Source organism: Polyodon spathula, chromosome 23 (assembly GCF_017654505.1).
Source record: "Polyodon spathula isolate WHYD16114869_AA chromosome 23, ASM1765450v1, whole genome shotgun sequence".
Lineage (NCBI taxonomy): Eukaryota > Metazoa > Chordata > Actinopteri > Acipenseriformes > Polyodontidae > Polyodon > Polyodon spathula.
This window is the reverse complement of record NC_054556.1, coordinates 23,083,045-23,193,846: the sequence shown is the minus strand read 5'-3', so window position 1 is coordinate 23,193,846 and position 110,802 is coordinate 23,083,045. Positions and strand designations below refer to the sequence as shown.

At 37.7% G+C, this 110,802-nt stretch overlaps 6 protein-coding genes across 13 annotated transcripts; 4 read left to right on the top strand and 2 right to left on the bottom strand.

Annotated features, from left to right (window-relative positions):
• Positions 1–1,674: 1,674 nt before the first annotated feature.
• LOC121298160 (zinc finger protein 512B-like) lies at positions 1,675–24,983 on the top strand. 4 transcript variants are annotated; one of them, XM_041225061.1, is made up of 18 exons: positions 1,675–1,742; positions 3,018–3,212; positions 6,134–6,241; positions 9,570–9,649; positions 12,890–13,018; positions 13,687–13,871; positions 14,024–14,241; positions 14,755–14,826; positions 15,095–15,226; positions 15,789–15,913; positions 16,594–16,686; positions 19,538–19,636; positions 20,586–20,753; positions 21,096–21,299; positions 22,208–22,309; positions 22,646–22,708; positions 22,929–23,027; positions 23,196–24,983. In XM_041225061.1, exons 2-18 carry the CDS (start codon positions 3,104–3,106, stop codon positions 23,490–23,492), a joined length of 2,283 nt encoding a protein of 760 aa, XP_041080995.1. In that variant the 5' UTR covers positions 1,675–1,742; positions 3,018–3,103; the 3' UTR covers positions 23,493–24,983. The 4 variants fall into 4 exon arrangements, with proteins under 4 accessions (XP_041080995.1, XP_041080994.1, XP_041080996.1 ...); XM_041225060.1 differs by lacking the exon at positions 1,675–1,742 and adding an exon at positions 2,151–2,626; XM_041225062.1 differs by lacking the exons at positions 1,675–1,742; positions 12,890–13,018 and having other exon boundaries at positions 2,633–3,212.
• A 2,481-nt stretch (positions 24,984–27,464) lies between these two features.
• On the top strand, positions 27,465–45,620 carry LOC121298275 (uridine-cytidine kinase-like 1). 4 transcript variants are annotated; one of them, XM_041225308.1, is made up of 15 exons: positions 27,465–27,565; positions 32,773–32,966; positions 33,721–33,827; positions 34,820–34,990; positions 35,378–35,449; positions 35,747–35,936; positions 36,601–36,662; positions 39,666–39,685; positions 41,937–42,035; positions 42,516–42,609; positions 43,075–43,137; positions 43,645–43,767; positions 44,073–44,180; positions 44,802–44,958; positions 45,343–45,620. In XM_041225308.1, exons 1-15 carry the CDS (start codon positions 27,492–27,494, stop codon positions 45,417–45,419), a joined length of 1,611 nt encoding a protein of 536 aa, XP_041081242.1. In that variant the 5' UTR covers positions 27,465–27,491; the 3' UTR covers positions 45,420–45,620. The 4 variants fall into 4 exon arrangements, with proteins under 4 accessions (XP_041081242.1, XP_041081243.1, XP_041081241.1 ...); XM_041225309.1 differs by lacking the exon at positions 39,666–39,685 and adding an exon at positions 38,480–38,496; XM_041225307.1 differs by lacking the exons at positions 27,465–27,565; positions 39,666–39,685 and adding exons at positions 28,472–29,789; positions 38,480–38,496.
• An 11,755-nt stretch (positions 45,621–57,375) lies between these two features.
• LOC121297682 (tripartite motif-containing protein 54-like) lies at positions 57,376–65,693 on the bottom strand. The gene is made up of 10 exons (XM_041224122.1): positions 65,443–65,693; positions 63,415–63,563; positions 62,880–63,054; positions 62,225–62,320; positions 61,535–61,768; positions 60,947–60,969; positions 60,735–60,859; positions 60,387–60,562; positions 59,541–59,661; positions 57,376–59,338 (listed from the first exon to the last, which is right to left on the bottom strand). Exons 1-9 carry the CDS (start codon positions 65,560–65,562, stop codon positions 59,551–59,553), a joined length of 1,209 nt encoding a protein of 402 aa, XP_041080056.1. The 5' UTR covers positions 65,563–65,693; the 3' UTR covers positions 57,376–59,338; positions 59,541–59,550.
• Positions 65,694–65,948: 255 nt separating this feature from the next.
• On the bottom strand, positions 65,949–83,979 carry LOC121297684 (dnaJ homolog subfamily C member 5-like). The gene is made up of 5 exons (XM_041224124.1): positions 83,842–83,979; positions 74,431–74,559; positions 73,056–73,269; positions 72,720–72,891; positions 65,949–71,217 (listed from the first exon to the last, which is right to left on the bottom strand). Exons 2-5 carry the CDS (start codon positions 74,538–74,540, stop codon positions 71,114–71,116), a joined length of 600 nt encoding a protein of 199 aa, XP_041080058.1. The 5' UTR covers positions 74,541–74,559; positions 83,842–83,979; the 3' UTR covers positions 65,949–71,113.
• A 96-nt stretch (positions 83,980–84,075) lies between these two features.
• LOC121297683 (glucose-induced degradation protein 8 homolog) lies at positions 84,076–89,721 on the top strand. Its single transcript, XM_041224123.1, has 5 exons — positions 84,076–84,477; positions 85,587–85,714; positions 86,019–86,215; positions 88,205–88,402; positions 88,920–89,721. The coding sequence occupies exons 2-5, from the start codon at positions 85,597–85,599 to the stop codon at positions 89,091–89,093; spliced, it is 687 nt and encodes a 228-aa protein (XP_041080057.1). The 5' UTR covers positions 84,076–84,477; positions 85,587–85,596; the 3' UTR covers positions 89,094–89,721.
• A 1,843-nt stretch (positions 89,722–91,564) lies between these two features.
• Positions 91,565–102,280, top strand: LOC121297692 (solute carrier family 17 member 9-like). 2 transcript variants are annotated; one of them, XM_041224137.1, is made up of 14 exons: positions 91,565–91,679; positions 92,510–92,682; positions 94,324–94,521; positions 95,900–96,039; positions 96,767–96,866; positions 97,150–97,274; positions 97,865–97,961; positions 98,128–98,224; positions 99,191–99,278; positions 99,563–99,597; positions 99,927–100,042; positions 100,416–100,471; positions 100,578–100,607; positions 100,966–102,280. In XM_041224137.1, the coding sequence occupies exons 2-14, from the start codon at positions 92,555–92,557 to the stop codon at positions 101,142–101,144; spliced, it is 1,389 nt and encodes a 462-aa protein (XP_041080071.1). In that variant the 5' UTR covers positions 91,565–91,679; positions 92,510–92,554; the 3' UTR covers positions 101,145–102,280. The 2 variants fall into 2 exon arrangements, with proteins under 2 accessions (XP_041080071.1, XP_041080072.1); XM_041224138.1 differs by lacking the exon at positions 91,565–91,679 and having other exon boundaries at positions 92,428–92,682.
• The last annotated feature ends 8,522 nt before the right edge of the window (positions 102,281–110,802 follow it).

Below are 110,802 nucleotides of genomic sequence, written 5' to 3'. Positions count from 1 at the left end.
ATTAATATGATTGGCACCTTAAAATAAAGGGTTTTTAAATCCAGCAAATGATGGTATTCTTGTGTTCCGTTCAAGTGACTAAGGAAAACTTCCCTCCCAATACTTTTTGCTTTCATCCAAATATGTGTGAAATATATTGCTAACATCACCCCTTGCCTGCTTATGCTGTTTGCAATCAGTCTGTGTGGTTCTTATTGCAATCACTGAAACAGATGTGGGTTTTTTTTTAATCAAAAGACTTTAAAGTGCTTTCAGGAGCTGCTCTTCAGCTCTAGCGTGGGACAGACAAGAAGTCATTTGCACTGCTTGTACGATGTTTGAATTGTGTGTGTACATGTTTTGAATGACAGGTTTGAATTCATGCATTTGGATGAGGATTCTCGTATATTAACTAGGGTTGGTCTTTATGTAGGGGATACAGGAAGTGGGAATGAGAGAGAAACATGAGAAGAAGCAGCTGAACTACTCCCTTTGCTCAAGCCTTTTTAGCACACTTATTGACCATCAACAATCACTGCACATGCCTTACACTATTTGGAACTGAAAAGCAGCTCCTGAACTCAGTCAAAGGATAGACATAAAAAAACAAGCAACAAAAACAAACAATATTTGACTAACTGGAATAAGGACCACTCACAATGGTTGAAAACACCATACAAGTGTATCAGACTTTCTAACTATGGCTGAATTAATACAAATTTGAGAAACATGTGGCCTGCAAGGGAAACATCATTTGAATATGTCTGCTGAGGTTGTGAACAGGCTAAGAAGGTGAAGGCTTTACCAGGAAAGCAATTTATATCACAAAGCTAGCTATCACTGCCTCAGACACTAATGCACCCCTAAACAGTACTCTCGCTTCACCCATGTTGACAGCCTGTATATTCATTTCCACTCCCGACTCGAGGCAACTCCGACTGCACCCCGGAAAAGCTGTCAACCACTAGACTGGAGGAGCCTCTTGAGAACCAAAGAGGAGTCTTCAAACAACACCCTGTCAATCTCCAGTCCTTCAGTGGATTTGGACACGCCTGGAGTAGATTGTTACTGTCACATGAAACCCGGTGATTTTTAATTTTAGATGTATTTCTTAATGTCTTAAGCAGGGACTACCCTGGGAGTTCTTACTTTCAGGCTCTAATTGGAGCGTGGACTTATTTTTTCAGGATGCTGTTTAAAGAGATGTTGCCTCTTGAGCGTGAAGTACGTTTCCAGCTTTGCAAGCACAAACGGCAAGAGGTTCATTAGCACAGCAGGGACAGGCAGTCGAACCTGTCTCACCACCTGGGTTACTTATTTTCACACAGCCCACGCTCTATCTTGCAGCATCTTAAAGTCATGGATGTCTTTTACACATTAATGGGATCTGTTGGTGATTCTTTATTTTACTCTATACCCCTCAATCCCACATAGAAAAATACCACAGTATTGTACAAAAACACTATTTTTTGTAACATATACATGGTTATATGGTGTTAAGTTTGTTTGTTTTGTTTTTTTATATGGGGTGTCAGATCAAGTAAGCTGGTGTTTGGCAGCAGGTCAAAAAGCTGGCATCTTGGCATTTAGTCTAGTCTAGAGCAACGCGTCAGCTTTGTTACATTTAACAGCTTTCTGGTTAAATAGTTCTGAGCGCCATCTGCAGGGCTTTTGTTGAATGTTCATGCTTTAGTGCCTCACGTTCAAGGGCAGGTACATTCAGGTGTTGAAATTAAAGACAAGACGGCGGTTCTCAGGTACAGGTAAGCAGTGCACATCTTTCTTATTTTTTTTTTAATGTAATATATTCGTATATACATCATAAAAAAAAAAAAAACTGCAGTACTTTAGGGTTACTTCGTCGTTTCTGGTGCAGTGACTATACAACATTAGTGTGAAATAACAAAAAACAGAGTCGTAATATATATCAATAATACTTAATGCATTAAGAATGATAGCACTGCAATGTATTGTAATACTGTAGTCTATGGTTATATCTTACACAGTCTATCACTTATATGATATTTTTCTATGCCTACAATCTATCACATATATTATATTTTTCTATGCCTACAAAGTCCACTTGCATACAGTTTCCCTTCGCCCAGCTTTTTTATGTATTGTTTTTACTTCTCGATCGGAACACTACATTCCGCTTTTACTGGCCTGCTTTTAGGATTGCACGGTCTCGGATAGCCACATAGCTCAGAAAACCTAAAAATGGAAAAGACATACCGGTATGCAGTATATCATTAAATGTTGTCTAAGTATTTTCGAGAAAAGAGCGCCTACATTTGCTTTTTATGATTACGGTACACAATTCTGTTCAAGCAGAGCTAAATCCCGTCCTTTCCTGCTTTGCACGAGCCGCTGCAGCACCGCGCCAGTGGAAGCGCTGCAGCCGGTCAGTTTTGCATTTGCATTTTATTTTGCAGGAATCTGAATTTTATTTAACTTGCAGGATAAAAAAAAAAAAAAAAAAAAAAAACAATTAACGCGAGAGTTTGCAAGTTGCCTTTCGACTGTACAACTGTCAAAGCTATAGAGTGGAATCGCGCATGACCCAGCACATTACTGTAGTACTGTACACGGACCCGGAGATAATATCTATTTAAAAAAAAAAAAAAAAAAAAAAAAAAAAATCGAGGTAAGACTTTGGAGACTACTTCTAACAGGCTCGTGCTGGAACCTCTCTGAACATTTTCCTTCCAATTATCATCCAGCTGCATTCAATTACTACACTAAACATATTTTTCCCGTCTCCTTTAGCAGCACAAGGAGGGTTTTTCCTCCCTCCTTCGTATCAAAGTCGCCATTTTGCTTCAGTGCCTAGTATTAAAAGCTTTTTGTATTATTTGTTTCAGTGTAAAGCGAACACTTGTCGCATTTGTCTGTATTATTTTGTTTTTCTAGCATGGCTAGGGTAAAGGGAGTACCTCATATTTTGCATATGAGACAAAGTGGTAAGTATCTGCATAGAGGTGAAAGCGTTCACTTGTTTTAATTTGTTTTCCTACCCCCCTCCCTTCGATTCACAGCAGGAGCCCCACGAGTGACTGCTGCCCATGACGAGTGCCGGTTAAGGAGCAAACTCCCGAGACAGCAGGTGTGATTGCCATGTAGCATGAAAGGCAACACGCAGAGTGCACACCAGAGACCCCACGTGGGCGACACGGGCCACCCAGCCACTCGTGTTGGTGTGGGGAGGGTGATTCCAACACGCCACACGCCAGGTAGGTGTGTGCTTTGGCATGTCAGTGTGTGAGTTGAGGGGGTGAGTGGTTTGACTTTGCAAGCCAACTGGACAAGCATATTGCACCGTATTTAGCTGGCTGACTAATAATAATAATAATAATATAATAATAATAATAATAATAATAATAATAAATAATAATAAATTTGTTCTTCACAAAAGTATATATATATATATATATATATATATATATATATATATATATATATATATATATATATATATATATATATACACACAGTGCCTTGCAAAAGTATTCAGACCCCTGACCAATTCTCTCATATTACTGAATTACACATAGTACATTGAAATTTTGTTCTGTTTGATATTTTATTTTTAAACAATAAACTCAAAATCAATTATTGTAAGGTGACATTGGTTTTATGTTTGGAAATATTTTTAAGAAAAATAAAAAACTGAAATATCTTGCTTGCATAAGTATTCAACCCCCACACATTAATATTTGGTAGAGCCACCTTTCGCTGCAATAACAGCTTTAAGTCTTTTGGGGTAAGTATGTACCAGCTTTGCACACAGTGTTGGAGTGATTTTGGCCCATTCTTCTTGGCAGATTTGCTCCAGGTTGTTCAGGTTGGTTGGACGACGCTTTTGGACTGCAATTTTCAAATAGTGCCACAGATTCTCAATGGGATTGAGATCAGGACTTTGACTGGGCCACTGTAGGACATTCACCTTTTTGTTCTTGAGCCACTCCAGTGTTGCTTTGGCCTTGTGCTTGGGATCATTGTCCTGCTGAAAGGTGAATTTCCTCCCAAGCTTCAGTTTTTTAGCAGACTGAAGCAGATTCTCTTGCAGTGTTTTCCTGTATTTTGCGCCATCCATTCTTCCTTCAATTGTAACAAGATGCCCAGTCCCTGCTGATGAGAAGCATCCCCACAGCATGATGCTGCCACCACCATACTTCACTGTAGGGATGGTGTGTCTTGAGGCATGGGCAGTGTTAGGTTTGCACCACACATAGCGCTTTGAGTTTTGGCCAAAAAGCTCTATCTTGGTCTCATCTGACCACAAAACCTTTTCCCACATTGCAGCTGGGTCACTCTCATGCTTTCTGGCAAACTCCAGACGTGCTTTCAGATGGTACTTTTTGAGTAACGGCTTCTTTCTTGCCACCCTCCCATACAGGCCAGTGTTATGCAGAGCTCTTGATATGGTTGACTGGTGCACCATTACTCCACTCCCAGCCACTGAACTCTGTAGCTCCTTCAAAGTGATTGTTAGCCTCTCTGTGGCTTCTGTCACAAGTCTCCTTCTTGTTTGAGCACTGCGTTTTGAGGGACGGCCTTTTCTTGGCAGTGCCTGGGTGGTGTGATGCAGCTTCCACTTCCTGATTATTGATCCAACTGTGCTCACTGGGATATCCAAACACTTGGATATTATTTTGTACCCTTTCCCTAATCTATGCATTTGTATTACTTTATCTCTAACTTCTGTAGAATGCTCTCTTTGGTCTTCATTTTCCTTCAGATTCACAGCCTTACCAATGATCCTTCAACAGTGGGGTTTTTATCCAGAAAATGTGACAGCAACTTTAATGGTTCACAGGTGGAGGCCAATGGTAAGGTAATTGTGTCCTCGTTAGGGCAATTTTTTTCATCGGTGCAAACTGGGAGCTTCCACAGCACAGGGGTTGAATACTTATGCAAGCAAGATATTTCAGTTTTTAATTTTTCTTAAAAATATTTCCCAACATAAAACCAATGTCACCCTACAATAATTTATTTAGAGTTTCAGTGGACAGTACAGTACAGTAAAATATCGAACAGAAGAAAATTTCAATGTACCATTTGTAATTCAGTAATATGAGAGAATTGGTCAGGGGTCTGAATACTTTTGCAAGGCACTGTATGTGTATATATATATATATATATATATATATATATATATATATATATATATTATATCATATATATATATATATGATTATATATATATATATATATATATATATATATATAATATATATAATCTATATATATATACACATGTACACATCACACATACACACACATTTTAGTTTCTATAAAGGGAGTGATGTTTAAAATATAATATCTGTTGAAAGTACTCTCTTATATGTATCAATTACCATTCTGTATCATTCTGAAGTACTGTCCACTGCTATGGTTCAGTGAAGAGTAGTCCTAAATACTTTGTGTCAAGCATGCCGAATAGACAGGGAATACAGTGGGTATACCACAGTAAACAACTGATGGAGGGACGGACCTGTCACTTAAGAACAATGACGTGTCATTTACATGGGCTTGCTAATTAATTAGCACGTGTGCACTGGGTTGCCTCCTTTATTGCAATTTTTCCTTAATTAGTCTCCAGCCCCCTTTTAATAAACTTGTCCTAGTTTACCTTCATGTTCTACAGATCCATTTCTTAACCATTCAAATCAAATAATCATTTAAGATATCCAGAGCCCCAGTAACTGCTCTAAAATGAGTAATTCAGACCTGGTGAACAGTTAAAAAGAATAAATAATATGCTGTCTGATTACTGCTTTTTATTGTCATGCTTTGACTTTAATTTCCATCATAGTTATTTCTATATCTATCTGTCTATGTATGTATCTATCTTTCTATCTATGCATAGTGTCTTTCTGCTTATGTACATTATGCCTATCTTCTCGAGTACAGTATCATTCTACTGTATATAAATCTAATTTCTTAACAGCTTTTTAGTCACCACCTGTTCGATGCTTTTGTTTAATATTTAAAGTATAATTCATGTGCAGTAAATTAGGGTTACCCCTGCATAAAGCTAAAACACTTACAAGTATACTCAGTTTTTGGGTGGAAATGCTTGGTGTAGGGAAATGTTGCTGTTAGTCTCAGTGTTGAGTGTTGCTACAGTGCAAGTGTGCCTGTTTTCCAGGTATGGCTGACTCCAGTAAGAGCACAGCACGCAGTGGGGGTCGAGGTCGGCCCGCCAAGCAGTCAGAAGAGACTGTCAAAAAAAAAGCTGCCACAAGCAACAAGCATGGTGAGCGTTCTACTCCTCTTTCATTGCCACGCTGAAAGCTGTTTACCTAATGAAAAGGGATCACAAGTGAATTTAGCTAAGTTTATACTGATGCTGTAGTGTGTCACTGACTGTGAGGAATGGGCAGTTAGGCACAAGTCTCATCTCTAGGAAAAATTCAGACAGTCTGTGATGGTGACAGTCGGATTGGAATTGTGTTGGTTTCATTTGTGCTCAGGGTGGCTAATGTAATTTACACTGCCCATCTTGGCAGGACTGTACACATAGTTTCACTTTGAGGAGAGCCTTCCTGTTCTGATGAGTTTGAGATTCTGGGGTTATAAGAAACAAAGTCAAGTAGACTAACGTTTCCACAGGATTACACATTAATTATGGTGCTGTTATATGAAGTTGTAAACGTATGTTCACTACACAGCCTTGGTTACAAGCCCACAGAGATGAGCACTCTCTGTTTTTAAGAATGCAGCAAATACACGGATAACTTCCATTCCAACTCCAATTGAGAGTACCATATCAAGTCTGTCCAAGACTGGTGTTTCCTGACCTGTAGCTTAGCTTTCCATCTTTTATAATAGCCCCTTATTACAGCCTGCAATGAAAAATCCTTACCATGCCTGCAGGCTAGATTTATTTCAGCATGAAATGCCCTCGAAATCCCCCAAAACAAAGGCCACAGAGCTTCACATTAGATGGCTTCTACTGACTAATGAATCAAGTCCTGAGGGCCCCTTTTTCACATATTTTGCCAGCACTTGACAAAAACAAAGCTAGTCTCATTTAGTCCCTGCTTCATTCTACACCATTCCTATACAGCTTTTCTTATTTGAGCTCTGCTGTTTCTCATGAACCTGCCAAGCAAGCTGATCCTCTCAATGCAGGTGTAAGAAAATTAACCAGTTTCTGTACAAACATCGGTATGATATTTAAAAGAACAGCAGCGATGCTTTTATTATCTGCTGTACAATTTGATCTGCAGTTTGTGTTCATTTAGTCCTTTTATTTATAAGGGTGAATCAAACGTTTACTTGACTTTGAAACGAATACCATATTTTACGTTAAATGGTTTAGGAGTCATCTAAATTGGTTTGATTCATAAATGCTACTTTGCTGACCTTAATTAATATGGTTAAATACGGTCAGTTACAAATATGATTTTTTAAGATGTATTAAATAACTGCTGGTAAATTAAGTGTTAATTCAATACAATTTTAAGAAGTTGTCTTTCCCATTAGTGAGTAAGCTTCAACCAGATTACTTTCTCAATGGTAAAGATGCCAGTAATTGGGTTAAATACGCCATTTGAGGGAAAATAAACGGGTGCAACATTTATGAGTTCATTTTCTTCTGAACAATTCTGCATAGGAAGTTTTTGTCCGATCCCTGATGCAGCAGTCATTGTTGTTATAGCAACACATATATTTTAGCATTCAAAACAGCCTTCTGAATTTAAATTTCAATTCATGTTCAGTTCGTTTTTGTTCCAGTGAAAACCAACGTGCTGCAGTTTTTCAAGCCAAGAAATACATAGACGCGAACCCAGTTTGAAAAAAGACTGGAAACACTGTCCAGAAAAAAATAAATAAAATGAATTGCACCCTCGTAAAAGCAGTTCAACAAATTAGTTACTTATTTAAATTTATTAATAACCTGGCAGCTGCTTGAGTTTTTTAATAACCATGGGAACTAATCCTGTTTTGGCCCATGCATCTAGTTCCTAAAGGGGAAACAAAATCAACATAATGCTGTTATAGTTGAAAAAACAGCTCCAAAAAATACCTTCAAATTGTGTTCACTTTATTTAAGCATTCTTCTTTAAACCTGTCTGCATGTAAGTTGTCTTTCTCAATTGCTTTATTAAAAAAAGTTAAAAAAAAAATAAAATTATGGTTCCTTTTTTGCCACCTTTTTCAATAAACTGCAGTTGATGAATCCTTTGCATTTTTGTTTGATCTAATAGAGTCTGAATGCAAAAAGGACGAGCCACCATGAGTGAAATACTTTTTGCTTAAATACTGTTCCTTGTTCCCATAGCAACAATCTCAGAGCTAACCCTTATATAATGAACCAGGAACTAATGTTAAATTTAAAAAATGCATATTTTACTGTCTTACAGAGTGGATAAACTCTCACATTTCCATTAGCCAGTCATATATGTTTTAATTTCATGAAAGATTTGCAAGTGACCTCCATGGGCTGCATTTTCAAAACTCTTAACTCCAGTTCATCATTGGCATGGGTTTTTCACAAAGGACATTTGTTTTGTTATTTAATTTGGGACTTTTTGTTATAGAAAGATTTATTCCGTGCTCCATGGTGAGATTTAGGGCTTTTACTGGTCAACCCTTGTAATTGCTCAGTAATTTAGCAGTTTTCCCATGTGTTTTCCATGGTTATAGTATGCAATTACTGTAGTTTACCATGGTTTTTCACACCACTCAGGGCTTTACAATGCTTACATATGCTTTACCAGGCTTTATGCTTTATTATACTTTGCCATGCTTTAACTCTGAGAAGCTTTTGTAAGGGATCTCTTATGTCTGAAAGAAGAAATTCTGTTAGAAATGTCATTGAGAAAACACTGAAGCAAAAGCTTATTGAACCTTGCCTTTTGGCAGTCAAACCTGACTACACATGCGTGAAATTAACGTAATCAACTGGCTTCTGTTTAAAAGCTGACAGCTAACAAGGGTATTCCTGCTCAGGGGTTGTCGTTTGATTTGTACGAGATCCAGTTTCGACAGCCGAAGATTGTGTTCATTTGCACGCACACTTCAATACAGTAATAAACAGGGTGCAATTAAAAGCTTGAAGGACCCTTCAAAGGTAAATATGAAATTAGGAGACACTCTGGTGTCCCAGTCAAGGTCAATTTAGAAAAGATTATGCCTTATCAAAGCTAAGTGTAATTACGCTTAGTGAAAGCATAAAAGCCGAGAGAGTTCCAGTAAAGCATATTAAAAAAAAAAAAAAAACATTTCAAACCATGGTAAACTATGGTAAATGAATGGTATAAGCATACTGTGCACATTTACAGTGGTAAACATTTATACAGCATTTCTTCGATCTACCCGAGCATAACAGCATTGGAGCAGATACTGCTGTCCTGCAATAACCACACTCAAATGACATCACAGCTAAGTGTCGTATTCAAACTGACTTGGCATAGTACCTCCTAAAAACTTGCAGTTACCTACTGGAGAACGATAACCTGCGTCGTTGCCTGTTTAAAACGGCGACCTTTTCTGCTTTTTTTTTTTTTGGTTCTTAACTCTTAGGATGCGAGTACAGGAGGAATACAAGGAATGCATTGTTTGTTTTTTAACTGTAGGTGGTGCAGCTGTTGAGAAGATAGAAGGCAAGAAAAAAGGACATCCCAGAGCTGACAATCAGGAGCTTAGGAACATACCTGTAAGCAAACCAGGGGGCGTTGCTGGACGTATTTAAAGGACCGTATCAGCGCCCAAAAACTTGCAAAACTATAGCAGACTTTCATTGCAAAAACACCTGCATGACTAATGAAGAGTTAAACAGCTTTTTATCTAGATGTACCACATAATGGCTATATATGATATGGTCACCTCTGCTGTGTTGGTCATTAACACTTCGATATTATGCAAAGATCTCTTGCAATTACTGCTGTAATTCATGATTTCATTCACTTTCTGTTTAAAAAAATGACCCTAATTATAACGTATTGATGGGCAGTAACTCTGGGATTCAGCACGATACTAGTGTAGCAGACCTTATAATATGATTTGCTATCATTCCTATCACTGTTCTGTATTTCCCAGCTTTGGCTTTTGTGCCGTAGTGGAAGATTGTTTCATCCTTAACCACTGCTGAATTCCTTCTCTCAGAACAAAGACACAATAGATGGAGAAAGTGTTTTTTTTTTTAAAGGACAAAGGAAAATTGCATCAATTTGGTGTGAATATGAAATTAGAAACTATAGTATTTCTCCAGGCAGCTATAACTTGGGAAGCAAACTTGTAACGGTTCTTAATTAATATAGATGCCGAGGATTCATTTTGTCAGCAGAAATGCCAGCTACTGCTGATGTAGAGTTTTAAAACTAATGAGGCCCTTTCATCACCCGAAGAACAAGCAGTACAAAGTGAGGTCACTTAGCTATTGCAAGTCAGACAGGCTACTCAGTCATGCTTAGTTATCTAACCTTGACAATTTTGCTGTGTTACTCTGGCTGGATTCCCCCTCTCTTGAGATTTCAGAGCTCATTATCACGGTGTTTTGTGTGATAGATGAAATTGCCTTTGTCTCTGCGTGGTAAATGAGCAGGGTCTGTTTTCAAAGGGAAGTGCGAGAGCTCTTAGCTGATTGGTTTTCTTATATACTGTACAGCTGACAGGAAGTCATGGACTATTGTTTTGCAAAGAAGTCGATCTTAATTTTCCTGTTGCTTTACCTTCTAAGATGTGCCCATTGATCCCTGGAAAGGGTTTTGAACAGCTGACAGTTTTTTTTAGTCATAACACTTAATGACCTCTAATCTAATGAAGTTTTTGTTTCAGGAGTATGGACAGTGAAGGACAGCTCGGTGCCATAGACATTGGGGTCAGGCAATTGCGCCTCGGTCAAGCATTTAAATGCGTCATGCACAATCAATTCAATACATTCCTGCCCCCTTCATCAAGTTTAGGGGTTGTCCTTAAAAAGAAATCCTCTGAAATATCATCTAAATAGCAGCCTTGTTGCAGGAGTTGCTGTGGATTTTTTTTTTTATTATTGTTCGGGATTCATGTCTGTTGTAGTATGTAAACTGTTGCGCCATGCTTCTCTTTGATATTAAATACTGTAAAGGCAGTTTGACTGAGATATTTATTGCTTGTCCATAGATACCAAATTAATATCAAATTAAAAAAGAAATCAGGTAGTGGATTATTATAAGCTTGCATGGTAATATAGCATTAGGATTGAGTGTGACTGGCATGTAATAAAGCGGCAGAATTATTTGCTTAGTCACATATAATTAAAAAGTACAGTGTTTGCTTGTTCTTTTTTATATCGCTTTTTTTGTTCCCTTAATCTCCAACACCATTGTCTGCAGTGCAGAGCCAGACACCTGAAAAATGTCATTAAAATACAAAGCCTTCAGCATCTACCTTCCACCTCAAGTATTGGATTGCTTGAACAGCAACATATGATTCTTCTTGAAGGGGGACACACTACAGGCAATATTGCAAATAGACGGGCCCAGAGGTTAACACAGCATTTTCACTGTCGCACTTATTACTGTCTGTAAGGTCCCGGGAGCACAAAAGGCAGGCTGGTACAAAGCGTACATACTGTACCAGGCATGAAGTGATTACTGAAGAAGCCAGGGGCACATTCAATGCCAGACCTGTAAACAATGAGATCTGTGTGCAAGCCAGTGTGGTACACTGTGGTACACTGTTTATTTATTTATTTATTTATTTATTTCTTAGCAGGCGCCCTTAGCCAAGGCAACCTACAGTTGTTACAATGTATCAGAATACAAAATATCACATTAGACAATATCACAATACAGATAAGAGCAAATAAAGAATACAGTATAATAATTAGATTTAAGAGTGAATTCGACTAAGAGCAGTTAGACTTATAGTAAAAATATTTGCCTAAAAGGGTAATTTACATTAAGAGCACAGTAAGTAAGATAACTGGATAAGAACGATTTTTGAAATAAGAGCAATTACAAAAAACGTGGATATGGATAAGAGTGAAATCAAGTACAAGAAACAGAATAGTTCTAATTAAGAGCAGTAGTAGAATATGGCAAAATAGGAGCTGTTCAGTGCAAGTACAAGCTGATGCAAGTACTGGTACAATTGGGTGCTATCTAGTCCAGTATAGTGGAGAGAGGTTTTCAGATGTTGTCTGAACAGGTGTGTCTGGAGGATGTTTAAGTAGACACAGAATACTGGCACTGTTATGTACAACCTACTTTAAAATGAGCGAAGATAATTTAATATATTGTTTAATATCCAAAAAAATGAAGTTTGATATTCCTGAAACTACCCTAGACATTTATTCAAAAATCCTACTTGAAGCTGTCTTGAAATGTGTTCACGTATATCAAACTGTATTTTATTCATAAAAATAAACTTTGAAAAAGTTTGCTCTGAAGTGAAATCCGTTTTAAAAGGGCCCAAAGTCCACGACTTTGCTTAATTTATCGGGGGTTGGGGGTTTGGCCAAGCATTTTCTGTTTACAGAGTAGACAGGAACTTCTGTTTAATGTTTCAGCGGAAGGATTGAATTTCTTAACTATTGTTATGCTTGGCACCATTAACACATTTTTATAACAACAAGAAATTCAGGAAACTTAAAGCACAACTCATTTGCAAGGCAGATGTGCCTTTGGAATTGCCGTATGGTCTAATTTCCAAATCGTATGGGGGTGGGGGGTTCTGAATTTCATTACCCAGTGGCCAGACAATAGGCCTTCAGCCCAGTGTGTTTGAAATTTAAAAACTGCACAGGCGTTGAACTACAGTCACTTAAGTTTTCCTGAACTGCCTTTTTAAACCGCCTCTTATTTAATACAAACACCTTGCACTGGGCCCTCTTCCTGACTTTGTCCTTCTGTTTAATACTCCTGTATCTGCATGGCTTGTGTGATCAATGCTAACTTCTTACTTTACTGTGTAGGCAAGCATGGTGGCTCAGTGGAAAGAAGAGTTTAAGAATCGCTCTCGAGTAAAATGCCCCAGCTCTGGGTGCTGGCTAGAATTCCCCAGTATTTGTGGACTAAAGTACCATTATCAGCGTTGCCAGGGGGTAAGGCTCCTTTTTTAAAGCCGTAGGGCAATTCTTGAAAGCACCTTCAGTTTATTATAAACTGCCCTTACTCATGAATCACCTATCTACAACCAGATCCCTAGTTCCGATGTGGTGATCCTTCCCTGCAGTAACTAAGGGACAGACACTGAAAACTTTTGCTCCAGAAGTCATGCAGCTTTGGCCTAGTGTCTGTTTTTTTTAGTAAGATCCCATATACAAGACACCCACCATGGACTGAACCCTGAATTTCACGCAAAATTGTATTTCACCAGTATGTTGATTATAAGCAGCAGGCCATTGATCTGCTTTATTTTAATCCACTTTTCGCTCGTTCTGCTTCCACGCTCCTGTCTGCAGACATCTTCATGCTGTTCACATAAAACAGGAAGGAAAGTGCATTCTGCCAGTTGATCAAGTTATCTGCCGCATGGTCATAGAGAGCTGTGAGATTGTTTGCCTGTTTAACATGCTTAGTAAGCTAGTTGTATTACATCTGGAACAGCTGAGACTGGTACTGGGAGAGACCAGTTAAGTACACAGTTCCTTCAGGGTGTTCTGTTCTACTGTAACATTGTATTTGAACTGGCACAAATTGCATTGTAGCCACTACTATGTACCAACAGTCTTTACAAGATTCATAATTTCTTTGCTTGTTTTTTGTTCAGGCTACAATATCAGAGAAACTGAACCACCAGTGTCCTTATTGTGAAGCTGCATTTGCATCTAAAACCCGTGTGGAGAAGCACAAGGCGTGGAATCACGCTGATAGAGTCTCACAAGAACCGACAGCTGGCAATGAAGCAGACAATGAAGTGCAGTCAACGCCAGTCAAGGGGAGTGCTAAGAAACGGTACTGGGCGTGCATTTCAGGGGACATTCTCCAAGGATGTCCTTTACAAACAGAGTTTTCAAGATCCTACAACGCCATTGTATACTGACCCAGAAAAGGTGAACCTTTTTTTAATTTTTTTTTTATTGTGACTGTATTTGTGTTTCATGCAGAGCCGCAGAAAATTCTGACGCTTCCCCAATCAGAAGCAAAGTGAAGAAGACGCGGGAGCTGTTCCAGCACTCTCAGAACGGAGAGTATGTCACACAGAAAGCAGGCAGGAAACACCAGCAGGGGGCGGCCTCCGAGGCTTCTCCCACGACTCCGGGAGGCAGTGAGGAGGGCGAGGGAGGAAGCTTCCCTGAGGAGGACCCAGAACGAACAAGGCACAGTAAGATTATTACACTCTGTAGACTAGCAGGGCCTGGCACAGCACCCTACTGATCCCTTCAGACACGGACACAACACTTTCTACATAAACAGTGAAAATTGCACCATGGATTTTGATTTGCTGTGTTGTGATTGAGGAGAGCAAAACATCAGATTCGCCCCACGCAACTCAAACAGAAGATAATCAGTAATTAAGCTTACATTTCCCTTGAAAATAAATGAAGATCACCTGCTGTATGTGGTGACAAAAACAACGAGGCCTGCCTTTTTTGGTGTGCTCCTCCTGATAGTTTCCTAGCAACGGCATTCCCTTGTGGTCTGGTACCAGTATTCAGACAGTAAGACAGTAAACAAACTGTGATGTCATTGAAACCATCACATGTGGATGCTGTTATCTTTCTGAGCATAAATAAAATATAAGTCATGAAAAATGCTGATACTAACAAGGTACACATTCCCCCAAATTTCTTGTTGATTGAAATGGTTTGACCCGATTGTTTTAATCTCGAGCCAGGAAGGAAACAGAGAACCCCGAAGAAGTTCACCGGGGAACAGCCTTCCATTTCAGGAACGTTCGGCATGAAAGGTAACTTTACACATTGCGCTGGTAGCAGGGGCCGTTTTCAACGCTCTGTTCAACCACAGTGTAAAAAAACAAATGTAAAAAGTAAAACACTTTGCAAATAACCACCAGTATATGTCATCTTTCACTCGTTTTATTTCCAGTTATAGCTTTCTAACCTGTAAGGAGTCAGATCTTGAAGCTCTCAGTGAAACTGCACCGCAGATGCCAGTGTTCTGTGTGGTGTAACAATGTTTGAGAAATGTTTGAAAGTATTATTCTGTATTTTAAGGTTTGACCAAATCAGAAGAGAAGGTAAAGTCTGGGCAAGGAAAAAAGGTTGTAGGAAACGCTTGTAATAAAGAGCCTAAGAGGAAAGCACAGAGCACAAACCTTCGCAAGGACCCTGTCTCCTATTCCCCAGGTAAACCCACACTGAAACAAACATAACGAAACGCAGCTATACATGTGAACAGGCTCAGGGATTTCGATCCAGTGACGATTACAGGGGAGAATTTTAATGAACATCAGATCTCCCAACACATATGGAAAATTGATTCGCAAAAGTTGCTTCTAGAAAACACATTTTTGTTCTGCATACAGTTTTGCGTGCATTTTGTGAAAACAAGGTTATTAATCATTGCTATGTGGTTGGCACAGCTATGGCTTTCATTGTAAGAGGATGAAAAGGGTTTGCTCTGCACACTGCAATAGGGACAAATCAAAACAGTACAAGTGTATGTACAGTAGCGCTACGTGTCATTAATTACTTCATATTTTAAGGATGTAAACTGCGGCGGATCTACAGTGCATGCTGCTGACTTCTTTATATAATCACTAAGCTTTGGAGTACTGGAGCAAAAGCTTGGGGTGTCTGTTAAAGAGGAATATGTCGGTATAGTGATGGAACAGCCCCCCCCCCCCCATCCCCCCTATGTTCATGGTTGCCGTAGTGATGGGGCTGTTGTGTTGATGTCACTCACCAGGGAGCCTGGAGGAGAAGTGGCAGCAGGTTATCACGGAGAAGGGAGAGGTTGTCTGTCCTACTTGTTCTCTCATCTCCAGGAAAACTGTCCCTGGACTCAAGAAACACATGGAGATCTGCTTGAAGGTATGTGCAGAGGGTTTTTATCTTGTTGTTAGTGTTTTCTGTCTAAATGGTTTATTAAGACTGTAAGAAAAGCCTGCCCTTGACATGTTTGAGAAAAGCATCTCTTTAGCATCCTGGTTCAGTTCACAGCTGTATTCCAAAGCTAGTTTTGCATTAGGCGGGCCGAGGGATTTGGTTTCTTGCTGCTCTTTTGTGAGTAGAAGCTGAAACCAGCAGAGATTAAAGCCTGCTCTCCTCCCACTGACAAGGGACTGTATAGATAAGGAGCGGTTATTCACAGAGCAGATGACATTGGCCAGCTCAAGCCAGTATAAGAGAAACCACACATAATAAACCTTCACAATAGGTGGCAGAATTAAACAAATGCAGAATTCACCGTGAACTAACTATTACTTCATATTCTAGTGTACCCTTCAGCATGTGTTGGCACTGTATTGGGACACAGGGTGGTTGTGTATAATAATCATTTTACATCTCTACAACCCTCATATCGCGATACTGCCCCATTGTTGGAGGATGTCCTAGGCAATTACAATTCATAGTAAAGTTTTTCAAAAAAATGTCCATACAGTAATTCAGATTGTTTGTAGATCCACAGTTCTGCTTGGAGTTTTGTCCCATCCCCAGGCTTCTGTTTTGAGTGTTTTCTGAAATCAGTGACCGTGGTCTTGTGTTCTTAGCTGCAGGATGCCCTGAAGTGTCAAGACTGTGAAAAGCAGTTCAAGTCCAAAGCGGGCTTGAATTACCACACGATGGCAGAACACATTAACAAGGTGAGCCGCAGTCAAGCATCTGAGGGCTCGGGTCCAGCAAGCTTTGCCTGAATGAAGCATGCTGTTTGTATAGCATCGGTACTTGATAAAATACACGATGGGTACAGTACTTAATAAGCAAGAGTGTGTGTAGAGAGGGGGGCAGAATATAATAATATATATATATTATATATATATATATAATATATATATATATATATCATATATATATATATATATATATATATATATATGGGGTATATGTGTGTGTGTGTGTGTGTGTGTGTGTATATATATATATATATGTGTGTGTGTGTGTATATATATATATATATATATATATATATATATATATATATATACATATAATATTATATAAGAACATAAGAAAGTTTACAAACGAGAGGAGGCCATTGGGCCCATCTTGCTCGTTTGGTTGTTAGTAGCTTATTGATCCCAAAATCTCATCAGGCAGCTTCTTGAAGGATCCCAGGGTGTCTGCTTCAACAACATTACTGGGGAGTTGATTCCAGACCCTCACGATTCTCTGTGTAAAAAAGTGCCTCCTGTTTTCTGTTCTGAATGCCCCTTTGTCTAATCTCCATTTGTGACCCCTGGTCCTTGTTTCTTTTTTCAGGTCGAAAAAGTCCCTTGGGTCGACATTGTCAATACCTTTTAGAATTTTGAATGTTTGAATTAGGTCGCCGTTTAGTCTTCTTTGTTCAAGACTGAATAGATTCAATTCTGTTAGCCTGTCTGCATATGACATGCCTTTTAAACCTAGAATAATTCTGGTCGCTCTTCTTTGCACTCTTTCTAGAGCAGCAATATCTTTTTTATAGCGAGGTGGCCAGAACTAAACACATTATTCAAGATGAGGTCTTACTAATGCATTGTACAGTTTTAACATTACTTACCTTGATTTAAATTCAACGCTATTCACAATGTATCCGAGCATCTTGTTAGCCTTTTTTATAGCTTTCCCACATTGTCTAGATGAAGACATTTCTGAGTCAACAAAAAATCCTAGGTCATTTTCATAGATTCCTTCTTCAATTTCAGTATCTCCCATATGATATTTATAATGCAGATTTTTTATTTCCTGCGTGCAATACCTTACACTTTTCTCTATTAAATGTCATTTGCCATGTGTCTGCCCCGTTCTGAATACTTTCTAGATCATTTTGAATGACCTTTGCTGCTGCATCCTATTTTGGTGTCGTCTGCGAATTTAACAAGTTTGCTTACTTTACCAATATCTAAATCATTAATGTAGATTAGGAATAGCAGAGGACCTAATACTGATCCCTGTGGTACTCCACTGGTTACCACACTCCATTCTGAGGTTTCTCCTCTAATCAGTACTTTCTGTTTGATACATGTTAACCACTCCCTAATCCATGTACATGTGTTTCCTTGAAGTTTGAGAATTAATCTTTTATGCAGGTATTTGTCAAAAGCTTTCTGGAAATCTAAATAAACCATGTTATATGCTTTGCAATTATCCATTATCGATGTTGCATCCTCAAAAAAATCAAGCAGGTTAGTTAGACACGATCTCCCTTTCCTAAAACCATGTTGACTGCCTCCCAGGACACTGTTACCATATAGGTAATTTTCCATTTTGGATCTTATTATAGTTTCCATAAGTTTGCATATAATAGAAGTCAGGCTTACTGGTCTGTAGTTACCTGGTTCAGTTTTGTTTCCCTTTTTGTGGATTAGTATTACGTTAGCAATTTTCCAGTCGGTACCATCCCTGTGTCAAGAGACTGTTGAATGATCTTGGTTAGCGGTTTGTAAATAACTTCTTTTATTTCTTTGAGTACTACTGGGAGGATCTCATCCGGCCCAGGGGATTTGTTTATTTTAAGAGCTCCTAGTCCCTTTAACACTTCTGCCTGGGTTATACTAAAGTTATTTAAAACTAGATAGGAACTGGATGACATGTGGGGCATGTTGTCCGTATCCTCCTTTGTAAAACTTGTGAAAAGTAATCACTTAATATATTTGCTTTTTTTTTCTTCATCTATGATTTTGCCATTCGTATCTCTTAGACATTTAACCTCCTCTTTGAATGTTCTCTTGCTGTTGTAATATTGGAAAAACATTTAGGAATTGGTTTTAGCCCCCTTAGCAATGTTCATTTCTATTTCTGTCTTGGCCTTTCTAACTTCTTTTTTGACTTGCGTTTTCAGTTCCGTGTACTCTTTCTGTGTACTTTCTCTTTGGTCCCTTTTTAACGCTCTGTAAAGTGCCTTTTTTCGCTGAATATTTTTTTTTTATTGATCTATTAAACATTTTTGGCAATTTAGTTTTACATTTAGATTTGTCTACTTTAGGGATGTAATTGTTTTGCGCCTCTAGTACTACAGCTGTTTTCTCTATTTTACTCCAAACTACTTCTGTTAGTCAGTATATATATATATATATATATATATATATATATATATATATATATATATATATATCTAATATTCGTGATAATGTTCAGTCTTTTGGGCCATCCCTTTTAAGTAACTATAGAAACTTGGTGCTAGCTTGAAGGCTGACGTATTACATGAGGAAAAACAAGTTTTAAAATGTGCCTGGAGACCGGATTGTGTTCCCAGTGGCTGTTACTGCCTGGGGCTAATGCTGATCAGAGGAGCAGAAACAATATGTGCCATCTTCACCACTGTAAACAAGACGATCTGCAGCTTTCTGATCAATCCCAGCACAATGCGAGTTCTAGCAGTGGAAACCCAGCGGTGCAAGCTGCTAATGTTCCTGAGAGATTCAAAGTAATCGTATGCAGAATAAATACTGTGGTCTTGGCTTGCCTTGCTTGCTAACGTCCTATAAAAGGTCTGTTCTCTTGCTGTTTCTGTAGCCCAGTGCACATAAAGACAGCTTTGCAGACGAACAGGAAGAACGGGACAGACTACGGAAGGTTCTCAAACAAATGGGCAAGCTGAAATGTCCTAATGAGGTAAAAAAAAATATATATATCTATATATATAGATATATATATAGAGATAGAGAGAGAGAGAGAGAGAGAGAGAGAGAGAGAGAGAGAGAGAGAATAATAGATGGGCTAAATGTAGCGTTTCAGTGCTGTACAGATGTTCTGTGTTGTGGGAGATTTCGTTTACCTTGTTTTAATTCCCCGTTCCTCTCCAGTTTCTCTGAGATATGAATGTACCAGCTTTACATCTTTTTTTTTTTTCTTGATGTATTCTCATTTTGATCATTAATGAACATTTTGGTACTGTGGGTGATTGAAAACGAGATTTAAATGTTTACCTTGAACTTCTTATATTTCGCTGGGTAAACTTCCACTGAGGAAAATAGTCCCTAAAATAATTAGAATAGAAAAAGGACACACTCAAAATGTGTTGTTGGAGGCGGGGTATCATTCAAGCTGGCAGGGAGTGGATTGGCTGATGACAGAATTGTGGACCAGTCGTGTCTTTCCTGTTTATTTGCTGTCCAGTAGCTGCAAGTTGAGCCTTCTTTACGGTGACCAGCATCGGAAAGTACGTTTTGGTAGCTTTTTATGCTATCAGATTAGTTGTAGATTAGAATGTTAAGGGGAAAAGCCAGTATTTAAGCGTGGATTGATTTTTTAATTTAATTCACAGTTAAGCACTTCAATGTTCCAGCGAGCATCTAGCAAAATAGAAGCCCTGTAGATCTGAAAGCTGATTGGCTGTTTGCACTCAATCATTTTATATATATATATATATATATATATATATATATATATATATATATATATATATATATATATATATATATATACACACACATACATATATACATATATCCATTTAGAGATTCCAGAAACTATCAGCGCTATGTTAAGAATCCAGTAAAACTCTTAACGCTGGGGCTTTGTGTAATCGGACCTCCTGTTGTTCTTGTCGTCGTCGTCCCAGGGCTGCACAGCCACCTTTTCCAGTCTAATGGGCTACCAGTACCACCAGAAGCGCTGTGGAAAAGACCCTTCCGACATAGAGAAGCCTGTCTTTGTCTGTAAACACTGCAGGAAAAACTACAAATCTAAGGCTGGCCACAACTACCACATCCGATCCGAGCACAGCACTGTGAGTGCCTCCACACCGTTTATAAAGAGCCGGTCACAGATATAAACAGTGCCCTGAAGCACTGTACAATTGCATCAGACACCATTTAGAAATTATACAGTTTAAAATTCAACAGACACATTGGGGCTTGGTTTTCCAATTGCAGACTGATAGATTTTTGCTTTTACCGTGACAGCACTTAGTTAACTGTAAAATGGGTAGTTCTTACTTATGGGAGACCCTGTGCAGATCATTGACACACAGTGCTATCATGTGCCTTGTTTTACAGTCCGCATAATCTTGTCAGTGTTTTGTACCCCAGTTTATTTTGCAATGTGAATTGGGGTCCCTGTGTGTGTGCAGAGTCTGAAGCAGTCGGAGCAGGCTGTTCCAAGGGAGGAGGAGGAGGAGAAGATAGAGGACTTTGAGAGGACCCCCAGTGGCAGAGTGCGCCGCAGGTCTGCCCAGGTCGCTGTCTTCCATCTGCAGGAGATCGCAGAGGAAGAGCTGACCAAGGAGTGGAACAAGCGCAAGATGAAGGACGACCTGGTCCCTGACATCAAGAGAGTAAGAGCCAGCAAATAAAGTGCTAGGACTGTACATACAAACATGGGCTGGAACAAGGTTCCTGGTTTAACGATTACTTCATTTAAACTCCACGTTGCCAAATACCACATTCAGTATTACCATACCACATTATAATCTATATCAACTGTCTTGGTAACAAAGACTGACAATATAGAGCCTTGCAGTCTTAGTTACAGTAGTGAGATTCATTCCATTTTTTAAACCCCCACTTGAATATCCCAAGGGATATGGCAGTGATAGCTGTTAGGAAAGGGACACACGTATTGAAGTTAGCGTTTACAGAAACAATGTTCTGTCCGTATGTGTTTGCGTCATGCTGTCCACAGTCTGGTTGTCAGTGTGAATTTCAAAGCGTGTTGGTTTACTGAAACCGAGCTGTAGCATTTTGATTGTATTAACAAGGCCGAAACTAGACTTGAGTTATTAGGAGTTGCAAAACCTAGACATGTTTCAAATGATCTGGTGCATTAACATTGTAATCTGTGAAACTGACATGGATCAACAGCTGCTTGTGCATATTTAAAGTGTTTGTGTAAAGGGGATATTATTTAAGTTTATTCAGATGGGATTTTAAGGAACTGTAATTATTGTGTTGTTTGATGTATTTATTGTCGTTTCACTTGTTTTTCTGTGTAAATGTATAGGAAGTAAAGGATTTTCAAAAAGTTTAATAAGAATATTCTGACCAGGTGCATTTAAACCTACCTTACTTTCACACCCTCGATTTCAAGACCACTCCAAATGCCAAAACCAAAAATTACAAATACTGCATGTCAAATGTTATAAAATTAGGGTTTTAAATACCAAGCAAGGCTTGTCCTGACTGAAGATATATTCTTGATGTAAGGTTAACTCTTAAGATATAGATTCTCTATCTTGTGTTTCAGCTTAACTACACTCGCCCTGGGCTTCCAAAATTTAACCCCAAAATGCTGGATAACTGGAAGAAAGAAGTCAAGGAGAAAGGGTTTATCTTCTGTGCAAATAATGTAGGTCAAGTCACTTAAACTCTGTTTCTCAAAGAAGTATGTTATGCTATGGAAAAGAATATTCCACGCCAGCTGATACAGTATATTAGAGATTGAAACCCAGTCCAGGCCAACAATGTCAAAGACAAAAGCATGGCTGTATTCATTGTATAACTCAGAAAATAGCTTTGTTTACACATGGCTCTAATTGGAAACTGCTATTTTGAAATATGCAGTGCAGACATAGGTTAGAGCATAATTTTGTTTAATAGTTTGAAAAAAAAAATGTGCACTGCTTCAAACAGAATGACAACAGGGCTAATTCTGTTATGATGTGTGTGTTTTTGTTTCTTCCAGCACTGTGAAGCAGTCTACTCAAGCGTTTCAGGTTTAAAAGCCCATTTGGCCAACTGTAACAAGGTATGTACAATCACCGACAGAACTTAATGGGAAGAGGTTTCCACAAAACTGGCCTGTTGTCCTTATTCCTGTAAAGTAGACAGACAACTCTGCTTATACTGCTATCAATGGTATTTTATCGCAGGAGTTGCAATGAAAGTGAATGGCAGAGATCGCACCTGTCACATAGTATTCGTCAGCGTGTGAACTCAGCCTGATGCTGCTGTGTTTTCTCGTGCAGGGAGGCAGCTCTGTTGGGAAGTACAGGTGTCTGCTGTGCCAGAAGGAGTTCAGCTCTGAGAGTGGAGTTAAATACCACATCAGCAAGACCCATTCGGTGGTAAGGAGTGTTGTTCTGTGTTCAGGGGAACCTGCCTGTGTGTGACCCCTGCTGTGACAATTCTGTTCCAAGTAGAAGGGGGGTTGACAATACAGTCACTAGTGCCGATTTGACATTAAATCTCCACCTTGGTTTTTCTTTTTTTTTATTTTACCGATCTATGAACAGAACTGGTTCCGGACTTCAAACCCGGTCTCCCCAAATGGCAAAAGGAAAGAACTCAACAATGTAAAGAAAGACAGAAAGAACAGCACAGCCGGAAAGAAGAGAGGGAGGAAGCCTAAAGAAAGTCCCCCGGAGCCACCGCAAAAAGACACGGAAAAGGCTGAATCAGAGACTAGCTCCACAAATGCAACAGATACCGCAGCTACAGCTGAAAACAAAATCACTGGAGACGAGAGAAAAGACACACAACCACCTGCGAAGAAAAGGGGGCGAGTCAAGAAAGGGCCCAATAAACCTTAACAAAGAATGATTTCATAGTGCTTTGGCTGGGATTTTGAAGGAAAATGTTTAAAAATAAAAAAAATCAGGCTGTACAGTAAATATATACACACACACATACATACATACATACACACACAGTATAGGCAGTTACAGTTCAAGGCATCCATCCAGTTTTTAGGTTTCTGTATTTTGGGGATCTCCTGTTATATAAAGTCTATTTGTTTTTTAAATATTTTTTAAACACTAGTCTTATTCTTGTATGTATGTTTGTGTTTAATGAAAGTGTTAAAATGAGAAGTAGCTACAGTATTTACCTCATTGTGGTTAATTTCTTACCACAGGGCTTGCTGTATCAATGGGGTCCATACCTGTCTACTTTTTGGGGGGTGCAGGTGCGTGGCTAAGTATGGGAACTTGCCTCGTGCACTGAATGCATGCCTGCCACAGGGCTCCCCTGGGTCCGAAACCCTGCCAGGTAGATACGGATTGCAGTAACCACACACCAGCCATGACTTTTGCAGAAAGGTTTGCTGACATATGGGGGGTTAACAGTAGAGTTGTGAGTGAAATACTGGAGAAAATCTGTCCTGAGAGTTGCCTGGGAGAAGGCTCCAAAATACGGGAGACTCCCGGTGAGTACGGGAGAGTTGACAGGTGTGGGGGTCAGGTTGGCAGTACAGTGTATCTCAATTCACTCATACAACTGGATAGCGGCAGCTGTTTCCACTTTCAATATCAGTTGGAAGAGTAGTTTTTTTTTTTGTTGTCCAACATTTTCAGAACAGAAGGGGATTGAAGAATAATTTGTCCTTACTGTAACTTTAATGAGTGCATTTTGTATGGCAGCTGAATATACTGTAGAATATAGCAAGCATCTTTTCCTCCTGATTTTAAATATATGTATGTAATACATTGCTCCAGACAGTTAACGGGTATGCACATATATGTATGTTTATAAAGCTGTTTATGCAGGCACTTCAGTGTGCATAAGCCTTAGATACCCAGGCTGTATGAGTGTCTGTGGTGACCGCTGTATGAAGGGTTCAAAATAGTCTGGATATGGAAGAATCAGGACCCCTTACCCATCATAGGCTGCAATATTTGATATTTGCTTGTTACCATTACCTGACACATCCCCTTGTATCAGCTTTGCATTTAAATGACTTTGGGGATTTGTAACGTTTAATACTCCCATCCCTGAGTAGCCTCTAATTGTTGGAGCAGAGTATATTGTACCCCCAGAGCATATGTTTGTAAGGTTTTGTGTGCAGAGGCAATGGTTCTGGGGTTGTGGTGTTTTGTTAGATTTCCTCATTAAATACAGAAAATTAAATTCTCTCGCGGATCAAAAGAAATGTTAAGTCAGCAGCTAAATACTATAATACTATTTTTATAAGTCACAACAGTTTTAAGCCAAGTAGCAAATGTTAGTTGCACAGGAAGAAATTATGTTTACAAAATAATAGTAATAAAAAAATCCGGTCAAGTTTCATGGAAGATACTGGTAAAATAAAAATAATGTGTGTATATATATATATATATATATATATATATATATATATATATATATATATGAATATATATATATATATATTTGGAATATAAATCGTGGAGTTAGCACCTGGTCCTTAGAACCTCCATCATCACATACCTGATTCTGTCATATAGACCTTTCCTCAGCTGTATGTACTTTTTTATCTGTCAAAACTTTAAATTAGATGTAAAGGACGCTTTACAAGAAAAAATATATATATATAACATTTGAAATTTAAGGATTAATTAATTTTGTGGTGTTAAAAAAAACAAAACCAATTTATATTGTCAGTTCATTTGGAGCGAACACCATTTTTGTTGAGAGCTACAATTAATTACATTTTCTTTTAATGTAGCAATATTGTGATGCTAGTTTTCAGTACTGTAACATTGCAATAGGCTAAATGCACAGCTTTGTATTCGCTTTTTTACTTGCATTTAGACACCATAAACGGGGAGGGGGAATCCTTTTATACTATTGGTAAGAGAAAAAAATAAATGTGCAGTCTAAAACACAGAAGATGAAATCATTTAACTGCCACATCTCTAAAATATTGGGAGACTCTCTTGAGGTAAGGGAAAATATCTAATGCTGGTTTTAAAACCCTGTTCTGCCTTGCACTTTAAAACTCTCTGTTGTATTGCACTTTGCATAGAAATAAATCGATGAAGCGACTGCAAACCCCCTAGCTATGGAAATATAATATGGCTGAGGACTCTAGTTCAAGCGACTTCATTGAGGCTGACACAAGAGTGGGATCAAATCCACATGATTCCAAATGGAATATCATGAGAGCAACAGCTAGAAGAGGCTTCTAAAATCTATTTTTTAAAATCTATAGCCAGACTTATACCTAACCATTGCATCTGTGTGCCAGGTGCACCAGGGTGACAGTCTCAGGTGCGAAGCTTAATGAAATCTTTTTGCATTGAAAACCAGTACAAGTTAACAACCTGCAAGCAAAAGTTGTATCTTGTAAGTCTACTGATTTGTTCCTTGTTACTGTAGATCTGTAGCTACAACTGTGATACAATAAGGTTTTTGGCAATCAGCAGTGTTGCATATGATTTGACTTTCCCTTTAAGAGTTTTGCTGTAGTACCGGTAGGTTATTTACAGTACAGTAAGCCATTAAAGTAAGCAATGATGAGGTTTGATTTTTTTTGCAAGCAGCTTATCAAAAAGCCTCCACAACTAGTCTGTCCAATTCAGTGTGTTTAGAATCTGAAGGAACTATTACATCTATCCAGAGAGTACCAAGTTCACAGTAATAGATTCTCAAAATGTTCTTTTTTTTCTCTGTTCTAAAGCAATTGTTATATTTGAGTCATTAATTCAAGGGGTACTTACTGCATATCTGTTTAATCTAAACTTACAATTTTACAATCTGTCGTATTAATTGTGCATAATTACCCTTCATCTAACTAATAAAATGTGGTTGAAAAAAGTTTTTTTTTTTTTTTTTTGAAGGGCTCAACAGTATGACATCACAGTGCCCTGGAATCCTCAGATATTATAACAGTAAATATTCAGCAACTGTTGCCCCTAAATGGGCATAGATTTATTTCTTTATTTTTGTATCATATAAATGAAAATTAAACATGTGTACTGAGGTCCACAAATGATTGACTTTTTCCAGCAACTGGACTAGAACAGCATTACACGCTTACAGAATCCAAGGGCTATATATAGTGTTGCAGTCATGCACTGAGAATGAAGCATACCAAATGCATTGCAATCAAAAAAAGGATGTACCTCTACCAAGTTCCCTTTTTAATCTTTATTAGCTTTGCCCCTAATGCACAGTTTCTATTATTCTTTGGTGTCTATTTACAACATTTCTGCAAGTGGCCTCTGTTCACTCTAACAGAAAGCTGATAATGTTGACTGCCTAGTGTTTGTGTTCTCCGGGTGACATTTCGTCCGCCCTTGATGTGTAATAGCGACTAACAAAACTAGAATACTATAAATTATTATTTTTTTCTTTTTAATGTTCAACCAATCGTACCATTAATGAGGAAGCTTAAAAATAAATACATAAATTGATTTAAAAAAACAAAAAACAGGATTATATGCTTTCCATGTATGCTTACGTGGGCATAGTACAAACTTGGAGTGAAAGTTTAGTAAATTAGACCCACTGATTTGCAAGGCCGCTCTGTCTAGTACTGTACCGGTTCACTATAGTTGCAGAATGCTAAGTATGAACGTCTTGTGCATGGATAGCACGGTTGGTGGCTATATTTGTTCATCGTTCAAAAACAGGCTGTGCTTGGGCTTCTCTCTTAAATCTACCCTTATATGAAGTACACTGCAGCAAGAACAGTGCACAAAATAATAGGGACCCAGGAGTTCTGGAAAATGTAGTTCTATTTCTTGACATAAGGCATGTTCTGCAGACAGGCTTTTCTGACGTCAGGACGACAATCCCCAACATGCAGTGCGCCACGTCTATACCGTAACAGCTGATAAAGAAGAATAACAATGTCCGACGGTAGCATGGAGACTCGGGTCCCCGAGCAAGAAAGCATTGACAAAGCCGCCACTCGGTCTGACAGGTAATACATATTAAGAGTGTGATTAGTGATGTTGCATTTTTTCCATTGTAACATGCACAACATACAGATGCACGCTGGCGCTGTCAAATCCAGGAAGTCACATAGTCATACATATTGTGTGCAGGGAGTTTTTTTTATGTAATTCACATATAATACAACTAAAACACGCGGTGAATATTGCTAAATATTCTACACATTGATATACAATTTTCAGTTTTTAGAAATGAGGTCGTTCATCTTTCATAACGCGAAAATGGGACAGTTTATTACTGCCGTTCACTAGTTCGAGATGCTTCTGCAGCAAATACGCTGTGCATTTTAACGAATACACCGGATCCAGAATCAGTTCAACCAGCAAACATTCCAGTGCGGTGCCCCAGTCCGTACATGCAAATCCTGTTGTGTAATCTGCTGTCAGAGGGCGTGACCAAGCCAGCCAACAACTGACAAATCCTTCTGCTACTGGAAATCAACTAGTGATACACTAGCACAGGTGATAGCGTTAAGGCAATCCAAAAATAAAATATATATATATATATATATATATATATATATATATATCTATATATATATATATATATATATATATAATTATTTTCTAGGTATACCTTTTGTACTGTACAAAAAAAAAAAAAAAAAAAAAAACTTGCAAGATTTGAAGAATTTATTGGTTAGTTGCTATATATATATATATATATATATATATGATATATAGAATAATATATATATAGATTATATATATTCAGATATATACTGACTATATCTATAAGCGTGAACAGTTCAGAAATAAACTGAATACTTTCTGTAAACAGTGAACAGAAACACAGCGCTGTCTACTGGTTGTGCAGAAACACATGGTTTGCACATGCTTCTGCTGGTGCAGGATTACCAGCAGGAGGGAGTAGAGAGATACATTTTATATAACAAGATTACAGTAATCTCTAAACAGTGTGCAGTCGTTCGCAGTGTTTTAGAAGAACTCTGCCTGCCATTCTGCAGAACGGATTTTGCAGTGCTAACGACGGCACGTGTTTAAAAAATAAATAAATAAATCCTTCTGTGTGAGCATCCAGACATGAAAGGCATATGACAAATATTGTATTTCTTCTTTTACTGTACTATTATTTTTAGATTGTAAAAAATAAATACATAATTTCTAGACTTGTGAGTAAATCGCACCTGCATTTTGGTAACAAAATAACACTAGGAATGGTAGGTGTGTTTCGCCGTATAGGCAATTCTAATTGAACTGGGCACCAGTGTATCCCATGTGCCTTTTACCTTCTGTTCAGCCAAGCTAAAGAATACATGTGAAATTTGTAATGCATTTACAAGAACAATAAGGTCAAATTTACTTAAGGTAGACAAGCAGCACCACATTTGTGTGCTGTTTGTTTAGAAGCAGTCTCTCAGGCAGGTTGGGGGAAAAAAAAACAAAAAAAAACAGTCATGCAGGGGCATCCCATTGGTGCTTCTGATTAGCCTTGGGGTGGGAGAGAAAGCCATACAGCTGGGAAGGTGTTGAGTTTCATCAGTTTGTTTATGCTATGCAGAGGCTCCAAAGGGACAGCGCGTCCAGATATAAAGAGGCAGCAGAGCCGACTGTCGTCACCTGCAAGACAGAGATCAGGCTTCTGCACACAAAATTGCACATGTCAGTCGTGCAGTGTGTAGCTTTTAAACACAAATGTGATTGTGGGTTGTGAGAACAGTGTCTAGCTGGAGCCTTTGCAGCACCTGCAACAAAGCTAAATGTCAGAGACAGATGACAGCCCCTCTCCAAAACGGGCTGTGCATGTTGCTGGGGGCATGTCTCTTACGAAGAGGCTGCTATTAATAACATGGAATGAACATAATCTGTAGGATAAGTTATCCTCGTGTGTGTTGGCCTGTGTGGAGATCGAAAAGCTGTTGCAATTGCACATCTAATGTTTTAACCAACACTGCAGTAAAGAGAAAACAAAACAGATAGTCAACTATAGTTTCATTTTCCCCACATCCCACACCAGTGCTGAATCATAGGACAGGAACCCAAATAAGACACTGCACAGTGTTGTTATATGTTAATTGCACTACAAAGCACTGGTTTCAGGGGCTGTGAGCTAAGGGTGTTGAATCAAGGATATATACGTTCTCCTGTGTGTGCTGTGAAAGACATGAACACTCTTCCAGCATACTCTGGAGCCAGGATATCTGGCTGTTGGGCGCTCAGATCTGATGCCAGGTAAGCATGTATTTTTATTTTTATTTTTTTCTTATTCGTTTATTTCACTGTTTTAAATTTTTAAGTGCTGTCTTGAAACTTGTTAGCACTGCACTGTCTGTGGCGCAGGCCTGTGGTCTGTATTATATATAACTAAGGTGCATTTTTGTTTGAGTTTTATCATAAATCCGATGTGGATGAACTTGAATATGCAAAGTACAAGGTCAGGAAAGAGACAAAGGACAGGGATCCAATACAGGGGTTTTATATCTTCAGTTTTTTCTTTAAGGATTGATTCCTACAATGGGGGGGGGGGGGGGGTTGGGGGTGAGGAGGCCCGTACTAAGAAACCTTACCTCACAGTTAACATAGTAAACACCTGATCTTCTGGGGTTTTAATCTCATGTTTTTTTACTGATAGTTTTATCTTCCCATTTCATTTTTGTTGGATAAGTGCATGTTTCCAGTAAAAAAAAAAAATATATATATATATATATATATATATAGTTTTGTTTTATATTCCTAAGACCCAATGTGATAAATCTGCTGTTGGTTCAAAGACAAATGTGATACATAATCTGTGGTGGAAATGTTTGTTTTTATTTATTTATTTTTATTTGTTTAGTTTTTAAAGTACCAACAAAACGTTAATGTTGAATTTTCTCATCCACAGTGCAAAGTCGTTTACATGTTCAGTTTGTTTGTATTGAGATTTTACACTGGATATACAAGGTGTTGTCTGTACAATTTCTGTCCTGCTTTTGCACTTCAGCTTTAGAGAAAGTATAAGCATGTTTGAGGTAGTTTCAGGGGAGGAAGCACCATGTGCCTGGGCAGATAAATCCACTATTAGGTCAACTGAACTTCAATATAACACTGAGCATGACTATGGGGCCCTACAGCTTTAAGAATATTATATTTTGACCCCAATATTATGTGGTTATTCATTTCCTACAACTAGCCTGCATGTTAGCCAGACCTACTGGTTATACTGTGTGTGTGTGTTTGTGTGTTTGTTTGTTTGACCAGCATCTTCAGACTCTGTTCCGGAACTGTGCATTTGCGTGTATTTCCAAATTGGATTATAACGCTTTACTCAAAGACAGAAGAATCTGCCTCTTCTTTTCATTTCGCAATTTGAACAAAATAATTTGCTCAAAGACCTAAACAATCTTTCGTTTTGTTCTTTTGATAATTTTTAAATGCACAAATCGTGAAATAGTGTTTTTTTGTTTTCTTTTTTGGTCAGTGATTGACCGAATCCCGACTCTCAGTGTAACATTTCACTTTGTTTCACCTATAGAATGTTAAAACTTCTGGAACAATATAGTTTGGTTCAATATTAGTGGACCGTTGAGAAATCATTTATTTTCACTGTTTTAGTACATTGTGGCGGTGGGAAGACAGGAAACACTTCTAAAGATTTATTTGACGCTGGAAATGGCGGTTTATTGTAAGATTTGGATTGGCCCTTATAAGTGCCGTTGTTTTAGCTCGCAGTCTTTAGCTCTTGCTGCAGTCACACGCAGGTTGCAGCTTTATAAGAGTGAGCAGGTGGGAAAGAGCGGGCCTGGTTGGAACCAAGCTGCAACAAGAAGTCCCATTCAGGGGGTCTGCGAGACCCGACGCTACAATATTTACAGACAATTCTTAATTTGATCCTTAATTTAAATCCACATGCAGAGTAAATGCAGCAGTAAGCTAATAACCCCAAAAGTATTTTTTCCGGGTAATGTTCTTCGTAGTACCCCTGGCCCGATAATAGAATGATGTGGGCAGGGTGCCATTTGGGAGCGAAACACGAAAATAAAAATACACGTAAGGTTTGCACACGCCATTAACAAGATGCCATGACAACTTAAAATAAAGAAAATAGTTATATAATGTTGTAATGCAGGAAAAAAAAGCTAAATCATTACACAAAATTGAAGTAAAAAGGTTACCGTAGAGGAAAAAGTCTTTGTGAACACCTATAAACCATTACCCAGTCAAATCGTGGGCTGCCTGAATAAAGTTTTGAGTCGACACAAACAGGTTTTTTTTTTTTCCTGTGTGTTGCATCTTTAGCAGCCGCAACTGTCCCTGGTATGATAGATTTGGTTATATTGTTCACCGTCAGGAGTTTAAGGTCTTCAGCCAAAGAAGCAGGCACATGTAATTTAAGATGTTACCATGATAAAAAAAAAAAAAAAAAAGTAAATGCAGTGTGAGTTTTTTAAAGCAGTTTCAGCTTTTGCATGGAAAACTTGTTTATTTCTCAAACTGACCATTTTAAGAAAGGTGAAAGCAGAACGCATAGAAATACTCAAAAAACATTTAGTCAATTAAAATGAAATGTACTGCAGCTTGATTGCAGTAAAAAAAAAAAAAAAAATAACTGTCATACACTAAATTAAGCTCTGAGATTGTGCTAATAAAAATATCAAAAAATGCATGGCAATGTGCTTGCTGTGATGCATTTAATATCATAAAAAGCAGAACAAACTCACAGAGACCATTGCAGTCATATGCTGCATAGATCAACCATTCAGCAGAATGAGGTAACAAATAAGTGAATAGAAACATGAACCTGCTGTTTTAGAATCACTGTTAGCAAGTCTCATCAGGACACCAAGTAGCAATTTTTATGACCGAATAGAGTAAATAAATAAATGCCAGTAAATAACACAGGTACCGAGCCAAGCATGAGCAGACTGGGCTTGCTACATTTGTGGTTGTTTACAACGTTTGTGTTTCAGAGCTACAGTTTGTACTTAGCGGGAGATTCTGGTTTCCTGGTCATCGCTATGGCTGTCTGTGGAAATAAACAGCTTGCGTCAACAGTTCTTTCAAACCTGCAATTTGTGATCTCTGAGGGATATCAGTGAGGGAGCTACCAAAGTGGAATAAACTACAAATATGATGACATATTTTTAATGAAAAAGTTGTAATTCCAACTCCATGTGAAAAACAGATACTCCTGGCAACATCCTGTATTTGCTTTTTTGTTTTTTGTTTTTTACAGTGGCAGCAGTGAAGAGTCATTAGACAGACTTCTTCCTCCGGTAAACACAACTCTGTCCCCACGTAAAAGAACCACGAGTCAATGCAAATCAGAACCACCTCTGCTGAGAACAAGTAAGAGGACGATCTACACCGCTGGGCGGCCTCCTTGGTACAATGAACAGGGAACGCAATCAAAAGAAGCGTTTGTTATTGGTAAGCTGAGCGATAGATTGTATTGAGGTCGGACTTCATCCGCACAGTAGCGGTTTTACAGTCTTTAGAACAATGGAGACAATTTTCTTAAGTTCTGTGATGGACTCAAGCCATAGTAAAAAAAGCTATAGCTTAATTAAGAAGACTGGTTATACAAACATTGCATTGCAGCTATGATCAGAATTAGTTACACCCAAGCTTAGTTATATGAATCGTATACCCTACACTACCTTAAACTGTGCGATCAACACACTTTGAAAATTCATGTTTGCCATTCATTCCACGTTTTCAGCACATGATTGTTTGCTCATTATTGTGTGTGAGTAGGCTAGTCGAAAGCCACAGATGATTCTTCATTAGTTGTTGGCTTCGATGTATCCCAGGGGTCACAGGTATGTCTCTTTCAGCAATAGTAAAGCGGCTATGATGATGTGATTAATTATAATTGTTATCAATGTAATTTAATGCCAGCACTAGACTTCTGGTGGCTGTAGGACTAAATAGCAGAAGAGCAGGTGCTATTGTCAGGCTGTGTCTGTATAGTTGACTCTTCTAGTATAAAAATGAGTCTCCTCTGCCCTGACTCTTGCTGTATAAAAAATAAATAAATAAAGTCCTCATTAATTACAGACCTGGTGCTGTCTTGTAAGGTCTGTGTGTGAGGTGTTGCATTTGAATGCCCTGCATTACACTTGGCAGTAATCACTGTGCGCTCTGTGAAGGTTCTTGAATTGTTTTTGCTGGGTCTGATCAGGTCTATGTGGGGGCAGCGCTTGTGGAAAAACCACCGTAGCCAGGAAGATAATCGAAGCCTTGGATGTGCCCTGGGTGGTGCTGTTGTCTATGGATTCCTTTTACAAGGTGACGTATGTGTGTGTGTGTGTGTGTGTGTGTTTTTGACATGGAAAATATCTCACAAAAGCAGTGGTGTAATTAAGGCAGTTCCTTTATGCTCCCCCTGGAGACAGCTTGCACAGTCAGAGCAGTGTCAGCAACCCTGCTGACTAAACAAACAGCTTCTTATAAAAAGAACTGCTGAAACACAGTGTGACAGATTAAACAAATCAATCACCTGCATACAACTTTTTTTTATATGTAAAAAGGCATTTGGGGACTATATAGATTGTGGTAACATGTTAATTGAATAAAAGATAAATAGTACTCTAATGACCCCCAGACATTTTTATAGTTTTTTTTTATATATTTTTAAGTTATTAGCTGTTTAAAAACTTGTATTTATAGTAATATACATTTAAAAATGGATTAACTAAAATTGAAGTTTTTTTAAGAAAAATGTTTAATATGTGCACATAATATCATGTTATCTACTTTTACATTTTGCTTTTATATCTCTGAAAAATTGGTACTAGCTAACTTACGTCATGTCACTTAAGCCAATATATCAGTGTTGATTTATAGCCGGTTAGACGCAAAACTATGGGCCCTCTTAGTTAGCCTTGCACCAGTTAATTGAATTGTCGTAGGACTGTTAATAAGGACACAGTCAGGAGCATAATACAGCAAGCTGGAAAGAAGCCAACACGATTTGAAATGTCAATGTGGAAACAAAAAAGTAAAACATAAATAAAGAATAACTAACAACATTTACACAAACATGTTTAAATATGTACACCCTATTTAAGGTGTTACTGTTTATGTGCTCTGTAGCTCCATCTGCTGGCTAACAATTGCACTGTTCTTTATTAAGATTTTTTTTTTTTAAATCCAATCAGAATTGTGTATTGCAAACATAGGTTGGATTCATTGTTATCCATACAGAACAGGTGACACATATTCCTGTACAGCCAGCCCTTCTGATTCGCACAGCAGTAACGTCAGATCTTTCACTCCAGGTTCTCTCTCCAGAACAGCAGCAGCTTGCAGCCAGTAACGACTACAATTTCGACCACGTCGACGCGTTTGATTTCGTTCTCCTTGTGCACACGCTAAAGAAGCTGAAACAGGGCAAGAGTGTGAAGATCCCAGTCTATGATTTCACCACGCATGGCAGGCAGAAAGAATGGGTAAGAAGGGTCTGCCTTGCTTCCAGTCCTAATGCTACTATTTCATGTATTATGATACTGTCATGTATTATGCACTTTCCACTGTATTTAATGTATTATGCATTGTTTTTTTTTTACTGTATTGTACATTCCTCTATTTGAAGTATTATGGATTTTCTTGTTGTTACTGCATCTTGCAAAGTGCATTGTGATGGTCCACTATAAAGGGTGCTATATAGAATAAAGATTGATTGATGTGCTACCTGTAGTAAAGGAATGACGGCTGATTATTTAGAATTGGAAAAAATCTGCCCACATCCATTCCAACCATACAAATCTTATTGCTTTTAGGATAGGACCTAAACATTACGAGGTGTATGACATGATCTCTGACTTTTTCTGTTCTAGAAAATTGTGTACGGAGCTAGTGTTATTATATTTGAAGGTATCATGTCTTTCGCCGACAAAGAATTGTTGAAGGTAAGAAAACCTGTTCTTTTCTGATAAAAAAGGAAATATATTTGTCATTCACCAACTGTGATAATAAATGTAAAAACTCCAAAGCCATAACTATTTGAAGTTACACCATAAAGATCCCTTTGTGCAGTAATTTAATGTAATTGCTTTATCACATGTAGAATTAGAACTTACTCTCAGACTATGCAATGGAAATTATTTTATTTTTCCATTGCTAAGCAGCCCTGCGTGCATTAAAAGCAGATGTGCTATGTAGAACACTACCAGTGAACACCTTCCATTATTTTCTGTTTGTTTCAGCTTTTAGACATGAAGATTTTTGTAGATACAGATTCTGATATCCGGCTGGTTCGACGCCTACAAAGGGACATCACCGAGCGTGGGCGGGAGATTGAGGGTGTTATCAAACAGTACAACAAGTTTGTGAAGCCTGCTTTCGAGCAGTACATTGAGCCCACCATGCGACTGGCCGATATTGTCGTCCCACGGGGTACACAGCACTTGTATAATGATACATTTGGGTTAGCGCTGGGGCAAATGTTTCGATGCAGAAATAAGTGTGTTCAGTTATTGAAACAGGATTTAAAAATGACAGTGTCACGCAAAAACCCCCCCAAAAAAACAGTAAACTAAAAAGCATACAGAGCAGTGTTATCCATGATGAAGTTAGAGCTTTGAAAGAATATTTAAAACACATGTTCGTCACCATTTATCGGGTGAATGGACTTCGAGTAGGAAGTTTACTGCATGAGTGTGTTTTATAGATGTTCGTTATTAATGTGTTTTAAAGTAAAACAGCTAAAGACAGAAAAAGAAAAAAAATCTACTGCACTGATTAGCTATTAAATTTAATATTAGACTATGTAAAACAATATCTCGACATCACCTAAATAAGCCATTACCTCTAACATGTATCTGCTTGCACTTGTAGATTATTTTACTATAACCTTGTACCATAGAAATTCATGTTTTCCATAATGTGGGTGTTATTAATGTTAAAATTACAGACAAAAGCAATTGCATGTGAATGGGTTTTTAAAACTGATAGTGTTTTTTTAAAATGGTGTTTTATGCTATACAATACAATATAGTATGATTATAATCTAAAGAAAACAAATTAACACAAAGTGTTTTTTATGTATGTAATATTACAGGAGGAGGAAATATGGTAGCAATTGATCTGATAGTCCAGCATGTGCACAGTCAGCTGGAGGAGGTAAGTGAGGCTGCTTGACTACAGCATGAAGGGGATCGGAAATGCACGATTTCAGCAAATAATGCACACATTCAAAAAGTGTAGGATGTGTATGAAGACCATCTCAAGTACAGGACTAGAGAACTGATACATTTATTGTAGCTAAGCAAAACTTCACGGTAATTTGCCGTTTGATCAATGCGCAGTGTTGAGATTTTTGCAGGCATGTGTATAATAATGTTACCCCTGCAATACATAGTGTTGTAGCAGTAATGCTCCAAATGTCAGGGTCTCGGGTATGGGCATTGCATACTTTGAGTGGAGGTGCTGCTCTGAAGTTACATTTTGTTATTGAAGTTGCAACTTTTTATATCTGAGACTATGTCAGATTAATATATTTCCCAAAATAAATGCCACTGAGCAGTTATCAATGTTGTCCTACTATACAGTATGATATAAGAAGCAAATCCTATTTCTGGAGTATTTTCATTCCTGCATACTCTGCATGTTTTTGGAATGTGCAATTGATATTAAACAGGCACTTGATAAACTTATACATTGCATATAAATCTGTTTATGATTCAAATTCCATAGGATTCAAACTATCACAGATTAATTGTATTTCCTATCACCTTTAAGGGTTGTTTTTTTTTTTGTTTTTTTTAAAGCATGGGTTTAATTTTTCCAAGGGGAATTCCCTTCTTTTTTATTAAAAAAAAAATATATATATATATGTTTATTATAAAAATAAAAAAGTAAAACTGCAGTAAGTGTAACCCGTTGTGCCAGATGACCTGCTGCATCCATTACAGCTGCTGCCTTGCATGCAACCAGAAACTAACCATGGCAACGTGCCAATAAATAATCAGCATACCATGGCAACGTGCCAATAAATAATCAGCATACTTTAAATATGGAAAATAGGTCAAACTGGCACATGACTGTTGTAACTGTTTAAAAGAAGGTGAAACCCTATTATTTGAGTAGTTTTGTGTGACACTAATGAAATGCAGTATCCCTTAAAATCGATGTTAAGGGATACTGCTTTTTCACTTTTATTACTGCTGCTGTATGTGATTTGTGCATCTTTTGGTTTAATTTGACTTAAATATTTTTAGTTGCTTTTCACAAAAGGCAAGAATAATAGCCTACTGTTGTGTCTAAGCATTAAAAATATAAATGTTCTATGTGACAACATTATCAAAGTAATGTATATCCCTTATGGTCTGGTATTTGTATATGCCTGCTCTGTTTTGGCTAGATTGGGAGGCAGTTCGTGTGCTAGCGCCATCTAGTGATAGATTTACAGTAACACAATGTTTTAATAGAATTCGTATTAACTCCATATTACCACTGAGACTTGTAAACCGGTCAAAGAAAAATAACTCCACTCAGCAGACCAGACCAGGTGACTGTCTTGGGTATGTCCCTATTTCGTTTTTAGTTCATGTCTTTTTTCCATAGAAGACGCTGAAACTACTGTAATTGGTTATAGTAGGGTTTTCCTTTGTTTTTTTTTAATATTTTTTAAACATTAGTCAGCACATAATTACATATATATCCTACTCTACATAAACCCCACAGGCTTCAGCCCCACCCATCTCCATGATAAATGTCAGTCTTTAGCATGTCTAAGACATGCAGCATTTATTTTAGCTTGGCACATAATGTTGGCACATGGCGCAGCAAAATAACAATTTGGTTAATTTATTAATAGGGTTGTGTTTTGACAATACTAATAAATAGGAAATGAATGCTCATTTTCTATTTCTCTTCCTTGTGAATGTGCTATTGGCAATGCTTTACACGGACTGCGTTCTCAATGTAACCTGGCTCAGCGCGAGCTCAGTGTCAGGTATGGTAATGAAACATGTTTTTATTGGTCGTCTCCATGCAAAGGCATTCTAAAAACTAAACAACTGCTGCCTAACAGTAACACACAAGGTCAATTATCATTCCATTCGAATTGTTCTGATGAGTACACAAATATAGTCGAGTTTCATTAGGATAACGTTATTATTGTTATTATTATTATTATTATTATTATTAGTTTATTTGGCAATGCAGTTCGATTATTGCTGGCTAGCTGTGGAAAAAGATTGGTAATTAATAATGTTTGCAAGCATTTATTCTACCAATATTACCTCATAGTAAGTGACATGTATCTGTATTTAAAAAATACATTTAAGTAAACGTTTGATACAAAGTTCAGAAACAGTTTAGCAGCACGTCACCCAATTGAATCTTGGCCAGATGGAATATTAATATATACATCAAGTAATATTTTTAAATAGGAAAAAAAAAAAAAACTGCTTTTTATAACATTCACATAGCAAGCACGGAAACAGCATGTCGTTGTTATGATGTGCTCAGAATGCCTTTTCATATTCATCTATTCAGAGTTAATTCACTTTTAACCTCCAGCCTTCTGTGTCTAACAACCTAGAATGATACAGTATACTGCTGCTTCCAAACAGACGGTTTTGACCCCCCCCCCCCCCCCCCCCTCTTTTTGTTGTATCATTGACTCTAGTTCTGCTTAGTGTCTGTAAAGTTTCCATTAGACAGTTCAGAAAGGAAACCCTCTGCCTGCTTTAGACACAGGAAGCATTGAGGGCTAAAGTGATTAATGAGAAGCCTTAACAGTTATGGTGTGTGATATCTAGTATACGTGTCGAGCATTCTTGAAAAGGACTGCATTACTATCATGGGTTCACTCAGTTTAAAAATAGAGGAAACACAACCAGTGAATAATTGTAAACATAATTGCAATTAAGATTTTTTTTTATATTTTATATTGCTAAAGATTGGAAAATCAAACAGCTCAAAGAACTCCCTTTACTGTGTTATTTACAGTGAGTGCAGACTGTATAAAGATGCCACATGCCTAGAATACTTGATTGCTTAATTCTAAATTTTATTATGTTACATGTTTTTTTTTTTTGTTTGTTTTTTTCTTTCTTGTGGTCATTATATGTTTCCTTCAACCTTCTGCTCTGAATAAACAATCTCCCATGTCAACAGAGGAAACTACGCTGGGATATGTGAGGAGAATTTGCATATCATTTCAATTTTTCATAGAAAATTTAGCGCTGGAATATATTGTGTGTGTGTGTGTGTGTGTGTGGCGAAATACTGCAGGGCTGAATCTGCACAGCTTCATTGCACAGGCCACTAGGTTCTAACTAGGAAAGCAAAGGAAAAGCTAATTTTAAATATGAAAAAAAGCATGAACCTTCAAGAAGTGTTGTTGTGCAGCCATGCTATAAATTAACAAGAGGTGGTATTATGGCTTTTACAGGAAGTGGAGTACACATTAATTCAACTGCAAGTGCTACAATTTACCTTACAATCAAATTCCTTAATATCACATTTAAAACTTTTTTTTTTTTTTTTCAACTGGTGATCTTGCATTTTTTAAATATTTTTAGCCAGATTATGTATTTAGATTTCACTGTATTTTATCAAATTAATCTGCATACCTTAAAACTAGTATTCATAGATCCCCTCAATGAAATTGGTTTTGAGAAGAAACAACTGGCCCTTTGTCCGCAATGCCAAATTTATTTAATAAAAAATTAATAAAATAGCATTTTGAACACAACCTAGTAAGAGAAAGTGGAAGATCCAGCCCGTCACCACTGCACCATTCCTTCCCAAACCCACTTTCATCTGATGAATAACCCATGCAGTTTTGACAACGTGATCACAGGAAATAAGCATGTGTGGGTTTCAGCATGGCTGCTGAATTATGTTTTTAGAGCAGCGTATGTAGCTTTTAGAAATGAGTTGTGTCTGTTACTGCTAGCAGTAATAAACCAGAGGACATTGTGGGCTACACTCCCCTATATATAGGCCTTATCACCTTACCAATAAAGAATCGAGATTAATAGTCTAAAAAGCTTACTATTTTTAATTTATTCTGTAATCCCACTTTTGGTAATCTGCAAAAAAAGTGTGATCTGTGGCAAATATTTAATCCTGTGTTTACTAACTATAAGATAGTTGTATTTAGTGAGCTCCGAACAGCACTGACATTTTTGCATGAATGATTGGTTGCTCTGGCCCAGTGTCACTGGTCTAATCAGCGAAGCTTTTACTAAATTTGGCTTGATTTGAATTAATCAGAAATAAGGGCTTGGTCAGAATATAGGATGGTGTGGTGTTTCTTATGCATGTAACCAAAAAAGATGAATGCATTTGTCTGGACCTCTTCCCCTTGTACCGAGATCACTCGGTGACCATCCTTTCCACCTCCAGAGTTTAGTTTTCCGAATTAACATTTGACATGTGCCATCCCCTACTCCTGATACATGACCACTCCTTAGTGGACATCATTTCTGAATGCTCCTGCATTTGACAATTGTATGCTAATAAAATATTTGAGCAATGGAAGAAATGAGACCACAAAATAATTCTACTAAACTGGACACTGAAACAAAAAAACAATCTGATAGTCTTCAGTTTGCATGGTTTGTCGCTCTAATGAAGTGGCGGTGAGCGTCCAGATTCAATGCGTTTGTTTAATGTCTATTTAAAAACCCCTTAATTTGCAGCTGATACTAGTGATATTGTTGATATTACTTTATTTTAAGTGACTTAGCCCTTAAGACGCTTACTCCCGTGTATATTGGTAAAAAGTTTAATGAAGACATAGCAAAGACCAGAGGAGTATTGTAATGCATAGTAAAAAAACATGGCAAACTAAGTAAGGGGAGTAACTTCTAGTTGGGACCTTGCATTCAGTGGGGTCCCACAGGGATCAGTGCTGGGATCCCTGCTCTTTCTTATCTGCATTTGCTGTGGGGAATAGCCGAACGGCCGACATGTACTGTACGCAGCTACCTAGGAGATCCAAAGGTATTTAGACTGCATGAAGAAATGGGCAGATGCATGGCAAATTAAACGTAATGGTAATTAAAGTAAAGTGCAAGATTCAGATAGAAAATGTATTGCAAGATGATATTGTATGATGCAGTGGTGGGACCACACAAAGACACTGAAGCTTTGAAAAGAGCCCTTCACTCATCTCAGGGCTAGAAGGTGAGAGTTACTAAGCCTAGAGCAAAAAAAGGGTTAGGAAAGACTTGATTGTATTTTCAAATTAACAAACCTAGTCAGGTTTGCATAGGCTTGTAGCATTCTTGCACATGCTCTGATATAGTTCAGGGACAGTGGCCCGCTTTTTCGTAATATTTTCCCCTCCAGTGACATGCAATGTGTTTGTTTTCCTGTGTAAAATGTTTCTGAATATTTGCGATGCAGTGAATAGACTAAAGCAGGGTGTTGTTTCAGGGCAGCCCTGGCGTCAGCTCATCAATTCCAGCCCCTCCCTGAGACTCTCAGCGTTCTGAAGAGCACTCCGCAGGTCAAGGGGATGCACACCATCATCAGGTCAGCAGCCTGCTCCAGCACACGCTCCTCTGCAGCCTGCTCCACTTTATTAACTTCATTTGCTGGTTTCCCTCTCGATAACTTTGTTTTCAATAGCGTGTAACTGAGGCGTTTTAGTCCATATTTTTAAGATACATACAGCAGATATTTATTTGTACAGAATGTCCTTTTTTATTTATTTTATTTTTTTTTTGTTAATTATAGACTTGTCTAGTTTTCCGTGGTTAGCTTAGTTCTTTGTTCTACTCGATAAAATACCTTTAGAAGGTTTCAGCAATAAAAGGCGAGTGCGGCTCTAAGATTGTTGTTGATTTTTTGTTGTTGTTATTCTTTGCCTAATATGATTTCAATTAGGATACTGTGATCGTCTGTCACAGACAGAGAGGGAATGTTTACTCCCATGCTACTAACACAGAAAGTATAGACGGGCATCACATTGTACTTCCTTTAACATACCGCTTTGTCTTCTTTCCTTCTCAGAAACAAAGAGACAAGTCGCGATGAGTTCATTTTCTATTCGAAAAGGCTTATGAGGCTGCTTATAGAGCATGCTCTTTCTTTCTTGCCGTCTCAGGTAAGAATTGCACAGTTAATCATGTAATTCACAGCAGACAGTCCATAGCTAGCCTCATGGAGACCATGTCTTTCCTGAACTAGTATGAACATTAAAACAATGGGGCTGAGGCTTCACAAACAAAAGAATACCAAAGTTTTTCCTGCTACATAATAGAGCTTTAGATCATTAATACTAGAATGGTTGATTCATATGTCTGTCTTATGGGCTCTATTTACATAGCTTTGCTATAGCCCCATGTCTCATACTCCCTCTATATGGCCTATACCACAAGGGGATTTTTAAATAGAGATTATGTGGGAGGTGAATCAACAAAGAGATTGTAGTATGTCAAACTTCCCTTGATACAAAACCAGAGCAGTCTTTGAGTAAAAAAAAAAAAAAAAAAAAGCTGATAGAAGGTTAGTCAAAGAATGTTGTAGATATGTTTCTAACATGTACATTATTATACAAACCATTTCACAGCCCATTACAGTTCAAACACCACAGGACCAGGATTATGATGGAAGAACGTTTCATGGGAAAAGAGTAAGCACATTATTTTATACCTTGTGGAGGTATTTGGGTACTTTATCCCACTGTACATTAAAACATACCTAATATATTAAGCACTGAAGCAACCTCATTCCAATTGTGAAACGCAAGTACTGATTTGTCACAGTGTGTGTTTTTCCACCCTTTTGGTGAAGTAGGATGCTAAACTAATGCATCCATTTACAACTATGTAAAATGATACAGAGAATTATGATGAATATATTTCTGTGCTTTCTCATTATAGCAAACACCAGGGTTTTTTTTTTACCCATTGCGTAATTCTGTTTACCGTTTTACTCCACATCATTTGATGACCTACAGCAGCGCACTTACAGTGTTATTCCAGTTAATATTACTCACCCTTGTAAAGGGCGTATGGTAAGATTGTTAGAGGAAGCAGCAGTGCACATGTTGAATATTGATCAGCGTAGTTCTAGAGTTGTCACTTGTCCTGTATAAACACATTCAGCGTAGTCATGGCTGTTGCTTGTGCTTTTCCAGATCACAGGGGTGTCCATTCTCCGAGCTGGAGAGACCATGGAGCCTGCACTACGAGCAGTGTGTAAAGATGTGAGAATCGGCAAAATCCTCATTCAGACCAATCAGGACACAGGAGAACCTGAGGTAACCCAGTGCTGAGCACAACCAGTCTTGCGCTTGTTTTCATAAACTCATAACCTTCCATTGCCTTTCACCTCAAAACCAGTGGTCTCAACCTAGCACCCAATGGACATTAATCCAGATCACAAAAACAGCCTTGGCACAATTGACAGTTGGAGGCCCAGGAGTGAATGACGGCGTGTTTTGAGGTCAGGATTGAGGTGTTCTCTTTGGGCATTGGGGTTTGGCTGGTATGGTGCACCGTTTCGTGCTGATTGTCTAAAGCGTTTCTCATTGCTTCATCAATATGTTTTTCTTAATTTCGTCAGCTGCATTACCTAAGGCTGCCAAAGGACATCACTGAAGACCATGTGATACTTATGGATTGCACTGTATCAACAGGAGCTGCCGCTATGATGGCAGTAAGGGTCTTGTTGGTAAGAAGCAGCTTCACTTTTGGTTTATAAGAGGAGATAATCATGATGCCTCATGTTTATAGGACTGATGATTTGGAGTGGGTATATTGTAATTTTCTGAGCAGTGACAGATCATAATACTGCTGCCCTTAAAGCATCACTCTCTGAATTTCAAGACCTCTTGTTTATTATTGTACCGTATATAGTAGTGTTAAAAACAGGCCAATAAATCACCCTGTTCTTTATCAGTTAAGTGTTGAGAAAGGCATTCAATTCATATTAAGTTTTGGACTGTAGTCAAGTGAAATTCAGGATTGTTTGGTACAATCTGTTGGTGCTTGTTAGGTTGGGCTGAGTACTGTGTAGGAGTGGCTCTTATAAATAGAAGCAATTCCGTTCTCTTTTATATCTGATAAACAGATTTTAACATAGATATTAATATTTAAAACGTCTTGTGGTGTTTAGATTGTCTGTCATCGCCTCAACTAATCTCTTAATTCAAGAATAATTGAGGACTAGTCAAAGTATTAAATGTTGTTTAAGAAAGAAACTGCTTGTCTTCTTATAAAACTGCCCCTGAAGCAGTAACGGAATGATTAATTGACATGGCTACTGACATGCAAGTGTGTTTGAATGCTGCAGGATCATGATGCTCAGGAGGATAAGATCTTCCTGGTGTCTCTCCTCATGGCAGAGATGGGGGTGCATTCTGTGGCTTACGCCTTCCCCCAGGTCAAAATCATCACCACCGCTGTGGACAAGAAAGTCAACGACCTGTTCCACATCATCCCGGGAATCGGTAAATACTGAAACACTGGCAGCAGATCTTTATAACAGTCACGGGGTTACTCCAAATGTAGACAGTAAGGTGTCTGGGAAACTTTCCCCTGCCAATTCATTGTGTGCTTTTACCCTATTGAAAATAACATATTTAACCCAAAAGTGATTTGAAATTCCTGCAAATTACAAAATCAGTTTCATTTGTTTAGTTGTCAGTGTGCAGAAGGGCAGACAAAAGCATCAGTTAATAATGTATTGAAACAAACGTGCAGTGCAATTTACAAAAACGAAAATAACCGAGTCTTATTATTACTTCTACCGATTTAAATATGCTACATGAAGCGCCGTATTAAACGACCAGCATGCGATCCAGGGTTAACCTTTGTGTTTGTACCTTCTTCAGGTAACTTTGGGGATCGATACTTTGGTACAGACGCCCCTCCTGACTGGAGTGACGAGGAGCTAGAGGAGGCTAACTAATAGATTCTCCAGCACTGATCACAGTACAGTGCATTGGATCTGCTGTAGGCAGCTATACACAACGTATAAGACACATGTGCCCTCACGGCTCACTTGTAAGGAAAGGACTTCCACCAGAAAAACAAATGTAAGACATTTGTATTCACAAGCTCTATCCAGAATCTGTAAATATGTACAGAGGTATGAAAATGAACTTTTTAAATGGATGGATATATATATATATATATATATATATATATATATATATATATATATATATATATATATATATATATATGGAGAGAGATAGATAGATAGATAGATAATCTTTTATTGTTATAATTTTTTTGTTCAGTGTATGTAAATATTCAGAAATCTTAAAGGTTGAACAAAGTTTTAGTTTTGGAGCCAGGTAATGTCTCCTGGTAGAATTTTTTGCAAAAACATTTTGGATTTTATTATGTAAACAAAACAGGTTTTAAATAAAAAAAAAAAAAAAAAAAAACAGTAAAAAAAATAACAAGAAGGACACAACACTGAGCACAAAAGTTCATTATCTTGAATTAAATGTTCTGAATGCAGTACTTCAAAATATTTTAAAATACAATAGTATGTATGTATTTATTTATTTTGTAGGATAATTTACCATGTATTGAGCTGCATTTTTAAATTTTAAAGTAGATTTGATTTTCCTGTTGCATTAAAAGCATCAGAAGTGTTGCATACATAGGTCGCAAGGACCGGCACGTCGGAAAATTGTGTGGGTGTCGTATTGTAACTTTAACCCTTCGTTTCCCTCCATGGCCAAAAACTATAGTGACCAAACCGCTACTGTGCAGAACACAGCAAAGGGTATTGCTGATTGTTTTAATGCAACGGGCTGCAGATAAAGCATTTACATTTGTCATTAAGGGATGAAGCCTAACATGCTCATAAATGCAAAGCTATTTCATAATTACTCTGTAATGGAAATTTACGAGATCTTAAAACTGCAGCTTTTTTTGTGTCTTGAATCTATGGCAATCGCATCAATATAAAGCTGTGCACCAATCTGTAACTTTCAATGTGTTATAAGTCGGGCAAACAAACTACAGCAGTGCTGACACATTGTGAGAGAATTGCAGAGATCTGCCTTGAGACATTATCTACACTTGGATAAGTGAAGGATTTACTTCATTGCAATTTCATTTAAACAAAGCTGCAGCAGCATGCTTTTTACAGCAGTTCTTTACGATAGTGATGCATATTATTTACTACCTCAGTCTGTTCTTTTAAATCTGCATTGATTTCTCAACACTACACATTTCTGCTAGACAGTAGTTTCTGAACACACTAACGCTTATACACTGCTGCATGTGTTCAAGATTCTTATTTAGTTTTTGTATTTAGGACTTTATTTTAATGGTGTACTGTAACTTGTATTTTTTTTAAAGGGAAAAGGTTTATCCATACAGATATATGAAGAGATATATGTTTTAATTTTAACATTAGTGACTCAAACAGGAAGATTGTATTGTTTAAAGTGTCATGAAAACATCGGTGCAATATTTTTTTTGAAAATGGTACTTGTTACCTAATATAATAAATATGCTGACACAATGGGGGGGGGGGGGGGGGGGGGGGGCTTTATCGTTAAAGATGCAATTGTAGGAATATCAAATGGTAAAATAATTCAGAAATACAGTCCCATAGAGCATTAACAGGCTCTTCCAGTACCAAAAAGTATTGACAGCACAAACTCCATGCCGCGTTGCTGCAACTACAATGTACAGCATGCCATGTGATATACTGTGACTTCCCGTTATGTGTTCTGCTGCTGTTTATTTATTCAATTATGCTTGTTTTTTTCGTTACAATTAAACTAAAGAAGCCTGTGATTGGGTGCCTTGTAAGCATGCTGTAATAAACATTTTAGAAAGTTATGGTGCTTTCTAGCGATCAACATTATAAATAAATATATGGACAGAAGGTAATAAAAAAATGACAAAGATTGATGGTTGTGCTGCTTTTAGTGTGTTTGACGTTAGCCTTTTCAATGCTGTGCTATCTTTACAAGTGGCACACTCCACTAAGGGGAGCTGCATATATATTTTTTTCTGATTGTAGCTGCAGACTGTTATTGTGTTTTTTTTTTTTGTTGTTCTTTGCTAAAACTCTCATGAATGCAGAATAAATGTAAATCAAAAGTATATGTGCAATAACAGAATTTGAATAACCACAATATACTGAACACTTCAAAATACAGGATTTACATACAAACAAGTTTCTAAGATTTATTTCAGCTGTTTAATAAAAGAAATTTATGTTTGCAAACAAAATATAACATTTTAAGTTATTCGCCAATTACAGCAGTAAACCTGTAAAGATACTTCCAAAATGGAGAACTTTCAATGCGGTAGTTCATTCTAGAATGTTTTTATTCACCGTTAACATTACGTTATCCCTGCTGTTATAAAATGCTTTCGTGATTTGGTGTATTTTGAAATGTTTCTGTATGACAGCTACTGTGGGGTATAAAAGGGTCTGACAAGTTTCAATTTGCACAAGAAAAAAAAAAACAAACCTGTTCACATTTACAAGTTTTAGAATTCCTTTTGTTTTGTTTGTTTAGGGTAGGTCTGTTTGGGTATTGATGCTCCAAAATGTTTTTGCTAGGTTTGAGTGAGGATGTAAATTCATATAAATTGTTTTGTTATTGATCAGGTTTCTTACCCCCAGAGCCAGACTATAGTCTGGTTCAGGGGTTTAATATATACAAATATACCAAATGCATTTTACTTTTATTTTGTTTTATTAAGTTGTGTTTAATTGTTTTTTGCTTTGAATTAAAAAAAAATAAAATAAAAAAAAAAAAGTCCTGTATTTTTTTTCCCAGCATATATCCATAATTTTTAGTTTTATTTTCTAATTTCATTCGTTTTGGCACTGTTATTTAGCATGTATGTAATATGTTTAGTGATTGCACAAAAATAGTAAAACGTCCGTACGCAAGCCAAGCTTACCCTTCCAAGGGTAACGTTATCTTCCCAATAGTACAGTAGCAAAGGTTATCTGTGGATTTATGACTTAATTGAAGAATATTTGAGTTATCAACATTTTTAATAACGACAGTTTAACACTCTCTACAAGGCTCATTACCGACACTAACTATAATTGAATAATGAGAACTGAATTATAAAAATATCACTTAGTTTTACAGCTGTGGTCAAGGCTGTCCCTTTGTAATGCAAGGTAAAGCATTCATCTGTCATTAGCATGCTGAAAAACACAATTAATAAAGTCGAGATATTTAATAGAGGGACTTGCAAGTAGTCTTCGGGTGTAACAAATAATCCAGTCCTCAGGAAACGACCCCCTGATCTGTGTGCAGACAGCAACTGTAATCGGGGTGGTGTCTTTGCATTAGTGTACTATTTGTTAAACCATATAGTGTTAGGCACCCTAATGCAAGCTTGGCAATGTGTAAATTTCCACTTACGAGTTTCATTTTGAACAATGCTGCTTTTGTCTATTTCCTGTCTGAAAGCATGACCCACTACAATATAGTAAACCCATACAGCCCCCCACCTGGTCTGGTGAGACAGGTCTACTACTTAAACAGTGGTCTGTGGAGATACTGTAGGGTCAACAATTCTGAAAGAGCAATAAAAGCTATGGGCACCATATAGAATGACCTCATTTTGCTTCCTAAAGTCTAATGAAACCTGAATAATGTTAAATTTACATACTGAATTACATACCGCTTCATATACCTCATGAAAAACTGACAAAATGTGACATTTGGAAATATAAAATGAAATACTGTACTAGTACGATGGGATGCCAGTAGACACTTGCGATTTATCATTTTGTAGTTTCTTTGATTACATGATGTTAAATAAGAAATCTAAATTATGTTCATATACTGTTTTGTTTTTAAATTTTCATTATTATTTTATCATATGTCTCAATCCTACAATTCTAGGTGATGCAAACATTTTGGCCATAGCTGTAGAGTGAAAAACCAAATATTCTTTCAGGTAAAAATGACTAAAAAGAAAGTGAAGTCCTGTAGTATACATAATTTGGCTTTTACAATACTTTAAACTCTCCAGTACTGGTTACATGTGCCTTCATGAAACATTATAGAAAGTAACATCCACCTTAACAGTGTTATACAGCATGGTGCTGCCTGAAACTTGTTTTGCCAAACCAAACTGGAATCAGCTTTAAAGAGTGAGTAACTTTGTAGAGTAAAAGTTCAGTACATCTGGATCCATGTGTCTTTCACAAAAGGTGATAAATAGTTTAATTATTTCAACAAGATAATCCATTGCAATGCAGCATTTAATCAACAGCTCTTGGGCGTGGTAGTGTCCTTCTTTATAAGATGTACCTGTTACTACAGTTATGGCAACAGCTGTCTTGTATATTTCACCACAACATCCCACAAAAGTACGTAGGGGCTTTTAATCCGACGCCCATTAACTACTTTACTGCAAACCTTGTTTCATTCTGCTCTGCTTTCATACCAATAAAAATGTTCTATTCATTTCAATAGATTACAGAGTGGTCCTTTCTCTTTAATTGTGAAGTCTTTATTGAATTGACATTACTTTATAAAAACACATCATGTCATTCACATTTTTAAACACAGGAAGGATACTGTGGTTCACATCTTCTTATGGAAACTTACCCTGTATCTTTCATCAGTTTCCATTATTATACACGCTGAACGAAAAGTAAAATCCTTTTGACAGCATTAGATGGCACGCAACGATCCTCTCCTAATCCTAAATCTCGGGGGTTACTGACAGAATCAAGACTAGTTAAATGATGGGACTCCTGGCTCCCTTGCACCAAAGAACTGAACACAGGAATGACAAGCAACAAGGTAACTTACTTAAACTACAAATTAACGTTTTACAGAGAGGACGTGCTCATGCTTTCAAATCGATGTGTGTTTACGAGGAATTATTGTTGCAGCTGTCATGAATAGAAATACCACGTGTGAGATCTTAATTAGATATGATTGTATTGATATTAAAACACAATTTTACAAATGTATTTTTGATGTGTACTTAAACAATGTTTTTATACATGCAGCTAAGGCCAAAAGTTTAGCATCACCATACAGAATTAACTCATTTTGCCGAGTAATGTTATGTTAATTTATTGCTTTGTAATTTTCCATATATTTCATGAAAACCTGATAAATTGAAACATGTGAAACGTTTCAAAATCTAGCATGAAATACTGTGCTACTACCAGTAGTGTTTTGCAATATAATTTTTTAGTTTATTCGGTTACATGATGTTAAAGAAAATATCTAAATTAAGTTCCTATATTAATTTTTAAATTATGTCTTAATCCTAAAATTCAAGGAGATGCAAAACTTTTGGCCATAGCTGTATACTAGAATACATTAAAATACTAAGATAATAACTGTAAAAATGATCAACAGAACCTCTTTTATAACTCTCTCATGGCTGGAGCCAACTATATCTATTTTGCTAGAGAAAAAAAAAAAGTTTGTCACTTGTTGCAAGTGTAATGATTAGAAATACCACGTGCGAGATCATTATTAGATATGATTGTCTTGATATTAAAACACAATTGTGCATTTACTTGATTGTACTGATATTAAAACTCAAAGCATTTACTTCAGACTTTTATTAACTCCTATTTTTGGAAAGAAGGAAAACACAAATACATTTTATAAAACTAGACCCAAACAAAAAAGTAATAGAATTTAAGGACACTGAAGCAATCTTGAATTGTTTGGTTCTCATTTAGGAGTCTGCTATAAAGTGGAGTAATTTTACTCCACTTTTGTTGCAAGTTTCCATAGTAGAGTCTCGACAAGTTAAAAGAAAAGCGACAGCCACTGTCCAGGGGTGCAATGGAAAATTTACCACAAGCCATTATACTTGACAAACAGGAAACGAGTGTAGTATGTGACATTCTTCTAATAGCCAGTGCAAAGCAGCATGGGACTTTGAAGACCATAAAAAGCAGGTTCACTTAGTCGGCTGCTCTTGAACTCCTGGGGTTGAGCAGTGCCAGCAGCATTCTACCAACAGACAGCAAGCCGCCCTGCAGACTGTGTGCTCCTGAAGCCTGAACCGAGGGAATATTCCACCCAGTAAGCTGAACCTGTGCAGCAGTACATGGTGCAATTCGAAGGCATCCCATGAGAGTGCTCCATTTCTAGTCTGTATGCTTCTTTGCTTGTGTGGGGCTCAGTCAGTATTGGTATTGAATTTCAACAGAATGCCAAAGATGAAAAGGTATAGAAGCTAGGTTTACAACGTGAAGGGCTCATGAAATAAAGTGGTTTTGGGGTTAGGAAATATTTAAATATGAAGTTGGGCAGAACTATAGAAGCTTGTGGAAAGTTCAAGGCTGTGACAATGACTGTTATCGACCGTGATTAATCAGGAACACTGACTAATTCAGGGTGAAGACAACGATGTTGAATTTGATCGTTAGCACTTTGTCCCAGAGATGACTCCATACTGTTTTACTAATGAGTATAAAATAACAAATACGTCTTGCTTTTTATGGTAGACAATATAATCAGAGATACTGCTTCGTGATCTATTATTCCCTTGATAAATTACTCAATGGTTGAACAGAGTGCTCCAAATTCTGGATGGCAGGTGAGTTGCATTTCTATTGGCTCTCCATTGTGATTGCTTTTGTTCTACCAACAATGAGATTCTAAAAAGAATGGCTCTATTTTTTGTAATAAATGTACAGGCTTCGTGTGCAGTGCAGTTCTATAATTAAATGCGGACCGTGCACAGGAAGTTTTCAGCTCTCTCGTACCAATATGTGTCGACAGTGCTTCACCAAATATAGATTGTGAAGATGTGCTTTTTGATTAGGTAAGCTTACAATCTCAAAAGCTGTTGCTTTTTAATTCAATTCTTCGGAATAGGTCCATTGCTTCAATGTGGTTGAGATTGTACAAAAGCCTGCCAATTCGATTTACTTTTGTATAAATATTGCAGGTACTCTGCATACTATACTCTATCTAATCTATTTCACAACCAAAGCAAAAGACGACGCAGAGTTGGGGGGGGGTGGCTGTCTGTACTTGGGAGTGGGTATAAATTATTTTTATACTTCCTTTTAAGGGGTCCCTTGAGTTAAATGCAATTTACAAAAAAAAAAACAACAAAACAAAACAGAACAAAAAAAAACTAAATTTGCCACGATTATACATACTGACTAAATCAAACATGGTGAGCCCGCTACCAAACAATAAGGGAGTACTGTGTTTAACTTAGATGTTACATTACAGGTTATGCTTCATAAAACAAAACAAAAAAATGACAAATGGACATAAACTATCTGGTTAAAGTCATTTGTATCTGGTAGCTCCTGTAACTGGTTGAGCTGAATCGATTTCTGAGCAAGCGCAATGGCGGCAACAGGGATCTAGGAAATGGCGGGATTCTGAAACATCTCTCCAGCGTCAGCTCTTCAAGGCTGGTGTTGATTTCTCTAAATCTAAATGGGACTGGTTTTCACAGGCTCTCACTGATAATAACTCATTCTAAAACATGTTGTGTGTAAATGTACTTTTATAGTGTAAATTAAACTGCAGAAAACAGCGGCCTGTATCTTTAGTTTTATAAAATGGAAGTGGTTACTTTTTTTTTTTTTTTTTTTTCTTTTTTTTAAATGTAATTACTGAGGGCCTTTTCAAAGCTTTTTACTCTAGACCTAGACCTAACAGAACAGATATATTAAACAGGTTAAAGACTTATTATGAGCAAATCTGCTTTTACAGCCTTATCGTGAGGCTGTTTTTCATGAGTTTTTTTTTGTTTGTTTGTTTGTTTTTTTTTTAAATAACAAGAGAACTAATCCTTCCAATGAAATGAAGTTACTGTAGGTTTTTGGATAAGATTCAGTATTATTGTAGCAATTACATTAGTTGCGTTTACACACGTATTTAACTACTGAATGTATATGTTTTTAAAAAATCCTTGCAAGTCGTACTGTAATTTGTATGTATTGCAGCTTCAGAGCGAACCTCAAGCGAAATGCCGTGTCTGTAAAGAAAAGACTGCCAGGGGCAGGAGGTCCCACGAGGAGAGTAGCGCTCTGTTCTGTATGAGAGGTGCTTCCAGGACTGTCTAACCTGAGAATGATCCTCAGTTTCCCCAATCTCAGGTTCGTCAGCCCACGAAACACTTTCTCAAAAACAACAGACAAGACGCAGAGAAATGAAACCACTTCCAGCAACCTTCACTACTCCCAAGGTTTTGAGATTGTACATTTTGGTCTAACAAAGTGCTATAGTTGACGAGTCTCCGGCTGTAAAACTGTTGAAGAGTCTATTTAAACATTTTTTAAGAAAGAAAATGAATTCTATCACCAGCTGTAATAATAAATTGAATGTTTTTTTGTTGTTACATTTTTTTTTTTTTTTTAATTTTGTAACTGCACTGAATAGAAAATAAAAAACACAAGGCAATAAATAAACACTTATGTTCTGCTCTATTTGCATGTTCCTGTATCTCTTTTACTTTAATTTCTAGTATTACCCACTCCACACACTGGGATATAGTCTGGTGGTCAGAGACACTGGCTTCAGGAAAATAAATGTGAGAAAAAAAAAGTCTGATAAATGCTGGCAACACGATAAGCTTCTTGTAAAAATGTCATTATGAAAACAGGAGATAAGAAATAGGTTCTAAAAACCATTAGTTATTACTTTAAGGATGGTTTAAAGAGCAGGTCTGTACAGAAATTGTACAGAAGTTGCTCCCAACCTTATTCAAAGTGGGGAACATCATTGTGTGCTGGGATTTTACCAGGACAACCAGCACGGGATTAAAAAATAAATAAATAAATCTTTATACTACAAATATGTATGTCATTAAAGGGTTCTAAAATGTTCCAGTCCAAAGTCTTTCTCTAACATCTTGTCATTATTAACAAAGTCCCTGATGAATCCACGAGTCAAAATGTTTGTCTATAGTAAAAGAGGACTGACTGTTGTAGCATTTGACATAGATACAAACTTGGACTGTGGAATTTATAAATGATGCAGCAAACATAACTTTTAACAAGACGTTTTGGTAACACCAAGCAGATCTTATATAGCATGATCTATCAGTAAATGGGTTATAAGGAATATTACACTTGTGTTGATAATAACAACAGGCTATAGCAACACAGTGTTATAACATGTAACTACAGCACTTAGAAGACATTTTTTAACAAGGCATATTTGCACTAGTAATAGTAAAATGGTATTGTAACTTATTCCTTGTTATTCCTCAAAAACATGGACAGCACAATAAGATTTATAAAATCGATCCTTAATTGTATATGCAACAATAAAAATAAAATGCTTGCAGTGCTGTCATGTCAAAGCCCAGGAGATGAGGGCTGTTGGGGAAGCCCATAGGGGAATTAAACTATTCAAGTCACCTAACCATGACCCGGACAGAGCACTATTCATTTATTTAATGAACAGCAAGCTTGTCTCTTGGACTGTGACACACTTCACACTGGCTGACTTTGTGACACGAGGCAGCGCTGGGAATGCTCGCCTATTTGTTTTCATGTTTATTTAATCTGTGGGGAGACTTTTTAAGTTTTGACGTCTTTGACAGGCTGCTTGTCAGTGTGAAGTTTTGACTCAGACGAATCATGATAAACAAGGCTGATTGGTCCCAGTGCAGAGCTGTGTGTGACAGTGGCGTGAGCCAGAGTACTGGAATTACAGCTGCACTGGGAGCGGGACGCGAAGCGCCAGCACCGATAAGGGACTGACGTGTTTTACTTTGTATGTGATCCCAAAACATCTCATCTGAAGTATCATTGCATAAAGTTATCTGATCATTGATGGTGCAAGCACAAAATGATGTGCAAGTATTTTGTAAAGAAAAAAAAAACAAAAAACCTTCACATAGACTTACGAAGGCCATCACCTAGCAAAAAATACTTTTCCTACTATAACAAGGTTTCTTCCTAAACTGTGCCGTAATGATCAGAACATATGGAAATGATTATTTCACAGGTAAAATACATTACAATTAAGAAATGATTATTCCACAGACAAAATACATAAGAAATAACAACATTTCTGGGCTCTGGTGGCCTTATACTAACTAACCCTACCTTGTCTCCCATGTTAAACTCACCTCTAACTAATGGAGACCATTTATAAGCTGTACAGAACTGGGTAGAAGCAAGAGGCTGAGCTAACTGATTATAGTATATGTTACTGCTGTTGACTGGTTCAGCCCAGCTATTTCTAGAATGCAATCAGAGGATGAAAGTTTAATGTTATTAGCTGCCTTTGAATCTGGATTAGAATTCATTAATTTACTGCTCCTGTGCCACCTACCAAAACTGCAGTATTAGGAAGCACAAAAACATACGATAGATGTAAAAAGCATAGTGGATATTTAGAAGATGAATGCTAATATTGTTTATTATTATTATTAGGCTTTGGTATCTACTAATAAAACTACCAAACAGTTGTAACAAACCATTCCATTTCATTTGACTGGTATTGTAACACTGCTGTGATTTATCCCAGCACATTATAACACCTCCCGGAAGCAGCATCTTTAATACAATACACGTTGGGTTCTCATGCAGTCAATTCCATCTCCTGTGAGGTTATCCTACAAGCAAGTAAAGCACTGATTTGCCCACATGGTGTTGTTCTTTGATATATATTATAGTACAGTAATGAATATAGTTTGACATATTGCTGCTGACATTGTTGGTAGTTATCTAAACTGTTGTTAGGACGCAGTTAAGACTATCTAGAGGCAGAAAGAGCATTAACTCACATTGAACCTTTTTCTTAAATTTCTGTGCTGCTGTATAGACATGTTACTGTAAAATACAATTGTATTATCTTTGAATGTGCTGTTGTACACCGTAAGGGGGGGGGGTGGGGGGGGGGGGTGGGGGGGGGGGGGGGGGGGGGGGGGGGCGCGCTATAAAATAAACAATCCTAGGTTTTCCTCGGAAAAGAAAAATATCCCACCAACATATATATACAAAGAAAAGAAAACTATACCTGCTAATTTACCCGACCTTTCACCTGATGCGAACAAAGCATTTGCAGCTCACTGATTCGAGAATTCCATTCCTGTTTTACGTCATATACATCAGAATTCATGGGCTGAACTCATCAGGCCACTTTTGTTAAATTTGAGACGCAGTTTAACAAGTAAGAGCAGTAGTTGCATGCATGCTCCATCGCACAGCTCAGGGACCCAACGCATTGTCACGTGTCGTCTGCGCACTATAAAAATGTGCAAGACGGTTTGTCGAGTTATAATAAGCAGTCTTGATTTTGACCCATCAGTGGAACAAAAGAAGCACATTTAAGATTCCTGGATCTTGTAAGTATTTAACACATATTAAGCTTAGTAAGGCAAGAAGTGTTTTTTTTATTCTGTTAGATACTTTTCAATGCGTTATCTAATATTTTTTTTTTTTTTTTAGGTTGGTCTACCAGTGGGAAAAAAAACAACAATGAGCAAGTTTCTTCTTTTAGTTTCGTCTTTACTTGTTTTAATTATGCCTTCTTGGAGTGAATGCCATCCTTTAGATGGAATGAAACCAAACAGAAGGTTGCCCGCTAGGGACTATGAGCTGTGGTCCAGACAGCAGCCCCCGTCGTCGCATGACAAAGATCTCGGGCTTGTGTCCGAGTTCGACTCCGATTCGGAGGCTGAAGACGACGCGCTCGCAGAGAGCGGAGTGTTAACCCGAGTTTGCCCTGCAGCGGCTTCCAAGCCGAGTTCAGAAGAGAATCAAATAGAGAAAGACGAGCTTCGGTCCAAAAGACGTGACGCCAAACCAAACTCGCTAGATCTTACTTTTCATCTACTCCGAGAGTTTCTGGAAATGGCCAGAGCAGAAAAAATGACCCAGAAGGCTTTGAGCAATAAAAAACTGATGCAAGTTGTAGGAAAATAATTAATGTCTGGATGCATTATCATGCAACTTAAATATTGTAGTAACGGTAGTTAAAATATATTAAGATTATTTTACATGCTGAATGTATAAAAACAAAATAATACTAGTAATTGCACACGTGCAGAAAGTGTAGTAGCCTACAGTATTTATTAATAGTTTTAAAGTTGTTTAACGTTTCAAAACTGGAACTGCGAACTATTACAGATGTGATTCCTAGAATTAGCTATATGCTACTTCTGATTTTGATACTCGGGCTGGTGTGAATGGTGAATGTACTGATTGTAGTACAGTAGTGTAATGTTTATGTGTAAAACCATTGTCACGATTACTTCTACAGTGATGTATTGTGTGCTTCTGCTAACGCCGTGTCACAATGTATGTGAGATACAGATTAGCAGATAGGCAATGCAATCGAATAATAAAAGTGAAATGCTGATGATCCATTTTTGCATGGCTGTCCTGTTCTGTCCTTATCTCTGTGTGGTCTGTGTTTGGTAGCTGCACGTGGTGTCGCTTCATGTTTCTATTTTGATAGAAGCTTTTCTGAAACATTGGGCCCTTATCACAAAGTTTTGACTTGCAATAATTCTGTCTGCTTTTGTGTTCCTAATGAAGTCTGATATTCGTGTGATAGTGCGAACTTCTTATAAGAAGTGACTGCAAGCTCATGAATATCAAACTGCATTTAAAACAGGTCAACAATCCTTTCTATAAACCCATGGGCTCAGACAGGCTGAAGGGAGATTGTTTATTTCCTCCTTTATCACAAATAGAATAGAGTTCTTTGTTTTGTGTTGGGGGTGGCACATCTGTTCTGCACATGGAGTTATTTATTGACAATCTATTGTACTATTGTACAAATAATTGGCCACCAACATCTTAAGCAAAATGTGCATTTGTGAATATTATTTTAAAACTTCTTGAAGTAACTAAACACACGGATAATGCAACAATGCATAAAACACACAATTTTTCACTAGTATAACCAGTTCACTAGTATGAACAGTATAACATGTTACCAGTTTGAAGGCTTCCATTTAAATTGCAAACCATTTGCAACCTGTACTGTGAATATTAATGCATTGCAGTTCAGTCTGCATGTCACCCAGATGCTGTGCACTCACTCTGCAGAGACAGTTTGCTTATTTTGTCCTAAAGGTAATCTGTAAAGACAATACAACACCCACACAATGTTCCAGTCTGGTGTAAAAGTAATCATACTAGCACTATACACAGTGCCTTACAGAGGAAAGCCTTCTATTTGCAAACATGTCACTGGCAATTAACTTATTATTCTTCAAAACAACTGTACAGCCCAGTTACAGAAGAACACAGCAGGGTCCTTCTGCACAGTATTGCTGTAGACAATGAAGCAGTTTTCAGAGCCTTAAGCATGCATCACACATTACATTCTGTCTCTGCTTTCAAAGATGATCATGCCACTCAAGGTAAAAACAGACCCAGGGGAAAAAAAAAAGTTTTAAACCTGCACAAAACAGTTTTGTCCTGAAACATACTTCAAGGTTCAACTCGCCTTTTAAGCCTTTTAAGACATTGTAATTTATGCAGGTCCTATAGAGGTTCAGTAGCTTTTAATTTGACTTCTGCATTAAGACTAAAACATTGTTTATTGTGGCACTTTTTTTGTGCAGTAAAACTTGCAACTCCCTGCTATCTTTTTTGAAACGCCCTGCCCACAAAGGCCCCTTTTTCTTACATAAGACTTTTATTACTTTGAAAGATTAACCATACGTTAAGCTCCAGCTTTTACTTCAACCAGTTTCCTTTAAAGTTTTCTCCTCCATACATACTCATCTTGACTGAACTGCAATAACTTGCTTTTTCATCGCGGTCCATTGCAGTTCCGTTGAACACAAAGCAATCAGGTGTTCTTCACTTTTTCTTTTTGAAAGTGAGTTTAACCATGAGGAGGAGATGCCACGGCCGACTGGCAAGTGCTTAGGGTCAAGATTCAGGGCAGAGCTGTCACTCTGGAGGAGAAAGGAATCACAAAGCATGAGGTTCATTTACAGGTACTACAAGCATGTCAGAACAGCATGGATCATTGAGGGGGAATTACTGTGACTGTACCTGATAAATAATCCTATTGATAACACTTTATATCGGGAAGCAGCTAGCTGAAAGAGGCATGTTCACTAAGACAGAAGAGTGTAATTTAGACCGAACACATACCTTGGTTCATTCAAACTCCATCCAGCTTTGCCAAGTAAGTACAAGCTGTGTATTCAATGCGTCTCCAGAGGCTTTGAAGGAAGATCACCAGTGCCAGAATGGAAAAAAAGAGGGCTGCTGCCTAGCAAGGAACAACAAGAAGGATGAAATGTAGGCAAGGTGAAATGGAACAATCAAAACTGCAGACATACTCCAAGAGAGAAGAACCATACGTTGAGCAGCTAATCACGGCTTCAACTTCCAGACAGTCAAGACAGCAGGCTGTCTGCTTAATATGTGCTTTCTACTGCTCTGTGACTAATCCAGAATTAAAACAAGGAATCGTTAGATTTTTATAAAATGGTCATAAAGCACTAAATGCAAATGCAGCATTTGTTAGGTGATAAATAAGGATGCGTTTTAATTAACTTAACGGCAGGTCATATTAAAAAGCAGTAGTAATCATGGGATTTATGTCTGTAGTACATTAGCTAAATATTTTTCCTCATAAAATATAGCTTTTAGTAAAGATTCGGGCAACAATTTTTTAAAAGTTTAAAACAGTTTGCTATATTTTACAATTTTATGGTAATCAATTTAAAATAAAAACAACTATACATAGTGGTCAACGATTAAAGTTCAAAGATAGAAAATGCCAACTTGCGCTAAGAGCTCCCTTTAGTTTCAGAAAAATCGCAGATTTTTTTTTGTTTTTACAACCTACCAATTTCCAGTTCGACAATTCAGTTTAGTTCTCTTTTGGATCAATTCCGTTTGGGGGAAAAATATACTGGAACAATGTTTCCCCAAATATAGAACAGTCATAGCGTGTCCAGTATATAAAAGAAGTGTATTTGAGAGATGAACCTGCAGTGCGCTTGCCCCATCAGTGTCAGTGGCCTCCTTTTTCTTGAGGTCTATGGAGCTCTCTGCCTGGGCTCTCCTCTCACCTGCTTCCTTGAGCTGATCGCACTTGGCAGCTGTGTTCTCAGAGTCCTCCCCACAACCCTGTTCAGGCTCCTCGGGGACATTCTTCTGCTCAACTGAGAAGATTGCAACTGATAAGCCGGCATTACTGAACAAGCTTTCTGCTGCTTAAGCATGATCTTTGTATTTATTTTCTCCTCTTAGTTTACAGAGTTGCAGCTGTTTGACCGCATTGCAAAGGTCTGCAAAGTGACCAAGGATGTTCAGCACAGCAGAGGTTAAGCTTACTTTTTATGAAGTCTAGCTGGGAGAGAGCTCTCTCCTGTGCATTGAAGTCCACCTGGTAGTGATTCATGTTCTCATAGCCAGACTGCAGCTCCTCCGGCGTGAAGTCTTTCACGGCCTCTGACATTCTGGAGAAAGTGAGCATCGTCAGTTGTAACATGGACCTGGGATTTCATGCATTTAATCTCATGTAAAATAACTAAAATCCATCTTACTTTTCAATCAGAATCCTTGCATTCTGTAAATAAAACAAATTAAAACAAAACATTTATTGACTTGAACAACAACAAGAAAATATTTTGAAAAGCCTGTTACAAAGGTTGGTTCATTCTTACTGTCTTGTGTCAGCCAGGAGATGTTCAAGCAATGAGACAAGCTATCACTGAAAACAATGACTCTCAGAATTTTAAAAGGGTCATGAGAAGGTTTACGAACAAGAGGAGACCATTGCCGCGCATCAAAGCTTGTCCAGTTCCTAATAGCTGATTGCTCTCAGAACTTTGTCAAGTTAGATTCAACTTTTTCTGCCTTAACAACATTACTAGGCTGCCCATTCCATACATTCCCCTAATCTCCACTTAATTTCTGGTCCTGTTTTCTGTAGTGCACTTAAAATAATGGTTTTGGTTACCTATGTCAAATCCTTTTAAGATTTTAAAGGGAATCACAAAACTGAAGTCTGAACCAGCCTTTACACATTTGGTTATGTACCTAAATAGCAACTACATGTATAATTACAAAGTAATTGGATACCTCAATGTATAAAAGCTTGAATACAAAATACAAAGGCAGACAGACTGCACCTGCATGAAGGCGGCCATCTGGGGCTCCTTCATGGCCTTCTGGCCCGTCTCCACTTGCTTGGAAGTGGCCTCAATGTGCTCCCTACAGGTCCTCATCAGAGTCCGCGTGTGGCCAGTCTTCTCTTCCTGCTCATAGTTGATTCTCTGCACCATGATCTTCTGGCTCTGCTCCAGGATGGCGTTCATGTGGTCAAACTTCTCACATAGCATCTGCTTCTGTCTTTTGCAGTTATCCTATTTCAATACAATAACCCTTCTAAATGTTTACCACACTATTTTTGTAGTTTTACCACGCTTTACCATACCTCACTATTCTTTACAAACCCTACCTATGCTTTACCATTCTTTTAACTGAAATTTATTACACTTGGCTATGCATTTAATAAGGGACACTTTTATAACAGAAAGCAAAAAGACATTGAAGAGTTTAATGTATCTTGGGACTTGTGAAGTCTGCCAGTGTTGCTAGCCAAGGTTGCACATTACAGATCACACAGGAGAATATCAGACTCACTCATAAAAATCAGTGATCACGCTTCAATATGACATACAAGAGTCATTGAAAATACACGAGTCACAGGTAAAACTGGTACTGATTTCAGGAGGAAGGATTATGTTTTCCTAGTTTATTTCAATCTCACAGCATTGAAATACAAGAATGAGGTGCAAGAATGAATAGGCCTCACGCACCACAACGTTTCTGCAAGTGTCTTCCAAGTGAGTGATGACCGCCTGGGCTCTATCGTTGGCAGAGATGAGACACCTGATGCCATCACCAAGTTCAGACTGGGAAGAAAAACCACTGATGATAAAAGGCCCGGGATAGGGTAGAGTGACACATTTTTAATAAACACTGCGTAGATACATTTTGTTATATTTGTTTTGTCGTTAAAACCATGTAAAAAGCAGTCAGTCACTTAGTGCAGCTGAGGATAACATTCAAAAACATACTAGCAATTGAAATGTGATCCACCAAGTTCTCTGAACCCTCTGTTAGGATTTCCTTCTAAAACTAAGACTGGGTCCCTCTTCTGTAGGTGATCTTGGTTTGTGGCTTGTATTTTATACCTCTGTTTGGAATATGCAGACAATGGGATTAAGTTTCTGCTTATGCCTGGTACCTAATCAATTCATGTGTTTTAATTCAAACTTTAATTGCGATAAACACAGCAAGCAGTTTATCTATAGAGACGTATTTGAAAATATTGTCGCTTCATGAAACGTTAAACACAATACAACGGGACAAGTAATCACTTTAAATCAAAAAATAGAAAACTCTAAAATTTTAAAACCTTGGTTAGCTTTCCTTGAACATTTCAGCTGATACACTTGTTGTGGATCTCACCTTCTGCTGTTTGTAAACATCTTGCAGCTGGGCGACCTGGCAGTGCTCGTGTGTGCCGAACACCTTGCAGAGGGAGCAGGTGGGCACCTGGCAGGAGATGCAGTAGATGTTCATCTTTTCTTCTTCATGCTCTTCACAGGTAAGGTGGCCTGCAGGCTTTGACCGGGGTCTCGAGCTGCACCACATTGGTATATCAAAGCTTTGTTCTAAACACGTTTTCATATGCATTTTATTAGGTTACTTAATGGAAGACGGTTTCCCTCTATGGGGAATGGGTTAAAAAAATGAGTCTGTAAATAATTAGGTTTACATTTTTCAACAGGTGCAATAACTCAAAACCGGTACAATTTTAATATGATATGACAATTAAATCCTAGATTCTCACTGTTAGTAGATGAATGTAAACTAAAATAATAATAATAATAATAATAATAATTTAAAAAAAAAAATCAATATAAAATGTTAAAATACTAGCTTTTAAGTCATCCAGTCTAGTACTGTTGGTATTGTTTTGCCACCCTTGGTGTTGCTGTACTTGGAAGACTCTTGCTTGTAGATGTCAATGATGCTCTCCACCAACAGGTTCCGCTGCAGGCTGTAGACTCCATGCTTGTCCAGGACCACCTCATGACAGCAGGATGGGCACCGGAACCTGCCCCCTGTCTCCACCAAGATCCCTCGAGCCTGAAACAGGGACGGCTACCTTTTATACGTAACCCAGTTCACCACCAGTCTGACAAGATGCATTTTGAAAGGTTGTTTTGAAAGGATTTCAACCCTGTATCTGTTAAGCAAAGCCACAACTGACAGTCAGAGGGTTTGACTGCTCACCTCACCATACCAATTCCATTTATATAGCATTCTTCATATGCTAGCATCCCAGGGCGCTTTAACTGTAACTAACTTCTCGATAGTGAAAGGCTAAATCTAAGAGATATGTTTGGAGCTTAAATATAGAAATGCTGAGACTCAGGGTTCCGGATCAAATTTGGAAGTGAGTTCCAAAGCGAAGGAGCTCGAAAACTAAAAGCACAGAACCATAGGTTTTTAATCAGGTTCTAGGAATAACCAAGGGGCCATCATTTGCTTACAGGGAATAGGTACGTTCATACAACTGAATGTGACCAGTTTATAAGGAAGGTTCTGCATACCTATCCACACAGATATTTCTCTAGTCCTAGTAGAATGGCTTGTTCAACTCCATTGCATAACATTACCTCAATGTGTCGAATTGAGTTCCTAATAAAACCGCCACACCACGCAGTTATACTTTGCGATTGCTAGACATTCAAAATAATATGAATCATTTGTAAACGTGTTGTAAGCAAGCTGAAAGCAATGAAGGTTACAGAGTCGCTGTTCGCCCCCGGGGGAAAAAATGAAATTCTGTGAATAAACAAGCCCATAATAGCCGACATCTGCTCTTGTGCCACTGCAAAAATAATAATTATTCAAGCAATAATACCTCACTTAGAGGGAATTACCAGAAGAGTCTGGGCATTATTGCAGTTACATGTCCCTTCAGACATACATGTGCATTTTATATCAGTGGTTTCCCTTTGGTCACCTTTTTGTATGAAGGTTCCAAAGTTTTCCCCGTCTTCCACATGATTGTGGAGGGACTGGCTACAGCAAGACAGCGCAGGTGTGCGCTACAGGCTCTGCATACAGTACCACAGAGACAAATTCAGAGTATATTCAGTTCCCCAAACAAGATGTGTTATTGCTTACCATCCATTCTTAAGATTACACTGCTAATGATATAAACTAATACAGCAAACTGAGTGCATGGACTGAGAAATTGTTGAAGTGATAATCTGTGTAAATCCACTTCAATTCAAATAGAGAGCACAGACCTGGGGAGAGATAGATGGTATATTCAGATATGTGTGTCCATATGCAGGGCATGGGTTTGTGCACTTATATTAGTCTAAGTCAATGGTTTACTATATCTAGGGAAGAAAACTCTTCAGGAGCAGGTTATTAACAGAGCAAGAGCTAAATGGTCAAATTGGGAAAAACTATGAGACCCTAACAGGGTTTGTCCTGATTAAGTGAGCATGACAGAAAGAACAGAGCACTGAAACAGGATCCAGGCTGCCCTGCTAAACCAAGTGTCATCTGAGTGCAGAGAGGCAACGAAGCCAAGTACAGTATTTGGGGGCTGGAAGTGCTCAAACTATGTATGTAAAGATTGTCCCAGGAAACCAAAGAAGATTTTTTAAATAAAAATTAATTTTACAGTTAATTAAGCGGATTGCTGCTCGGCCATCCTGTGTTTCCCTGTCTTGACGGTGTATCTGATGTTATTGACAATGGAACTCTCCCTAGAGACAATTGCTGCCTATATTAAGCAGTGCAGCAACACTTAAAAGGGCTTGGTGCTGCCAAGTTTTCTTCCTAAGCACTGAATGGTCTTTCCACAACACCAGCACCACCGGACTTCATACATCATCAAAATTATGAAAAGAAATAAGTAAATACATTTAAACATTTGAATAGAAACACAATTGAAATCTGTGATCATTCCTGTGTTCACAAGAAGGAATTTCCTCATCCTTACCTGAAATATGTCATTGGCACACTTGCGGCACAAGTTGTGCTGGCAGGGCAGTATTACCACGGGTCTAGTGAGGAGCTCCAGACAGACTGGGCAAATCAGCTGCCTCTCCAGGCTGTCCATTGCTTGGTCTCCGTGAAAGGAGCTGTATTCCACCGGGAGAGACGTAGCAACACTTCATAGGAGAACTGTTGAAATCTGTTTAAATTCAGGGCTGAGGCTTCTGTAAACCAGAGTTTCACAAGAAGCACCGAACAACTGTCAAGGAAGGGTTATGTCTAAAGCACAGCTGCTACTTACCAGCTAACTGGGTAGTGTCTTTGTCCATATATGAAACATGCTGAATTGCATTCAGCAGGCAGTGCTCGGTCTCAGGTTACTGACAGTGCTAGAACTCATATCTTTAGGGGTTCAAGGATTAAAAGTCCCTGATCCTCAGGTTGAAAAACCAGGCTTGGTTTTTATATCAATACTTTTTCAGTTATTTGTTAAACAGACAATGAAAAGAGTTTAAGCATCAGAAACATATTTATTTTACAACAGCAAATCAGATAAATTACTGCTGGTTCTTTCAGACATACAGTACATAAATAACCATGCTAAAACATACAATTGTATTAATATCATCATTATTTAAGCATATGTACAGGAGCCCATTTCCCAATCAACATTTTTAATGGCCACATCTACATATTGTACATACAATTTAAACTATGGTCCTTTAAGAAAACAAAAACAAACAAAATTAAATGCATCATAATACTGTATCATGATTTAATCCACTAATATTTTAGAGATTAAAAAGAACATGTCTTTAATCGGTAATCCAATACAATTCCATTATGCATTCACTCACAGTTTGCAGTTTCCAATGTTTTTAAAGAGAAGCCATAGCACATCTTGAGGCTAGGACAGTACTCCCACAGTCACAGATAATACACAACCAATCAAAGCAGGGGGAGAAATGACTGGAAATTGATTATCAATTAAAACATACTGGCATACTGACTGGCACAGAGCAGTTTGTTACCCTACAGCAAAACACAACAAGTCAAGACTCCGCAGAAATAAAAACTGCTTTTGACTGTACATGACAATTTGGCACATACAGTGCAAAACAATTCATCAACAAACCATGAAGCAGTAACTTAAGAGTCAAGGGCCTGGGTGTCAATCTGTTTTAAAACTTACAAAAATGATTCATTTATTTTATGGTATATAGGTTGACAAAATGTTGCAGAATCCATAAAAGACAATGTCCCACTGCTGTGTTTAAAAAAAAAAAAAAAACTGCACTATACATTCAAACTTGTATATTTAAAAAGACAATTATACAGAAAACTACACAATATATAAACTTCACTGCATCATTGGAGTGTGCGTGTCAAAATAACCAGTGCTTAACTTGGGACTTTTGAACTCACAAAAATGTTTAAAGATTTAGCAAATCAAGTTCTTTATATTCCAAGAAATAATATTTATAGGCATCTCTGGCCCTGCACAGCCATTAAAGATCTACTTGTTTTATTTTGACAAAGTAAAGGTAACAAGGGGCAAACATTTATCCCAAGATTAATTAATGGCCCCTGAACTACAGCTGTTTTTATGAGAGTGTGGCCCCCCACCCCCCACCTTGTATGTTAGAAACTGGCATTATACAACCTTGTACAAATTATGTCAACCTTTTCATTATTAAAATGTGAAATTTCAACAAAGTTTGTGGGAACTCTATGGAGTTATAGAAGTTTCCCTGCCGGAACTTCGAAATGCACTCTAGAACAGATACACAGGCAGGAAACTTAACATGGTACACTTATACACACAGCATTACAAATCACTAATTGGCCTTGATGTTAACGATGGCTATATTTTATATTTAAGTGCATTGCAGTCGTAACTATGACTATGGTCCTTTCTCAAGTACAGCAGTTATAATATAGTACATTATGCAAATGCACTAGGTATAATTTCAGCGAGATTAATCATTATCACTATCGAGTGAAAGCCAAAACAGACAAGCAAGCATCCTAAGGTTTTCCTCTGGTAAAGTATGGTCCCTATAATAGTAGATACTCCCTCAAGAATGCCATTCACTTCAAGATAGAATGAAAATAAGTTTTACAATTTACAGGAATTAGACTACATTGAATGTGAATTATTGTTCCTCAAACAGAATCAAGTGCTGCTTATGCCTGTAGTGCAGTAGGACACCTGCTTTTATCTGTATGTAAAATCAGGTAGAATAGAGTCATTTCCAGCTGGATCAGTGGAGCCAACACTTAGAGCCATTATAACACATAAGTTTACAGTGGTTCTCTGAGTTTATAATGTATTGTAGTATTTTTAGCACATTGAGCTTTGGCTTAACGCACCAATAAGTGTTATAAGCATACGGCTTTTCAATATTCTAAAAGTAAACACAATTAAAAAAAAATAATAATAATGATACAACACAAAGAGAATGCCACATACTGTCCAGTACAACATGCCGCTGCATCAGTGCATTTATTCTACGACACAGGCAATGTGAGTGCATTGTAGGCTTGGTGTACAATTACTGTCTAATGAAACGGCTTTAAGAACAGATCACCTAACTATTGGGTATGTATAAATCATGCTGCCCTAAAACAGAAAGGAAATACAGTATCCAGCACACCATCTCTGACTAAGGTAGTGACATTCCAGTAGTGCTAGTTGGCTAAAGCATCTCTTTCTAAGAGTGAAAAGTTTGCAGTATGGCAGTTCTCAGATGAGTAGAAACATCCAGGCGGGATTAGCTTTCACAGAATGACCTTCACTCTGTTACAACGAGAATCTAGTGAATGGATGGCTAAAATAACAGAATAAAGTTACTAGCTTTTATATTTCCTAAAAGAGAGAATTGCATGTTTTTCTTTTTTTGCATGCCATTAGTGCTTATTGTGAAATTAAAAATTGATTGTCGATAGGAAATAATAAAAAGGTTGCTTAGTGGCATTTTTTAAAACTAATAAATAAAATGCAACCATTCTGTGTAAAAAATGTTTCTAATGAACACGGGAGATTGCAGTGTGCGTTTTAAAATCACCCCTACCTTCTGGCGTGTTAGAGAAGAGGTATTTAAAAGCCTTTCTAGTAAGCGCTATTATAACATCAACACCAGCAGTTGCACGCACATTTCAGATGAAATGGAGTATCATTCTACTCTACCTTACACACTTAAAAAGGCGTGTCGCCTCATTTTAGCACTATCTGAAGCAGTTTGTAAACTTCGACATAAAAAATACAACAATAAATGAAGTTTATCTACAGCGTTTTGACACATACCAATAAAAATAACTTAACTATATATATTTCTCTTTTTTTAAAACCAGACTACATTTAAAACATACTTCAACTCTAGGCAACTTGTATTCTTACACCAGTGGCAGATTAAAATGAACAGATACAAAATAAAAAATGTTTCAGGCCCAACATAATCCATTTTCATAATCCCTTTTTTCTTGTCGACATCTTTCATTCCAGTGTGTATTTTATAAACCTGTGAAATTAAAATTAAAAAAAGAAACCCAGAATCTGTGCCAACTTTGATTCCCTTAAATTTCTTCAGTAATGCTCCACCTTTGTTTATCCAAGTGACCACCAGTTTGGTGAAAAGTGATGTCCTCACTTGCATAACTACATAAAGCGCACTAGGAAATAGGCTGGAGTTTCTATTCATGGTGCTTTTCTTGTACAAGACATCGCTAAACCACTGTTCTCTCTAGCACTTTGTGTGTAATATCTGTGATTCGGATCGGAGATCCGCTGTACAAAGAACTGCAAAGCTTCAATGTATATCTAATGCATACTTCCTATCGATTTGCATTTACAGTATGCCACAAAACATCTAATCCAATTAAAAGGTAATAATATAGTCTGTGTAGTAGATCCAGATCTGCTTCAGATCCCCATAACTTTAACCATTCAATCACAAGATATACTGCAGTATCAACAACCAATGTTTCTTAGTAGTTCTACACACACTTAACATACACAGTACTTTGGTACAGAAGCCATCAGAATGGTATATACCCAAGTATCAGTGTTCCATGCTCCTTTTTTGACAGCCTTCTTTTCTGAATAACAATTAAAATGGTGTTCATATAAAATGGGAAAGCACACCATGTCTGTCAACTAGCATTTGGTAATAAGGCTCAGCAACGGCTCTACCACTGACAAGCAATGCCGGCTACTTTAACAGTATGTAAACCTTCTTCACACATTTTTAATTATACAAAGAACCATGCTGCACACGGACAGGAGTCAAACGCAATCACTCATTCTCTAAATAGTATGAAAGCTACGAGGATCGGCACAGAGACTGCATCAGTGATACTCAGGGCCTACTCAGTACACATTGTACGGGATTGATTTTTATTAAGGAATGTTACTTGAGGATCATCCACAACAAAACCTGACACTTTAAGACAATTTAAAATGTGCTGCTGATGTGAAACTGTACATACATGTATGCATTGTTTTTTTAAATGTGTATTAAGAAATTAACTCAAGGATTGTATTGCCAACACAGATACAGGGGTCTGTTTAAAAGTCTAAACAGTGACAAACCTTGAAGTACCCTCACATTTATTAACTATTTTTTTTTTTTTTTTTTTTTTAAGAGGACACCAGCTGGTTCTGCTGCTGTTTAAATCACTGAAAGACCCCACAGTAACTTACTGATTATACTCACTCGTGTTTTTTTTTTTATTTTATTTTCTTTATCCTTTCACAATGACCTTGCAGTTTAAAACACAGCACATGCAGAAAGGGGCTCATTCCACGTGTGTAGAGAACTCATATCATGTCATCAACATTTTTTCAGCTATCCCGAAGAAAGAAATGCATACTAACGGAATTGTATTATAGGTTTATAAATTTAAAAAATCAATTATGATAATTCCAGAAGAACACTTAGGGGTTGAATTGATCAACTTATATCCTTTTTTTATTGAAAAAAAAAAAAAAGCATTTTACACCCGGATAGGTGGTTGTTTATCCAGTGCAGTAAAATGCTTAATTAAGGGTATGGGTTAATCAGATCAACCCCACCCCCCCTTAGTCAAACAATTAAAGGATATTATGCCAGAAAAATCCCATTAACAGACTAAGAATATTTCTGTATGCATAATTCAATGAAAATGCATAATTAATTATTATTTTTTTTTATTATTGTTTTTAAGGTTTTTTTTTTGGTTTTTTTTTAAAACAGCTGGCTACCACTTTATTGGGGTTCAAATATATTATCAAACCACTGCTTATGCGCAGAAGGTTACTTCCGATGCATCAAGCACGAATCCTACAGTGGATGAAACAAACCCACATAAATACTTACAACTAGAACAAGCCCTAAACTTAAAAACCTACCTAAACTGCTTTAAATACTACATGCTACAGAACGTCACGTGTCGTGGAAGGGCTTAGGAGCAATGGAGACTAAATTAGAAAAAAGAGGAAAAAAAAGAAACTCTCAACTGAATGTTGATGTCTATTGTTTTCATGGCTGAAGGTGTCTGTGAAAGTTCGTCCTCCCCCCCCCCCCCCCACTCCCCCCTCTCTCCCTTGGGCGTTCTCTATTCCAGTGGTGAAATGACCTTTTCTTGTTTCCTCATTAAAACTGTACGGTGAGAACTGACAGGGCCGAGTGGCAGAGCTAGTTAAATCCTGTGTCAGTGTTGTAGCTGGTGTGGCTGTCGGCTGTCAGCTGGGTGGTTTCTGTGGCTGATGCCGGCTGCATCACGATTGGTGCATCTCCATCTGTGGAAGCATGGAAATAAAACATGTTACTAAAATGCATCACCCACCGCATCTGTAAAACACAAAGAGACATCAGTAGCATGACATGTGTAACACCAAGGTCTGTTTCCATTTGATTGGAGTTAATCTTGGACCACCAAATGTTAGCTTTGGCAAGGTAGACCCAAGATCAGTGCTAATCTGGGCCTGTGAAACTAGCTGTGCAATATAAACATGCACACATATAGTGTGTACATTTAAAACTGTTCTGACGGCCGTCATTATGTTTCATTATATTCGCAAGAGGTGAAGACAATTAAGAGAATGTTATTAATGATGATCTAGATATACAAAAATATAAATAGATGCCTCCACTTGAATCAATAGCTGGGGCTGAACAGTAAGATTAAACTGTAGCAGGATTTATACAGGGAAATGTACAAAAGGATGAATGAGAAACATAAATCAAACCTTTAATGCGAAAGCCTCCAGCTAGTTTTGACACAGTTTTTGCATACCCAGGAGAAAGGGCAACTGCCCTGAGTTTTATACAGATTCATTGTGGTATGTTCGTTACAGTGTGTGCGGTACCAGGAAACAACTTCAGGAGCACAAACTATCAGAAATGGACAACTCCACAAGCAAATGGGTTAAAGCAATACAATTTCTAAATATTAAAAGTACATCCAACAAACAAATTGTTCTATATGGATACAACAAATGCATTAATAAATACAAAAATAAATAAATCCATCTGATGTGACTGAGTGCATTCCCTGGACAGTCTGATCAGTGATGTGTATATGGTTAAATGCGTATCTAATTTTCTGCCAGAGAATAACAGATGTAAAATGGCAAAAAGGCACAGCATTCTTTAATAACACAGTGTCACAAACTGAAGCAACTGCTCTACTGGATAATTAACTTATTTCATTTCTTTGACAAGTCGATAGGGGAAAACTCCTTCAAGGCTAAATTAAAAGACAACACATTTGTAATCAAGTTTATAACAAGTTTCTGATCATTAAAAGTTCTTGCTTACTGAAGCTAGCAGCTATAGTTTCTAATGACTCAGCATCTCAGTGCTCCTCCCAGAGAGGCAACACTTAACATGCAAAGACTTTTAATACAAACCTCTGGCTGCATAATCCTCGGAATGCTTGACTAAACTAAATATCAAAGCAAAACTAGTTGCAAGCTGAAAATTCTCTTTAATCTTAAACGCTCAAAAAAACCTGTCAAAAACCAGAAACTGTAAATCCTGAACACTGACAGCCAAACACCTATGTCTTTGTGAGCTTGAAGTTTTCAAATTGATATATGCATGTTGATCTATAAGCGCTATATTTAGACCGCCTTGAATACTCATGACATGTGATTAGGTTTGGCTGTATAGCAGAACACTTTCAATAAAGAAGTCTGCCATCAGGTCCAGCACACATCATCATACTGGTGACCATGAATATGAACAGCCTCTTTACTCTAGCAGACCTCACGAATCAACCCCTTCCTCCCATGCTTACCCTTCTCGTCGGACTGAAGCTGCGCCTCTAGGTCTTCTGGGGAGACATAAAACTCGGGCTCTTCTCCCTCGGGTGGTTTGGGTTTACACTTCCCACAGCAGCAGTTACAGCAGCAGCACAGGCAGCAGCAGAAGTAGCAGCCAGTCGCAAGACCGCAGAACACAAACAAAGCCTGCAGACAACCAGGAAGAACCAAGAAATGTAATCATTTAACAAAAATAGAATCAGAAGTCACTCATTTACTTCTTGAATCATCTCTTTGTAACATTTAAATGGCAGATAATCTTAGGAAAGTTTGCCATCAATAGAACTGTATTTTGAATTCTGCTCCCTTACCTTTGCCCACCAGCTGGACAGAACAAAATACGTATTTACATTCTCCTCTCCGAACTGCTCTGCCACATACAGCCCCAGGGAGCCATACTTGTCGTAGATGTTGCGCTTTGTGCTGTCGACCAGGATGGCGTGGGCACTGTTGATCTCTTTAAACTTGTCTGCAGCCTCGGGGTTCTCTGGATTCTTGTCGGGGTGGTATTTCAATGCAAGTTTCCTGTGTGAAAAGAGACGCTCATTGGCTGATCCCACTAAATAACACTGCATGACTTGTTACCATTGGTCCAATTATCGATATAAGGTTCATATGCTGTTTTCACAACGCAAGGGGTACGTCAGCTAAAGCACGTACACAGGCTGTAAATAGATCTCTCTCTCATTGTGGAATGTACAAACTACAAAAAAATTCATAAATAAATATGTGACTTGTTTCATGTTTTTGCATGTCATATGTGAAAGTATCTTAAATAACTCTGTCTCCCCCTACTGGATATCAGTACAAATTGATTTCAAATCTGTGAACTGTACTGTACATACCCTCCCAGTTCTGTATGATCCACTGTTCTTTTATAAAAACAACTTAGTTGCACAGAGAATCAGTTTATCATTGCTCACAGGTCATTTCTTGATAGTTTAAGTCATATTTTAAATAATTTTATTCCTCTGGAAAATGTGCCTTAAAATGCGCTTACAAGAGTCTGTTAGTTTTCTATTATTGTAAGTGAAGTGAACACCCAGCAGAGATTTATTACAGTTCTTAAAATGTGAATGAAAATGCCAGAGTGATTTTTTCAAATCAGTCATTTTTCTATCTAGGCCAGCTTCAAGCAATGCTACTGACTGAGGGGAAAGTCATTAAAATGCAAGGAATATAAAAAATAGGAAATATGTATTATGTTGTTAGAAGAGACTTAAATATTTTATAGACTGCCTGAGTTCTGCCTGTGAGCCCTCCCGCTCCCCTTAGCTAGGGATTGCTATTGTATTACTATTTTGCACTTCTTGGTAATTATATTACAATTCTAAAAAGCAGTCCCATTCATTTAGCGTTGTCCTAACTTTAAACAAACAGTTTGAGAATTTCTTAATTGGTTTGGCTTGGCTTGTACCCCAGTCCTTAGCACAGGGATACGACAAGCAAACAATCTTCAAGTGCTGAGAATCTGGGGCACGCAACATCAGCACTATGAGGGACAGTGTGTGAGGACTTGCAGAGAGAACAGCAAATCATTTTGAAAGGAAACCAAAACAAAACCAGCTGGAGTCAGATAACTCCTGAACACATACTTCCCTGTTGTCAAACGTGCTGGAATCAAACCAAGTCCATTTGAATTCAAAGCATGTTGCCTAGCCCCCCACTCCCCTCCCGTGGTTGTACCTATAAGATTTTTTTATATCGTCTGGCGTGGCATTCTTGTCTATCCCCAGCACGTGGTATAGTGTATCTCCAGACGTGGACAGGGACCGCTGCCTCTGCTGCTCGGCCATCTTCTACTCCTTCAGCGAACTGGAGAAGGAAAAAAATAAACAGAGGCTCAGTTAAGATTAGTAGAGCAGCAAACCCAGAATACTAAACAAGCTTGTTATATTGTAAATATTTTGGGTAAATCAAAACTTCCGCTTTTTAGTTATATATTGTACTGCATTCCAGTTTCAGTCCTGCAAGTTTCCTAATCCAAATCTTACACATACATAGTCAAGCCAACCTCCTAAAAGCAAAACAACTTTACCCTTTATTGTATGCTGGGCCAATGGCAGATTAACCTTTGAACATGAAAATACATTTAATGTACGCTGCTGTAACTACACTATGTAACACAATTTTTGTTCCTGGGTAGTAAGTGTTATTTCCTAATTGCTTATACAGTATAATCGTAAATCTCGAAAAACTACTCGCTTCTAAATCTTTTGTAGTCATTTTTGTATTACTTTAGTATAAATACATGTTAATTTGGATTCATATGTTGTTTTTTTCTGACTTTATGTGAACGAAAAGACACACATTCGCCCGTTTTCCCATTGGAAATAGTGATATTTTGAAATATCACTGTCCTGGTCACAAAAGCAAAGTTTGTGGGGAATAATAGCAATTTTCTATACTTTTGAGGCATACACAATTAGGAAAATAACACTTACTACCCAGGAACAAAATAAAAAAAGCTACTGTAAGCTCTTTGTACCCTTTCACAACACTGGGCTAGGAAATGCATTATATCACATATCCATTAACACCAACACACTGAAAAACACACACACACACACCCAACGGTAATCAAAATAAGTTTTAAAAATGCTTCAATTAGCATCCATTATTTGCAAAGAACAAAAAAAAATCCGACAGAAGCTTGTCAATTCTCAGCAAAGAGCATTTGTCATTATTCTACAATTTAATGAACAGATCTTCTGCATTCGGGATCTTATCAAACGCTGGAGTTTCTCTTGTACTGTAAATGAAAGAATCTGCACTGTTCTTTAAATAGGATACACTGACCCTACTGTCCCAACAGAGAATATTTAACACTGTCTTGAAGCTTAATCTGACAGACCATCAGGGGAAAACTAGCAGATCAGCCAGTGGTCAAAGTCCCAGAACAAAGTTATTTCCCATATGAAGCTGTCAGCAAGGTTACATAATAACCAAGACGTTTGAAACTGGAGAGCCTGGGGCAGGAGGTGGGGAGGCTTAGAGGAAAACAACCCAAGCTTATTTATTCAAAAAATGCTGTTTTTCTTGCTAGACTTCAAAAACACCACAACATTGTGCAAGAATGAAGAAATCAGCTGACAAAGTGGCAACAAATCATGTGCAGGAAACTAAAACAGTTGAATTGCAAGTAATCAGGGGAAGCAGCTACTGTAGTTGTGTAATGATAGGAAAGAATCTGTTGAAGGGGTCAATTTAATTTTCCAGATGAAAAAGGAGTACAGTCAGTGCTGCCTAATCGGGACACTGATAATCGGGACTTCTGCTTATATGGGATAGAAATCTGGGAGACGGTTCTTCCCAATGATATTTATGTCATTTAATTGGGACGTCCTTTCGTTTAACTGGGATACAGTATTTTCAAATGATGGACGGAGATCGTTTATCAAAGCAAGACATGATTGCGCAGCACAGTGCAGCGATTACGTGATTAGGCTGTGTCTTGCTTAAACTGCGTAAACCACATTGAACTCTTGAAGGAGCTGGAGCCTCATGTTCTTTCTCAGGTTGCTGTTGCAGCGAAAGCTGGCATGTCAAAAGAGCAATTCATTTTGCACAGGAATAAAAATAAAAACCGATCGACTTGTATTTTAAATGATGTATTTAACATTTAAATCATTTAACATTTTTCTTTTTATTTAGAAACAAAAATGCGTGACTACGGTCGTCTCAAATGCCTCTCATTTAATTGGGACAGCTGGAATATTTTTCCATCTTTCCTTTTCCCGATAAAGCGGTGCCCACCCTACTGTACTATAAGAAACACGACACAGTGTATGAACCCAGTGTAGTACCTAACTGTGATTTCAAATAAAAATATTCACTATATCACCTATAAAACAAATGGAAGATAACAGCCGGCAAGTTTATGGATTCATTGTATTAGTTATTACAGTACAATCATTTAAACGGGTTTGAAGTTCAATTTTTTAAGTGAGAAGGACCAGGAAGGGCAGCACTGTAGTCAATGAAGTACCACTGTGAAAATCCATGAACACAGTTATCCATATGATAGCCCTCTGGCTAAGTAACCTCCCTCAATATAAGTTCAATACGCTGAACTGGACAACTTAAAACTATCAGAAATCAAGAATATACATGTGGCTGGAAAAAACAGTTTTCGGACAATATTAAAAGCAGCACCTTGCCTGCTTTTCTGCACGTTAAATTTAAGTGACTTCCTCATACTCTTGTGTGTCTGTTACAAAGAGGTTTCCCCAGTAAAATGAAGGTTCTCCCATCTGAACTGCAATTCCATCTTTAGAATAGTAATCCGGTAATTTCAATCCACATGGACAGATTGCATTCAGCTCAGGCAATTAAATAGGATTTAGGCAATTACATTATATAGGACTTGACAAGAAAGCATCGCCATCATGATACCATCGATGTGGAAGCCAGGCCATTAACCCCAAAAAGAAAAGCTTACACCTGTTAATTTTTTGGCCGATTAATGAATATGCCGCAAGAAATGAAGCTTAATGGGTATCCAAATGGAATATGTTCCACTGAAGGCAAGCTGGGAAGTACAAGAGACCTAGGTTTTAACTTCTCTTAGAGCTTAGACAAACCAGGGACTGCAGGACACACGAAGCACATTCAGGAGCGAATTCACGGCCTGGGTCACAGACAAAGGGTTAATGGGTTTTCTCATCTGTTGTCTGCCATGAAACCATTTAAACTGCACAACATGAGGTCATCAGATTTTTTAGACTCTACAGATCATTTTGTGGATGAAAGCCTTCAACGGTATATTCATAGTTTTTGCAGGAGAAAAAACATTCCCTGGCCATACAGTACTATATGCTCTCCAACTCATTGCTTTTCCTCCTTCATTCGCTGCTTCTCTGACTCTAGCAGCTACAGGATAATAGGTCATTAAGCCAGATTACTCGTGGAGTTTCTAGGGCGCTACGAACATGGACAGAATCGCGGAATTCAGAGAAAAAAAACAAAAACAAATTAGGCACCCGAGGATATTTCCACAAAATCAGTTAAAACAAACAAAATATATATATATATATATATATTTACATTGAAATAGCATGTGTTTGTACGACAAGAGGCTTCAAGAAACACACATCACGGGAACACAAGAAAACTATTTCTGCACCTCTCAGCCACCATACACAACCGTGATTTTAAATGTAAAAAAAGCGCTGGCTCTCGTGCCACTTCACTTGCTAGCTACCATTATCGCTTAGGGGTAAACGAATACCTAGAAGTTACTCTGAGCAGATAGTTCTGTAATTACTATTGCAGAATGTAGGGTCTAGTTGCTGCATTTTTTCTCCAAAGTTCTCAGGGAGATACTACAAAGTGCCTTTTTATTAAATTAGAATAAACAAAATACTTAGGCTTTTATATACATTGCTTGTCATTAATCATTAATGAAAACATTAAATCTGTTTTGAAATGCTACAGTTCAGCTTGTACTGAAAAGAAAAACTACCAAAAAAAGCCTAGATTTTTATTTTTTTTATTTTTTAATTTACAATGTTCCTAGTTTGTTTTTATTACATTATGTCAATTTGTACCCTTCTGAAGCACTTTGATTACAAACTGTTTAGAAAGAGTCGTTTTGGTCATATTTTTTCATGCATTTCTAGCTCCATCACTGCTGTCAATGTATCAAACACTTGTGGTTATAAAAAGCAAACTAACAAAATCAGGAAAAAATAAACCAGAAAATTCAAAAATAATAAAAACCAACTTAATAGGGCCTAAGTTTCCTTCGTCAAGCAAAATGACTCTGCAATGCAGCTCAACATCCCTGGTCTTCGCCTCTGCACCATACGGACAAGCTAAATCTTTAACAGCTCTCTCTCTCTCTCTCTCTGACTCACACACACACATATGCTCACATGCACACACCTTCTGTGTGTCATCTGAAATGAATTCCACTGAAAAGAGGATTGATTTTCAGCTTAGTCAAGACATTACGATTTAAAATTGTTGTACAGGCACAACAATTCTTATGTTTCATTTTCAATTGACCTTAGTTTGCCAGTTACAGCATTTCTGTTCAATTGCTCCAACATCTCCATGGAAGTTCCGTGTGACATAACAATGCCTTAGGCATCACGGTTAACCTTTAACAACCCCTCCATCTCCTAGAAATCCTGCTTATTCTTCTCATATAAAACATACAAAATTACAAAGCTTTACAAATCATTAACACTTTAACACTTACAGTTAAGGTAATGAAATACTACAATTAAACGCACCATAAACCAAACTTTGAAAATCAAAGAATACAATTCAGTGCAACTCTGACACATTTCATTACAGAAATTCTGTAAAATGCTTCTATACTTTGAAACCTGTCGTTAAGGCATTGTACTAACGTCCAATTGACATCAAACAGTCCCTTCATCCAAACACCAAGTGCAATATTTCAATGTACTGCTGAAGAACAGCTCTATCAACAGCATATTGCTATTCTACCAATGAGGGCTTAAATCTCCACGATTTCAGCATCAACCTTCCATGCCATGTGTTGAACAGATTAACGGTGGTGCACCTTTGCAAAACAAAACGGACGATTCCTGATGCAGGAGGACTAATCTGCACATTATAGAAATCTACATGGGTGCAAGAGGTTCGTCTTCCTTCTAGCATTTCAGCTTGCAGGTTCATCGCCATCTGCATGGTTTACAGTAGGGCTCTGTGGGTTGAAGGCACTGGGTAGCCATGGCAATGACAGCAGACAGTTTGTCACACTTGGCCTTCTCTCGCAGCTCGGGCAGATTCTCTTTTACTGTCTCTGATCTAACAGCCAGTGTCTGGAAAGTCTTATTCACCAGTCAGAAATGTTATAAATACTTACATGCAATGGCATACAAGCAGCTGCAGTGCACAGACACAAACTTGCAATTTGAACTTGATGACTGAACACTACAGTATCTTTTTACTTACAAACTTTGTCTTGGATTTCAAAGTATTCATGACCTTTCTGTAACATCATAACCTCTGGGATTGTCTATTTTTGATAAACCCACTGCTAGCAACGACCTACTACAGTAGCTATGTGGAGAGCACAAAAAGTAAACAGAAAAAATTGAGATGGTCAGAAATGTTCAGTTATACTTAGTTCAGTTCCAAGTCTCACAGAAATGTTTTTTTTTTTGTATTCTGTTACTGTGATATAAGATATCAAGAGCACAAACATAAACACGAACAATGTTGTACTGTACTGGATAAATCCCTACAACTACATAGCATGATCAAGAGAGCAGCTGTAGGGAAGCCTGCTTTTTATCAAACACTGGAATTAGAGATCACTTGGTTATACAGGATATATGGGAGGTGTAGAGCAGGGTGCCATTCACCTCTCCGCCCTGACACTTATGCAAATTCACGCTGAGAAAAGGAAGCCACAGACGCTCACCGGGCATGCTAAAAGAGTCATAATTACTAGTAGTTTGATGGTGTGCATTTTGTATTGTCACTGCAAGCTTCTGTACCGTGTCCAAAGTCCATGTAGATGTTTTTGTGCACTGGAAGACAGTGCATTTCTCAAAATAAATATTAGCTCCTAAAATTAAGTCTTGGACTTAAACGCCCAGTTCAAATCGCACACACTGGAAAAGGCAAACTGCAAATTGATAGCCTTCAACAAACATGCATTGAAACCTGTAGCTTCAAAAGCACGCAATCCTCAACTGGATTTAAAAACAATATATAGTAATATGATAAGCACACTGCAGCCTGTATCTGAAACACCTGCTTCCTTGTCACTGTCAGTTCAACAGGTGTAGGTGTGTGTGTGTGTGTCTCCATCTGGCAGCAGGGAAGGAAAATGGATGTGAAAACAATTTAAAACATTCTTGTTTTCAGCAACTTGGTGAAAACTGCTTGAGAATGCCTTCTACAACTAGACCACTCCTTAGTCTCGTATCTTGTAAGGCGCTTTGTGATGGTGGTGTGTTCTATAAAAGTAAAGCCCATTATTATTACGGTGACAAGAAATAGAAATACAGAAGGGTTTACACTATGGTGATCCAAATTTGACCCTAGCTTCATGCTTTGTGTTCAGCTATTGATCACAATCCCAAAATGGAATCCTAAAAGACTGCAGAAGATTTAATGTCAGCCAATGCACTGGAATGAATTAGCTAATGGTAGCCAGCATTAACTCTGCTTGCTATTCGCAAGAGTAATTACTGGTAGATGTTCAGCACCCCCTTCAAAACTTTCACCCAAAAATGAATGAATCACTTCTGAAATTGTACAGTATGGAATCTGCAAAACACTGGGCATATGGGTAAAATACTAAAGGTTAACATGGAAATGACAAGAAATCCCCCTGAATATATCAATAAAACGTTCTGACTTCAAATTCTACCCATGTACTAGTAAAGATGAATATCATATTGATCAAACATTGTTTCCTCAAAGCTTACACATGCTATTTGAAATATATGTCCTTTGTATAATAAAACAGCATTTATACCAAACTGATAATAACGTAATGTAGTCTGCTGATATTCAAATGATAAATTGGTAGCAATCAGGCATTTGCTAAATGAGACACAAGCTACTGTTAAACCTAGGTACTGTTACAAACAAGACTGGTTGCAGGTCTTGGATTTAATGAAACACTGACCTGCAGTTCACCAATAAGACTACCTTTCTTTCTTGATTTTCACTGCAGCTGTAATACAAGCAGGCAATAAAACAAAGGAAGGACTCATTACAGAGTTTTTCACTTTACATTTTAAGAATACTTTGCATTATTAGAGATTGACCCAATCCTGACATCATAACAGGGACAGACTGCCACCCTTGCAATCAGGCGCTGACTGACAACTCTGGCCTGTGCGAAATAAAAAACAGACTTGCTTGACCGCCTTTTAAATTCATGATACTACCAGGAGAATGAGAATTAGCCTGGGTACTGTGTTGTTACACCAGTATAGTAGTCAAAACTGTATAGTCTTTTTCAAAACGTAATTCTACAGACGGAAATTTTACATGAGTTAAATTTATTAGGAACATTTTGTAATTACCAACCAAGAGAAAACATAAAATGTACAGCATTGGTATTAACCGATTGGGAAACATTAAATAATAGAACGGGAACGCTAGTTCCTTTAACATGACCGAAGGGGGACACTTGCAGGGGACACAAACTTCTGCAAATCAAGGAGTCTACTAGGAAAATGACAAAACTACAATTACAGATAAAGGGTGGCCATCCTCTGTCCTCTCTCCAAAGTGATACTGTTTTAATATTGGGAACACAAAGAAAACTCTTGCATGTCAAAATCCCATTCCGCCACTTGTAAAAGAGGGACCTACAATCACAGTGCATCACACCCCCAGTGTCCACACCAGTAAAATGATGTACATGTCTTCATCACCTTCTCCACTCTGATCTGTTTTAATGACCTTTACACAACCTGCTGCTGTTTTTTTTTTCCCCTAGGGATGATTTATTGACCAATGTATTAACATACTCAGAAAGAACTCAAACACAATGGAATAAGGACTGTTATTAAGCAGGTTCACAAGTTTTATAGCAGAGGAATGAAAACCAGCCGCTGCTTGGATCATTAAAAAAAATAAAAAAAAAAAACACAATGTTTTGGATCTGTTTCTCCATCGCCCAGAGATAATGACTTACCAGCAGGATCAGTCCTGTTTCATGCTAGTGATGAGTATTTTAACACGCTACATCTATGTGTAAATTACTGGACACTTGAGTAATGCCAGGGGGGCAACAAACACAAAGTGGCCATTACTGTGCCTGCCCCTGATGTATTATCTGCCACTGTTTACTTTTAGTGATTCCTAAATAACACACACAAGCGACTGACAAAAACTGCATGATATTGTTTGTCTGGGCTTTTGTACAAGTTTCAGCATTGGTACAGAGAGCACTGGTGAATTATGCAACTATTTAATCCTATGAGACCTATACAAAGAGGGCAGGACCCCACCTGTAAACCTTTAATTTAATAAAACAGGGCATTTCTCTATTGAGTCGAAGCTGCTCACACACAAAACAAGGCCAATTACATCATTTTGTGTGAAACACAAATAAAATAACCAAAATGTTACGGTTGGAGAATCTAAGACCCAAGGAGAATACAATGCACTGTATTCTGCCAGGCAACAGTGCAGGCCTGGGTGGGACAGGCCGCATATAGCCTGCTGGTGCCTGATATTGCCCCAAAACACCTTGATCATGTGACTTATCAGGATTCGACAGAACCAGTAATCTTCATGAAAAAAAGACTAGTGCGACAAGCAAAAAATGTATTCAGCAGGAGATGCGTTCAAACCTACACTACTGAACTAAACACGGAGAGTTTATTTCTTATTAAAACTGACTAGTTGTACTAATTCGATACAATTTTATTTGTTTTAATAAAGGCTGGATAAGTGAGGCTCCGTGAAAGGGATTACTGATACATTTATCATTTTATATCAAACGCTAAACACGGAACATCGCACTGTACACAACACAATATGGAACCGTTACATTGCAGTCACTAAATAATTCTAACAAAGAAACAATGCAGAAAAATAAATAAATAAATACATAAACACGAAGCGTCTATTTGTATTACCAAACATACTCGATTAATGCCCCGACAACGGATGAATATGCTATTTTACTGAATGCAAAACTGATTTATGCGCCTTGGGTTTTACTTTCTCTACATAAACACGGAAATCTAAACAGTCGATCTTCATTTTACTGTGATCAGAAACAGGCTAATGAATGACTCATTAATAGAATATAATTATCAGCATCGTCACTGCTGCCGGCGTTACAGAATCTAAACCAATTTTTTTTTTTTTTTTAAATGACAGCGCCTTGGCATGGAATAACATAACAGAGGTAAAAACAAACAAAACTGTATAACAACAGTATGCATTGTAAAGGACTGTTTTGTACCGCTTGTGATGACGGGTTTAAAGCTGCTAATCTCAGTGCTGCATCAAGACAGCAGCATCCATATTGGCTATCAAGCAAGACTGGTCAGCATTAAATCCAAGGGCAGCTAAAGAAAGAATGCAGGAAGGAAAGGTGTTAAAATGTCTTCGAGGTAAACCTCGGCGTCTATTTCTTACCTACTCTGGCTCCACGGGCTGTATTTTGGCAGGTGCACGGTTTGGTTAACGCAATTTGTTTTACTTCAGTAGACGTCGCATCTCCAGAAAGCCACACGCAACAAGCAAGCAACTGCAGCAGCTCCTCTGTCCCTGGTGCGCGCAGTGGCGTGCGCGCTCACACGGGATTGTGCAAGGGGGCGGCTCCGGGCCCGCGCATTGGAGTGCATTGACAGCAAGCGCGCAAGTAACACATTAAACGAGTAATTATGCAGCCCACAATAAATTAATACAGTTTTACACATTCAAACAGGTTCAGTTTACAATGTGCTGATCTATGAGCACGAATGCTTATCATCGGAAACAAGAAAATATGAGACGCGTCATATTGTTTGTATTCTTTACACAGTATTTACTTAATGGGGCATTGTAATATTTATTAGCTGTAGAATGCTCTCGGACCAACTCGTCCTAAAACTACTCAGAACGAAAAATACATTATGTTTTTACATAATGACTTTCGCCCAGTCATGGCCAATCAATCAAAGAACACGTCGACCAAAGCGCTGATTGAAGTCTCGAGTACAGATAACAAAATCTCGCGAGAGTTTCCTCTTGTTCTTGCAGCTGCTGGGGGAGAGAAAGCAGCAAATTCAGGTACCTGTTAACTCAGTCACTTGTGGATTTGGTAACCGCTGTTTACATATGCAGGAAAAATAGTTGTTTGTTTGACCGTTTCTGTGTTGTTTGCATCACGAGAACGTGTGAAAGATAAATGATTTCGGCGTTGTTGAGGTTGCTGTAGTAGTACAGGCTTCGGTGTTTTCTCAGGCTTTTAGGCCTCATTGTTTTGGTTACGTTGCTGTTTTCTGTGTTTCTATGTAACTTGCTATTATACCGATAGTCTAATTGTGTGGTAGTTTAGCAAATATGTGATATGTTGCTCGAGATCTTGTCATCCACCTTGACATGCCACTGTATATATATATATATATATATATATATATATATATATAATATATATATATATATATATTATAATAAAATATAAATGCTACATTATTTACAACTTTCCCGTTGTGGTAGTCGGTTGTACTGACGTAATCGATTCAGATTAAAATATTTTGTATTTTGTATATATTTGTATAAGTTTGTATATATGTCTAGGAATTCTTTCAACGATTAAGACGAGTTGCTGTTTCACATTAACAAACGTAAACACAACCCATGAAGGTTGTTTTTGTTGTTTTATTATTTATTTATTTTGCAGTAATATAACTGGATTATTACCACGACAGTTATGAGTCACTAGTATTAGTCTGGTCCCAAGCATCAACAAGAAGTGGACCAAATTAATTGTTTAAATTAGATTTATTTATTTTTGCTTAGTATTCCAGACAAATGTATCAGAAATTAAGCAATGGTAAAAGGAAAACAAAGCAAAATAAATGTTTAGCCCCCACGCAGTGGGATTAAATTGATGTATTAAAGTCATTATTTCTTGTTTCAGTTACCTTATTCATCTGTTTATGGTTAGTTATTTTATAGTTAAAATAAATACGAGATAATGATCTGATCTGTCAGATTCAAAAAAATATTAACAGGGGTCAAATAATTTTATTTTAATATTAATAAATTTTCGACCATTACTTCAAACTTCCTTCCAATTATAAAGAGGTAGGCTACAGATGACTAATCCTTGTAAATGATGCTGTGTTTGCTGTGCAAGTTGTTAAAATCTTTACAGTGCATTTCTTCTTCTGTAGGGTGTTCAAGATGAGTTATGCTGAAAAGCCTGAGGATATAACTAAAGATGAGTGGATGGAAAAACTCAATAATGTACACATTCAGAGAGCAGACATGAATCGACTCATCATGAACTACTTAGTAACAGGTAAAGTTTAAGGAAAGACTGCTTGGGGGGGGGGGGGGTAGGGGGTAGAATTTTTCAAGTCATATAACTGCAATATGGTTTCATTATCAAAACAGGCATTCATCTTTTTCCATGGCCATGGTTGTGTACTTAACCTAATAAGTATTGTTCAGAGTGGTCACCATTTTATGGCCTTTTTTTGGATGAAATGCCCACTCATTTAAACTATCTTCTATCCTTCCAGCCTTACTGACTGACAGGTGTTTAGTGGGTTCATTTAGTGCTGCTAAACACAATTGTGGTTTTATTTATTTATAATCTTTAGAAGGATTCAAGGAGGCAGCAGAGAAGTTCAGAATGGAATCTGGAATCGAGCCTAGCGTAGACCTGGATTCCTTAGATGAGCGAATAAAAATCAGAGAAATGATCTTGAAAGGACAAATTCAAGAGGGAATTTCATTGATCAACAGTCTACATCCAGAGCTGTTGGACACAAATCGCTATCTGTACTTTCATCTGCAGGTAACATAAACCTGGCAAGGTGTACATACATACATGCATGCATGAAAATATGAAGAAATACATTTTAAAAAGAACCAATGAAATTGCACTACTGACTAGTAATGCTACATTTGAGAAGTGAGGCTAACCATACTAAACCGTTTCAATTTTTTTTTTTGGTAAGACACACGAGTGAGACATTACAAAATACTTTGTGATTGTGATATGATGTCCCATGCTTTTGGATATATTGAAATGTATGAAAATATAATTCCACCTATAACAATTAGACACTAGCTACTGTTCAGTCATATTTAACCTATTCATTGCCCTGTACCAGAAAGGTGGCAGATCTTTAGAAAGATGGCACACTTGACTTTTCATGACAAGTCTTTAATTTCATTGATAAATATAATTTGTATTAATATTGTCATATTTCCATGTGAATGACTTGCTCATTCCCTTGTTTTAGTGAATGAACATGTGCTGTCATCTCAATTTTGGGAAGCATATGATCATCTTAATCAGTTTAATTTTCAGACCTAGTCCTCAAGTAACAATCGCTATAGATACACAGAATGTCAAGTCTTACAGTAAGTTCTGCCTAAAACCACCATTTGTTTTCAGGTTGAAAGAACCAGGAAATGCACCTGGTACTGTGGTTGAGAACCAGTCTGTTCTCCAAAGGTGCTTTCACACAGAGGAGTTATGACGCTTCAGAACTGCCACTGAAGCGGCTTATTGGTCTGTGTAAATTGTCTATACCACCACAGAACCGTCACCTCACGAGGTGGTTCAGAGACGGCACTGAACCGTCATTACTGCCTGTGTGAAAGGCTATACCGCCACTGAAGCGCTATAGTGGGTGTGGTTTAAAAGTTAACATGCTACGCCACTATAGCGTAGATAGGTAAGGGGCATACATGCAGTGCTGAGGAACAGCCATGGATCCTGTGGGCATGCAGAGTCATAATGCAGGATCGCTAGTTAAAAATCTCATTAAATGCTTTATTTTTAAAATCTCAACACAGTTGTATTAAGTCTGCAAGATCTTGCATGTGCGCTAAAGAGAGACAGCCCGCTGCCACGTTTGTAGCCTACTTTAAATTACTTTACGATTTCAGCTTGAGTGCCTTTAAGTAAGCAGCTCTATTGGCTGCAACTCTATTGTCGTTTTTTATACACATATACGCTTACTTGGTTTGAAAAACGTCATGAACAATATAAGAAACTTCTTGCACTACTTGGTTTGATTGAATGAGAAGTACACAACAAAATACGAAAGCTGATTAATTTCAACGAAGAACAACGACGGCTTGTTAATGAAAAAATATATATTGTAGCCTACTTCAATATGAACATTAGCCTGCTATATTATATTAAACCAAAACAATAAAAATAATGATCTGGTTCTGTTGTCTTTAATATAATTTAATTAATAGAAAATAAAAACATACTAGGTTAACAACTACCTAGCATAAGTTTAATTGATCATTTTTGTAATCTACCAGCGGCTTCTTTTGCATACACTTTGCTGATAATAATGCAGACCGTAGGTCAAACCGATGTTGTTGGGGTGTGTTTTTTGTTTTTGAAACCATTTAAATGCAAACCCTTAACAAAACAAGTTGCTTGCGCCCCAGCACATCTTTCTTTACAAATTAAGCACTGCACGCATGTGTTAGGTCTTGTCAGTGTTTCCGATTGCATGAGAACAGTCTGTTGTTGCCATGAGAACAATCTGTTGATTGACAGGTTTGAAAGTTGTACTTGTACAATCTCTTTCGCTGTGTGAAAGGATTATGACTGTATTGCAACAGTATAGATTGCACAATTTCATTATGTGTGAACGGGTGTTTTACACACTCATTAAAACGTTACAGAAATGGCACAGTGTTTGCATTCCTGTGTGAAAATGGTACAAGAGATTAATAAAACATGGTGCAATTAGAGCAGCTGTTGGATTATTTGCACATTCCTGTTTGTTTCTTCCCCATGTGGCCACCACAGCAACAGCACCTGATTGAGCTGATTCGCCAGCGGGAGACGGAAGCGGCGCTGGAGTTCGCTCAGACACAGCTGGCAGAGCAGGGGGAGGAGAGTCGTGAGTGTCTCACTGAGATGGAGCGCACACTTGCTCTGCTTGCCTTCGACAACCCAGAGGACTCGCCATTTGGGGACCTGCTCAATATGGTGCAACGACAGAAGGTAACTCATAGCTTGGCTGACATAAAAAGGACTTTAAAAAAAACAAATATAAAAATAAAATATATATATATATATATATATATATATAAATATATATAATATATATATATATATATATATATATAATGGGGTTAGAATGCAAACAAATATTATTTTCTGTTTCAACTTAATTGTCCTGTGAGGTGTTCAGAGGTTTTCCTAGAGATCACTACCAGCTTGACACCAAAAATATACCTGCTGTACCTAACAGTATTAAAATTACAATATATACGTGCAAATAGGAGCATATGGTTAATTTACTAGTTATTGCAACAGCTGCTGATCTAGTTAGTTAAATTCTTGATTGACGTAACTTGTTTTTTTGACTATGCATCAGCATGTTGCCTGTATTATTTGCAACAGTCCAGCTATGATTTACATTAAGACAAAACGAAATCTTGTGAAGAGCCAGAACTCGCTCTGAAGCTTTTCCTTTTGTGTGTGGCTTTTTTTTAAAAACATTTTTTTTTCTCTTTAGGTATGGAGTGAAGTCAACCAGGCTGTTTTAGATTATGAAAACAGAGAGTCTACACCTAAACTAGCAAAACTGCTGAAACTGTTACTGTGGGCTCAAAACGAATTGGACCAGAAGAAAGTCAAATACCCTAAAATGACAGATCTCAGCAAGGGCACAATTGAGGAACCCAAGTAACCTTAAGATTGGTGCAATTGCACTGAGACTTTAAACAGGGAGACACATGCTTTACTTCCTATTTATAATCAGTCTGTGACTGGACCATTTTTTTTGTGCAGAAGAGAGGACTAAATAATTCAATGATGTAAACTAGATTTTAAAGTAACAACTCTGTTAAAGGCCAAAAGCTACTTTTCAAGACACCAAGATTTAAAATTGATGTGTGTTGCAGAATAAAGTTTGGGAAATTTTTCCAAAGGATAGTTCATGAGTAAAAAGGTATTGGAAAGAAATGGGATTTCTTTTTAATTGTAATTTACTGTAGTTCTTTGGATTAAATCTTGATGCTTTTGGATTTTAATGGAACTGTTATTAAGCAAGAAGGTCACTTTACATTTTCAGTTTTTCAGGTGTGATTATAAGGAGGTGTACATGCAGTGTAAGTGTATTCTAAGCCTAAATTAGGCCCCTTAATGAGGCATACTGCATCCTGGCAAGCTCCAAATGCCTCATGTTGTATGTGAATAGCATCTGTCTCTGGCAGGCTTAGGCATAACTTATGTTAAAAGCATAAGATATATATATATATATATATATATATATATATATATATATATATATATATATATATATATATATATATATATATATATATAAAATATATGGAATGAAAAAGAAATGTAATTCTTTAAATACAGCTTGAAAGGCATTACTGATTAACTGTTTGTATTTTTCCTTATGAGACGGGTACTATGCTAGGGGGAACTTTCACACTGGTACCCAATAAAATGTTCAAATTGAATTATGTCAGTATAGTGTAATATATTTATTTTCTGCATTAATTGTTCAATTCAAGGTTGGTTTTGTCATGTGTACACAGTTTATAATGTGATTTCAAAGAATATATTCTAGTTGGAAATTACATGTTTTGCAATAGGTACAGTAATAAACAGTTCTTTTGGAAAAAGAATGGAGAATTTTATTGATCATTTGGTTATACAGTTGATAAGTTCTCGGAGATAGATTAAATACCCAGTGAGGCACAAAAGGTACAACTAGTCGAGTTATATTTTAACGTGAAGCCACCTCTACAGATTTCAAACTTCCTTTTGTCACCAACGGAAAAATTACCATAACTGACAAGTTTCTGGGATTAATCGCAACCCTAATTAGTGAACCAAATTAATCACTTTTTGTTAAGAAAACAGTATATTTTATATATTATATATATTAATTAATATTTTTTTAAATCTGTCTGCAGCTAGTTTGCTCAATGGTCTGGAGGGGGGTAAGGGTGGAATGGAAAGTGTTCTGTGATATACTGCTGGATGCTCCACTCTGCCAGGAGATTTTGTTCTTTTGTATAATGTTTATGATGCTTGTATGTTTAATACATGGCAACTTAATGTAATATGTTTCCATACCTGCAATAAAAACCAATGGCAGTGAACACAACTTCAAGGGTTCTGTTATTAAATTAGATAATATAGCAACTTTGATGTCATCTATCTCAACAGAAACATGCTTGTAATTAAAATTTACTGTAGCCAATACAGAAAAGCCCACAACCATGTTGAATTTTACGCTACAATGTAACTCCTTGGTGTCTTGGTCACTACATTCTTCTATGGTATTTCCTGTGCACTTATTAATGGTTTGCAAATTCAGTGTAACTCTTGAGGTAATACAACATTTTCAAATTCTGTATAGCTTAAGAAAATAAATGCGCTTTTTTGTGTGTGTTTTGTTTAAAGAATGACCAGTTAAATTAATGTGTTTTTGTTCAAAACAAATAATATATGACAAAATTATGCATTTCAATATGCAGTTAAATTGAATAACAACATTAATTTATTTGGTTTATTTGAGTGCTTTACTAAAAAAAAAAAAAAAAAAAAAAAAAAAATCTAACAGTAAACAAATAAACGCTTAACACTGAGTACACGTAATTCACGTACTCAATCCCTTACAAATAAAAACAATGTGCTTTCTATCTATGAGAAGATTTAGTTTCTGTTTCTCATGCAGAGAAATTACAAATTGAAATAATACTGTCTATCTATCTATCTGTCTATAGATATTGTAGCGATCTCGGTGCCCGCAGGCAGGCAGGTAGGCAATCAATCCACACACACACAGGATGAGGGCGGGCGTGAAGCCGAGACCTCTCGCATCAAAGCATAGCGCCGATATGGGAGAGAGAGAGAATGAGAATAGCAATTAGCGTTTTATAAGGGTTGAACAGTCATGTTGCTGCTTAAGCTCTTACAAACACAAATCACTAAAATTTTCAATAAACATTATACTCAATGTTTTGAAGGACACGCTTTAAAAATGTTTTGTTATTGCTTTAACCATGCATAGATGCATTTTATGACCGGGATACAAAATCTGATATACAACAACGTCAGGAAATACCACCAGTATGCATATTCTGACGTTACACCGGCATACATCCTGATGAAATGCTGTTGCTCTTGGATAATCACCTTGACACTCCTTAGGGGGAAGTCATAATGTTTTGAATTGCTACAGGCTTCGGGCGGCTTCCTGGATATACAACTGTTGAAAAGCTTGTCGACCAACAAGGTGGCTGACTTCTAGGTAAGTATAAACAGTTTGATGAAGAATAAATCAGCCAGGTTTTTGTGAGTATCTGCTGGTTGTCATTACTGTAAACTGTAGACACTTGGAACGAAAGGGTTCCAGTTCGTAGGTTATTATTAAGACATTTATGCGACAGTAGATAAAAAGCAGGTGGGCAACGTTCACACTCAGTCACAGGTTGTTACCTCATTACTTTATACTACAGTACTTTCAAACACAATGACGCATTGGACCACATCTGGCGTATGACACGATCCGTATTGTGTGTGATTGTGCTGTTCAGTTTAAAAAATACAAATCAAGAGGTGTATGTACAGCAGCCGACGCGATCGTGTGCCTCGGTCAAGTTAAGGTAAGGGTTAATACGATAATAAATGAATGAACAGGCCAGTCATCAGTGAAGCTGTTTCAATGCAGACATGTATGTCTTAATATTTTTTATGCTGTGTGATATTCGCATGTGTTGATATTTAATACCTTACTGCTCTCTCTATTACTTGGTTGAAAAATGCAGAGATTATTCATAGCGTTAGGCAAGACAGAAATCTGAAAAAAAGAAGACGATGCTGAAATAATTTACTGACACGGGAACAAGGAAGAAATGCGTATCTAAAATGTGACACGTGGATTTAAAGTACACACCCATGTTAAAACAATCCTATAGGCAGCTAGATACCGGTATGAAATTGTCTTACTTCCCTCCCACTATTGGGTACCGTGATCTGTTCGGAAAAGATTCAAGCACACTATGAAGAAGGAAGTATTCAGATACGGAACCGACCAACCTGTATCCTTGTGTTTACGCGTATACTCCTTGTACATTTCAGGTTGCATTAGTTGCTGATAAAAACACTGCAGAAGAGAACTCTTGAATGGCCATTTTGCAAAAATATGTCAAAAACTCGAGTTCAGAGTTGGTTAAATCTACCGCGGAATCAACCGTCTTCACTGAAGCTGCACCTTTACAGAAGGAAGAGGCAGATGACCCTTATTGGTCCAGGTGAGTAACATACCTTGCTCCCTCTCATTCGTATATATGTTATATTTTGTAATGGTAATGCTGCCTTGCCCTTTTTAGGAGCTGGGTTTTTTTTTGTTGAGATAAGAATGACCTTTATGTTGTCCCACAAAACAATCATGTTCAGTTCTATACAGAAAACGTTTGTTTGGTGACCCGGTTTGCTTTCTGGTTTGTTTCCCCAAAGGCTTTTTTTTAGTTGCAGACTCACAAGCGTTCTGGTTCCTTGAAACATACTTGCCACTTAGATTCTGTGACCCAATAGTATTCTCTAAAGTGTAGTCTCTTTTTAATATATAACTAATGCAGCCTGTGTGTGTGTGTATATATTAAAAATCAGTTTTGTTTGATTTTAAATGCCACCTTTTTATATATGTTGTAAACAGTTTGTCACCAACCTGTAAATACACAGAAGAAGTGTACACAGCCTTTTTAAAAACCACTGGATCTTGTTTTAAACTGACTGGTGTAAAATAAGTTAGTGTTCACAATAAAGTAATGTTGATTCTGGGAGAAATCTTGCTCTAATAGAAATTCTGTTTTTTTTATTGCCATTACCATTTCTCCTTGTTTTCAAAGTCTTCATTTAATAAGAAAAGGATAAAGCACAGGCGAATAGCCACTGCTTACCTCTACAGTTACCTCTTGGAGAAAAACAAACCCTATTAACTGCCCCTTTGTTACGTATTGCCCAGGTATCGCCCTCATACAAACTTGTTATACAGCATAGGGATTTCAAAGGGGCAGTGAAAAGGTAAGCAAAGGTACATCCTGCGTTAGTTTATAATCACATTTGTAATACTGCCATTTAATTTCAAGTTCTAACCTGTATGTTTAAAGGTAAGTTCTATGAGAGTACTCTTTGTGCAGGAGGGACACATTCCTGGTTTGGTGGACCATAACGCAGTGGTCTAGTTAAACACAGTCAATGAGGCTGCTCTCATTGAAACAGTGAGACCCATTTACTTTAGAGTTGCCCCTTTGTCTACCAGAAAATCACAATGTTCAAAGTAGTTTCCTTTTGTCTTTCAAGACAGTAGACCACACCTTAATTCTCTTTATTAATCCAACTTGTTTTTTTTGTTTTTTTAGCATATTCACTGCTCCCTGTATCAGTGTGCTGTTGAACTTATCATTTTGAATACTTCTCTTCACTTTGAGACGCCCTCTCCAGCTTGTTTCTGATGCTTCCCAGATCTTTATTGGAAATGAAACGTTGATAAGAGGCAGTTTAAAGGGTACTGAAAGCAGTTAAGGAAGAACATGTAATTGTAAATCTTTAGCTCATGTGCTAGTATAATCACATTTGTGTTACCGATACTGGGGAGGGAACAAAATCACAAACCCCTTAAGTGAGGGGTATGTTTCACAGCCGCTGTAGTAACTAGCTGTATCGAGTTCACCAAGGTTTGCATAGTAAAAGTTATGAAAGCTGCCTGAAAGAGCACACCAAAAAACACAGCACAGTAAATGCATAGCAATGTATAAGCAGCTTTTGAAAATGACAAATTAGCCTCCAGAAAAAGAAGAGAGTAAACTTTTAATAGGCTCTGAAACAATCCTGACTGTGAGTGTGGAGTGAACTGTGTTTGCTGACCTATTGTCTTTGCCCTCTTTCTTCAGGTCAGAAACCCAGCTATGGACTGTGGTGCTGCTTCTGGGGACGTGCCTGCTGTACTGTGCCAGGGTGGCTGCACCCATCTGTGCTGTTTCCATGGCCAGTGAATTCCAGTGGGACAAGAAGGAGTCTGGCATCGTGCTGGGCAGCTTCTTCTGGGGCTACTGCTTCACACAGGTCCTCGGGGGATATGTCAGCGACAGGTAAGGCTGTTCCAATCCCTGTATTTTACCTTCATATTTATCAGTTGTGCCGATGAACCTGTGAACAAGACCTATCAAACCCAAAGCACAGCCACGGACAAACTGCATATTTATTTATTAGAAGGTATTGTTTTACCGTTAGTTCACTTTGGCATCCTCTACAAACTTCTCTAAGAGCTGGGTCCCTCTTAGGGCAGTGGTTAGAATATCTTTGTAAGTGATATTTCTCACAGTCGCGCTCCAACACAGGACCGATTAATTAGGAATGCGATTTTTGTCACAGCGGTCAAAGACCTGTGAATTTTGATATTTGTTTCCTGAAAATAGGAAATAGGAAAACAGTTCACGTCTTTGCACTGAAACCAATTCAAAAGTTAATGCCTTAAGCAAATGTCAAGTAAAGGTGAACACTTACACAGAACTTTACAAAGGTGGCAAAATTTAAGTTCTAAGCAACTAGCAGAGCAATATCCTGAACAATTTCATGAAAGCAGAGGGAGCAGCTTTAACGAGAAACAAACTTCAAATTAACCAAAGCCTTTTGTGCAGAAAATCTGTATACACTTGACAATGCAAAACCTAAGGGAGCGTGGTTTACAGTTCTGGAGAACCATGATCCCCGATTCGCAGCTCTCTGAGTTGTTCCACTGAGGTGCTTAACCTGTCAACAGTGTAAATGCAGAACGATCCTTCTGATCTTTTAATGTGCATCATGTAATACCAAAACCACAGCTGTGTTTTAAATAAATAAACGAAAAGGATATTGTAAAATTGTCAATTTAAAATCAGAACAATTATTTAAAAAAAAAAAAAAAAAAATCAGTATTCAGATTATTATTATTTTTTTACATTGGTGTACATGTTAACATTAAAAGCTAAGCATTTTAAGCAGCTTTTTTTTTTTTTTTTTTTTAAATACCTTTTTAAAAAAGACTAAGCGTGTGTTACAAGAAACACTAAATACATTTTAAATACATGTTTACCTGGCACAAATACTAAAGTATCACAGTATATTACATGAATAAATAGTATTTAGTTTGTCTGTGTAATTGTCTCTTTTTAGCTGTGATTCTTACATATTTTCACTGTGACAGTCACAGCCCTGCCTAGAATTACCCTGGGCAAAGTGCCACAATGTTTTCTCGCCTTAATCTAGTTCTTGTTTCTCTGAATCACTGACAGCATACCGGTTTGGTTTGTTCTTCACAATGGATCACATTCACAATGCCACAAATGTCAAGCAGTTTTGGGCACAACGAGAAACATCAGTAAAACAGCAACAATAGGAAATGGTCTCTGCTTGGTTTTCTAAACCCGCTACATTAGTTCCCCTTTGTGTTTTACTAGGACTCAGCCCTGTGTGTTTTTCATTGTGTAGGGTGGGTGGAGAGAAGGTCATTGTGATGGCCACTGTTGGATGGGGGTCTTTGCTGACCTTAACCCCCATGATCGCTCACTTCAGTGCTGTGCCCCTTGTGTCTGTGACGCTCTCCAGGTTCCTTATGGGGCTGCTGCAAGGTGAGTATCAACGTGGAATGTTGGATCACTTGCTGATGCAGTTTGTATCATTTGCCTGAGCATTCCATTGCATTTGACGAGGCAGGAATGCAAGTGACAGTGCAGTGCATAGTTGCCCAGGGTGGAAACACATTGCTTATTGAATTGAATGTGGGGATTACACTATGTAACACAATTTTTGTTCCTGGGTAGTAAGTGTTATTTCCTAATTGCTTATGCCTCAAAAGTATAGAAAATGGCTATTATTCCCCACAAACTTTGCTTTTGTGACCAGGACAGTGATATTTCAAAATATCACTATTTCCAATGGGGAAACGGGCCAATGTGTGTCTTTTCGTTCACATAAAGTCAGAAAAAAACATGTGAATCCAAATTAACATGTATTTATACTAAAGTAATACAAAAATGACTACAAAAGATTTAGAAGTGAGTAGTTTTTCGAGATTTACGATTATACTGTAAATACTGTTGACCTTTTTAACTTTAAAAAGATTGTAACTAATAAAGTAAATTACTTCCAGTTTATAGAGCTGCAGACACAAAGAAGACATAAAACTAAATGTGTACGTGGCCCACGCATGTGATCTCAAATGAACTGCAGCCTGTGTAGCTTCATTCCCCCTCCCACTGCCCCACTTCTCATAGTGTTTCTGTTGCTGTTTACCTATGGAGTAGTTCTGCCGATTGTTGTATGTTGTCTTCAAATGACTGTTTTCTTTTTTTGGAGGTGTTCATTTCCCCTCCCTGGCCAGTCTTTTCTCTCAGAAGGTGCCACAGCATGAGAGAGCCTTCATATCGAGCACAGTGGGAACCGGCTCCCAGATTGGGTAAGAGCCTTAATCCAGGGCAATGCTTACTCTCGCATGCCAGTTTCATGCTGTCTGTGTGACTCGGACTAATTAGGAAGAGTGGCATGATGGAAATCCTGACCTGAAATTAACAATATATTTTCTGGATTTGCCAGCAATTATATGAGCTGCACATTAAGTTTGTTTACTGAAGACACCTTGAGGTTATTTACAAGACAGAAGCGCTATTTGTGCTCATACATTTGTATGGGTTATTGTCTCCACTGGTTACGCCTTAAGACTTCTTTTCCCCCACTTCCAGGACTCTGCTGATTGGGGGGGCTGGCTCCATGCTAATGGATTGGTACAGCTGGGAGTTTGTCTTCTACTTCTCAGGGCTGTTAGCAGTAAGCTGGGCCTACTGCATTTGGAAACAGCTCCTGAAAGGTACTAATGTGTGCTAATTACACTGAAGATAAATGTTTCAATTCAGTATGCAGTACCCTGCTCCAAACAGTATATTTAGCTTTATGAATCCCTGTCCTTCATTGAATGAATGCCCTCGCCCATCCACGGTAAAATCGCCTTGGAGGGGCATCAGGCTGTGATTGTATTGTGTGTGCTAGGAAAGCAGGAACCAATTGTCTGTCAATACTTCAATATGGTGCGTGAACACTACATATACCAATATGGGTTAAGCATTGATGCATTATGGAAATGAGGTGCTCAGTGAGTTTCTATATCCTTTAATTGCTTGTTAGTGAAACTGGGACTAAGAATGCACTGCTTACTTGCCTGGGGCTCAAAACACATTACTTGTTGAAATTAAAAGTCTGATAAGTTTATTTAGAATTAAAATATTTTCTTGCTTTGCAGCTTGTACTGAGTTGTCAAATGTAAAAGCGAGTTTGCTGGCTGTTTTTCTCCAGCACTTTCCAAAAAAATATTTGAATCAATTCAGGCAATAATGGAAGGGCATGGTGCCTAATGCAACAGAGTGCAGCTCAGGTTTCTGTTTGTTTTGTAAATGTGGACAGGTCCTATCCTCTCATTGGAAACTGTGGGAGTCGGTCTGGTGAAGTCCAGGAATGCCAGAATTCCCTGGAAAAGACTGTTTAGTAAATCACCAGTGTGGTGAGTACAGCGAACTGCCTGCCTGCCTGCCTGCCTGTATAATACTACTCCATTAAGACTTCTTTAAATTCTAAATTTAAGGGTTAGTCATGTTAAAATGGTGATGGGTAACACCCACCTCGAGCCATTTGTTTTGTTTTTATTGCCTTGTTGCTTTTCTTTCCAGGGCTGTGATTTTTGCTCATCTGTGTACCTCAAGCACGTTTTATACCCTGTTGTCGTGGTTACCGACTTTCTTCAAGGACAGCTTTCCCGATGCCAAGGTAAATGGTCTTAAATACAATGTTTGTTTTTTTTGCCACCTTGTATCATTTCCACTGCTGTCGGTTTAATTCAGCTCTTCATTTGGGTCATGCCTGCTCGAGTAGACCAAATTCTGGGGAGGTCTTTCCCCCTCTCGTGGTTGATGATACGTAAATGATCTGTTATTGAGAAAGTGGTGCAAGCTCATGCAAAAGAGCTGTGTAACACTTTCCCCTCTGTTTTTTTAGCCTTTACACTTTGTCCAAATGGGGGGTGCCCCAGCCCTAGACTAATAACTTTTTTATTATGATTTTAAAAGCATTTCAAGGGCTTTCCAATGCATTGGCAGCGGACATTGTGAAATACCTTTCATGGTGCATCCCTTCACATTATCTCTCTAGGTATGGGACACATTTAACTGCATGCTCCACCTGTTGCACAGGTGCACAGAAAAGCCTCATATGCTCAGCAGAATCCAAACTGCCCCGAAAAGAAAGCATGGGGGACTGAATGATGAAACAATGCTGGGCAGGCCTATTGTAGATCTGCCAGCAAGCCACAGTCCTTAGAAAAGCATGAAACAGATGCATACAAAGTAGTGGCCACTAGAGGTCTCTGAAATCTCGATTTTCATTAATTCTGCATTTTTTTTCTAAGAAAGGATCCTAGAGAATTGTCAATCATATCCTATCCCAGTATTGCGATCCACAGTACAGTATTTTGTAAAAAAAAAAAAAAAAAAAAAAAAAAAAAAAAATCACAATAAAATCGCACATTGGCACAATGGTAAATGCTTTGTGAATACAGCCCCTTGTCTTTATTGTTTATTGTGCTTGAAAAGTTTAAGATGTACATCAAATGCATATTATGATAGCAATGCAATGTCTAAAATGCATTCTTCAGTTCATATTACCATTCCCATGATTAGCGCACATTTTCGTCTTTGTTAGCAGATGTAAACAGTCGTGTTCTGCATTTCTTTGCAGGGGTGGGTGTTTAACATGGTCCCATGGCTGGTTGCAATTCCATCTTCTATTCTAGGGGGCTACTTGTCGGATCATCTTATTAGTCTAGGTAAGGTGTTGTCATTTTAAGCCATCTGTATTTTAGCTGTGCATGTAAAAGCTGATTGGCAGATAGCTCTGCTGCGTAATATACAGGAAAGCTGCATAGTAATGAGGCCAAATTCAATTTCACGTTTGCTAGTATCACTTTTTTTTCCTTCAAAATCCTAAAATGTAAATTCTGAGTGGTCTTTTTAATTTTTTTTTGCTCTCGTGTGTTGCTAATAAGTGCTAAACAGTGTTTAGTTTAGTTCAGTGTTGCCATTTTTAACAAACTGTTCCGTATTGTCGTAGGATTTGAAACGGCTGCAGTAAGGAAGCTCATGCAAGTAAGTGATTCTGCTTTGATTTTTCTTGTTTCATTTCTGTTGGCATAGCTCTGTTTTTCTAATACATTGGTTCAGCAGTCTTTGATACTAAAGCAATATTCATTGTTATTATCTTTTGTGCACCAAACACTGTATTAGAACTTGTGTCCTGAACTTACTGTACCTTTTGAAAATGCACAAACATAAAATGTTTTTAGACACCTCTAAATTGAATTTGTTGTTCTTGTTAAAACTAAGAACGTACAAGTTCTGGGTACAGACAGTGACTTGGATTGCTTTGCACTGTGGTCTTCATTAGACTGGACCTCATGTTCTTGCTTCCCTTGCAGTTCTTTGCTATGGGAGCATCCAGTGTGTTCACCCTGCTGCTGTGTGGCACCAGAACCTTTCCCTTGGCAGTAGCTTTCGTATCGGCTACCATGGGCTTCCAGACGTTTACCCACAGGTAAGGCAGAGTCATTCTGGCTGCAGGTCCTCGTTTAGTGTAGCACTAACTGCCAGGGTTTCTTCCTGTGATCTGAATTAGCACAGACCTTTAATTCTTCTTTATTCAGTTTATTTGGTATGGATAAAAAAAGCTTCATGTATTTAAATATTGTTTTTTGCACTGTAACCTTGTACTGCCCAGTAACACCTGTAAGTTGCCTTGGATAAAGGTGTCTGCTAAATTAAACATAATAATGTTTTTCAAGATTATTGTTTGCTTCTAGAACAGTTTTAATCAGCATCAGATTTTATTGAATTCTGTCCCATGTTATAGTGTTTTATTTGAGTGTCACTGTAATGTAATTCACACATTTATTTTTCTTTACGCACAGTGGAGTTTCTGTAAATGTTCAGGATTTGGCGCCCTCTTGTGCTGGATCCTTGTATGGTAAGAATCCTTGATGTCTTGCCTTTTATTTTACACCGCACTGTGTAGAAAGCTTCATCTTAAATCATTTCTAGAGTTTATTAAGTCTTCTTTCATTTCTCCACAGGTGTAATGAATACAGGGGGAGCATTATCAGGTATAAAACAGCATTTTTACATTGTGTTTTTAAGATTTGCTTTAAACAGCAAGATAGGCCCTCCCTATGTTTGATTTCTACAGTAGAAAGGATAGGAGAGGATATTCCAAACCACTGAACCTTTTTAAATTCTAATCACAGCGGTACATAATTATATTCACAAAACATGTATGTGGTCTGTCTTTCAAAACACCACGTAACCTTAAAACAACATTTTAAAATCTTGAAAAAAGTCTTTTAAATATAGACGGAGTTACGGTTATGTCAGTATTTAGCTTTAGAAGCAGAGAATTTGCACATGTCTGAATATCGGACAGTACAAAAGCAAGCATGTTCATTTCGGTCCTGTTTTCCACAGGCGTGTTCTTTGTGTATTTCTCTGGATATGTTATCGACACCACGGGGTCGTGGGCCTCTGTGTTTGCCCTCATGTCTCTGGTCAACGTGGTCGGCCTGGTTGTCTTCCTGGTGTTCGCTGAGGCCGAGAGAGTGGACATTGACGACAGCAAACCCAAATGCGAGAGCATACAAATCTGAAGAAGGGGCACCAGGTTAACCTGTCGAAGGGACAAGGCGGGGTGCTGTGTAGGTGTTCACAGTCAGGGCTATTTCAAGATGATCTGTAAAAGAGAATGGATAACCAGCCACCCTTCGAGTGCTACAGATCAGAGCTAGCTCATGCAATGCAATATGAGCTTATGCAGGGCAGCATCCCAAGGTTCTCTGAGCCAGCTGGCTTGGCAAGGTGAGTCTGATGCTCTCATGATCCACTAGTGACAGGCACTGGCTTTGACATGATGTTTACAGATTGTGAGGCTTTACCTAGCAGGCATGGCAAGCAGTGGAGGGATAGCTTGTCTCAGCCAGAGACTCGCTGATCTTGCAAAGAGCTTGTTAAAGAACCCTCATTTTCCAGGTCATAATAGCAGTAATACTACCCATACAGCTGCATGATAACTGATCTTGTCTTTTTTGTCAAGCGCTGACAATTGTGATCGAGCAGTTTGTCTGCGGTGGTAGATTTCTGGATATTAAAAGCCAAAGATATATTTTTTTACATATATATATTGATTGTCTTGTTTCATAGACCCCAATTAGCACTAATCTTGCCCTGCCTTACCTCACTTTAGGCAAAGTCTTCCAAGTTTATTGAGATTGGGGACGAGTATCTTTCCTGCAATGTCCTCTGATTTTTAATTTAGTCCCTTGTAGAAGAAAAACAAAAAACAAACCTTTTAGGGTTCAGGCTTTAGATAACAACTGTATTTATATCATTATAATAGAAAAGATTTTGAAATGCAAACATTTTGTATCAGGTGTGCCTGGAGTGTTTACAAGTTTTGTAACAAGAAGTTAGATTTTTATTTCTCAAAAACAGAGCAAATTGTACTTTGTATAAATAATAAACCTAGGCAGTAATTCTGGTTTGATATTGGTCATAATCAAACAGGTTCTTGTTACTGAAAGTCTAGAAATTGAAATTATTATCGTTGTTACACATACATTCTACTAAATATTGCATTGATGTTTTTTTTTTTTTTCGTTCTTGTCCTATTTAGATTATTTCCTAGTTTTATTAGCATTACATATTTTTGTTAAGTGTACAGATATGGCCAAAAGTTAAGAATGAACTAATCTTGCTTCATAAAGTCGAGTGAAACCTGCTGAATAATGTTACGTTAACATATTGAAGTACACACCGCTTTGTAGTTTTGCACATAACAAAAAACTGAAAAAAGATATGAAATCTAACATGAAGTACTGTACTACCATTAGACCTTTTGTGATTTAATTTGGTAGTTTCTTTGATTTGCATATAATTTAGTCTCAGTCCTAAAATTCTAGGTGATGCAAAACTTTTAGCCATAGCTTTAGTGCTCCGCATTGAGTATTTTTTTATTAATATTTATTATTATGAATAAACATTTTGATAATAATGAGAGGAAGGTCAAGGGAACCCCAGTGGAATACTCTGTTACAAAATGTTGCTTTTAGAACATTCCACTGCAGTTCTTAAAATGAAATTCAAGGAGTTAATATGATTTTGTAGATACCAATTCAAAGAGGTGCTAATTTGTTACACACTTTGTTCATGAAGAATATACAGTTATCACATGTTATTGTGGAATATTACATGTTTTATCCACTTCAATCAGCCTTGTTTCCTGTGTCAAGCCAGTAGTTTGATACAGTTTAGGAAACATTATTTAGAAAGTAATATATAATAAACCATAACATATATGCAAAGGGGCATCTCCTTTTTCTATTACTATCAATACTGTGGGCATTTGAATTACCTGGTGATAAGGTATCCTGTTCATTTGATATGCAGGAGTCTTTTTCCCCATGCTTTACTATAGCTGTCCTCAGCAGAAAGCAAATCTTGTTACTGTCCAGTTTATTTACATTACAGTTTCCCCCAATCAAGCATAAATTGTCTGTTCACAATGTGCCTGGCTGAAAGCACTAAAAGTTTGAATTGCCTTGTAGGGGATACAGTTTCTGGTGTACACTGGAGACATCAGTTGCTGTACCTTCTTCGCACCAGAAGGGGCCACTATTGAGCCATTAGCAGAAGGTTGTACATTGGAGAAACAAAAGAACAATGTAGGTTTATTTATTTATTTACAGGGTAGGAATTTTTTTTTTTTTTTTTTTTTATGGAGACAATTTGCTGTTGTATGTTACTATGTGATGTACTGTTGCTGTGAAAGCAATAACATTTTGCATTTGTTTCTGAAGCCGGATTATTACCAGATTCCCACATACCTCAACGTATAGTAAACTAAAACAAATACATTTGTGTGCGTTAGCTGTAAATGCTTTTAATAAATAGTTGATTTCAAAAGTTGCTATGCCTTTTAGATTTTTCTGCTTTTGTCAATATGTTGTAAAGCATTTCTTTAAGTTATGTGTTGACCCTCGACCTGCGACAGTTGATTCTCACAAGTCTGGTTGAAGACACAGATGCAATATAACTTGCTTTCTCTATCTGGACTTTTTATATGATTTAAACAACTTGTAACCTTGCATGCACCATTGTTAGTTGGAAAAAAAAACAAAAACCACACAGCATAATCTTCTCCAGCCACATTTACTCAACACGGTATATTGCTTGTTATACAGCATCCAAAAGGTTTTGAGTAAATATTCGGGAACAGAAAGAGATATAGAACAAAAATGCAACCACATAATATATTTCCATATTTAAACTAGAAAATGACACCACCTAATGATCTACATTTTGTTTCTTCTGGTTAGTCCTTTGGGACTCACTACTCCTCCTCCTTCTCCTTCTCCTCCATTGCTTCTGCAGTGGTTATATCTTTCAGCAATTCAATGTGTCTGACCTTTCGTCTTGCTTTCTTTCAATCTGTTGCTTTCACTGTTTTGCATGCTTTTGTTTCTTCAGCTGATACTGTTCCATCACCTGTGCTTTCAGAAGACTGGAGGGAAACATCTGATACTAACGCAAACCCTTTCATTAACAATACACCCTGAAAATACAACGCAAACCCTTTCATTAACAATACACCCTGAAACTACAATGCAAACCCTTTCATTAACAATACATCCTGAAACTGCAATGCAAACCCTTTCATTAACAATACACCCTGAAACTACAATGCAAACCCTTTCATTAACAATACATCCTGAAACTGCAATGCAAACCCTTTCATTAACAATACACCCTGAAACTGCAATGCAAACCCTTTCATTAACAATATACCCTGAAACTACAATGCAAACCCTTTCATTAACAATACACCCTGAAACTACAACGCAAACCCTTTCATTAACAATACACCCTGAAACTACAATGCAAACCCTTTCATTAACAATACACCCTGAAACTGCAATGCAAACCCTTTCATTAACAATACATCCTAAGTAAAATAACACATCTATTGCAAACACCCTGGAGAGTATGACAAATACATAATCATGATAATCATTAACTGACTGCAGAGGGCGCTGTTGGGCCAAAGAGCCTCTAATAACTACAGTAGGTGCTTTTTAGAGTTTCCCAAAATGCATAGATAGCAATAAATACAAATACTTTAGTAGCACTATTGATCGCTCTTATGGACACACATGTTAGTAACAGCAACAGGCTATTCTATTCAGTGCTTGTGTCTGACTAGCTTTATGAATATATATTTTTTTACAGTACCTGTATCTTATTAAATATCACACTAACTATTAGAATAGGAAAGTACTTGCACTAAGGCTACAACAGTAGTAGAGGGCCGTCTCTGCTCCATGTAGTATTGAACATGTCCTGTGAATAAAAGCTCCATAATGTATGTGGATGGACCATATGGCGGTGTTGCCGAGTGCTGTATGGGGAATCTGGCACTTCGGGATGTTAGTGGTCAGGAGCCAGACAGCCCTCTCCAGGGAGCTACATAGGTTGCCATAGCGACAGATGGCAATGCCCACTGCTATGGTACTGAAAGATCAAAATGACAATTATAAATGCTTTTAAAAATAAAGTGCCTTTCAATCATATTAAAATATGTTGTGCCTGTAACTTTAATTGGTATGTGTGTGTGTATATATATATATATATATATATAGATAGATAGATAGATAGATAGATAGATAGATAGATAGATATACACATACACACATTATATATAGCCCTTCAAATCAAAGTAATCACTATTACAGTTTAACAAAATTGTATATCTTTATACTGTGTGTTTTTACAGAAGTTATATTTTGACAATACTTAACACTGTTTTGGAGCTACATTCAAAAAGTGTGACTTACAATGCATTTACTAGCATGCTAGCAAAACATTTTATGATTATGCTTTCTTTATTTTGCTTCAACTGCAATGTGACGCAACTAAATCCCTGGAAGTTAATTGACCGTTTCAATATTTTCTACTGCACTTGAGGTCTGTGCGTGTGAGTGTGTGGTTCTGAACATTAGAACTGGGTGACGATCTCAATAGTCAGTGTTTTCTCTGGAGACTTGACTCGTAGCTGGCTCTGATGGAATGTAACTAGTTCAGTGTCTCGGCATGTCTGCAGAGAGCGCTAAAGCATCAAGCAGTTCACTCGGCCGTGACCCTGTACGAGAGATCTACCTACCTGCCCAGTCCTCCCTGCATCCTCTGATCGCCAGGCCAGGGGGATGAAAGAGAGACTGTGTATGGGAACCTGTGTAGAGATGCAGTGAAAAAAATACAGCGTTGGGTTAGATTCACTGAGCATTTACAACAGGAAAAACAACATGAATAATGAGTATGCTCATTTCAGAGCTGCTACATGTACTGTACATTCATACCAGTTCTAGAATGGGCAGTACCTGTTTGTGTGTGTGTGTATATATCATCACTACCTTTAAGGTATTATTGATTACCTTTGGATCTAAATGAAACGTTATTTCCTTGCTAAATTGCAAGAATAAAGCAAATCAAAGGGTACAAACAGCGCCATACAAAGCTGTCATTGCTGGTTTTGAGTTACAGTACAATAATCTGCTACACCATTTAAAACTATACTACAAAACCAGTTCAATCTAGCAACCACCTACCCCCAAATACACTGTTCGTACCACTGCAAAACAGAAGGATAACATCAGATAGTGTATTATTTCACAAACAATGAAGTAACAGTTCTTTCTGGTTTGCACTCCTGTTTATGTACCTAGCACAACATAAAAAAGCATGAGGTATGCTTACTGCATTGAGCAAAAATGTATCTATCCTAATTCTCTATAACAGTGTGCAGCGACACTCAGGAGATACATGGTTAAATCACACAACATTGTAAAGCAGAAGGTGCAACAGCGTGAGTAACAGACAACCTCAAATGTGAAAGTCTTAACTGCCTCAAGTAGTTTCTCTTCGCTTTACTGTCAGCTGTTGTGTCATATGTCTGCCTGTGATGTCTGTTTGGAGGTAATTGATCTGGATCCTGCAGTCAAAAATTGTACGTCAAAGCGCTTAATATAATATAATAGAAGTTGGGATTGACTGTGTACTAAAATCCCACGTTTCAGGGGGTTAGGTTAGAATCCATGCAGTTTAATACACCACTCCTGAGGCTTCACAGCATTATAAAAACAGCAAGCGAGAGACAGAGTGTTACCGGCAGCTTTGTCAATAAGCTGAGAAAGTTGTTCTGTTAAGCGTTCGAAAGGAAAAATGAGAATTAGTCTTTCTGAGCAGCAGTGTAGCTGGTTCCTGCTCTTATTGGCTATTGTGGAAACTGTAAATAAACAGGTGTGTGCTGATACTCGCTGACACACTTACTGCCATTCTGCAAATATTCATTGGGAGTTTATAGCCTTGGTATAGCAGTAGAAATATGAGCAGCCTGGATGAGAGGAAAATCCATTTCCAATCTGCTTTTAAAACACTCAGTGTGGTAGTTAATTTCCATTGATTGACACTCTGTTGTATAGGTAAAGGGAGGACAGCTTGTCTTTTTTTAAATCAACACGTCAATGAATGGATTTAACACCTTTTAAAAGACAATTCTGAGTACGGGTACAATTAGCAGCACACCTCTAGTAAATAAGCAGATAAGCAACATTACTGGAGACACACATTGAAAACAAGATGGCACTAATGCTGGGGACAGCCTGGCAGGTGCATGGGCAGCAGGCATGCCAGACACAGGAAAGGGAAAGCAAATCACCACAACTCATTTTCAATTATTTAAGAAAGTGACTGCCTGATTATTAATAGGTAGGACACCAAAGGGGAATCAAACCATGCAAATACTTAATTAGAGCTAGCAACATGAAATGCATCCACTGCATGTGAAAACGTGCAACACGTGGACAGATGGACACATTCCTCTATATATCTCCGGGTTCTGAAACTCGGTAACCTGTGGTAACAAATTCCGTAATCATGGTTTTTCACAACTGGATCAGCAGTTCTTCAGATACAATAGAAGTGTGACAGACATACAGTTCAAACAGAAAGACAAACAGACAGCCATCTCTCTTCCCAAACTCGGAAACTCTCTCACTTGCACGAAAGCTAAAGTATATCCACATCTGCTTTAAACAAAGTGCCTGAACTCAAACAACAGATTTCTGACCTGAAATAAATGATTGCGCTGTGACAGCGCAGTTAAATACCCAGGGCTAACTCTCCGATACAAGCAAGTTTGCAGCTAGTTGATAGTCAATTATTTTTTTGGACCCTTATTAAAAACATTAAAACATGTAATAATTGGATATTTAATTAACTCCTGCAGTAAATCATCAGCGTCTTTCCAGAAGTGGAGGATGGATTCACAGTAAGAAGTCCTGTCAGAGTGCAAGTAAATTAAATAGCCTCATTAATTAGTGACTAAAACAGGTCTAATGACACAATGTCACAGTGTCAGCATTTCAGTGAATGTCCTCCTTATGTATGTGACACTGCTTCTGTTGCTGTGATACGAATTTCAATTAAATTACATACTCCGCAAGGCATCGAAGCAGTTTGCATAACCCTTTCCTACAAAATCTCTCTCTCTCTCTCTCTCATCGGCTACACCGAAAGCAAAACGTATAGCACTTTGAAGCAGGTGCATTGGCAATTGTTCATTGATGAATGCAATCATTTTAATGGTATTAAAACTAGCCAGGAAGTGCACTACAAGTGATGAATCAGGGTTCCATATGGATATGTGATCATGAATTGGATTGCATAGTAATGTTTAGTTCAATCAAGTGTTACCACTTTTTATCCTGAATCAACATACAGCATAGTTACATTACTAAAGACATCACTCATACCACCAGTGGAAGACTACTGAGCCTCCCTAAAATGTACAACTTCAATTTATTGTTTTTCGCAAGCTACAATAGGTTTAAGATCAGCATCCAGTCCATATTGAGTGAAAAACAAACAGCACGACAGGACAAATGAGAAATCGGTCTACCTTTCCACATTGTAACCCACTGCACTGCAATACAGCATTGCCACAAATATAAGAGGGCTTCTGTATGCTTTCATTCCAGGGGTATACTGTGTATCTGTACAGCAATTTGCTTTCACACTTTTTCCTATGGGTTGTTTTATGGCTAGCAGCAGGAATGGTAAAAAGTCAAAACGTTGTATCCTGACTGTATAATGAAGGAGGTGCGATTAATCCTGCCGTTTCTAAACCTCTCTAAGGAGAATGTGGAATACCTGCCATGCTTTGCACTTCTAAGTGTCCATAGCTTCCAGGCACCGATTCATACACTGTACTAGACTAGACAATGCCCCTCTGCAGATGCCTGTTCTAGAGCAATAGCAATCCCATACATAAACAGGGTTATTTATTGTAAGGGTACAGAAACAGTATGTGATATACTTTTCCCAAAGAGCACGAAAAAATAAAAATAGTACAAAAAGTATAATAAGCGCCATACATTGTGTATAAACTAGAATTCATATGAATATATGACACCGAGGAATATATGTAAAATAGGTTACATCTATGCATTCATATAACATGTAAAATGTAATGTACATTTTATTTTACAGATATTTGTACAGCATGTACTATTGTCATATAACGGCTAAACATATTATTTATATATATAAGTTTTTTTTAAACAGATGCCTTATGTGAAAAGCGAACCCATTTACAGCTCTTGCATAACAGGTACCTCTAATATAGTGCATCCCTTGTCTATTACCCTATGAAAAACATCATTGCCATGAATATGGTGCATCACGTATATTTTTATGTGTAATCTGGTACTACAGTCGAACCTTGTAGCCCTCTGGCACCCTATCCATTTGGCTCAGTCTCCATGGCTACAGATTTAGGTTTTTAAAAAAGTCAATCCCTCTGAGCCTTAAATGTACTTATAATCTGAACTGAGGGTGTATCAGCTCGGCGGCTCGAAATCCCTTTTCACTTACTGTTGTGCTCGTTGTTCAATTTTTCCTGGGGTGGCTTAAGCCTTTGCTCGTCTAACAGATAGTGATATGTTGATTTTATCAATTAAACACCATCAGCTGTTTCCCTCCTGCTCAGCATATGGCCGCTGTTAAGATAAGCGCTGAGGTCCGGACGAGGCAGGGGGACAGATTTAATAGTGTCCTCTGGGGCCTGGCTACACCTGGGCATAAACTGAAATGCAACTACCACGTTTCAGCTTAACAACCTGCTGAATCCATAACTCTGCAGGCCATTCATTAAACACAAAGAACATTAAAACCACACACTACACAATGCAGCTGTGTACTGGGAACCAGGTTTCTACAACCAGTTCTCATTCTCTTTAGCCATGTAACACAGTCTATCATCTGCAGTGTAAAGAGCATGTACTAAATACACTCCAGTCCTAACAGCAAAATTCAGTCCTCAAGCATCCCAAATAGGACCAAATCATCTGCCATTAGAAATGCATCTTGTGGCTGTTTAAAATGCATGCTAGAGCCTTGCAATCTCTTTAAAATTGTAAAACAAAGTAAACTTACCTCCTGTGAGATGAAATTCAATTTCAGGTGGCTGGAAAATGGCTACAGGTGCTGCAAAGTCTAGCAGGACGCCTATACTGGGTGGAAAAACAAACATTAAATGCAGAATGCGCTTGTAGTCCTGTAGACACCTCACTAAAGGGTTAATCCATCTGAACAGCTCCTAGCAAAAGGGACTGATAGATTAAACATCTAAACCAACTGACAAAAGCAGAGTTGTGCAATGCAGTGTTAATGCTTTGTGAAGGACTTATTTATCTTTGATCATTATCTTTTTAATAAAGTCATAAAAGCTTGACATCATGTTAATGTGATGGTCCCAGCTTATCCGACAGATGAAGGCAGAGCATTCCATAATTTAGGAGCTCTACAAGAAAAACCAGCAGCCCCGCATCCTGTGATCTCAGAGCGGTTATATTTTACACGGACGTGAGCACAGTGTTATTATTTTTTAACATACAAATATATATCTTAATTAGTAACTGCAACCATATGTTGTGCCTAAACCAATCCCAACCATCTAAAAGTGCCAGTTTATACAAAATAACTGAAATGTAATAACTTAGCGTCTTTGCTTGATGTTTGCTACATTGCTAATATATAGGCTGTAAATTTCAGCCTGAGCCAAACATTGAAAATGTGTGTATAATTTAATAACACTTATCTTTTATTGCTGCAGAGTTCTTGTGATTGACTGTTTATACATATTTTGGTCAATTTTTATCTGTTAATCTTAAAAATGGTTTTAATATTGGTGACCCA

Bases quoted from the DNA above. Each gene is read 5' to 3' on its own strand.
- LOC121298160 (XM_041225061.1), top strand. From the start codon at position 3,104: ATGAAAGGCAACACGCAGAGTGCACACCAGAGACCCCACGTGGGCGAC. The intron at 3,213-6,133 runs GTAGGTGTGTGC...CCTGTTTTCCAG, and splicing joins TCCAACACGCCACACGCCAG to GTATGGCTGACTCCAGTAAG. The intron at 14,242-14,754 runs GTAAGATTATTA...ATCTCGAGCCAG, and splicing joins CCCAGAACGAACAAGGCACA to GAAGGAAACAGAGAACCCCG.
- LOC121298275 (XM_041225306.1), top strand. From the start codon at position 29,626: ATGTTAATTGCACTACAAAGCACTGGTTTCAGGGGCTGTGAGCTAAGG. The intron at 34,991-35,377 runs GTAAGAAGGGTC...TTTCTGTTCTAG, and splicing joins ATGGCAGGCAGAAAGAATGG to AAAATTGTGTACGGAGCTAG. The intron at 36,663-39,665 runs GTAAGTGAGGCT...CCATGTCAACAG, and splicing joins TGCACAGTCAGCTGGAGGAG to AGGAAACTACGCTGGGATAT.
- LOC121297682 (XM_041224122.1), bottom strand. From the start codon at position 65,562: ATGGACAGCCTGGAGAGGCAGCTGATTTGCCCAGTCTGTCTGGAGCTC. The intron at 63,564-65,442 runs GTAAGGATGAGG...TCCCTGTTTCAG, and splicing joins GTGCCAATGACATATTTCAG to GCTCGAGGGATCTTGGTGGA. The intron at 61,769-62,224 runs GTGCGTGAGGCC...GTATTGAAATAG, and splicing joins ACACTTGCAGAAACGTTGTG to GATAACTGCAAAAGACAGAA.
- LOC121297684 (XM_041224124.1), bottom strand. From the start codon at position 74,540: ATGGCCGAGCAGCAGAGGCAGCGGTCCCTGTCCACGTCTGGAGATACA. The intron at 73,270-74,430 runs GTACAACCACGG...CTTTTCACACAG, and splicing joins GATATAAAAAAATCTTATAG to GAAACTTGCATTGAAATACC. The intron at 71,218-72,719 runs GTAAGCATGGGA...ATGCTTCCACAG, and splicing joins GCTTCAGTCCGACGAGAAGG to ATGGAGATGCACCAATCGTG.
- LOC121297683 (XM_041224123.1), top strand. From the start codon at position 85,597: ATGAGTTATGCTGAAAAGCCTGAGGATATAACTAAAGATGAGTGGATG. The intron at 86,216-88,204 runs GTAACATAAACC...TGGCCACCACAG, and splicing joins ATCTGTACTTTCATCTGCAG to CAACAGCACCTGATTGAGCT. The intron at 88,403-88,919 runs GTAACTCATAGC...TTTTCTCTTTAG, and splicing joins ATATGGTGCAACGACAGAAG to GTATGGAGTGAAGTCAACCA.
- LOC121297692 (XM_041224137.1), top strand. From the start codon at position 92,555: ATGGCCATTTTGCAAAAATATGTCAAAAACTCGAGTTCAGAGTTGGTT. The intron at 97,962-98,127 runs GTGAGTACAGCG...TTTTCTTTCCAG, and splicing joins TTTAGTAAATCACCAGTGTG to GGCTGTGATTTTTGCTCATC. The intron at 100,608-100,965 runs GTATAAAACAGC...TGTTTTCCACAG, and splicing joins TACAGGGGGAGCATTATCAG to GCGTGTTCTTTGTGTATTTC.